Genomic DNA, 144,179 nt, shown 5'->3' with positions numbered 1-144,179 from the left:
CTGTACTATCTATTGGTGCGGAATAGAGCTTGACAACTGTACGCCTCTCTTTGAGGATTGCGTTCTTTATTGCTAAGGTGTACCTCTTATATTTTTAAAATAATACTTTCAATTGACCTTACTTCCGTATACGAGGTTGATTTTCTCGTCACCAGCATTCCTCAGAAAAGCGTCAGCTATTTTGGCAATTTTGGTTCATGCACTTCGTCAGTGCCTGGGAAAAAACCAATTAAACCAAAATGATCTTCAGGCCTATAACGTTTTGTTATATTAAAACATTCTAGGAAATGGACAGGTATTGTTTTTAAAACTATTAACATGCAACCTAACTAATTTTTTTTAGTATTATCATTTAACCAAAGAAAGTTTAGTTACGTTGCTTTCACTAATTGATTTAAACGTTAAAATTGGAATTAAATATTTACCTTTTTGCTGGATTTTGATTCCACAACTTTAAATCAATCTCCCTAAGTATTTTTATTGACTTAATTCTATTTCTCAGAAACTGAGGTCCAGCACTACTTCTTAATGAGCAACTAATTAATTCAGTAATTGAAATTTCAAGATTTTTGTTTACATAATCACGTAAACAAAAATCCCACAAACGTTCATATTTCTGGAACACTTTCAAAACACTACTGTATCGTCATAACTCCATTTCACAGTTTTTGTTCTCCAGATCTAAAATTAATTACAAGTCATCTACACGTGAACTGTTTCGTCGACTGTTTATAAAGTGAAGTGAAAAGTTAATGTGGTTTTCATTGCTTATTACAACAACAATTTCGGCAATAAAGGTTAATTATTCTTGCATTTTAAAAATCTGATTACTAGTATAATTTCAAGTATGTATTCTTTTATTATTAAAATAAAAATGTGTCAATTTTATTCATAAAAGTATGCAATCATTTCATCAATGTTTTTTATGACGTCACGTTAAACTATCGTCCGTAAACCGACTTTACAGATAACCAATTTTTTTTATATAAAAAGTGCCCTATGTCCTTTATTACTATACCCTTGAAAATATGCGCACAATATTTCATGATGATCGGTTGAGTATTTTCCGCGTAAAAACGTAACAAACAAACAAACTCACATTCGCATTTATAATATTAGTAAGGATAAGATATAGAACGCTCGAGACTCGACGGCCAAAGACGAAAAATACTCGCAACGCGTGAGAAAATAGAAAGAGAGAACAAACGATTTCGTCTGTCACTCGCACTCTCTAGCTTTTACCCGCGGCTTCGCTCAAAGATCATTGCAAAGAAAATAAAATAATATGGTAAATGTTTTTTTTATTGCATGACTGGAATCGTCAGTATTTAAAAATTCTAACATCCGATTTAGCTTTAAAAAAAAACTGAAAAAATGCTTTATTGAAATATGTTTCACTATTACAAAAAAAAATAATTTTTAATCCTAACATTTTAAAAAGTTCAAAGTATTAACGTAGAAAAAAAAAATAATAAATTAATATTCTGCCCCAGTTGTGTGATCCGAAGCCTCGTTCCATTACATAGTCGAGGAGCATCTAGATTTCATATTGTAGGCCTACATTTAGTTTCATTTGAAGTTTATGTGAGGGTACACCCGAAAGTTCAAGTGAATTAAAAAACTCCGAAGGATATGAAGTGCTTTGTTATGTATCCATGATTGTATCTATTGAAAAATACTCTATTTCCCCCTGCACCTCCTTTAAAATATAAGTGTAGATTACATTAACGATATAAATTTTTTGGCGCCAATATTGCTCTTGCGTACTACCACCGATCACTATCCAAATTTTGCTGCAAGTCCGGGAAAACTTGAGTAATTAGATTCACATCATTTTCAATAAATTACAAAATTATCTTGAAAGTAAAATATAACCTTCAGAATCAATGTCCAAACAACAATCACTGAAGAAAATACACACCTAACCTCAAACATTTAAAAAGTTTAAGTATTGCTTGGCGGTGACAGAAAAATAAAATTGAATAGCAAATTGACCGCCGGTATTATATTATTAAATTAGCTAATTATTTAATTTACTTATTGAAACACCAGATGGCGTTAAATGTCATTCAAATTACTCAAACTCGCAGTCAGACGATCATACATACAAATATAAATTTTTTTGCCCTTCGGAAAAAATATTGTTTTTTTTCTTTCAATAAAAAGTATCCTATGTTACTTCTAATACCTCCAAGAAAATGTGTACATAGTTTCAAGATGATCGGTTAAGTAGTTTTCGCGTGAAAGCGTAACAAACAAACTTACATTCACATTTATAAGGGATTATTACAGTTCATTAATTAACACTACAAACAGTGATATATTCTGTGTCAGCAGTGTTTGACAAATACAAAGTTTGATGTAACCTTAAAGTATACCATAAGTTAAGTGAATAAAAATGGAAAATGTGTGAAATAAGCTCTCTTTTTTTCGGAATAATATCATTTCGTGCCAGGATAGTGAGATTAAGGTTGTTCTTTTTTTTTTAATTTATTTATTGCACTGGACCTTTTAAATACGTTAACGGGTATTAACAGATTAATAAAAATTACATTAATACGATGAAAAAACACGAATTAATTTTTTTGTAATGATTCCTTATTTAAAACCACGACTCTTTCTAAAGCCAATTTAGTCTTATTATATTATGTGCATGTAAGAAAGAAAGGAACGCAGCATGCTAAAAATACATATTTTTTAATTATAATATTATAACACAAAACATTAATTAAAAAAAACAATCGGAATGTTAAAATTAGAAGTTTCTTTTTTTCAAGATGTGTCTCTTCGTAAAAGGGATATCGCACAAAAGCAAAGTTTATTCACAAAGCTCGCAGTAAAGTTAGAGATTAATTTGCTTTCTTAATTGCGGAAAGTGTATAAAACTGGTTCTCAGTTCGGAAAAGGCAAAAGGCAGAAGGCAAAAGGCAGCAGGCGGCGTGCAGGACCGAGACACAGGCAGCCGGTCGGGCGGGCGGAAGTGGCGCGGAACTCCACTTCCGCGCATCTGCCGCGGCTGGGGTGTGTCCGCAACCGTCACACTCATAACTGCCACGGACAAGTCGCCACTTCCCATACCTGCGCGCGCTACTGTCCCGACTCTGCTATAGGTGGCCACACTGCCATAACTGCCACGGACAAGTCGCCACTCTCCCATACCTGCCCGCGCCACGGTCCCGACTCTGCTATAGGTGGCCACACTGCCATAACTACCACGGACAAGTCGCCACTCTCCCATACCTGCCCGCGCCACGGTCCCGACTCTGCTATAGGTGGCCACACTGCCATAACTGCCACGGACAAGTCGCCACTCTCCCATACCTGCCCGCGCCACGGTCCCGACTCTGCTATAGGTGGCCACACTGCCATAACTGCCACGGACAAGTCGCCACTCTTTCATACCTGCCCGCGCCACGGTCCCGACTCTGCTATAGGTGGCCACACTGCCATAACTGCCACGGACAAGTCGCCACTCTCCCATACCTGCCCACGCCACGGTCCCGACTCTGCTATAGGTGGCCACACTGCCATAACTGCCACGGACAAGTCGCCACTCTCCCATACCTGCTCGCGCCACGGTCCCGACTCTGCTATAGGTAGCCACATTGCTATAACTGACACGTACAAGTCGTCATTCTCCCATACCTGCTCGCGCCACGGTCCCATCTCTGCTATAGGTAGCCACATTGCTATAACTGACACGTACAAGTCGCCACTCTCCCATACCTGCCCGCGCCACGGTCCCGACTCTGCTATAGGTGGCCACACTGCCATGACTGCCACGGACAAGTCGCCACTCTCCCATACCTTCTCGCGCCACGGTCCCGACTCTGCTATAGGTAGCCACATTGCTATAACTGCCACGGACAAGTCGCCACTCTCCCATACCTGCTCGCGCCACGGTCCCGACTCTGCTATAGGTGGCCACACTGCCATAACTGCCACGGACAAGTCGCCACTCTCCCATACCTGCCCGCGCCACGGTCCCGACTCTGCTATAGGTGGCCACACTGCTATAACTGTTACGGACAAGTCGCCACTCTCCCATACCTGCCCGCGCCACGGTCCCGACTCTGCTATAGGTGGCCACACTGCCATAACTGCCACGGACAAGTCGCCACTCTCCCATACTTGCCCGCGCCACGGTCCCGACTCTGCTATAGGTGGCCACACTGCCATAACTGCCACGGTAAAGTCGCCACTCTCCCATACCTGCCCGCGCCACGGTCCCGACTCTGCTATAGGTGGCCACACTGCCATAACTGCCACGGACAAGTCGCCACTCTCCCATACCTGCTCGCGCCACGGTCCCGACTCTGCTATAGGTAGCCACATTGCTATAACTGACACGTACAAGTCGTCATTATCCCATACCTGCTCGCGCCACGGTCCCGACTCTGCTATAGGTAGCCACATTGCTATAACTGACACGTACAAGTCGTCATTCTCCCATACCTGCTCGCGCCACGGTCCCGACTCTGCTATAGGTGGCCACACTGCCATAACTGCCACGGACAAGTCGCCACTCTCCCATACCTGCCCGCGCCACGGTCCCGACTCTGCTATAGGTGGCCAAACTGCCATAACTGCCACGGACAAGTCGCCACTCTCCCATACCTGCCCGCGCCACGGTCCCGACTCTGCTATAGGTGTCCACACTGCCATAACTGCCACGGACATGTCGCCACTCTCCCATACCTGCCCACGCCACGGTCCCGACTCTGCTATAGGTGGCCACATTGCCATAACTGCCACGGACAAGTCGCCACTCTCCCATACCTGCCCGCGCCACGGTCCCGACTCTGCTATAGGTGGCCACACTGCCATAACTGCCACGGACAAGTCGCCACTCTCCCATACCTGCCCACGCTACGGTCCCGACTCTGCTATAGGTGGCCACACTGCCATAACTGCCACGGACAAGTCGCCACTCTCCCATACCGGCCCGCGCCACGGTCCCGACTCTGCTATAGGTGGCCACACTGCCATAACTGCCACGGACAAGTCGCCACTCTCCCATACCTGCCCGCGCCACGGTCCCGACTCTGCTATAGGTGGCCACACTGCCATAACTGCCACGGACAAGTCGCCACTCTCCCATACCTGCCCGCGCCACGGTCCCGACTCTGCTATATGTGGCCACACTGCCATAACTGCCACGGACAAGTCGCCACTCTCCCATACCTGCTCGCGCCACGGTCCCGACTCTGCTATAGGTAGCCACATTGCTATAACTGCCACGGACAAGTCGCCACTCTCCCATACCTGCTCGCGCCACGGTCCCGACTCTGCTATAGGTGGCCACACTGCCATAACTGCCACGGACAAGTCGCCACTCTCCCATACCTGCCCGCGCCACGGTCCCGACTCTGCTATAGGTGGCCACACTGCCATAACTGCCACGGACAAGTCGCCACTCTCCCATACCTGCCCGCGCCACGGTCCCGACTCTGCTATAGGTGGCCACACTGCCATAACTGCCACGGACAAGTCGCCACTCTCCCATACCTGCCCGCGCCACGGTCCCGACTCTGCTATAGGTGGCCTAACTGCCATGACTGCCACGGACAAGTCGCCACTCTCCCATACCTGCTCGCGCCACGGTCCCGACTCTGCTATAGGTAGCCACATTGCTATAACTGCCACGGACAAGTCGCCACTTTCCCATACCTGCTCGCGCCACGGTCCCGACTCTGCTATAGGTGGCCACACTGCCATAACTGCCACGGACAAGTCGCCACTCTCCCATACCTGCCCGCGCCACGGTCCCGACTCTGCTATAGGTGGCCACACTGCCATAACTGCCACGGACAAGTCGCCACTCTCCCATACCTGCCCGCGCCACGGTCCCGACTCTGCTATAGGTGGCCACACTGCCATAACTGCCACGGACAAGTCGCCACTCTCCCATACCGGCCCGCGCCACGGTCCCGACTCTGCTATAGGTGGCCACACTGCCATAACTGCCACGGACAAGTCGCCACTCTCCCATACCTGCCCGCGCCACGGTCCCGACTCTGCTATAGGTGGCCACACTGCCATAACTGCCACGGACAAGTCGCCACTCTCCCATACCTGCCCGCGCCACGGTCCCGACTCTGCTATAGGTGGCCACACTGCCATAACTGCCACGGACAAGTCGCCACTCTCCCATACCTGCTCGCGCCACGGTCCCGACTCTGCTATAGGTAGCCACATTGCTATAACTGACACGTACAAGTCGTCATTCTCCCATACCTGCTCGCGCCACGGTCCCGACTCTGCTATAGGTAGCCACATTGCTATAACTGACACGTACAAGTCGTCACTCTCCCATACCTGCCCGCGCAACAAGTCACAACATTGTCATTACTGCCAGTGCCACATATGGTCATACTCATAACTGCAAGGAAATTTTCGCTCCTCTCACATACCTATACGTGCCACAAGCCCTAACACTGTTATAACTGACAGCTATGCAGGTGGCCATTGTGTTATAACTGCTAGTGGTACAGGTAGCCACGCTGTCATAACTGACCGCGAAATAAACCGCAACTGCCTGTGCCATAAGCCACCACACTATCATAATTCATAACTACCAACTAAAGTTGTTACACTTTTGCTACACCTTAAACCCTTACACTTTAACAACTGCCAATGCCGCAAGTAGTTACGCTGCCATAACTACCCACGGCATATTTCGTCACATATCCATAACTGCCAATGCCGCCTTTTGCTACCCTGCTTTAACTGTCAGTATCCCTAGCTGCCATACTGCCTTTCTGTCAGTGTCAATATCTAACACATGGCCATAACTGCCGACTCTGCTCTTTGCCGAAATGTAATAACTTACTAGGCAATGAGCCACCACACTGCCATAAATTCCAACGCCCCTAGTAGCGACACTGCTATGTACCCTATCGTGCAATAAGACGTCACCCGGCCATAAATTTGTGCGTTATTATCCGCCACAATAAATTGCGTGTTAAAAGAATATATAGATATCTAACCCTACTAATATTATAAATGCGAAAGTATAGAGAACTGTTTGTCCTTCTTTCTCGCAAAAACGGAGCAATGGATTGTTTTGATTTTTTGCATATAGATCGTTTTTCGGCCGGAGATTGACATAGACTTGCAGTTATGAATATCCATACCTAAGGGAATAAAGAAGTGGTTAGTTCAGATTTATAATAGAAAATTATAGAAGGTAGTTCATACACTCATGCAGTGAGTTTTTTTTTTTCATTTTTCTATATACGTCACACGGTCATATAGTAAGGTCGGGAAAAATATTATCCTTCTCCTTGGTGAATTCCATCCGCTTAGTGAAGCTCGTGCCTGCTTGCTAGCATACTTAAGGCGCTAATAACAGTTTCGTTTAGAACTTTGTCAATAAAGGGCATTGTCTTGAAATTGTAACGCGCTATAGTTTGGTGCGTCCGTCACATCTTGCCTAGGGGTTACCTGCCGTCCCACAAAATGAAGCTGAAGATTGACGTCCCAGTTTTGCTGATGCGTAGCCTTGATGCACCGAAATTATGCAATCAATAGGACTTTGAAATCAAAACTTCCCATTTTTCAAGTGTATGTCCTATAGACTTGAACATCGGTAGTTCTTTATATTATTACGTGTTTAGCGCGGGCAACGTCGGTTATTTCAGCTAGTGTGTATACATATGGGGCTCAGTAGCTTGTCATCCAGTTTGAATAACTATGACGAACGAGTGAAATGTTAATAAATTTTATTTTGATTAAATGTGATAGCCAGTTTTCCATTTGGGACTGGAGCCCTGAAAACTTTAATTAATATGCTGGCTTGCAATGTACATCAACGGTTTTAAATGTCTTCTCGATGTGGTGCCAGTCGAGTTGGCAGCTCGGCGAAGTCTTGTGAAGACCTGTACTCATTTTCTGGGCACCTGCACATATCAGGATTATTGCTGAGTAGCATTATGGAGCATGGTCACAAGTAGCTGCTCAACATGGTGCCAGGCGAGCTGCAAGCTCAACTAAGTTTATGGAAGAACTGTCCCTGAAACCTGGCCTCCCCTACATTTTAACTTGACTGCTGGGTAACATTGTAAGGCAAATGTAACAAGGTACTGTCCAACATATTGTCATTCGAGTAGGCAGATAGGGGAAAACTTGAGAAGATCTTTGCCCGAATGCTCGGAATCTGCACACATCAGCTGGACTGATGGGTAGTGGTGTAGGCCATATTCACAAGGGTCTTCCTCAACATGATTCCGGGTGATTTGTCAGCTCGGAGAAGACTAGTATCGACCTGTGCCCGAATGCTGGTAGCAGTGTACGGTAACAGTCTAAGGACCTTCCCAATGTGGAGCCAGGAGTTGGGCGTTAAATTAAAAATCGTAAAGAAACATTTCCAAAGTCTCGGCATCTGCACACATAATCATGACTGCTAGGTATCGGTGAAATGCAGCAGTTACAAGTGGATGTCCAATATTGTGCCAGGTGAGATGGCAGGTCGAGGAAAATTTGTGTCCAGTGAGCGAATTCTGGACACCCGAATACAGTAAATTGACTGCTGTGAAACAGTGGCAGGCAAAAGCCGCAAAGAACTGCCCAAGGCGGTACCAGCTGAGTTGTCAGCATGAGGAAGACATATGATTAGCTGTCCCCGAATTCTAGGCTCTTAACGCAGTAATTAGACTGCTGTGTAGCAGTGTAGCGTAAGAGTCACAAAGGCCTGTCCAATGTGGTGCCAGGCCAGTTGACAGCCAAGGGAAGTCTTACGATTACCTGTGCCAGAATGGTGGGCACCTGCACACATCAGCTTGATTGCAGGGTAGCCGTGTAGTTCAACATTTCATAGGACCTGCCCAAAGGTACCAAGCGAGTTGGCCTTTTATGGTGGACTTGTTAAGACCTGTGTCCAAAGGCTGGGCATCGGCACACATCCGTTTGACTGCTGGGTAGTTGTGAAATGCACCAATCAACTGGGGCTGTCCAATGTTGTTCCAGGCTAGTTGGTGGTTCGTGGAAGACTTGTGAAGACCTGTTCCCGCACATGTAAGCTGTCTCCATATGAAGAATGCAGCTAGGTGAGCATTGATAACCCAGACTGGGCAACTGTTGCAGGTGATAAGCAGGTCTTGTTCGGGCGTGTGTTGTCTGGTTTAAAATCTTGACCCACAGACGAGGGAATGTGTGCTGTTGAGGAAATCTCTCTATCCGCGCTGAGTGCGTTATTGCCGAGTGTGATGTCTGAGACTCCACCAGCGGACCGGAGGTGGCCCGGAAGTGGTGGTTACGCCATGGCTTCCCGAGTGTGTCGTGTCCGGTGTCCGATGTCTGGTGTCCCTTGTTCGGTGTCCGACGCTGCGCACATTGTTGTCCCAAGAACAGCCTCGAGCTTACCGTGTGCCGGTCCTCTTTTTAAAAGTCAAAGTTTTTTGTTGGGACGTATAAAAAAACAAGAATGTAAACAGAATAAGTACTGTAAAATCCTAAACTCATAAAATAATCATTCAACATGCCAAGTTTTGTACAGTAATAAAAAAAATAATTAAGATGTTATTCGTGTTATTCGATAAGCCATTTTCCTTCAAGAGCATTTATTATTATTTTATTTTAGTAACTAGCTGTGCTCCCGATTGGGTCCACGAAGATAAGAGGATAATGTTGGCGTGCAGAACTGTCAACTGCTCTTGGCAAGCTAGGATCACATATCAAACCAACATGACAAAGTAGTCAGCGGAGTCTATAACAACCAGTGTTACGAGAAGTATGTCCAGCGCACTGATAGCCAGACTGGCCCTGCAACAAACTGCTGACAGAATGCCTTGTACATGTTACTTTAAAACACAGGTTCGCTTCAAGCTGACCGTGCTGCAAGCAGCTGACAATTAGTGTTCCCTGAACCATGTCATGTCCCTTTGAAAAAAAAAAGTTTGCTTCAAGCTTGCGGTGCAACAAACAGCTTAGTTAGTGTTTCCTGTACCTAGTCAAACACTTAAAAGCACATGCCAGCTTCTGTGCAACAAGTAGCTTACACTCAGGGTTCCTGTGCCTTATTTATGTCATTTTAAAACAAGGATGAGCTCCAAGAAAACTTGCTACAAAAAAACTGACTTAGTGTTCCATGTGCCTAGTTTATGCCACTTTGAAACACAAGCTCACTTTAAGCTGGTAGTAAAACAAAAAACTGAAAGTTAATGTTTCCTGTACCTAGACAAACACTTAAAAGCACAGGCCAGCTTCAATTAACCGTGCAAAAGGTAGCTGACACTCAGAGTTCCTTCTTTATGTCACTTTAAAACATGGATGAGCTCCAAACAACCTTGCTACAAACAACTGACAGTTAGTATTCCCTGTGACTAGTTAATGTCACTTTGAAACATGGCTGGCTTCAATTGGCCATGTAGCTACCAGCTTTAAATTAGTGTTTCCTGTGCCTTGTCGGGTCACTTAAACTTTAAGCAACCGTGCAACAAACAATAACATTGTCTCTGTGCCTTGTTTATGTCACTATGAGGCACTGGGCATACGACAAGCATATGACAGTAAGTGATACTTGTTCCTTGTACATGTCACACTGAAACAAAGGTTCGCTTCAAGGTGACCAAGCAGCAAGAAATTGAGAGTTAGTTTAGCCTGTGCCATGTTTATGTCACCTTGAAGAACAGGTTAGTTTCAGGCTGTTCATGCAGCTATTAGCTGACAGTTAGTGTCCCCTGTAACTCATTCATGTCATTTTGAATCACAGACCAGCTGACAGTTACTGTTCGTTTTGCCGTGAACATGTCACTTTGAAACAGTCCAGCTTCAAGCAACCATGCAACAAGCATATGACATATAGTGTTTTCTGGGCCTTGTTTATGTCATTTTGAAGCATTGGCCAGCTTCAAAAACCGTGCAGAAATCAGCTGACAATAAGTTTTCCCTGTGCTTGGTTAAAGCCATTTTGAAGAACAGGCTCGCTTTAATCTGGCAGTACAGCAAGCAGATGACAAAGTGACGCAGGGTGACGCAGGGTGAAGAAGAATGAAACAGGGTGGAGCATTTTAATACAGGATGAGGCAGGGTAAAGCAAGGGGATGTAGGGTAAATCAAGGGTATGTAGGGTAAAGCAAGTTGTCGTAGGGTGACGCAGGTTGACGCAGAGTGAAGCAGGGGGAAAGGGTGAAGTAGGTTGATAAAGAGTGAGGCAGGGTGAAGGAAGGTATGTAAGGCGAAGTAAGTTTTTGCAGGGTGATAAATATTGATGCAGAGTGATGCAGGATGACGCAGGGTGAAACCGGGTGAAGCAGGGTAATACATTGTGATACAGGGTGAAGCAGGGTGATGTAAGGTGAAGTAAGTTGTCTCAGAGTGAGGAAGGTTATCGTAGGGTGACGCGGTTTGGCACAGGGTGAGTTAGTGTAGAAGCAGGGTGACACTGGGTGACGCATAGTGAAGCAGAGTGACATAGGGTGACGCATGGAATCAGCAGCTGTGCGCGGGGAGAGCGAAAGTTGAGGCAGCAAGTTCTATCGCTACTGTGTGTCTGTGTTAATCCTTAAGGACGAATTATCCTATGAAAAATGTAATAATTATTACCTTTATCCGTAAATAGGTTTCTAAAATGCAATGATTCATAAAGGAGTCAATAGAAAATGTAGGGTACAGTGCGTCAAGGCTTACTGGAATTGAAGTAGGCCCTAAAACTAGCTGTGATGTTTAGGTAAGAGATGTTAATTCTACAAATCAACCAAATTAAATACTAGAAAAAAATTAAAAATAACTACTAAAATAACAGTAAGAGAAATTCATAGCAGCACAAATATGCAAATCCCAAATTTTAAATTTCAATTTATATTTTTATAGTCAACATGTAAGGTGTCATATATGCGTTTTTCCCTTCGAACTCCATCAAGGCTTTCATTTCTAAAAACAAATATTTTACTGCGAGCAGGTCGCTATCACTAATGAAACTTCGCTGAAACTGAATGCAAACATTTGCTGTTGTATACATTTCTGTGTTGTACAGTGAGTCATCTCACCTCACCACTCCTCCCCACCCCTGACCAAAAAAAAAAAAAACCCACCCTACCTCGCCGCACCTCACTATGTGAATTATTAAAATATAAATATAATTTTATATAGGTAGAGTATTTTTTTAAATTGTCTTGACATAGTATAATGAAAACAATGAATGTAATTCGTCATGAAGGAATTTATTATTTTTCCATATTATTAGGACATGTAATTCCCACAAATCTTTACACAATATTATCACGAAACAAATGTGTAACATCTACCATTAAAGTTACCGTGTTCGTTATACCATCTAATTAAAAGTACAAGATTACCTGCAAACTCAGAAGCTAATTTCCACAGCAAATAAATTAAACCTTGTCCAGCCACAGCTACGTACAACGTAGTAATTTAATTGTTAAAGTATAAATTAAGGCTCAATGTTCCCTTCGGTTTTAATTTCGAGAGCAATAATAAAATAAAGTTAGAATACACGTATTAATAATCGTCAGCGTAGATCATCAGGGGTCCAACTTCTATGTAGAATTTTTTAATTCGTCAGTTGTTTCGAAAGTCTAAATAAACTGATATCCAAATAAATTAGCGACGACGCCATTTGCAGGTGACGGGCCCCAGTAGCGTGTTAGTGGTTGTTGTATCCTCCCAGGCGCACGCCCCGCATTAAGGCCCCCGCCCACCCGGGCACACATGCGGTGCGCAGAGCTCCAGGAGAAACAACAGCGATTTCAAAACTACTCGAGATATCCGAGTGGGGTCTGTTCATGAAAAGCATTTAAGAGTTCGCTTGAGGGCCGAAAAGTACTTTTGATTTCGGATTAAGTTTTTAATATGTACTTTTAGAAGAGTTAAAATGGCTAAAACGCATGTTTTCAGAGTAATTTTAAGGCGTGCAGAGTCTTGAATGCACTTAAGGGACTTGCATTACACCTTTATCTTCATTCTAGGCCATGTAATGTTACGGTCACCAGTAGCGGATCCAGAGGGGAGGGGGGGGGGGGGCTAAGGGGCTCAAGCCCCCTCCAAAAGCATCTGGGTCCACTATTGTTTTAGTGTTTGCCTTGATAAAACCTAGCCTCAGCTGGGTCAAGCCCCTCCCAAATCAAAATCCTGGATCCGCCACTGACGGTCGCCGCTCAGTGCACTGGGAGAAGACTGCCTCGCTGACACACATACGCCCCTGACGAGGCGGGCCCCGGCTCCGCGGGGCCACGAACAGGGCACGGGGTCCACGGAGGAGTTAGCGAGCGTGTGATTGGTGGGCTCCGCCGTGGGCGAGGGGGGAGGGGGAGGCGCCACCTGAGCCGCGGGCAACTCTACACCGACACATGCGGGTGTGCTCGGGTTGCCTCCTCGCTGGAGCACCGCGCATCACGCAGCACGCCGTGCATAATGAGCCCAGTGCGGGCTTCCCTGTTCCCTTTGTGCGCGGCTCGCTTCCGGCGGGAGAGCGTGCTCCTGGGGTACGCGCGAACATCAGATACTGACTCGTGTCTGGACGTGCGGGGTTGTCGTAGATCACTCTTGTTGCCATTTGAAACATTTCATTTTAAACAACGTTCAAACATGGAACTATCATAAACAATATAAAGCTAAAACTAAAGGACATATGCACAAGGCTTAATCGCAATCGACACGGGATAATTGTTTTTTTTTTCTGGATACAATATTATATTTTGAAGACAACCCAAAAATTATCCCTACCTTCCAACCATCTCTAAAGCTTCTGGTACACCACTGGATGTGTTATGTGCAAAAATTTATCTTAAACAGTACTATTTTTCAGCGTTTGATTTCTTGGTAATTTCAAACATAAATTGCAGCAACAATCATTCTGCAATATACGTTTCTGCCGAAGAGATTCGGCCTACTATGTATCCCGGTACATACTTGGTGGAGAAGATTCTTAAACGAAGAAATGGACGATCCTACGTCAAGTGGTGGGGCTTCCCACTTCGCTTTAATTTGTGGATAGCAGGAGCAGAACTCGAGAAACCCTAGTGATTTATTTGTTTTGTTCTTGCAGAAATTATGTAATAAATAGTTTATTGGTATTCTTTTATTTCTCGGACCTGTAATTTTTTATAGTATTTTTGATTAAATTATTGTTTTCTTATTGATCAAGGGTCTAACCGAGGACGGTAATCGGTCAACTTAATCAGTAAATAAATCATTTAATTTTTTTATATTTTTTTCTCGAATTCCTAGTTAAAAAATTACCGATTTTCAATATGGCGACCACGACGGCCGACAAGATGGTGGATGTCAAGGAAATAAATAATAATGCACTCTAGCATGTAACAATTAAATTATATGATGGCCGTGCACTCTAGCGGGTGATGCTATTATTCCTTCAAATCAAAAATAATTACAAGTCCGAATGTGTTAGTTTTTTTTACCTTAATTAAATCTCGGTCCGGTAAATCTCTCGATGGGTGTCGGCCTCTGTAGTGCAGTCGACAAAACACCAGGCCACGGTGTGTGGAGGCTCTGGGTTCGAATCCCGGGTAAGACATGAAGTAATTTGTGTTGTCTTAATACACCAACAACCACAACTACAATTTCACTATGACTCGGGGTGACAAAAACACAACATTAAGGGGGAGATGATTGCCACTCTGGTGACTGTCAAAACTTGCCAGTGTGCCACCCATCTGTAAAAAAAAAAAAGATGGCCGTGCGGTCAAAGGCCTATGTTATCCAACCCAGAGGTCCGAGCTGCTATGGTTCGAATCACCGCGGTTCCAAAATATTTTGTAAAAAAAAAAATTTAATGTATCGATAAGGACCACAATAACACTTGCAGGTAATAGAACATAAAATTTACGTTCCTGAGACAGAGCGATGCGGGCGTCTCTAAGAACAAACAGCAGAAACAAAGGTGTCGGTATCCAAGATGGCGGCCTCCAGCAGACGACAACAATATGGCTGATATGACACCAGAAATTTAAAAAAGTGGTTGTAACATCAGAATCAACAAAGTGGTTGTGACATCAGATCAAAGATGGCAGCCATAAAATTAATATTCGAAATGGCTGTAATGAAAATGGCAACGTTATAGAATGCAAGATGGCTACCGTAACGAAAAGTGCAACGTATGTGGTTTTGGACATTCGATTACAAGATGGCGGAAAGTTCTATAAAACAAAATGGCGGAACCAAAATGGACACCCGGATCAAGGTCAAGGTCAATCGTCAAGGTGTTCCAAGATGGCCGCCGTGACATCATGATGATCGGTTATTGAACTCATCCTAATCCTAGCACTGGCACCAGTGTCAGTTTGTTCATTTATATATTACTGTATGTACATTTGTTTGTGCTTAAACAGCAGTCTGTATATACTTCCTACAGACAACCATTACCATTGTTGAGCTGATTCAACATTTAAGATTTAACAGTAAAATTTTAATCACGAAATTCATTTATTAAACATGGCATCGAATACATGTAGGCTAAACATTTCTTGTGTCTCTGCAGTATTTTATCGAACGCTGTGATTTCTCTACAGTCGAAAGTTACTAAGAATTATCAAAATGCAATGCGTATTTTTTAAGTGTTCATTATTTCTTTTTATGACGATAAATGATAACATAAAGTATTAAAGAATAATAATTGTACTATTATAAAGTTTGGTTTGGCATACCAATATGCTTTGTACGCTTTCGTGATATTCAAGAGCCGAAGTGACCTAAAAGTACTTAAAAATGAAGGTATTATGTTCACCTTTTATCTCAATTCAAGCTATAAAACCACGATCTAAAATACAAACATATTTTCAAAAAATTAATTATTCAGGAAAGTTACGAAAAACTTTAAATCTTTTGAATAGTAACAGGGACATCGTAAAATAGAAAGGTTGAGACCAGAGGTGTTCCACTTGACAGGTCGCCAGCCAATGCGCAGTCTGCAGGGCACAACTGCCGCCTCGCGACACTCGCCAGGGGAGACGTGGCGGACGTCGCTTAGAGCCTGCGAGTCTCCCCCCCCCCCCCCTGGTCGGTTATGACCTCGGTGTTTAGCACCAGCTTCTGCCACCCTTAGCCGGGCCCTCACAAGCATCGCCATACGCAGCACTTTCAGTTTCAAGCTACCCCAGGGCTTGTAGCACACGTGCTCTGATAGCTCGAAGCTGAAATAATTGATATTCATGTTGAGAAAATTCAGGATATTATTAAAATTTAAGGCAAAACAATATTTCCTTAAGTGAACTATTTCCATTGCGAGTAAAAGCGTTGGGAACATTTGAGTCATGTGCGTGATAGCTGGTCGGGCGCCAGTTCTACAGGAAGAGCGAAGATTAAACGGTAGTTAAGCTGCAGAAAACTTTGGTAATTCAGCAGCCTAACTATGTTCTAAACGATTGTGTAAATGTTTTAAGAAAATATAAAATATTACATAAGTTGAAAATAAGTGCAGAATTTTTTATATTAATCCACAGCGAGGTAAATGGGCAGAGTTGTTTCCCACGACGGGCCTATGCACAACTGTATTATAAACAGCGAACAAAGCGCGAGCTATGCTAACACCGAACTAAATATCCTGAAGCTTCATAAGCGTGTCGATGCCAGCACAGAGTGAAAACATCCTCCTGCTGGCCACAGATACGCCCTGTTCAAGATGACGTCAGACTTTTGACAGGTGCCTCGGCGAACATAACCTTCAGAAATTAGAGAGGAACTTATTTTGGACATGCGATTAGCTAGCCGAATTAGCTACACGAATGTGTGTGTGATTTGTTTATTACGTAACTGTCAAAGTTTGAATGTTTTCCGGATCACCGGTTGATGAATCTTCACCTTATCCTGAAGAGCGTTACAAACTGTAGAGCAAGGGTAGATGGTTGAAAACAAGTCGTTTGGAAGCGCGCCTTATGCCGAGGTTCTGTCTGGCCTCGTATCTCCCCACGCAGCCGGCTCCAGAAGTAGGGGGGGGGGGGGGGGATCACAGCAACAGTAACGTCGACTGTTCGCCGAGGCAGAACAATTCGCGACGTTTCACGCTAGCCGGAACACAATAATATAAAAAAATCAGTCATAAGCTTTTTTATTCGGGAACACGTTTGCATTTAAATACTAGCCGCGCTTTTCCTCGCAGATGGCATCTGCTCGCGCGCTTGAAAGGCGGCGTGCAGCGACACATCTGCCCTCCTCGAATTATTCCCCTAACAAAGAGCACACTCATCGCCCGATGACAAAAAGGGGGGGGGGGGGGGCATATTCGTGGATCACGCGTGCGTGTGTTGTTAATACCCCACCCCACCCCCCACCCTAGGGGGTGCGGAGGCTGGGCCATTCACGCGCCGCGCATGCGCGGGTAATCTCGTTGCGAGGTCTCGCGGTGACGTCACCGCCCCAGCACGGGGGGTGGGGGTGGCAGCTGACAACTGCAAGCCTGCCCCAAGCGGCGGACACGCGCGAATCCTGCACGTGCGCGCGAATAAAGACAACCCCCCCCCCCTCTCAGAGGGGCTGATCACTGATCACATGTTCTCTCGGTCAGCGATGCTATAGTTGCTGCGCCGTCAACTGGCGGCCTCCCAGACCGCAGACACGAGCGAACCGCAGTCCTGCAGTGAAAGGAAGGTTTTATAAAGCAGCATATTGTGTTTTGTTGATTGAATTGAATAATAGAGCCGACGGCAGAGATCTCGCAGGCGATACTAGCACACTCTACTTAACGATTAGCGAAATATCGGGCAGGGTAGTCACGGGTGCAAATATGTACGATTCGCAAGTTGTGCCCGCGGAAATTTACAAGGGGAGGGGGGGGGGGGGGGGTGCGCGGACCGAGAATGTCGCACGCGGGGTTAACCGACACGTTACATCTGGCTGCGGTGCCGTATGCTGTGCACTGACCTTATTTCGGCCTACATGCATGCAATAAGACGAAAACTTTAAAATATACAGAAAGTTTTCCATAAGACATAGTTTTGACATTAAATACGTTTCACAGTCACGCTTTTGCAAGTGCAGGCAGGTACCCTTAGTGAGGGGTACTATGCCTAGGTGTTGCTTGATTTCATTTGTCTGAAATTTTCTATCACTAATTTTAGGATAAAGTTATTACGAAATCGCTTTTAGTTATATACAGTTGTGGAGCATTATTTAGCTGTTGAACATAAAAAGAATAATTAAAATTTAATTTTTTAATATTTAGTTCCTTCAACGATCAATTCAGGCTTTTTTTTAGTTTTTTTAAATATAAGTTTAATTTTTATTCTTTTTAGCCTAAAATAAAAAAGATTGAATATAAGTAATTGACACAAATTAAAAATACTAAATATGAGTGATTAAAGTAACAATGAACTTTAAATTACTCATTAATGTTCACGTAATCCAGTTATTTCAGCTAATGCGTCAACATTGCATGAAAATTTTCTTGTTATCTTAGAACAATCAAGTTCTTCTATTTGGAGACCATCCAGCGACTGTCCGGCAGCAAAGAGGCGCGATCCCAAATAAACAACTGCATAATAGCAACCTTGCATTTTATGCAAGGTAGATATTCGCCTTTCAGTAGTACCATAGCTGTATTTCTCTGGAAATTGAATGGATATAGGTTTGATTATATGTTCACCGTCTGTGCCGAAACAACACGGACTGATGGACGAGTGGCCAGATAATTTCAGATATAGTACCCATTGTTCCATTTACGAACCCCGGGCACATTTTCACCATAATCCGACCTCGGAAACACTCTAAATAAAGAATAATTTATCTTTGAAATTTTTGAAATTTAGGGGCAATACAACCCCCCCCCCCCCCCCCATTTATTCCCTCCTTTATAACACGACCTCGGGAAAAACTTTAAATCGAAAAGGATATACTTTTAAATTTTTAGAAATGTAGGGGCATTACGCCCCCTTACCCGGGCACATTTTCCACCACAATGGGTCTTTAACCCCTCCCCCCCTTCTAGGGTAACAGTCGATCCCCGGGAAAATTTCCACCATACCCCGACCTCATGGATACACAAAAAGGCCTGGTTATTACCCATAGCTCTAAATTAGTGTTTTTTTGACCCTCTGACCTTAACACTAAAGTCTTAAGCTATCAAAATATTATATTGTCAGAGGTTCTTCATATGTAGGTACCTATTCTAAATTTCAACACATTCGGACGTCGAAAAAGTGACACTTTTCTTGAATTATCTCGGAACTTTTTTTTGTTACTGTGTTATTTCGACTTGTGCCAGTTTTCCTATCTGAGAATGAGAGTATTGTGTGTCGGCAACAATTAGTCTTTATTAAACAAAATTATATCTTACGCTCACACAATGTAAAGTGAGGGAGAAAATAGAAATGCGACTTTTACGGCGGAAATTGAAACGTTTCATGCGACATGTGGCGCTATCTGTTGGGTGGGCCCAGAACTACTAAAAAAAACGCGGGCGCGAGATTCAAATCGTTACGTTACTTGGTACCATTAATACACTTATTAGTAGAATGTATTTGAAACTTAAAAAATTGGTTGTCTGTAAAGTCGGTTTACGGACGATAGTTTAACGTGACAACGCCATAATAAAACATTGATGAAATGATTGACCCAGAAGAAAAGGAAATATCATATTCGGCCTGACTGAGCCGTAATAGGTTTTTATTGCAACCAAACCATTTAGGCATTAAAAATATTATATTTTTTGAGGAAGAATTTTTTTTTAAATTTTTCTATCTTTTGCATGATAAAATCTACCGCTGCATACTTTTATGAATAAAATTGAATCATTTTTATTGAATTATCACTATTTTGTATGGATACAAAGGAGTGAAATGAAATGTGCAAGTGAATTAATAAATTTACTTTTATTTGCATTCATTAATTCAAATATATTTATTACTTTTGAAATGTTGCGTGCGCCATATTTATTTTTACAAGTACAAAAAAATTCCACAGCTGCTGGGTTTCGTACCGATAACCTTAAACTTTGAAGTTAGGTACGCTAACCACACGCCCACGAGGCAAAACTGAGGTAATGTAGTTTCAAATGTTATATATATATATATATATATATATATATATATATATATATATAACATTGTGCGAAAGATCCCGGTTGTAATTTGAATTATGTGTAACTGTAAAATACCATTGTTGGTTCAAAACGTATTTGAATTTTCAACATTACTTTTAAATAACCGTACCGATTGTGCTGAAAATCGGTGGACGATCGTTAAATTACATAATATTAATAATTCAAACGACGAAAATATGATTGAAAAGTCAAATCGATGGTTGTTCCAATCGAGTGGAAGAGAGATGCCACGCATGCGTACAATGAGCAAACAGAACACATCCGTAGTGGGAAATCCGTAGTGGGACACTTTTTCGTGCGTGCAGCCGGCGTTCATCGATTTATTAGACGTTGTCACGTCAAAAAATAAATATATGTAGATTAGGATATACAGCATTTCTTGTATGTCACACCACAAAATCTTACTAATGTGGCTGCAAAAATAGTGAGATAATAGCCAATGCTTAGCTTAATCACTTCTTGCAATTAAAATTAATGTAGCTAAGTTGTTAATGTATATAAAAAGGTGCATTTGTATGCATACAACACTTAGCTGGCCACCTCTGCTGGGAAACATTTAATTACAGACCAAAACCAAAATATATTTTCACTGCAACTGACAATAACAATACAAAATATAATGGAAATGGGCTGAAAATAAATATTTGATAGGGAACTGAACTGCGAATAAATATGAATCATAAGAAACAATTCACACTGAATGTATTACAAATACAACTTTAAGATAACTTATAAATATTAATGTAAAGCTATCCACCATGGGTGTACCCACAAACAAATTCCTGGGGTTGGGTTGTTTGAGAAATCACCTTTTGCATACTTCATTGTACTGTTTTCAGATTTTCCAGATATACTTTTAACATTAGATACATACCTTAGGTGTGACACTTGTTTTGAAAAAAATATCTTCAATCATAAGTATTTTTTGTGATAGTTCTAGATTGCATTTTTTTTTTAAAAAATCTGGGTAAAGTTGTTTATCCCCCTCAGGGCCGCAACTAGAGGGGGGCAAACGGGGCATACGCCCCGGGCGCAAAGCTGTGGGGGCGCCGAAATCGCCAGGTTGTAATTCCTACTACAACTGGTAGTGGGTTCATGCATGGAAGTTACAGTAGCACAGAAACTGTTACATGTAGGTATGGAAAATGCTTAAAGAGCACAATTTTTTCGTGGGAGGGCCCCCGGACCCCCTGCTTTATTGGTGTGGTATGTGCAAAAAAGAGGGGGGGGGGGGGGCGCATAAATCCATTCATGCCCCGGGTGCCAGAGACTCTAGTTGTGGCCCTGATCCCCCTAACTCCCATTTCTCTCTTCCCCCCCCCCCAATCCAGTTACACCTATGTTATCATTGTTTAATGTTCCTGCTTCATGCCAGCTCCAAATGAAATTTTTTTTTAGGCAACCATGAACATGTGCAAACAGTCATTACAGCGGCGGACTGGCCATATAGTCGCGGGCCTGGCTTGCGGGCTTGCGGCAACCGTGGCATAGGCTGGGTCCCAGCTCTTGTAAAACTAGACCAGATAGTTCGTTCATACAATTCGAGAGAAATTAAATAGAAAAATTCGAAAAATGGTTGAACCTGAGCAAGCCACCCCCTGAAACTAGTTTTGAATTTTTTTCTGAACGGCAATAACTTTTGATCGACTAAACTTATTTAGACGTGTATCTATCATTATAGCGTAATGCATTACATTTTACATTGTTTCATAGATATTAAACAAAAGGAAATTTAATTTTTAGATGTTCTTAAAAACTCGATAGATTCGGTACTGCAACATGTATAAATAACAATTAACGAACGTAACGTATTTATTCACTCTCATCTCATACTTCTGATGAAACGGAACGCATTGCGCAAGTAAAGAATCTTGTGGTTGGGGAATCCCCGACGCGCGCTCGTGGCTCCTGGCATCGTGTTCCATTGTTTTGTCGGTTTGTATTGCCGTTATCGCCGATACTATAGTTAGTGCAAGTTCATAATATTACGTGTTTTTTTTTTTTTTGGAATTTATGTTTTTATGTTTATGTTTTGATGTGTGATGCGTGTAGTTTGTTTTAACTCTCCTTATATTATGTTAAACACTTAATGCATCAAAAAACTTATTTGTCCATTACAAACATTGGAAAAGGTAAGTTGCATATTATTTTAATTGCCTTCTGAAAAAAAATGTTACTTTGGAGCCTTTGTACATGTCTAATATTATATATGTATTACTTACTCAAATTGATATACTTAATGGTTTCAGTCACATTCAGTGGCATATAAACACAAATCTTGTTCCGAGAAACGTAAAAATAAAAGAAAGATTGAATTACAAACAGCGGCTTCGAATCCAAAGCAATCCAGGCTTTCCTTCACGTCTACATCTCAAGAGCTTGAAGATCCTCAAAATCGGAGCGAAACGCAACCAGGTTAATAGATTTAATTTAATACAGTTGTTTTATTTTCTAATTTAACAAAGCTTTACATATTTGCTAGTTTTACCTGTAGTTTCACTTTTTAATTCCTTTTTTATATTCTAAAATCTGGCAAAATTACCTGTTTTAAGCCAAAGTTACGTCTTTATATATATATATATATATATATATATATATATATATATATATATATATATATTTCAGTTGTATAAATTTTAAGCTACAGATAGATACGGAATATTTTAGAGAATGCTCAATTTTTAGAAATATGAATGTAATAGATACAAAAGTCCTGGCTGATTAACTCAATAATGCTCAGCCCGAACCCTGGGACCTATATAGCTGAAATTTTGTAATGAGGCTCCGTTTACTCTTATTGTTGTAGAGGAAAAAAGGCGGATTTTTATTAAATTTCAGAAACCGTGCAACCGATTTCAATGAATTTTTGTGAATGTGTATGGCTATCAAATATGTATATACATTATTTTATTTTTATAGGACCCTCATCATCATCATCATCAATAGTTGAATCAGACGAATAATTGGATTCAGTTTCGCATGCCAGTAGTTCAGAACAGAGCATGGCAGCGGCGGCTGTACCGATACTAATCACGCAGGACACAGCATCACAAGAAACAAATGCATGCATTTCTAATCTTAAATATACAATTACTTCAATTTCTAGCGATACCGGAGCTAGTGAAAATATCGATAGCGTTGCGCTAAAGCCACTTACATTTACAAACTATGATTACAGTGAAATTCAAAAACTTTCTGAATTTGCTCCGCCAAGAAAAAATGATACGACTGCTGAGAAATTAAGTTTCTTATCTGTTCACCCTATCCAACCTTCGGGTGATAAAAACAGTTTGCCTTTTGATGGAAATCGGGTTTACTACCGAAAGTTACCAACAGGAACTTTGATTCGACGAGAATCTGTCTCTTATTCTCTTGAATTAAATAAGCTATTTTGTACTGCCTGCATGTGTTTTGTGTCTGACGACACAAAAAAAAGGAGGAGGAAGAAGTCCATTTATTGATGGTGTTACTCCGTCCAAAAAATATATTTATGAGCAACTCGTTAAACATGAGGAAAGCCACAGTCATGAGTTAGCCGTGTCGCCCTGCTTACAGCAAGCAAGCATAAAAAAAAAAAAAAAAAAAAAGGGAAATGTGGAACAACATCTCACGCGAAAGAATATGCAAGAGATTTCCAATAGGCGTCTGGTCCTGAAAATAATAATTGATATAATATTATTTATATCTAAACAAGGCATTGCTTATCGTAGAAAAAGTGAGGCCTTGTACTCATGAACAGATATCGCTGACGACAACCAGAAACAGAATCACGGAAACTTTTTAAATTTAGTTGTCCTGTTGTCGAAGTATGGGCCTACATATCCGAGGCAATTACTGAAAGTAAAAAAAGAAAAGACTCAGGAAAAGGTAAGGGTCGAAGTAGGCTTGTTACCTTTTTGTCAAAAACCACTATAAATAAATTAATAAATATATGTGCACGTCAAGTTAAACAAGAAATCGTTATAGAAATCCAGGCGGCTAAATCTTTTGTCCTCAATGTGGATTCTTGTCAGGATGTTGGCGTTGTTGACCAGGCTGAAATTTGCGTACGCTATGTTAAAAGTTCATGCCTTTGTGTCCGATGTTTGTATCTGTTACAATACAATTATATTTTAAGGGTTCTCTTGGACACTAGATGCTAGAAGTGAGCATGATAGCTGTTCCAGGAGAAGTGGATCCGCGGAAAGCACAGATAACTGCATACACTCGTCTGTTCTGTCTGTGCTACATTTCCAGGTGACTGCGACATTACTGAACGTTGCATAAATGATAAAAACAATCAAAATATTGTATGAAGTGTACACACACCATTACATCCACAATATATTTTTTACAGATAGTAATCTAATTGTATACAACTTCATTTAATTTTTAAACATACATCTTTAAACCAGTTTGTACATACAAGATTATCCTAAAAATGGAAAAATATAAATAAGTACAGTTTAATTAAGGAAAAAGTAAATGAAAAAAAAAAGTGTAATTTTGCTTGAATGTTGTAATCATGTAAAACAACTCCTGGCACTAGAAATGTCTTTCAGCACTATTCAATGTGGGCTCCAACAAACTGCCATAATCACAGTCACTCGAATTGGATATTTCAAATATAGGGTCGGGAATCGTCACTCCTACTGGTGTTGGGCACATTGCCACAAGCCCCCTGCGGTGACTCCTTGGTGCCCCGCTTGGATTTCTTCTCTTTGGCCTTCTCTCGGCCCATCCTCCAGAACTCTTCAAACTTAGCGTTAATGTCCACCTCAGACTTGCACGCAGCCCCTGCGGTCCTGTCGACACCTGGACCGTCTTCGATGTTCTCTTCGTCCACCTCCTGCAACATCACACCGCACGTCATCCACTGCCTTCCGTCCTCTTGGACTTTCATATCACACAACTGCATGCCATGTTTCCTACACTGCTTTCTTGTCAACCTGGCCATTCTCTATGTTCTACTCGTAAATGCACTGCAATGTTAAACCTCAACTAAGAAAATGTCATTTTACCCTTTCACATTATTACATTTTTTTTCGTCACCTGCACCTTGCTCTACGCTTTATCAATATAATACAACACACTGCGTCTCATATACTACCCTCTGACTTATAACCACATTTGCATGGGTTATCGCTAAACTTGGCTCTCCTCGAGTTCTCGCATGCATTCTACATTCAGTAACCTCTGCTCCAAAATATTTATTTTGAAATATGTTGGGATGAAGTTATAATTTATAACTATCAGTTAAAAAATTCAATTCTCAAAAATACACAAATTAAAAATACCAAATCTCTGGAAACCTTAAGATAAAAAACAGGTAACTTAGAACTGTCGAAAATTGAAATACTCAAGACTGAATCCCCGTAAATTTGAATTTTTTTCTTAACTTGGAAAATCTTAAGCCTTTTCGTTCCTAGGTCTAATGCGTAAAAATTATTTTTAAATGTTTTTCAACCATTACTTTTGGTAAAACATTTGTCATGAAAAATTGCTTTGCTGCCCATAATCATGTGACTATTGGTACAAACAAATATTTATAAATTAAATTATTAATAAAAAATAAACAATATTTTTAAATACTAGGGTGACCCTCAGCTATAAATTATTTTCCAAAAGTTAAAATTGCTGCACCCACCCCCTAATCATGTTTTAATAATAATAAAAAAAAGGTTGTACAAAATTTCACTTGAATCGGACAACTACTAGACTACTTGAAGTTGGAAAAATCCTTAAAATACATGAGAAATTAAGTATATTTAATAACCCAACAATTTCTATAAGGAATACACTTTTTTTTAAAGCAATAGATTCTATAGGATCAAAACATAATGTGAAAAAAACATGTAACATAAATTTTTCCTAAGATACGATTTAGTAGCGTTTGGTTTTGGTCTTCGGCAACCATCTGTAAAACTAATTGTTTCCTTTAATATTTTGTGTGACTTTTAACTGTAACCCTGAATTAGTTTGAAACCTCTCTCTGCATCATTCACAACAAGTGTTTTATCAAGTTATTCAATTCCATTTTTATAACTAGGATCATCCTTCCATGTTGAAGGGTCTTTTTTGAGGAAATCGCAGGGCTGAGAGAAAATCTCACGAAGAAAGATTTTGTTACAAAAGATGAAAACTCGTTTTTAAAGAAAGAAAAATCACTTTGGTACAGAATATACCTCGTTAATTTTTTTATATTTTCTATTTTTTTTTGTCTGCTTCCAGCCTAACTTGAACCATATTTTTCTTAACCATGGTTGGAACAATGTTCTCAAATAAGGATAGAGCCACAGTTTCAGGAGCCAAGTACCAAAGATGGTTTGAAAATGTTGAAACAGCAGGCTTACTGATTTCTGGGTCAATGTCCTGGTAATTTATCTGTTGACGCATGAATAGGAAATCATGGTAAGGTGCGTTAATTGCACGTTATTAAATTAATGAAAACTCGCTTTAATTTCCATTTCTAATTTATTATAAACAGCTCTTATAAATTAATGTGTATTTACAACTATACACAAGCATGATTTCTAATTAGTTCCAGCATTGACCGTATCAATCAAATAATATGATCATACACATTTGTTTAGTTTTATTGCACTTTTAACGACCTGCAGGTTATTATAAACAGGGGCTCTAGTCATCAAAAGGACAACTATAACATTAGTTAAGTTTTAAATAAATACTAGGCAAAAAGCGTCAGTGAAAGTGAAGTAAGCCAGTAACTTCATGACACTGAATCATAACAAAGATTTTCACAAAGAGCATTTAATATCAAATTACTTGTTCAACTAAAAAAAAATAAATTGGAGTATTAAAGGTTATATTGTTAAGACCTATGTGGGAATAACTGGGTTCGTAAGTAATAGACCAATTAATTTTTTATTACAGTTTAATTAATTACTAATCGTTACATTAATAATAAATAATTGTACTTCAAATTGTCCGATCACAAATCACTAGCACTTAAAATTTTTTTATTGTCGAGTCACTCATTGTCTGTAAGGTTCTGCTGTTCGCACTAGTCACTGTAGCTAGGCTCAACAGTGCAACGAGCCACTCAGTCGCCGCACTCTCGCAACCCAGTCGCGCCACTCTCACTCACATCGCCGATGTCTCACTTCCCTTCGCTCGGAGCTCCGCAGAAGCCGGCGTGTGGTGCCCTTCTCGAACCGACGAGAGCGTCTGTGACGAGTCGCGTCATCCCGGGCCGGCCCAACACCCGAAGCATCGAGAATAGCGTCGCTTGCTCACGCCACTCCGCGCGGTGGCCCGCAGAATTCCCAAGGCCGCTCAACGATAGATAACGGCGCCGAGGCAGGACGTTGCGGGGGTTGCAGAGGGGGGAGGGGTTAGCTACGAACCTCGCAATCCGGCCAGGCACGCGTGGCATGTCTTACGTCAGTGGAGGCCACGTGATATGCGCGTGACTCCAGTAGCATGGCAGGGCCGCCAGCCAGCTCCGGACCTGGCGCGTGTCGCGGTCCTGTTTGCATTCGTAACAATATAAAAAGGTAGCAACAATATAAAAATGTAGTACAGGCTGTTCTCTGCCGCTGGGGACATAAGCACTCGATAGTAGTACCTCAAACATGGGCGTAGCAAGGATATATTTTTTGGATGGGACTTCAATTGATTTAGTTGTTGAGGAATATCCATCCCCTGGAAAAAAGCGGGGGGTCCGGGGGTCCTCCCCCGGGAAAACTTGGGGTTTGAAGGTGCAAAAAGGTGGTTTTTAGGCATTTTTCTTTCCTAAATATTCTAATTATAGTTGGTTGCAATATATAATTTATTTTTTATAAAAAATATTTTCAGAGAACAAATTTGTAAAAACACAGTGCTCACATTACCACGATTGGACTAAATGCACCATGCGCAACAAATGGGTTATATCACAGAAATCATATTTTTAATATAACTACGAAACTCAATATATTATTGGAGGGGACGAAATTGAAGACATTTATTATTGGGGGGACGTGTCCCCCCCGTCCCTCCCCGGTTGCGACGCCCATGCCTCAAACAGCCTTCCATTAAACCATGTTGCCCTATGACCACAGACCTGGGTCATCACATCCATACTCCTTACAATACACGTGCAACTGTCACACACATTAATTCCCTGATACCAACTCGTACATTGATAATAAATTAATAAATAATAATGTGGATATGGCACCATAGGCAAAACAATAATGATTTAAAACCATTAGGCTAAAATTGATTACCAGCCAAACAGTTTGCCAAAAAATTGCCAGCAGTTGCTTAAGGTTATAAGAATATTTAATTACTTGAATAATATATTGTATATCAACATTTTTGGTCAATAAATAGTTCTACAGTAGATGCCTTTACAACTTTACAAAATGGTGTTATCGTACCTTAATGTTAGTAGCAAACACTTTAAAATATGTTTTAACTAGTGATTTCATTATATGTAATTGTACATGCACATGTGCACACGTGTACAGTTACTTTAACACCCATATTCTCATTAGGTTTGCATTATGACAGACATTGTCAACTACTGTGAACCCACTTCATCTAGTAAAGTTGATAGAATGACTATCATAATTCCAATCATAAATTATTCAACAACTAACGAGAATAGAAAACCAACACAAATATTACTTTTCCAGTAAAACAATGAATTACTAAAACTATCCAAGAGTACAAAACGGGGACGCACCACAACGCCGAAATACCACAACGCCGAACGTACAATAACACCGAAAACCATAACGCCGAATGCCAAATTGACTACAACGCCGACAGCTAGAAAACTGCTGTGTACCACAACGCCGAATGACCACAATGCCGAAATACATTAACGCCGAAAAATGTCATTGTAGGACTGCCACAAAGGTTAGGTTAGGTAAGGTTAGCACACAAATTCATTCAATTGTTTTTTATTTTGCTCCTGTGGCACCCCTCCCCGCAGAAACATTTTTCGGCGTTACTGTATTTCGGCGTTGTGGTACACAGCAGTTTTCTAGCTGTCGGCGTTGCGGTCAATTTGACATTCGGCGTTATGGTATTCGGCGTTATTGTACGTTCGGAGTTGTGAGTAGGGAGAGCGTGTCGACTCTGGAACATAGGCGAGGGGGGAGCGGGGTAATCCGGGGATTATCCCATTTTTTATGGTTTTTTACGCATTTTTTATGGTTTTTTATGTGCAAATCCAGTTTTTTATGCGCTAATCCAGTGGCTAATCCGCTAATCCAGTGGCTAATCCGCAAATCCGCAAATCTCAAATTCGCTAATCCGCTAATCCGCAAATTCGCAAATCTCAAATTCGCAAATCGCAAATCCGCCATTTTGTATTTCTAGAAATTTCCACCAACTTCGAATCGTGACGTCATTATTCCGTGTCGTCTGCTGGAGGCCGCCATCTTGATTTATTCTGGCCGCCATCTTGTTTCGTCTGCTGGAGGCCGCCATCTTGATTTTTCCTGGCCGCCATCTTGTTTCGTCTGCTGGAGGCCGCCATCTTGATTTTTCCTGGTCGCCATCTTGTTTCGGCTGCTGGAGGCCGCCATCTTGTGTGACGTCATATAGTTCTGTTGGTCGCCACCAGGTAGCAGCAGGTATTATTTTATTTTAACTAAAATATTTTCAGTGCCGAGGCTGGGATTCGATCCATGGGACGTGAAAACGTCCAGGATGTCGTGGTTACGAGGCGGACGCCTTGACCACTAGACCACGAGACCAATTGGAATATGGTGGAATAAATAATCTATATATGCTACGTACTGACGGCAAGTTTATGATAAATGGGGGAGGGTGTTTTTGCCTTCCTTAATGCATACCTAAGGCGCCACATTTGAAATTAAAATTATTATACAGCCGCCATCTTTAATTCCAGCACAGACTACCAGATGGCGCCAAATTCAAAAATTAGTTGCCAGAGGCGCCGCCATCTTGGTTCTCAAGTTGGCTGGTAGATGTCGCTAGTATCGCGCGCCAAATTCAAAAATTAGTTGTCAGAGGCGCCGCCATCTTGGTTCTCAAGTTGGCTGGTAGATGTCGCTAGTATCGCGCGGCAAATTCAAAAATTAGTTGCCAGAGGCGCCGCCATCTTGATTCTCAAGTTGGCTACCAGAGTGTGCCACCGTCGCCATCTTTATTTCATATTTCAGCTGCCAGGGCACAGCACCATTCGATAGATCGAATGCTAATCGATATATTTACTTTTATTTCATATTTCAGCTGCCAGGGCGCAGCACCATTCGATAGGTCGAATGCTAATCGATATATTTACTTTTATTTCATATTTCAGCTGCCAGGGCACAGCACCATTCGATAGATCGAATGCTAATCGATATTTTTACTTTTATTTCATATTTCAGCTGCCAGGGCGCAGCACCATTCGATAGGTCGAATGCTAATCGATATATTTACTTTTATTTCATATTTCAGCTGCCAGGGCACAGCACCATTCGATAGATCGAATGCTAATCGATATATTTACTTTTATTTCATATTTCAGCTGCCAGGGCGCAGCACCATTCGATAGGTCGAATGCTAATCGATATATTTAGTAACAAGTGTTGCTACCAGAGGGCGCGATATTTAAATTTAAAAAATATTACAACCTTTAAACAATTCTCCGCCATCTTGGATTCAACAGCCCCACCATCTTGGAAGCACATGATACACCCAAGGACTCGTTCCAATACATGCACAGAGTGCACCGAAAAGATTGTTCCCTTACATGCACAGAGTGCACCATATTGAATGATCATGATATGTGTTCCTTTATATGCATCAGAAGCAGGCATAAGAAATATTTTCTTATAGGCATACTTTAGTGTTAGCTTTCCTGTAATGCATTTAATAATAGTGTAAGCTCATTATTATTATTTAGTGATAGTGAATTTATAACTATGATGTGTAGTCTCATTCTCTTCATCTCGACGTGGCGGAAGATTCTCTGGAGTGTAAGCTGAAAAAAAAAAAATAAATAAAAACTTGTGTTTGAATTTATAGTGGTATGCTGCTTTCCACATCACCTTAGAGACTATGTCTCAGGAGGTACAGCATTAGATGCGTTAACTCCTTTTTTTTATACATGGCGAGTTTCCCCGAGAGGCCTATTTTCCATGTTTAACAAGGGCGCAAGCATTATGCTTCACCGTCACTCTCTCCGAAGCCGCTGTCCACTCCATCATCTGGCTCCACTTGCTCTTGAGCCTCCATTACAGCTTCAAAGCATGCTATAATACCGTTGTAAAGGTATGTTAGAAACTCGTATTCCTCTGGAAATGCAGCGAACAAATTGATCGCGGAGACCTCTAGATGGTGTACTATCGCATCTATATTCATGCCGATGCAAGCATGAAGCGCATATTCAATGCAATCGCGCATTTCCTCAAAAGCAGCCATGTTCATTATGGAATTGTCAGAGACAGAATGAAGACTATAGTTGACCTGGTCTTGACGGAAAGATGACATGCAACAAAGTTTAACCACATTAGCATTTAAAATCAGGATAGACTCAAATTTACTTTAAATTATTAAACAGACTAGCATTTAAAGAAAACTATCAGATTCACTATCTGAACCGTGTAAATAAGATGAGTGCAATCTCTACATGTTAAACATACCGATGGTTTTATCTCCACATGCGCAGTACAGTAGTGCATGAGTTCTGTCCAACATTCTTAATGTTTTATGGCTGAAGGGGGAGTCAATGAATCGAAGTTGGTTGCCATCTACCCAGTTGGCCACTCCGAGCGGAGGAGGAGTTTGGAGTGCTGTTGTTTTCCTACAACTCGACTCGGAGCAGCAATGCTTATTGAGCGTACCAAGGTATGAGGATAGTACAAAAAAAAATAAACTGGAAAATTATAAAATAAAAAAAAAGTTAGAATCTCTTATTATGTGGGGAACTCAAATTCAGGGATCTAGACGGTAATGTCCCCATGGAAGCGTGCTAATTCCATCATCGGAAATGCTCCGCTTGTCGTCACCTGATGACAACGCCACCTTAGTCACGTGTTCAGTACAAACAATGTGATTTCGTGAACGAAAATGATATTGAGTCCCCCAAACCCGTGAATTTGTTTGCAAGCAATCCAGATATTGCTCAAAAAGTAGCGAGCTGAGTACACTGGCCTTCACACCCTTGGCTTTAAGCGTAAAAGCACCATCGTCCATCTTGTATGCATAAAGTTTGGGGCGAAGACCAACATACTCAGTAATGATGCGTCCAGCGGCTTCATCCTTCATGACACCAGTCATGCCGTGGTTGACTGATGGAAACCTTTGAGCATTATCTGGAGCATAATTCGAAGTGTCGAATCGAGAAGCCAAATCGGGGAGAATCGAAGAATACACATCGCGACACTCGATGTGGTACAGAAGAGAATCGGTATCTGAGTAAAGCAGGTGCAGAGATGGAAAGGGAAACTTAACCTGCATATAGTTATAGTGGAAATCATAGAGATGCAATTTGGATCAATCTAAGATGGCCACACCAGTGTAAAGGGGTTTGTTGAAGATTACCGAACCTTTGGCTAACTCAATGAGGACCAGATTCTCATCGACGATCCGCCTTGCCTTAAATGACGGACGACCTATCAACTCTGCCGCACCATATATGGTATCGTACCGCGAAAGAACTATGTTTTACATGCAAAAACACTGCAGCACTACCTTACGTACGGGGCCGTTCTTGACAATGTTCATCGTGTTTTGCGCTTTGAACAAAAATCCTGGATGGCGTCGTACGTACGGTATAATCTGAATTGCCGTGCTCAGGCAGCGAACCCCTTTGAGAAATCCTTCTATAAATTAATGAATAATTCCATTTTTGGCAAATCTTTGCAGTCGCCGCGTAGGGAGCGTGACATACGTGTGGTTTCGCGGTACGATACCATATATGGTGCGGCAGAGTTGATAGGTCGTCCGTCATTTAAGGCAAGGCGGATCGTCGATGAGAATCTGGTCCTCATTGAGTTAGCCAAAGGTTCGGTAATCTTCAACAAACCCCTTTACACTGGTGTGGCCATCTTAGATTGATCCAAATTGCATCTCTATGATTTCCACTATAACTATATGCAGGTTAAGTTTCCCTTTCCATCTCTGCACCTGCTTTACTCAGATACCGATTCTCTTCTGTACCACATCGAGTGTCGCGATGTGTATTCTTCGATTCTCCCCGATTTGGCTTCTCGATTCGACACTTCGAATTATGCTCCAGATAATGCTCAAAGGTTTCCATCAGTCAACCACGGCATGACTGGTGTCATGAAGGATGAAGCCGCTGGACGCATCATTACTGAGTATGTTGGTCTTCGCCCCAAACTTTATGCATACAAGATGGACGATGGTGCTTTTACGCTTAAAGCCAAGGGTGTGAAGGCCAGTGTACTCAGCTCGCTACTTTTTGAGCAATATCTGGATTGCTTGCAAACAAATTCACGGGTTTGGGGGACTCAATATCATTTTCGTTCACGAAATCACATTGTTTGTACTGAACACGTGACTAAGGTGGCGTTGTCATCAGGTGACGACAAGCGGAGCATTTCCGATGATGGAATTAGCACGCTTCCATGGGGACATTACCGTCTAGATCCCTGAATTTGAGTTCCCCACATAATAAGAGATTCTAACTTTTTTTTTATTTTATAATTTTCCAGTTTATTTTTTTTTGTACTATCCTCATACCTTGGTACGCTCAATAAGCATTGCTGCTCCGAGTCGAGTTGTAGGAAAACAACAGCACTCCAAACTCCTCCTCCGCTCGGAGTGGCCAACTGGGTAGATGGCAACCAACTTCGATTCATTGACTCCCCCTTCAGCCATAAAACATTAAGAATGTTGGACAGAACTCATGCACTACTGTACTGCGCATGTGGAGATAAAACCATCGGTATGTTTAACATGTAGAGATTGCACTCATCTTATTTACACGGTTCAGATAGTGAATCTGATAGTTTTCTTTAAATGCTAGTCTGTTTAATAATTTAAAGTAAATTTGAGTCTATCCTGATTTTAAATGCTAATGTGGTTAAACTTTGTTGCATGTCATCTTTCCGTCAAGACCAGGTCAACTATAGTCTTCATTCTGTCTCTGACAATTCCATAATGAACATGGCTGCTTTTGAGGAAATGCGCGATTGCATTGAATATGCGCTTCATGCTTGCATCGGCATGAATATAGATGCGATAGTACACCATCTAGAGGTCTCCGCGATCAATTTGTTCGCTGCATTTCCAGAGGAATACGAGTTTCTAACATACCTTTACAACGGTATTATAGCATGCTTTGAAGCTGTAATGGAGGCTCAAGAGCAAGTGGAGCCAGATGATGGAGTGGACAGCGGCTTCGGAGAGAGTGACGGTGAAGCATAATGCTTGCGCCCTTGTTAAACATGGAAAATAGGCCTCTCGGGGAAACTCGCCATGTATAAAAAAAAGGAGTTAACGCATCTAATGCTGTACCTCCTGAGACATAGTCTCTAAGGTGATGTGGAAAGCAGCATACCACTATAAATTCAAACACAAGTTTTTATTTATTTTTTTTTTTCAGCTTACACTCCAGAGAATCTTCCGCCACGTCGAGATGAAGAGAATGAGACTACACATCATAGTTATAAATTCACTATCACTAAATAATAATAATGAGCTTACACTATTATTAAATGCATTACAGGAAAGCTAACACTAAAGTATGCCTATAAGAAAATATTTCTTATGCCTGCTTCTGATGCATATAAAGGAACACATATCATGATCATTCAATATGGTGCACTCTGTGCATGTAAGGGAACAATCTTTTCGGTGCACTCTGTGCATGTATTGGAACGAGTCCTTGGGTGTATCATGTGCTTCCAAGATGGTGGGGCTGTTGAATCCAAGATGGCGGAGAATTGTTTAAAGGTTGTAATATTTTTTAAATTTAAATATCGCGCCCTCTGGTAGCAACACTTGTTACTAAATATATCGATTAGCATTCGACCTATCGAATGGTGCTGCGCCCTGGCAGCTGAAATATGAAATAAAAGTAAATATATCGATTAGCATTCGACCTATCGAATGGTGCTGTGCCCTGGCAGCTGAAATATGAAATAAAAGTAAATATATCGATTAGCATTCGACCTATCGAATGGTGCTGCGCCCTGGCAGCTGAAATATGAAATAAAAGTAAATATATCGATTAGCATTCGATCTATCGAATGGTGCTATGCCCTGGCAGCTGAAATATGAAATAAAGATGGCGACGGTGGCACACTCTGGTAGCCAACTTGAGAATCAAGTTGGCGGCGCCTCTGGCAACTAATTTTTGAATTTGCCGCGCGATACTAGCGACATCTACCAGCCAACTTGAGAACCAAGATGGCGGCGCCTCTGGCAACTAATTTTTGAATTTGGCGCGCGATACTAGCGACATCTACCAGCCAACTTGAGAACCAAGATGGCGGCGCCTCTGGCAACTAATTTTTTGAATTTAGCGCCATCTGGTAGTCTGTGCTGGAATTAAAGATGGCGGCTGTATAATAATTTTTAATTTCAAATGTGGCGCCTTAGGTATGCATTAAGGAAGGCAAAAACACCCTCCCCCCATTTATCATAAACTTGCCGTCAGTACATAGCATATATAGATTATTTATTCCACCATATTCCAATTGGTCTCGTGGTCTAGTGGTCAAGGCGTTCGCCTCGTAACCACGACATCCTGGACGTTTTCACGTCCCATGGATCGAATCCCAGCCTCGGCACTGAAAATATTTTAGTTAAAATAAAATAATACCTGCTGCTACTTGGTGGCGACCAACAGAACTATATGACATCACACAAGATGGCGGCCTCCAGCAGCCGAAACAAGATGGCGACCAGGAAAAATCAAGATGGCGGCCTCCAGCAGACGAAACAAGATGGCGACCAGTAAAAATCAAGATGGCGGCCTCCAGCAGACGACACAGAATAATGACGTCACGATTCGAAGTTGGTGGAAATTTCTAGAAATACAAAATGGCGGATTTGCGAATTTGCGATTTGCGGATTTGCGGATTTGTGAATTTGCGGATTTGCGGATTTGCGGATTCGCGGATTTGCGGATTTGCGGATCTCCGGATTAGCCACTGGATTAGCGCATAAAAAACTGGATTTGCACATAAAAAACCATAAAAAATGCGTAAAAAACCATAAAAAATGGGATAATCCCAAGATTACCCCGCTCCCCCCTCGCCTATGTTCCAGAGTCGGCACGCTCTCCCTACTGTTGTGGTATTTCGGCGTTGTGGTAACGACCCGTACAAAACATAGTTCTTTAAATAAATATTCACAATCTCTAAATTAATCTTAGTAATATATTTACAGTGTTAAAATTGTAATTTTTTCAAAGTTAATACCTAAATAGTTGCCGGGCAAAAAATAAACAGGAAATACTTATGCACTTCCAAGAATATAGATATTACAAACCAAATCTAATAAACAAGAAACAATTAGTTATCAATTTTGTTTTTCCATAGCACTAATAAGCCTGAGTATGTAAGTGGAGACTATAAAACTGTGCCTATAGTTAATCTGTCAATTTAATAGTGTAAATCTAAGCATCATTTGTAGTTAGTGAACTGTTTAAACATATTTAATTGCTGTAATTAATAGTTTAATTTTGCGAAAAAAAAACTAAAACAGGGAAAAATAAAAATATCGTAGCGGGTATCGAACCCGCACCCGCAGATTCAGCCTATGCATTTAACCACCTCACCAAACAGCTGACTTAATAGTCGTAGAAGAAATATCCATTACATACAGTCTTCTTAGATTAAAATTTTAACTGACAACTGCGGCAGAGTCACACGTTATTGCTATATATTCAAACCCTACAAAGCTTCCAAATAAATTAAAATCCATAAACTTTACCCGAAGTTTAAAACGAAACCGTTGTTTGAACAATATACCTACTTTTATATGAAACTCCCATTTATCACAATGTTAATGATGGGTTCCACTACTACTAGCGCCGTTAGTTCGCAGGCCACCGCTAGCTTCTCTAAGCCAAGGATACACGCCAAGGCAAAGGATAGGAAGTTTCCAGTACTATCTACATGGCCGTGCCTATGCTGTGATACATCCAGCCCTTTACTTACTCTATGCATCCAGCTAATGAGCTCCGCCCCACAGGACCACATACATTTTAATAATGCCAAAATAACCCGGGTTAAAGACTGTAAATGCAATTTATATTTTGTTAAAGCTAGGCATTAAGTTTATATGTTACGTTAACTTAAAAAATATTTTATGCGGCCACTTTTTAGATTTGTAATATGTTTATGTAGTGTGGTGAATGGTAATTGGTAGGTCTAAATGTAAACTTAATAATTTAATGGTAAAAATATTGGTACAAACATTTTGTTTGGACAATGGTATATTTAGTATGCGTAGAGTAATGTATTTTTGGGTATTTCATTACATTTTTGCAATTAAATTTTCAGTTAACCTTTTTGAGAGTTTTCTTTGATTGTAACACGCAAGTAAAGATGCAGAAAATTTCATCGAATATTTTTAAATTACAATTATTGTTATCCAATAACTTTTTTTTTGTTACAGTCTGCTGCGTCTGGCGCTGTTTCATTAATCCACCAATAATCTTCCACTTTGTTATTATAAGTAACTTTCAAATAGTTTAAATTTTAATGTACTTATATGTATAGTGGTGGTGATGACGAGATGTTAAAAGATTCAGCACATCGTTTTTTTTTTTTTTTTTTTTTTAAAAAGCTAGCACAGCGCCTATTGTGAGTTACGCAAAGTCTGTAACAGCCTTTATTCAATTTCTGCAAACAATTGATAAAGTATTTTGTTTATTATTATTTTCAAAACACATTCTTTTTATTGTGCCTATTTGAACCCTAGTATTCATACAGGATATCCCTTATTTTGGTGATAGCGATTTGAGTAACTGCCCACGCTTATGTGTACACCTTCATTCAGTGGTATCCAAGTTAAACAAGTATAGCAACACATAGCTTACCACATAACAATAACAAGAAGTGTACACGTATAGAAATTGAATTCTGAATATTCTATACACTGTGGTTTGTACAACAATTGGCGCACATCGGCTGCTCGTCCCATTTCACATCGTTTACTATACTACAATGCGTATAGAGTTACGAAGTGAATCCAATAATATTATTTAATAAGATACTACATGTATTTAAATTAATAAATTTTCCCTGACTTGGCTATTAACTAGTACCAACTATTAGCAGTTGGTGTCTACACAATGCGGCTTACATTTACCGCTATGCACAGGCATCGAACCCAGGGTACCTAGGCTCGAGGCCAAGCGCTATTTTTGGACTAGTCTTTCAATAACAACCTCGTCGAAGTCAAGGCATGGTACGGCGTGCGCGTAGCGCGTGTGTTGCGGGGATGTCTACCAAACGCATATTTTTACTGCTTCTCCAGTCTGCTAACATTGGTCGGGACGAAAATAAAACGACCCTGCGTAGATGATGGCGGCGGGGGGTGGGGGGACGGTCGATGGGGCGACATGGGTGGTCCGTCGCGCGGACATTGACTGACACAGTGTGGCCCTGCAATGAGTTAACTGGTGGCCCTTAATCCTAACACGAAAAAGTCACATCATAGTATACGTTTCTACGCTAGTAGTAAGCGGTTTACTGTGGAACCTTTTGTCTGACTAGTGGCTAGTGTTGTGGCCCAGCTGGTAGGCAGTGGCTATAGTGTTGTGGCCCAGCTGGTAGGCAGTGGCTATAGTATTGTGGTCCAGCTGGTAGGCAGTGGCTATAGTGTTGTGGTCCAGCTGGTAGGCAGTGGCTATAGTGTTGTGGTCCAGCTGGTAGGCAGTGGCTATAGTGTTGTGGTCCAGCTGGTAGGCAGTGGCTATAGTGTTGTGGTCCAGCTGGTAGGCAGTGGCTATAGTGTTGTGGTCCAGCTGGTAGGCAGTGGCTATAGTGTTGTATTCCAGCTGGTAGGCAGTGGCTATAGTGTTGTGGTCCAGCTGGTAGGCAGTGGCTATAGTGTTGTGGTCCAGCTTGTAGGCAGTGGCTATAGTGTTGTGGTCCAGCTGGTAGGCAGTGGCTATAGTGTTGTGGTCCAGCTGTTAGGCAGTGGCTATAGTATTGTGGTCCAGCTGGTAGACAGTGGCTATAGTGTTGTGGCCCAGCTGGTAGGCAGTGGCTATAGTGTGTGGCCCAGCTGGTAAGCAGTGGCTATAGTGTTGTGGCCCAGCTGGTAGGCAGTGGCTATAGTGTTGTGGCCCAGCTGGTAGGCAGTGGCTGTAGTGTTGTGGTCCAGCTGTTAGGCAGTGGCTATAGTGTTGTGGTTCAGCTGCTAGGCAGTGGCTATAGTGTTGTGGTCCAGCTGGTAGGCAGTGGCTATAGTGTTGTGGTCCAGCTGTTAGGCAGTGGCTATAGTGTTGTGGCCCAGCTGGTAGGCAGTGGCTATAGTGTTGTGGCCTACTGGTAGGTAGTGGCTATAATATTGTGGTCCAGCTGGTAGGCAGTGGCTATAGTGTTGTGGTCCAGCTGGTAGGCAGTGGCTATAGTGTTGTGGTCCAGCTGTTAGGTAGTGGCTATAGTATTGTGGTCCAGCTGGTAGGCAGTGGCTATAGTGTTGTGGCCCAGCTGGTAGGCAGTGGCTATAGTGTTGTGGCCCAGCTGGTAGGCAGTGGCTATAGTATTGGAGTCCAGCTGGTAGGCAGTGGCTATAGTGTTGTGGTCCAGCTGGTAGGCAGTGGCTATAGTGTTGTGGTCCAGCTGTTAGGCAGTGGCTATAGTATTGTGGTCCAGCTGGTAGGCAGTGGCTATAGTGTTGTGGCCCAGCTGGTAGGCAGTGGCTATAGTGTTGTGGCCCAGCTGGTAGGCAGTGGCTATAGTGTTGTGGCCCAGCTGGTAGGCAGTGACCCAGATGGTAGGCAGTGGCTATAGTGTTGTGGTCCAGCTGGTAGGCAGTGGCTATAGTGTTGTGGCCCAGCTGGTAGGCAGTGGCTATAGTGTTGTGGTCCAGCTGTTAGGCAGTGGATATAGTATTGTGGTCCAGCTGGTAGGCAGTGGCTATAGTGTTGTGGTCCAGCTGGTAGGCAGTGGCTATAGTGTTGTATTCCAGCTGGTAGGCAGTGGCTATAGTGTTGTGGCCCAGCTGGTAGGCAGTGGCTATAGTTTTGTGGCCCAGCTGGTAGGCAGTGGCTATAGTATTGTGGTCCAGCTGGTAGGCAGTGGCTATAGTGTTGTGGCCCAGCTGGTAGGCAGTGGCTATAGTGTTGTGGCCCAGCTGGTAGGCAGTGGCTATAGTGTTGTGGCCCAGCTGGTAGGCAGTGGCTATAGTGTTGTGGCCCAGCTGGTAGGCAGTGGCTATAGTGTTGTGGCCCAGCTGGTAGGCAGTGGCTATAGTGTTGTGGTCCAAATGTTAGGCAGTGGCTATAGTATTGTGGTCCAGCTGGTAGGTTGTGGCTATAGTGTTGTGGTCCAGCTGGTAGGCAGTGGCTATAGTGTTGTGGTCCAGCTGGTAGGTAGTGGCTATTGTGTTGTGGTCCAGCTGGTAGGCAGTGGCTATAGTGTTGTGGCCCAGCTGGTAGGCAGTGGCTATAGTGTTGTGGTCCAGCTGGTAGGCAGTGGCTATAGTGTTGTGGTCCAGCTGGTAGGCAGTGGCTATATTGTTGTGGCCCAGCTGGTAGGCAGTGGCTATAGTGTTGTGGCCCAGCTGGTAGGCAGTGGCTATAGTGTGATGGCCCAGCTGGTAGGCAGTGGCTATAGTGTTGTGGTCCAGCTGGTAGGCAGTGGCTATAGTGTTGTGGTCCAGCTGGTAGGCAGTGGCTATAGTGTTGTGGTCCAGCTGGTAGGCAGTGGCTATAGTGTTGTGGCCCAGCTGGTAGGCAGTGGCTATAGTGTTGTGGCCCAGCTGGTAGGCAGTGGCTATAGTGTTGTGGCCCAGCTGGTAGGCAGTGGCTATAGTGTTGTGGCCCAGCTGGTAGGCAGTGGCTATAGTGTTGTGGCCCATCTGGTAGGCAGTGACCCAGATGGTAGGCAGTGGATATAGTGTTGTGGCCCCGCTGGTAGGCAGTGGCTATAGTGTTGTGGTCCAGCTGGTAGGCAGTGGCTATAGTGTTGTGGTCCAGCTGTTAGGTAGTGGCTATAGTATTGTGGTCCAGCTGTTAGGCAGTGGCTATAGTATTGTGGTCCAGCTGGTAGGCAGTGGCTATAGTGTTGTGGTCCAGCTGTTAGGCAGTGGCTATAGTATTGTGGTCCAGCTGGTAGGCAGTGGCTATAGTGTTGTGGCCCAGCTGGTAGGCAGTGGCTATAGTGTTGTGGTCCAGCTGTTAGGCAGTGGCTATAGTATTGTGGTCCAGCTGGTAGGCAGTTGCAATAGTGTTGTGGCCCAGCTGGTAGGCAGTGGCTATAGTGTTGTGGCCCTGCTGGTAGGCAGTGGCTATAGTGTTGTGGCCCAGCTGGTAGGCAGTGGCTATAGTATTGTGGTCCAGCTGGTAGGCAGTGGCTATAGTGTTGTGGTCCAGCTGTTAGGCAGTGGCTATAGTATTGTGGTCCAGCTGGTAGGCAGTGGTTAAAGTGTTGTGGCCCAGCTGGTAGGCAGTGGCTATAGTGTTGTGGTCCAGCTGTTAGGCAGTGGCTATAGTATTGTGGTCCAGCTGGTAGGCAGTGGCTATAGTGTTGTGGCCCAGCTGGTAGGCAGTGGCTATAGTGTTGTGGCCCAGCTGGTAGGCAGTGGCTATAGTGTTGTGGTCCAGCTGGTAGGCAGTGGCTATAGTGTTGTGGCCTAGCTGGTAGGCATTGGCTATAGTGTTGTGGTCCAGCTGGTAGGCAGTGGCTATAGTGTTGTGGCCCAGCTGGTAGGCAGTGGCTATAGTGTTGTGGCCCAGCTGGTAGGCAGTGACCCAGATGGAAGGCAGTGGATATAGTGTTGTGGCCCAGCTGGTAGGCAGTGGCTATAGTGTTGTGGCCCAGCTGGTAGGCAGTGGCTATAGTGTTGTGGCCCAGCTGGTAGGCAGTGGCTATAGTGTTGTGGTCCAGCTGGTAGGCAGTGACTCAGATGGTAGGCAGTGGATATAGTGGTGTGGCCCAGCTGGTAGGCAGTGGCTATAGTGTTGTGGTCCAGCAGGTAGGCAGTGGCTATAGTGTTGTGGTCCAGCTGGTAGGCAGTGGCTATAGTGTTGTGGTCCAGCTGTTAGGCAGTGGCTATAGTATTGTGGTCCAGCTGGTAGGCAGTGGCTATAGTGTTGTGGTCCAGCTGTTAGGCAGTGGCTATAGTATTGTGGTCCAGCTGGTAGGCAGTGGCTATAGTGTTGTGGCCTAGCTGGTAGGCATTAGCTATAGTGTTGTGGTCCAGCTGGTAGGCAGTGGCTATAGTGTTCTGGTCCAGCTGTTAGGCAGTGGCTATAGTATTGTGGTCCAGCTGGTAGGCAGTGGCTATAGTGTTGTGGCCAAGCTGGTAGGCAGTGGCTATAGTGCTGTGGCCCAGCTGGTAGGCAGTGACCCAGATGGTAGGCAGTGGATATAGTGTTGTGGCCCAGCTGGTAGGCAGTGGCTATAGTGTTGTGGCCCAGCTGGTAGGCAGTGGCTATAGTATTGTGGTCCAGCTGTTAGGCAGTGGCTATAGTATTGTGGTCCAGCTGGTAGGTAGTGGCTATAGTGTTGTGGTCCAGCTGTTAGGCAGTGGCTATAGTGTTGTGGTCCAGCTGTTAGGCAGTGGCTATAGTATTGTGGCCCAGCTGGTAGGCAGTGGCTATAGTGTTGTGGTCCAGCTGTTAGGCAGTGGCTATAGTATTGTGGTCCAGCTGGTAGGCAGTGGCTATAGTGTTGTGGTCCAGCTGTTAGGCAGTGGCTATAGTGTTGTGGTCCAGCTGTTAGGCAGTGGCTATAGTATTGTGGTCCAGCTGGTAGGCAGTGGCTATAGTGTTGTGGTCCAGCTGGTAGGCAGTGGCTATAGTATTGTGGTCCAGCTGGTAGGCAGTGGCTATAGTGTTGTGGCCCAGCTGGTAGGCAGTGGCTATAGTGCTGTGGCCCAGCTGGTAGGCAGTGACCCAGATGTCAGGCAGTGGATATAGTGTTGTGGCCCAGCTGGTAGGCAGGTTGCTCTTTAGTCTAGAGAGCGCGACTCCGTTCCCGACCCGTTCTTTCTCAATGTGATTTTCTATAACAATAAATGATTACAAAAAGAAGTTTTATTATGTGCGTAAAGTCTATTGAAATTAATACTGGACATTTTCACGGTCACATTTACTGTTGGTATCTGTATGCGTCTCGAATGCGTCTATGACATGCATGTCCTGCAGTTACTGTGCGCCCGTCATATTCTCGCACGTAGCAAAGCTCAATCCTCAATCCTCAATCCTCGTTCCCTGGCGAAACCAAACATCAGTCGCGTTCGTGACGGGCGGCTTTATTTAAATCTGACCCGACACACATGAATTATGATGTGTTTTTAGTTTAAATTATTATTTGTACCACATTATTTGTATTATATTGATACGGTTTATGTGGAGAGAACTACTGGGTTCGTAACGGATAGCCCAATTAGTACAGTTTTATTTATTACTAATGTCTATGCTATAAATTTGATTACTGCACTAGAGATTTCTGTCCACAACAATTAGTCTTACACTGATCATTGAAACATGAACACTCTCCACTGGAGCTTGGCTCGACAGTGGCTCGCTCTTCTGTCCGCCTCTGTCCGCTTCCTTCGCACACTCACCCACACCGCGCCGCAGTACAGTCCCCAACTATCGCTCGCCAGGCCTTCACTCGCAGGTACCGCCTCCCGATAGACTTGGTTCGCTCAGCAAGGGCCACCTGCCCTCTTCACCTCTCGCTGATGGCACGGGTATCGCCAGTATCACTCCCCGAGGGGGAGACTCTCTCCGCTGCTCTCAGTACCCTCGGAACTCCCGCGGAGGCCGGCGTTGTCGCTAATATACCCGGGGCGTCCTTCTAGAAGGGACGAGAGTGGCTGTGACGTGTCGCGTCATCCCGAGCCAACCCGACACCCGAAACACCCAGAACAGCGACGCCTATTCACGCCACTACTCGCGGCGGCCTCTGCAAGCCCGGAATTCCCAGGCCGCTGAAAGGCGACAATAGCCCGAAGCTAGAGGGTGCGCAAGGAGTGGAGGGGGGTAGCGAGGACCCTTGTAATCCGGCCAGGCATGCGTGGCATGCCTCACGTCAGTGGACGGCGCGTGACGTCAGTGGCAGTGCCAGCCAGCTCCGAACCTGGCGCGCGTCGCAGGCTTGTCTCCTGCGGTCGTAACAATATTATCTTATTTACCACGTACACTAGTCGGTGCGTGGCATGGGCTCAATTTCCGGCCAGTACCTATAAATTTTTATGATGCACGTGTCTCGCATATTTTATTTCTGTACATGTCCTGACTCGGTTAGTTTTATTTCTGTAGCATGTGTAATATAGTTTTTCATACAACATATTTATTTGTATAATTTTACACGGAATAATTATTATTTTTGTATGTTAGACGTGAAAATTTTTAATAGTTTGTGACTGGATTATTAACAATTACCGATGATTAACAGTTAGTATCTACATAATGTATTGTAAAAGCCTTCCGGCTTACATCTGTGTTTGGTCAAGTCCTTAACCTCTTCTCTGCTACATGCAACTTGTTATATTATCACGTCTCAACTGAGTGACATGATACAACTCGCGGCAATCTAAATTGGCGCGGCATGGACGTTTCCCCCTCCCCCTCCTTCAGCTAGTGCTCCGTCCCCCTGTGAGACATCGCTCCCTTCCCCTTGTTTTTGTGTTCCCCCCCCCCCCCCCCCCCCCCCACGCCGTTCAGCGCATGCGCGCCTGGCTCAGGGCATAACTATATAAGGTCTTACCGGCTTAACTTCTTAGCTTTCATTTATATTTTTAGTTAGGTTTAGGTGGTAACTTGCTCTGATCTTGTAGTTTTCAGTTTACATAATTTTCGTGATAGTAAATGTGCAACGTGTACGGACGACGATACATGGTGGGTACTCGTATGTTATTTGGCCTCGATTTGGTGAATAGTTGTTTCTAAATTATTAGTTTTCAGCGGCCGCTCTCAAATTCTCTTTGGCTTTAACCGTTTTAGTGTGCTTTAAATAGTTTATATAGTTTGTTGTAACCATGTCCCGTCGTACCGCGTCGCGTAGCGTCGGCTAGCGTTTCTAAGTAATCTTTCTGATCCTAGTTTGCTTTAGTTTATTTGCATGTCTATTGCTATGATTAGTAGTTTGCGTAAATGCACAATTTTTTGTTTAATCCAGAATTAATGTTCGTAACATATACGTCCGTTCCACACGTTTGTATTTAGTATGGCCCCGTTGTTTTGGGTAAGCCCGATGGAGTTAAATGCAAGCTGTGTGATTGTAAAGTCTTTTTGCTTCACCACTATGTTGAGGCTTGCGTTGCCAAATTAATTAGAAGGTCGACGATCGTGTTAGCTTCATTTGTAATACATTTAACGTGGTAACAAGCAACACATATACGCTTTATATATATTTTTAAACACATTTATGTATGTTCTACCTTTGAAGATGTTAAGACCATATTATATCATTGTTAATGTCTATTACGACTTACCGAAGGGCGTGTGTACCTTATCATCTTATATATATATATATATATATGATGGATGTTAACAATTTTCTTTTTGAATTTGTGGCATGGGATTTATTTAGGTACCGTATGTGTTTTGTTCAGAACTCACACAGCTTTGATCTCTGTAAAGGAACAGAGGTTATTTATATATATTTTTCTTTTCTTATTACTGCGCTTGCTCCCCCCTTGCCTTGCAGCTCAAGTTAGAGGTTTCTGGGTCGGTTTTCGCACGGAATCGAACCCGGCACCCTTCACATGCAGCCATTGTTAACGTATTCCTGCAGTCACGTGCCTTCAGTCCGCCATACTTTGTCACATCGTTTTAAATTTTTTTTTAACGTATTGACATAATGGAGTCTTATCTTGTAGCCTTGAAGCCTTGCAGCCTTGTAGCTAAGTCAGTGGTGCTATCTGGTAAAAAAAATCATGTAAATAATGATGGCAGACTATGGCGCTCTCTGGCAGCAACATCATGAGTTAAAGATGGCTGACTGTGCCACTATCTGTCAAATGATTTTAAAATTTAAATTTAGCATGCTCTCGTAGCAACATTATGAATTAAAGATGGCCGACATTGGTGCTATCTGGTAGCCTGTGCTGGAATTAAAGATGGCTAATAGTGGCACTATCTGTCGACCAATTTGTAATTAAATATGGAAGAAACACCCTAGATTAAATATGGAAGAAATACCATAAATTAAAGATCCCATAAAAACCTTAAAGATGTCTGCCAGATGGCTTAACACCTTAAATTAAAATTTGCACCCTCTCGGAAAATATTTTAACCCTGCCACACATAACTACTACTATTGGCTTAGACATACTTGGAAAGCATATATAAGTACGTATTTTATTTATTCTCCTACTGGTATGCTGACTGAGTAGTTAAAGATGTATGTTTTCCAACATAAACAAGCTGTGGCGTTCCTCAGTTAGGGGCACAGCCTTATCAATAGAGATTTTTGTACAAAAGAAAATTCATCAAAACAGTGGCACCAACTACCTTCAAGCTTTGGAACCAAGAAATTCGTTATCAGAAGACGAAAACAAGATGGCGGCTGAATCAATACCAAGCTGGAGCCATAACAAAAAATGCAATGGTGATATCACAGAATGGAAGAAGGTTCTATAATAATAAAAGGGCGGAATCCAAGATGCCCGCCGTGGTCAAAGGTTATGGTCAAAAACCAAGGTCATGGTCAAAGTCAATTACAAGATAGCAGAAGGAATAATGGATGAATTCAAAATGCAGACTGATTAATGGATTAATCTAAGATGGAGGATAGATAAAGATAAAACCATCCATGATAGCGGAAATATTAACAGATTAGCGATGATGTCACAATCCAATATGGCCGCTGGATCCTTCACTACTCCTCCACTATTCCTACTGTATTATATAATGATTTTAAAGTGTTCAGAATTAGAATAACTATACCAAATTGTTGCAATTCTTGTCAGCTTTGAACCATACAGATATTTGCAGTGTACCATGTTAATCTCTGGTAAGAAGTAAAAAACGTAAACTAAAAAGTATTGGCAAAACGTTTTCTTGTTTGAATTTTTAATACTTTTAAATAAAGAAGACTAGCTGGTTTCTCTGCAATATATTTCACGTGACTTTGCTGGCTCTACACGAGTGAGATTCTTATACACAAATAAGTGATTGATAGAAAACATTAAAAACCTAGTTTAGTGTTTAAGTCAAAACATTTATTACTCAATCATATGTAATAATATTGCAAGATAATTGATAAATATTAAAAAAAAATATTTGTTAAAATTCAATCCTAGAAAAATCTAAATTTTGAAGGAAATTAATTTAAAAAAAAAACAGGTGTGTTATTGGAAAGCTCTTTCTTTGTCTTTTTTTTTTACTTCGGCGACATGTAAATTAATTCATATTTGTTTTATGTCCTACTTCTATGCGTAATAACTAGAGACCGGAAAAATTCGCGGATTCATTTCGCGGTAGGCTAGACTCCAAACTCGTTCACCTTCATTCTGAGTCAGTGATTGGAACACCATTTACCTGAAGGACTCTAAGCCAATGAAAAAACCTTCAACAAAAGAAGTATCAAATCACTAGCATCCCACGTGTCACGAGTCATTATGCAATGAGATGGTGTAATCTTCCCCAGTACACAGAGGATCGTGGAGTCTATCCTAGAGGTCATTGGAACCGCGAATTATTCCAGGCTCTAGTAATAACACTGAATATGAAACATCTCCAAAGTTATATTTGACTCCCAACTTGATAAACTACACAGATTGAAGTACTGGCCCTAGTAAGAATGCAGGAAGAGTGCCGGGACGTGCGCAGCCTACCTTGATCTCGGCGAAGGTGACAGGCTGGGTCCTGTAGCGCTCTGCGCGTGCTCCGTGGCGAACTGGCTTGCGCACTGTGCGGCGGTGCAGACGAGACAAGGGCTCTGGGTACACTGCATCCATCACAGCTCGTGCGAGCAGTGCCACTCTTCATGAGCTGCTCTGTGCTGGATGTCCCAGGTGCTGCAACACATGCGCGCCTTGCACAATCCCTGCAACAGTCCGGATATTCCAGATACCGCCACCTCCTACCTTGGAATTGCCTCAGTGATGCCATAATTCAATATGGCGATTTTGCATTAAATTTCGTGCCACGAAAATCGGATAAAAATAAAGATTTTTCAAGATGGCAACCGTAAAGAAAAGAGCAACGTTTTTAAAATATAAGATGGCGGGTGTACAATTTTATATATATATATATATATTCAATTATTTTCGGAATTTTTTGGTCAAAAATGGAGTTTTAGTGCTTACAGTCAAGGTCAAAGTCGTGACCTCGGCGGCTTAAGGCGGCTTGCTTTTAGGAATCTTAAGCTTTTTTTTTTTTTTTTTTTTTTTTGAATTTGGGATCTTATCAAAGGCATAAGTCTTTTGAGGCATTCAGAATTCCGGATTTTTTTTAAATATTTGTAGGAAAAAAATAGGGAATTTTTTTTTTTCAAAAACGGGAATTTTTCCCTAGAAATAGGGAATTTCTTTAGGTGTTTTGAGGAATTTTCCAAGAATTTTGAAGGTCAAGGTCATCCAAGATGGCCGCCGTGACTTCAATGCGGTCGGTCATTTACCTCCTCCACAATCCACAACCAGGAACCAATCCCTGGAGTGTGTACAATTAGCGAAGCTGGAGGAAGGTGGTTAAGGACTGCGGACGGGGTTGTGATGGGAAGCTTATCGTGTGGGTATTCAAATGAAAGGGAAAAGGAGGAGATCAAGGGTCATTCCGAATGAAATCCAAAACTTTAAATAAAGAAAAAAATTACTTGACCACCTCAGAATTGTATGAAATTTAGTATGAAAGTTGTCGTCATAGAGATTAAGAATAATGGCCAATTATACCCCCAAATATCTCAAACGGTTTCACAATTAAGACCAATAGCCTATACCATCGTATTAAATGAAAACGATGTGGAATGAACAATATGAATTACCAGTTGAAAAAGATTATCTATGTCCAGAACTAATTATATGTATTAACGGGGTTATTTTGCCCGTTATTCTAGACAGTTTGGCCGAAATATCATGCATTAGTTCAGATAGTGTTGCATGTATACTAAATGCTAGAATAAAATTACTCATGCTTCCAGTACCAACTTAGAAGATATTAGATGTAACCTCAAGATTCATCCCTATAGTAAATAAACAAATATTTCTGGACATAACTAGATTAGATAACTCCAACTAAATAAATCATTTAATAGTAAAATGATTAGTAAAACCTGTAATTTTGGTAGTCGATTATTTTGGCTAAATTTAACGTTATTTTAGATTTCGGTGGTTGATCACGCCTCCAGATTACTTACACAGACGTCTGATAAACGAGTAGCCTTGATTAGTAACAAAACTTTTTATTTAATATGCATCATAATTCTACCCAAGAATGAATGGCTTCCGAATCCGATTTACAGGAAACGATCCGAGACATAAGTGTCGTAAGTTCTCACTTGAAAGAACTTCTATTTTTGTTGATGAGATATCATGATGTTTTCTCCTATAAACCTGGATAAATACATTATTTCAGGTAAGGATAAAAGTGAAACCGTAAGAGGTATTTCATATAAAATCCTACCCGATACCTTCTAAGTATTTCAAGGAAACGAAGAGCCAAGAGTATTTGAATCTCATTATTGGTTGGAAGGCTATTGAAAGGGCAGTCAGCCTTTATGCCAACCCCATTTTATGTGTAAAGAAGAAAGACATATTTGTGATACTGTTTGGATGCGCTTGATATTAATCGAGATACATGACAGTCCACGTACCACTAGCGACATAATACATCTGTATCAGTTGATTTGTCTGCGGGATATTGGCAAATGCCGTTACGAGAAGATTTTAGAAAGTATACAGCTATTCTGTTAAACAAATTACGAATATGTTTTCCAGGTCATGTTGTTCGGGTTGTGCAATGCAGTTGCCGAATTTACCCGATGTATAGATATAATCTTGGTCAAGCATGCAAACCTTTGTACAGGCATATACTCATTACTTTGCCTAGCTATTCTAAGTGGAGAGATGCCGGTATGACAAAGGAATGTGCTATCAAGAAAACTTCGTAACTACAGCGAGACGTATGGATTGTCTATTCACGACCGTACTAAAGATTATTTACGAACTTCAGTTAACACTTTTTCAACTAAGACCTGTATAAATAATGATGCAATGATGGTAAATATGTGTGAATGAAATGAAGCGAGCCAGGGTAAAACCACAGTCATAGAAGAAAAAATTGTTACTATTTATGTATTGAATTTATTTTGTAACTAATAAATAAGAGAAGGGTGTTTTTGTTATGAAATATGCTTTGAACCAAAACTATGTTAGGATAGATATTTACAATTCAAATGAATGTGATAGCCCACAAGGATCTAATTTAATGTTATTCTGAACAGCAGATGGCAAATATGTAAACGGTAACTCTCCGGTTTAATCTACTGTCAAAAATGCATGTATTTATTACAGTTTTCTTGTTGCTGCTTATAGTGTCGCTACTATCACTTACCACTTTGGTTCTCTGCTACAACTCGTTCATTGACATTCCTGACAATTTCGTTACTGTACTTCACAAGCCATTTCCTGACAAATACTACACTAAAATATGCATAGTAAAGTAACGTTAAATTTGCGGATGAAAGCAGAAGCAACTTCAACTGTGCACATTTTAAATCAAACCCCATACCGAGAACGGGTGGGAACCCTTGCTCTGCATAATAATTAGTTGTGTGAGAGTCACTAACCGTGGAGACGTGTGGATGTAGAGACGTGTGGATGTAGAGTGTGGCGGCCGAGATGCGCTCCGCAGATGCACGCACGGCCATCACCACGCACGGCACACACTGCCCGCACGTCTCGCTGTTCTCAGTACTCGCCATATGACTGCGCGCCGGGCGCGGCGCTTCTATTCCTGGCGGCTTGGCTGACTTGGCCTCCGCCGCGTCACTGCTGCCTCTGCAACACGCGCCAGCATTCGCCCGAGACACGCACGACCCGACAACCACACCTTTTATACCCAGACATGCTAGAAACACATTTATTTATTTTCTATTTATTCAATTTTTGTTCTGTAGATCCCATATGGAGGTAAGGACTCCGGGATATAGAACAAGTCAATTAATACAAATATATACATATATACAAACAAACTGTACAACCACAAAAACTAAATATTACACAGTACTTTTACATTTCAATAGTAAGAAAGAGAGATTTAAAAAAAAAAAACACGGGTACATAAAAAAGAACATGGGCACACAAGAAATTGTATAAACTGAAGTCTAAACCTCAGAGTGAAGAGTTAGTTTACAAAACTCAATATTTTTCTCGTTTTGTGATGTATTTAAATACAATTGACCAAACATCTGGAACTGGTTTACCATGCGCAAACGTCGCGTGATGGTTTGGTCCCGCTATAGATTCCGAGCGTTTTGTGTAGGTATTTTTTTTCCGTATAAAACGATGTATTTTAAAGTAGAAATCTAATATCTATTCGGACATAACCACCTACTATTTAATTAACGGAAATACGAAGTTGTCTGATGTGTAAATTTTCTTTTAAAGACGTTTTTAAACATTATAATCTTTATCTGTTCGTCTGCTATGATTATGCGCGAGCGACGATTATGCGATAAAACAGAATATTTGCTGATTTATCAATAATTATATAAATGATTTAAATAGATTGTTTAGGTACTAACCCAATAGCTTATTAGCTTTTTTCTAAATTTCAATGTATAATAAAAGTTTTTTATACTTTATGTAAGTTTAATGGATTTAAGATTAATTACATATTAATTTTTTATCAAGCATTCCATTGTTTACTATAAACAGTTAAAGTACTGATACATCTTTTAAAATCTGTTTCAACTTATTCTATAGATTGCTTGTAAAGGCTTTTTTAGGTTACAAGGTGCAATAAAATCAAGGTTTGGTTAGGTTTAGTTAGGATGGTTTGGGTTAGGTTTGTTCGGTTATTGATAATACATTATTTTAATTTTATTATTAAATTTAATTTCATTTAGGTTTGGAATTTGATAATATTAATGCTGAAAATATGATTCATAATTAGTTGTATATTGTATTTAAATTTGCTGTTACCTACTATTCCTTGAAACATTTTGTAATTACGATATATTTGTTTAAATTACTGATCATATAGGCATAACTCCTTATATTGGAGGAATACCTGCAATTAATTATATATATAATAGTAGAATTATTTTTATGAATTAATTGACATAAATTGCTTAATGTTTTAAAATGTTAATAGGCATTGTTTTAATAGGAGTTACTATAAAATATGATATAAAATATATTAAAAATAAATTTTAAATTGTATCATAAAATATATTATTCATATTGTTTCTCTAATTAATATTGCTACTATTTTTTGTGTTATTTTTGAGTTGACTATAATTTTATGGATTGAGGTTAGAATAAATCCTCCAATAGCTCCAAAAATAATTGATAAATGTTTTGCATTTACATGTCATTCAATTTATTGTAATCATATTTGATAATACCATGAAAGGTATATTTTTGTCATTTAATTAAATAAAGCAATTAATTATATTTATCCTTCTATTATTTTTGGTATTCAGATTAAATGGTAAAATAGCTGTTTTTATTTTTATTGCTTTTATATATTCTTTTTATAATTAAATTTATATAATTTTTATTATTGTGGTGATAGATAGATATTATTAATATTGAAGGAATATTTTATTTTAAAAAGTGGGTAATGCTAATTCCTTTGTTAATTTTTTATCTGTAATGGTATAAATAATACTATATTTATTTCTGTATCTATTAAAATTATAAACTATTATGTTGATGAAATAAAAATTATTACTCTGTTTCCCAATAAGGATAAAAAACATATTTTGATTTATTAATAAATATAAAAAAGTTTAAAATCTATTGAAGAGTTATGAACCCATTAGTTTTAATCTTAGCTTATTTTCTATAGTTTGTTGTATATGACTATAAGATTAGGATACTTTAGGTAGGTAATAGTTTAATTTTTAGTATAATTTATTTCATATAAATTACTTTTTATTACATCAAAACAATCTTTTCATTCACCATTTCATTATTTACTATGAATAGTTCAAGGGATAATACCTATATATTTTAAAGTATGTTCGATCTTATTCTATCTTATTCCCGCTGTCTGTCTGTCCCTATGTATGCTTAGATCTTTAAAACTACGCAACGGATTTTGATGCGTTTTTTTTATAGAGTTATTCAAGAGGAAGGTTTATATGTATAATACATGCATAATATAGTAGAGAAACACTGATAATTTTAGAGGTTTCTAATGTGATGTCATAAATAAACTAATTTTTTTGCGCTTACATTTCAAACGCTGGCTTAACCCTACGAGATAGATCAAAATAATGTACCTACTACAGTATTGTACACCTTAAAAATGTTTACAAAAACGTCCGCGATGGTATATGTCTATCTCTTAGGGATAACTCACAATAACAATTTTTTTATCCATTACTATTTACGAGAAATAATGGCTTATTTACGAAGCGATTTTAAGCAATACAGCAATATGCGAAAATTGAATCTGAGAGATTGGCCTACATCCGTAATAATCAAACTAAATTGAGAGCAGAAAATTATTATAATATCAATATTATATAAAGACATCCTCTAGTATATTTAGTATCAGCATTGCTCCCGTGCGAAGCCGGGGCGGGTCGCTAGTATATTATAAAATACATTATCAAATACATTATCAAATATATTATAATATATAATTATATTTTATTTGTTATTTATAATTGACAAGTAAGCTATAATTTTATGTTATGAGGTTTGTTTTAATGCTTCAATAACTCCATAAAATGTTTTAAATGTATGGTGCTTGGTCATTCAACTTATTACAGTAAATTTTGATAATACTATTAAAAGTATAATTTGTCATGTAATTTTAAATAAAGTATAATTTTATTTTATTCCTTCTTTTATATTTAGTAACCATAAATTATATTTTGAAATATTTTATTGTTAGTTCTCTTATATATTTCTTTTATAATATTTATATAATTTTTTATTATTGTGACAATAGATATTATGATGATTGATGCAATAGCTTGAATTATAAACTAGGTTAATGCTATTTTCTTTTATGCAAATTTTTTCTATGATAAATAGTATAAACTATTTTTTTAATTCCTATTGAAATAATCATGAGTTTGATTAAATTGTAATTATTACTCTTGTTTCTGATGATAAAAATAGAATATTTGTTGATTTATTAATTAGGTACAGCAGGGCCGCGTCTAGGGGGGGGGGGGGGGCAAAAGGGGCATTTGCCCCGGACCTCACATTCAAGGGGGCCTCAAATTTTATCAAAAAAATATATCATTATTTAAAGTGAATTCCCATTTTATATCTGGCGGAATAATAACTTGTCTTTAAATTAGATACCTATTTATTTAGTTTTGTAAAGCATGATTCCACAATAAAACCACACCGTGCTGTAACTTGTATGGTTTTATTTATAACTACTGAGTAAGTCACCGACATCGACGCCGGTCCATGAACCTCCTCAAACACTAGAACCATGTGATTGTGATGGTAAGTTGCCTTTGACTTTACCACTTTCAAGCTCTGATAAAGTTAAATAAAACACAGAAGTAACTAAAATAGATAATTGTAATCTCATTAACACAACTCCAAAAATTCCCATAACTTCTAGAAACTGTGCTAGGACTGAAAGAAGTGTAGAGTTTGATAGTGCAGTGTTAATAGAAGAAATCCAGCAAGATCCTGCGGCATGGCCTGGCAATATCACTGACGAAATGATTAGTTATTGTGTTGATAAGGGGCCGGACTTTTTTTGTAATAATGATGGAGACTACACAGCTTCTGCTAGGCAATATCCAAAATGTACTCGTCAACTAACATCATCTGCATTTGTGAGAGTTCTTGAAAATGGAGAGCGACAGGAGAGAAAATGGTTATTGTACTCTAAATGTGCGGGAAATGTGTTTTGCTTTGCGTGAAAACTTTTCAGTAATTGTAAACTATCAAAATTTGTAAATGGTTTTTCTAATTGGAAGAAAACAGAAGAAAAATTGAGGGAGCATGAAAACAGTATTGAACACAAAGCATGTTCTTTAAAATGGGTTTCAAGAAAAAATAAGAAAATTTCAATTTCATCACATTTAGATGCACAAGTGACTGAGACAAATTACTGGAAGAATGTTCTTGTTAGAGTAGTGGCAGTTGTAAAATTTTTGTGCAGTCGTGGTCTTTCTTTTCGTGGTGATAATCAGATGCTTGGATCACCTCGTAATGGTAATTACCTAGGAATTTCGGAACGCCTTGCTCAGTTTGATCCTTTTTTACAGGAACATTAGGGTACATGGGAACAAAGGAAAAGGTCATGTATCGTATCTTTCTTCTAATATATGTGAATAATTCATTGAGCTAATGGGCAACGAAGTTCGGAAACACATGCTAAATGAGATTAGACAGGCCAAATATTATTCACTGATAGTTGATTCTACACCTGATGTTTCCCATACAGATCAGTTATCTTTTGTGTTTAGATACTGCCTTAACGGTAACATTTAGGAAAGGTTTTTGTGTTTCATTCCAATTTACAGCCACACAGGAAGAAATTTAAGTGAAGTTGTAACCTGTACTCTAAAAGACAGCACCAATGATATCCAGGATTGCCGAGGTCAGAGCTATGAACATGCTGCCAACATGTCAGGAAAATATGGGGACCTACAAGCGCACATTAAATCAATAAACAGCTCTGTGCTGTATGTTCCATGTGCAGCACATTCAGTAAACTTAGTAGGAAAAAACACACGTTGGTGAATGTATTCATGCAACAAAACTGTTTATGTTTTTAGAAAAGCTGTACTCATTTTTCGCTGCTTCCACTCACACGTGGTCAGTTCTTGAAGGAGTTATTTCGAAAAGCACAGGAAATAGCGGAAAGCCAAAAATCACTGTCAAGAGCTTGTCGGAAACAAGGTGGTCATGCAGAGAAGATGCATTGAAAACTCTCGTCATTCATTTTGATGAGATTTTCTGTGCATTTAATGATATGTTCAACGACAAAAATGAAACGCAAGTCACAAGGATGGAAGTGAACTCCCTCATGAAGAAAATGCAATATTTAGAATTTGCTTTTATGACCGTATTTTGGTGCGACATTATGGAAAGATTCGGTGCAGTAACCAAGCATCTACAGAAGCCTGGACTCGATGGTCATCAACTGATGAATTCTTTGAAAGATTTTGTTTCCGATTTGCAAAATAATTTTTATGAAATAGAAGTTAAAGCAACACAACTAAGCAACCATGTGTTACAAACTTTTGTAGATACTATATCTACCAAAAATAAAAAGTTTTTGGATGGAAAAGACGAACTTTCAACTGTTGTAACATCCCACGAGAATTTCAGAATTTCCACATTTCTATGCATTGCTGAGAAGCTCCGCATGGAACTGGAGAAGAGAACTGCTTCCTACAAATATATTGCCTCAACATTTGGGTTTCTTTGTAACTTAACTACAGCAAGTGAAGATGAACTCAAATCTAGTGCTACTGAGTTGGTCAGAAAATACAGAATGGATCTGCAGCCTGTTATTATGTACAAATGAATTATTACACTTATCATCATTTCTCAGAGAGCAACAAGTTGAAGACAGCGTTACATCATTCACTCCACAAAAGGTTTTGCAGCACTTATATAACAGTGATATAATTGATGTATTTCCAAATGTAGCAATAGCACTGCGCTTGTATTTGACACTATGTCATACCCACCATTTTGGCCTCGGCTGGTATAATAGCACAAGCCCCAGGTGCGCCACCCCTCCTACACACTCTATGGGCAGGACATTTAGTTCGCCACCCGCCCCTAGATGGCAGACAAAGGGGAATGTAAAGTAAAGTGACTCTGTCTACCTGCCCCGTCTAACTCAGGGCAAATATGTAAATATATGGTGTTGTGACAAGAAACTGTTAATGATACAAGTGAATGTAAAGAGTTTTGTAAGTCGAATATGTATGCACAGGAAGGGTACAGATGTGCCCTCCCTACTGAATATGTACATATTTTGTATATTTACCCTGGCTGAGCTAAGCCAAGCAGAAAGCTCTTCCCAGTATTTCTGGGCCAATAAAAGTGACTGAATACTTGAGCAGTATTGTTTTAGGCAGCGACCTCTCTGGAGGACCGCTCCTCCCCCTTCCTTCCTTTGGTAGGCAGCGACCTCTCTGCAGGACCACTCCTCCTCCTTCCTTCCTTCTCTGGTAGGCAGCGACCTCTCTGCAGGACCGCTCCTCCTCCTTCCCTCCTCCTCTGGTAGGCAGCGACCTCTCTGGGGGACCGCTCCTACCACTCCCTGCTCTTGGGCAGCGACCTCTACTCGGGGACCGCTCCCACTCCTCTCCTCTCCTCTGCCCCTCCATGCCAAAAAGGGCCGGCCGCAAACGCTCTCGCCAGCAGGGAAGACCCGGGAAGGAGACCTCGGAGGAGCTGCTGAAGCCGTACCAGCGGGGCTATTTCACGGGGCCGACGGAACCCAGCCCTACCTACCATCCCGAGGTCCTTGGGCAGTACTCCCCTGTTCCCTACTCCCCAGAGCACTCGCCCTCTGCGCAATTCCTGTTCCCTCATCCCCCTACCCCCGTCTCACCTCCCAGCTCTCCTGCTCCTCCCCTCATCCCCATCGAAGTTCCTCCCCCTCCCAACCGCCGCCCCCCGAAGCCCTACACGGCCGGTGACAGCCCTCGGGACCCGCGGCCGCAACCCATCTCGGCCAGACTGGCTGCACAGCTGCAAGAGCTCTTCGGCCCAGACGCCTGATCGCGTCGCTCCTCGGGGGTTTTTACCCCCACCTAAACCACTCCAGGGTCCCCCGCAGAAGCCCGGGACAAGTCAATTTGGCGCCCAACGTGGGGCCAGTCAGCTTGGATAACCTGAGGACCACGCCCTGCCTCTACGAGAGCCATCAGCACAGCTGGAGCAAACATCCACTTCCAGGAGTGCAGACAACACCTGGTGGCGCCCAACAGAAGTACCGCGATGGAGGTTACACCGTGCGCCGCCCCAGATTGCAGTGCCCAGGATGGACCCCAAACCCCCTGCGTGTGTTGCAGGACATTATTCCACTTGCAGTGTCTGGGACACAATAAGCGAGACCTCGATCCCCAAGACTTCATCCACATATGCCAAACCTGCCGAGAACAATTGCGGGACCAGAAGCCAACGTCAGTTGTACCACGCCGATGCTTCGCCCAAGGCTGCCCACGGACTGCCCTAGTACTTACCACCTGCAAGAGCTGCTATCGGGAGTACCATTTATCCTGCTTAGGCTGGGAGGACACCCCACTGAACCTCACAGAACTCTCTTTCAAGTGCGGGATATGTAGGAACATCCCAGAAATTCCCAGTGGCGCCGAAACGAAGATGACACCGAGGCCTTTCCGGGGACAAGACCATGAGGATCCTGTCAAACAGCTCCAGCACTGGGAGCAGGCCCTACAGACCCAGGGGATTCCCCAGGGCGAATGGATTGACCATGTCGGAGGACTACTAATGGGAGAAGCTATTGGATGGTGGAAGAGTCATGAAGGACTTTACGACACCTGGGAAGATTTCGCCTCAAGTTTCGCCAACCAGTTCGGCAGCCTGCCACGAATCGCGGAACTTACTGCCCAGTTGTTCAGCCGCAAGCAGAAGGACAGCGAGGAGATAGAGAGTTTCCTCGCCCGCAAGAAGAAACTATATGAACGCCTCTACCCTGATAGAAATGTGAAGGAATTCCTTCCTACGGCACTGGAATTGGTCAGACCCAACCTACGGCCATTCCTCAGACATCCACCTCCCAAGGATTGGGCAGAGCTACATCTCCGAGCAACCGCAGTACAACGGGACTATCAAGAGATCCGGGGCACTCCCACGGGAAAAATGAACACCTTCCCCACTCGGGAAGAGAAACCTGTCAGCCGCCAGGAGGTACCAAAATGCTGGTACTGCCCTGAGAGGCACTTCAACGCAGAATGCCCGGTCCGACGCCAACAGCGGGACACCCAGGACAAGAAGCCCTTGCAGGGAAACGCATAAGGGGAAGGAAACCTACCTCCGGAACCTTCCCCAAGGGAATGGAGGAATACAAGAACCCGCTGGCCATATCAAGAGAACCAGAGGGAGCTGGGCAAGTGACGAGCATCCAGCAGAACCACCCTCGGGTCCTACCCCGCCTTTCCGTACAGCTGGGCCCTCACCAAATCTATGCATTACTGGATTCTGCAGCCACTACCAGTTACGTAAAAGCTGAGTTGGTTCAGAAGACTGGAGCCGCCATGACCACACAAGTACAGTATGCCCAACTGGCACAACGAAACACCCGTATTATGCTCCAAGGCAGGACCTCCTTGAGATGCCACATTGGAGACAGGGAAGTGCCAGTTTCCTGCTGGGTAGCCGAGGACCTCCATGAAGACATGATACTGGGGCAAGACTGGCTTATTGAACAAAAGGCTGTTATGGATTTCGAAGCAGAGCGGATATGTTTTGGAAGAGCTCCACGCCAAACCCTCTACTGGGTAGCCTGGCGAGTAACTGAGACATCCCTACCGGAACTATCGTTGGCAGACCTACAACAAGCCTTCCCTGAGTCTCTTCAACAACAATTGGTTGATATGCTCCAGCCCTATAGAGTTGTATTCATGCCCAATGGAAACCTGCCACGAACTTCAAGTGCATGTCACCAAATCACGCTAAAAGACAACCGTCCCATCTACTGTAGGCCGGGGGATCCTCCACACCTCAAGCGGAAGTTGATTGCAGAACAGGTGGCTGAAATGCGGGAGGCAGATATCATAGAGCCCAGCCGGTCTCCATACAACTCGAAAATTGTCATAGTGACAAAAAAGGACAAGACACCACGCTTCTGCATTAACTTCCAGCCGCTGAATGAGGCGACAGTCAGTGCAGCGCCCCCGGCAGTAAATATCCACGAAACGCTTAAAGCCATTGGGACAGCACGGGTATTTTCCACCCTGGATCTTAAATCAGGGTACTGGCAGATCCCCATGCACCCAGACTCCAAGCATTTGACTGCCTTCACCACTCCGACAGGGGAGCATTATCAGTTCAAAGTCATGCCCTTCGGCCTGAAGAACGCCCCTAGTACGTTCCAGCAAATGATGTCACAGGATGTATTACCGGACCTCATTGGGCAATGCTGCTTTGCCTACCTCGATGACATTATTATTTTTTCCAACTCTTGGGAGGAGCACCTAACCCATCTAGCACAAGTACTGGAACGGTGTCAGTTACACCATCTAACTTGTCATCTAAAAAAATGTCACTTTGGAAAGAGCCAACTGGAGTACCTGGGACACATCGTATCAGCAGATGGAAACGAAGCTAATCCAGAGAAAATACAGGCCATCATGGAAGCTGAAGCGCCCAGATCGGTACGTCAAGTCCGGAAGCTAATGGGTCTCTGCAATTGGATCCGGGAATTTGTACCACATTTCTCTAGTATCTGCCAACCCATTACCGATCTGCTGAGCCCCCAAGTGCGCTTTCACTGGGGGGCCGAACAAGCACAAGCCCTGGCAGACCTCCGCAAGACATTCTCCCAGATCAAGAGGCTAGGCCGACCCGACCCAACCCAGCCATTCACGCTACAAACAGATGCCAGCCAAAAGGGACTAGGAGCGGTACTATACCAGGAACCGACTCCGGGAAACCGAAGGATCATTTCCTATGCCAGCACCAAGCTATCACCGGCAGAACAAAAATACCACAGCAATGAGCTGGAGTGCTTGGCCATCATGTGGGCCATCAAGCGATTTCGGCCATACCTGGAAGACCAGCATTTCACGTTGCGCACCGACAACAGGGCACTTACGTGGCTGGGATCCATGAAGGAAGGTAAGGCGAAACTCGCCCGCTGGGCATTGATGTTACAGGAGTTCGATTTCACCATTGAGCATTGCGCCGGGAAAGACAATGAGTTCGCAGACGCCTTGTCACGAGCACCCACAGGACCACCACTGGAAGATGACTTCCAAGACTACGACAGGATGGTCGCAGACCCGAACCCACTCCCTCCAACAGCAACGGAAGGGATGAGCCTACAACAAACAAGGATCCTAGGAGAAAGTCTCTGCCAAGCCATAACACAGGGTCAACAAGCAGACCCAGGCATTTGTATGATGGTGCAGCGCTTGCAGCGCATACATAATACCCCACCTTCTGAGCAATCGCCCGCTGATCAACAGTTTGCTCGCACCCACCGCCTCCACCCCACTGGCCTAGTGAGATGGCCTGACAAGGGGGTCAACCCGCAACTATTAGTTCCCCGAGCCTTAAGGGAAAGGATAGTAAGGGAATACCATGATGCGGATCTCGCCGACCACCCCGGCATGGCGGAAACCCGGAGGGCAATACAAAAGGGATACACCTGGGACGGGATAAAGAGGGATGTGGAAGAGTATGTAGGGCAATGCTATCGGTGCAACACGGCCAAAGCACACCGACCTGCGGGGCCCGACCACCTTCATCCTCGCCGCCCAGAGAAACTATGGGAAACAGTAGCAGCCGACCTCATGGGGCCATACCCCACGAGTGCCCGGGGAAATCGGTTCCTATTAGTGGTGACCGACCTTTTTTCCCGATGGGTGGAGGCATTTCCCTTAAGAAACTCTAAAGCACCAAGGTTAATACAAACCTTGGAGAATGAAGTCTTCTCACGCTGGGGATATCCCAAACAGATCCTTACAGACAATGGGAAGCAATTCACCGGAGAACAATGGGACAAAGCCTGCAAGCGATGGCGAGTGAACCGATGGACCACCGCACTGTACCACCCCAGGGGGAACCCCACCGAGCGAAGGAATCAAGAAATTAAAAAGGGAATACGGATTCGGCTTGGGGAAGACCACCGCCAATGGGACTCGCATATCCCATCGATATTATTCTCCCTTCGGAACAGATACAATGAAGCACTCGGCTGCAGCCCCAGCCAGTTGCTGCTGGGAAACGAACTTCCCCGACCGGGAGAATGGGAGTTACCCACTACCCAACCCCAAAAAGCCGAAGTCCGACAACAAGCCGCCAGAGAACATCAGTCTCAATACCACCAAAGGGTTCACCCTGCGTCTCCTGAAGGAGTGCAAGAATCAACACTCCAAGTAGGGGACTGGGCCTACTGGCGGACACACCCAATGTCCTCACAGGGGGATAACTTCTGCGCCAGCCTCTCCCCTAGGTGGCAGGGACCCTACCCAATAGTGGGGAGACGCGGGCAAGTGCTCGCCCTAGAAATGAATCCTCAGAAGACCATCAAGGTCCACCAAAAGGACCTACGAAAATCCCCACTAAGGGATCCCACCGGAAAACCTAACTCAGGCCCAGATAACCTCCGCAAATCCCCATCATTAGGGACGATGTCATCAGGACCACAGGACACTCGGCAAGAGGAAAACACCACTCCAAGAAGACACTCCAGTCCATGCCAGAGGCTACGACCACGGGATCGCCTCACCAAACCGGCACGGTACCGGTTGTCATAAAGCGAAGTGTAGTGGCCAGTGTAGAGGAGCCAGCCCTGGGACTGAAGCCCAGCGTGCTGACTCCTGGCATGTGCAACGATCCCAGTCAAGACCACAGAGGGAGGGGGGCGAATTGTCATACCCACCATTTTGGCCTCGGCTGGTATAATAGCACAAGCCCCAGGTGTGCCACCCCTCCTACACACTTTATGGGCAGGACATTTAGTTCGCCACCCGCCCCTAGATGGCAGACAAAGGGGAATGTAAAGTAAGGTGACTCTGTCTACCTGCCCCGTCTAACTCAGGGCAAATATGTAAATATATGGTGTTGTGACAAGAAACTGTTAATGATACAAGTGAATGTAAAGAGTTTTGTAAGTCGAATATGTATGCACAGGAAGGGTACAGATGTGCCCTCCCTACTGAATATGTACATATTTTGTATATTTACCCTGGCTGAGCTAAGCCAAGCAGAAAGCTCTTCCCAGTATTTCTGGGCCAATAAAAGTGACTGAATACTTGAGCAGTATTGTTTTAGGCAGCGACCTCTCTGGAGGACCGCTCCTCCCCCTTCCTTCCTTTGGTAGTCAGCGACCTCTCTGCAGGACCGCTCCTCCTCCTTCCTTCCTTCTCTGGTAGGCAGCGACCTCTCTGCAGGACCGCTCCTCCTCCTTCCCTCCTCCTCTGGTAGGCAGCGACCTCTCTGGGGGACCGCTCCTACCACTCCCTGCTCTTGGGCAGCGACCTCTACTCGGGGACCGCTCCCACTCCTCTCCTCTCCTCTGCCCCTCCATGCCAAAAAGGGCCGGCCGCAAACGCTCTCGCCAGCAGGGAAGACCCGGGAAGGAGACCTCGGAGGAGCTGCTGAAGCCGTACCAGCGGGGCTATTTCACGGGGCCGACGGAACCCAGCCCTACCTACCATCCCGAGGTCCTTGGGCAGTACTCCCCTGTTCCCTACTCCCCAGAGCACTCGCCCTCTGCGCAATTCCTGTTCCCTCATCCCCCTACCCCCGTCTCACCTCCCAGCTCTCCTGCTCCTCCCCTCATCCCCATCGAAGTTCCTCCCCCTCCCAACCGCCGCCCCCCGAAGCCCTACACGGCCGGTGACAGCCCTCGGGACCCGCGGCCGCAACCCATCTCGGCCAGACTGGCTGCACAGCTGCAAGAGCTCTTCGGCCCAGACGCCTGATCGCGTCGCTCCTCGGGGGTTTTTACCCCCACCTAAACCACTCCAGGGTCCCCCGCAGAAGCCCGGGACAAGTCAACTACCAATCACAAACTGTGAAAGTGAAAGATCTACCATGTCACAAGAGAGATTAAACTCGTTAGCGGTGATTTATACAGAACATGATCTTGTGAACAGCATTTCATTTGATGGACTCATTAACTTGTTTTCTGCTAAAAAGGCAAGGAAGAAATTTATTGCAAAGTGAGTTAATAAATATGTAATTTTGATTGGTCGGGATCTGCAACTCATAAAATTGTGTAAATATTTGAGAACGATTTAAGACTTTCGTAAATGAAGCAGAGAAATATTGGGGGTGGGTGTTGGCTATGAAATATTACTCCATTTCAACTAGAAAATTAGTTGTTATACATTATTTTGTTTTCCCTGCATAAATATGTTAAATATGAGTTTTTCATATCTGAAAATTATCACTACAATAAAAAAAGGGGGGGGGGCCTCGGAAAATTGTTGCTCCAGGCCTCCCATTCTCATAAAACGGCCCTGAGGTACAGGATTAAAATACGCTGAGGTACTAAACCATTAGCTTATTTCTTAGCTTTTTTTTACATTTGAATGTATCATACATACATGTTTTTGATACTTTAGGTAAATAATTGATTCTAATAATTATAATGGATGTAATATTAATTACATTTTTATTACTTCAAAGTTATCTTTTATCAAGCATTTAATTATATTATTCAAATATTTCAAGGAATGATATATATTTTTAATTTTTATCGAACTATTTTTATGAATTACCTACTTATAAAGGTTTTTTTTTTTTAGGTTCCAAGGTGCAATAAAATCAAGGCCTGGTTTGGTTACCATGTGTTATTTGGTAGTTCATTTATCGATTAAACTTTTATTATTATTAAATGTTATAATATTATTACTTTGTTTAGGTTCTTCATTTGATAATATTAATATTGAAAGTTTTTTTTTAATTTTTTTTAAAATTATATATATATATATATAATATAACATAATATAGGCTAATGTAATTATATTAACATCTATTCACTAGTTATAGTGGAAGAACTGTCGGTGTATAGGTTTAAAGGCGAATGAAGAAAGAGCATTCGTATTTTATTATTTTTATTAATTTATTGAGGTTTTATATGCATGCCACTTTCGAAGGATGCCGCCCCTCGTATCGGTATCCCCAACTCGATCGGTGTATATTTGTACTGCGGATGGTTTACGCATGCGTGGCATCTCTCTGGTATGTTGCGGACCGTACAGAGAACTCGGCCGGCACGTGGCGGCGCACAGTGGGGCCAAATCCGAATTCCCTGGCCAAAAGTCAAAAAGGTTTGACAGTTGGCGCGAATTATCGTACTCGGGGGTTTTCGGGGTCGCTGAGTTCAAATCCATTGTTGTTACATCTAAATTCGAAATATTTACTTCGAAATTACTTCGAAAACGGCGAAAATGTGCCTTTGACGCAGAAAACATGTGTATTTGCTGGGTTTCTGAGGTCCCTAATTGTACACATTTAAATGTTACGTCAAAATTTAATAACATTACTTCGAATTTTAATCAAAATTACTTCGAAAATACCACAACATTGATAGTAGCGTTAAAAAATTGTCCCCTGAATGATTTCGAGGTCGCTGAATTCAATTTCTTTATTTTTACATAAAATTCTAACTAGTTACTTAGAAACTACTTTGAAACAGCCAAAAAGAAGCATTTGACGCAGAAAATGGGATTTTGTTGGGTTCCCAACAAAACTGATAGCAAATCTGTTAATGTTGCTTTCAAAATTCGAAATGACTTCTCCGCAATTTGTTCGGAATAACGTACTCGTTCTACATCTCAAGCAGTACAGGAGGGCTGGAATATGTGTGTCCCACTTGCTGTGGTCCTCACCCAACCGGTTGACGGAGCTGCGCCTTGATCTCCTGGTTCCGTCTCTCAGTTGGGTTGGCCCTCGGGCAGTATGTGGGGGTAGTGTGGTGGTCTACTCCCCACCTTCGACATGCCTGCTTCCACCTGGCTCCTGTGAACTGGCAGCCGTTGTCGCTTAAGACCACCGCCGGGTAACCAAAAATGGGGTAGACCTCCCCTTCCAACAGGGCTATCAGCATGCCTGAACGGACATTGGAGATGGGGTAGGCCTCCACCCACCTGGTGAACAGGTCTGTGACAACCACAAAGAAACTTTTATCCTTGCTGCTCCAGGGATAAGGGCTAATAATGTCTAGTGTTATGGTGTGGAAGTGGTACTGGGATCGTCTGGGATGCTGCTGCTCCTCGCCATCCGACCTCCTCGCTTTGCAGTGTTGACAGTGAAGACACCTCCCTATGTACTCCCTGACATCCCGGATCACCTCTGGCCAGTGGAATTTGGTGTGCAGCACCTCTGCCGTCTGCTCCGCTCCGGGGTGCCCCGCGAGATGGTAGTCGTGGAAGTATGCAAGAATGGCAGCTCGAGCCCCCTCCGAGGCATAGATTCGCCACGATGCATGTCTGCAGGTGCCCTACTCTGCAGGACCCCATAGACCACCCTCGGGTACGGCAACACCTGGGTGCCGCAAACCTCCACAGCGTCCTTGGTGGTAGCGTCTCCCCGCTGCACCTGCTGAACCGCACTGATGAGGTCGGCTAGGGTGTATACTTGTTTGGGACTGGGGTTCTTGGGATGGTGTGTCACTGTATACAGGGCCGCACACCCGGATGACTCCCCTATGGAGGAATGGTCCTGAAGGGGAACCAGGTTCTCCCAGGACCCTTCATCCTCATACAAATTGATCGGGTCAGGGTGCTGGGAAAGCTCATCAGCGAGCTGGTTCGCCTTCCCCGGCACATGCTCAACTTGGAAGGCGTAGTACTGGAGGGTCATGGCCCACCTAGTAAATTTGGACTTATGCCCCTGCATTGTATTCAGCCATCTGAGGCATTGGTTGCCCATCCTCAGGGTGAACTCCTGAACTTCTTGCCTTCGAGGTAGTGCCTTTAGCGGCTGACTGCCCACACTACCGCCAAGAATTCCTGCTCATTTACATCATAATTCCTCGCAGCCGGTCCGAATTTGGAGCTGGTGTACTCCAACACACTCCGCTCCCCGTCAGGGCCGTCCTGGTATAGCACCGCCCCCATGCCCACCTTGCTGGCATCCGTCTGCAGGTACAGAAGCTCCCCTGGTGCTATACGTGAGAGGACGTGACTCTCCCGGAACAGGCACTTGATGGCAGCCATTGTGTAGTCTGCCTCGGCGGTCCACCTGTACTTCGTCTTGGGCGAGAGTAGGTCTTTGATAGGGGCAGTCACCGTCGCACTGTCTGGGATGAAGGAGCGCAGCCAATTCAAGAGGCCCATGAGGCACTGCAATTCCTTCCTCGTGCATGGGGCGGTTTTAGTCTCTATCAGGTCCAAGTGCTCTGGCAGCGGCCGGCAGCCCTCCGCATTGACGATATGTCCCAAGTATCGGAGCTCCACTGCCCCGATGCAGCACTTACGGGGTGCACATGTTAGGCCATGCCTGGCCACCTGCTCGACACCATGGTGAGGTGTCGCACATGGTCCTCCCACGACTTGGACCAGGCGATCACCTTGTCCAGGTAGGCTGTGACGAATTCGCCCACGACCCCATCCAGGATGCGGACCATCATGGTATGAAACATCGTGGGGGTGTCCATCAGCCCGAACAGCATGGCACAGAACTGGAATATGCGGCCATGCAGGGTGGTGAAGGCTGTTTTGGGGCAGTCCTCGAGTTTGACTGGGACCTGCCAGTAGCTGCTCTTTAGGTCCAATGATGTGAAAATGGTGGCATACCCCAGCCAAGCAAAAGGCATCTGCAATGTTTATGAGGGGTGGGGGTGCAGGGATATTACCGAGTTTATGGGCTTAAAGTTCACACAGAACCGGAGAGAACCGTCTTCCTTGGTGGCCATAACCACTCAGCTATTATAGGGGGATTCACTAGGCTCTATCACCTCATCCCTGAGCATCTCTGCAATCTGCTCCTGTATGGCTTTCTGCTCGACAGGTCCAAAATTATGGTGCTTCACGAAGACAGGTTGATGGGACCGGGTCGGGATAGAGTGCTCTGCCATCGTCGTTCGTCTCAGCATGTCCTTGGCAGCGAAGACTTGGGGATGCTGCGACAGCATGTCCTCAAACAGGGTGATGTACTCAGGGGGCACATCATTGGTGATGTCTTCCAGTTGAACTGGATTAGAGGGAAGGGTGGGAACCGTTCGAACCATGCCATACACCGTGCGATGGCCCTGGCGACCAACGTGTAGCCTACCTTGCCGGATGTCGATGGTGGCATCCTCCTGGACCAACCATGGTAGGCCCAGGATCAGCTCATCTCGGAGTCCTCGGACAACCAGGGCACTCATCTGACTAGACTGGGCATGTACGTCGATGGTTACCTGGGCGCACCCAGCTGTGGGCACACTGGTCCCCTCGGTGGCCAGTAGGGCGGTCCCCTCGTATGGCTCCAGGTCCCCCTCCGGCACCAGATGGGCGGAGATGTACGAGTGACTCGCCGCCGTGTCCATCAGGCTAGGTACAGGGTGCCCGTTCAGGAGCACCGGGACTCTGAGTAGCATGGCCTCATCGTCACCCAGCTGTCCAAGGTGGGCAGTTGCGCCTCCACTCATCGCAGGGGCTTTTGGGGCATTGGGCGACTGGGTGGGTCGGGCCGTGCCTGCCGGTGATGTGATGCAGGTGGCCGCAGGTGCTGACACGCTGCTGACATCCGTTGGCTGGTCATTCCTATCTGCTATGAGTCTGGATGGAGTTGCTAGTCGGCAACATTTCCCTCGGTTCACCTGTGGTGGCTGGTGCTGGTCAGTCGGGCGGGTGTGTTGGGGACAGTGGCTGGCTAGATTACTGCCCCCTACTGGAAGTTTCCCGGCAGGTGTCCTTCGACCTTCATATTCCTCCATACCTGCTCTCATGTCGGACAGTCTGCATGCCAGTGGTATTGCTCAGAGGGGCAATAGCGACACCGGGGTGGCCTGCTGTCACTCGTGCTTCTGTCCGCATGGCGCTCGTCCCGCTGTGCCGCTTGGTCCGGTCTGGCCTTGGGTTGCGGCCCTGAGTGACATGGGGGAAGCTGAGGCATGTAGGGCAGCACAGCCAAGGTGTCCTCTGGTGCCACCTGCCACTGAACATGCGCCTCGTGTCTCGGGAGTGACGGCGTCCTCACTTCCCATACGGCACGCAAGTCACCTTCAATCTCCCTTGCCAGCTCGACAAACTCGGACAGCTCCAATTCGGTTGCGCCCCGCAGGAATGGTCTCAAGTTCGGTGACAGCTGCTCACAGATGAGTGACAGTATCTCGCTCGGCGGCCTCCCAGTATACAAATGGTAGATAGAGACGCAGTTTACTGTGAATAAAGGCTTCGACGCTTTCACCGTCTGCCTGTGACATACAGTAGACAGCTGCTGATGATAGCTGGCCCGCGCCTGTGGCCCGTAGAAACGCCTCTCACATGTCCACACAAATTCCTCCCAGTCCGTGAGGTAATCTTTGGTGTCCGTACACCAAGTCCGTGCGCAACCCCGCAGTTGTCCACTCACTCTGGACACCCAACTGTCCCGCAGCGCCCTCGCAAATATGTCGCGATGTGCAGCTAGGAACGACCGCGGACACTCGTGCACTTCCCCCGAAAATTCCGGTAACAAGATCGTGCTCTCCGTCACTCGCATCACTATTGGTGAAAGACCGTGTCATTGTCCGTGACTTTCCCGTGTCCCTGCCTGCTTCGCTGTCGTGTTACAAGGGCAGGTGCACACTTCACTGTCCTCGGTTTTCGCGCCTTCCGGTTTCGCGGTAAAAACCAGTCCGCACCACTCACACCTGCCTTTCCCTTCCGGCCCTTTCACATCGGAGTTCATGGTGACACTCTTCACCCGATACCACAGAGCCCGTCGGCGAGCTCGAATATTATCCTCTGCGCGATAAGCTCGTACGCGAAGATGCAGCGACACTCGACACTGTTGTATGACACTCCTCCCATGGCTCGCTATCTCGCCGTGCGATACGATCCCGGCATGGGATGCGACGCGTTATCGCCCGTTGTCGCATCGCCCAGTCGAGCCCGCTTCCGCAGCACACCACCCTGTTTCCTGTGTGGTTAATGGCCCGTCCTACGACTCTGTACGCCACTGCAATTATGCACTTTTGTCTGTTGCACTGGGTAAAGATTGGGGCCACACTAGTTGGGCGCCACTTGTCGTCGTCCAGGCTGAGCCCCTGTGGCGTACTAGGTGCTCCGGCTGCTCTGGGGTGGAGGGGTTCGAGCCATGTGGCCGTGTCCTCCCAACTCCGCCTCGCACACTCACACAATCACTAGCTCCTCTCGCTCGAGGCCGATGGCTGCGCCAGTGGAGCTCGCAGCGGCTAGCAAAATAAAGGCGCTAATAACAGTTTTGTTCTTAACTTCTTAAATAGATAGAGTTGCCTTGAATTTTAAACGCACCATCGTTTGATGTGTTTGTCATGTCTTTAATTTTCGTTTGTTTGTGTCGTATGCATTCCTATATATTCATCCGATTGTGATTAAATTTTGGTGAGTTGTTATGCCCATGTCTGTGAAGGTTTCTGAGATGGTATAACTATTTTGCAATAGTTGGAGCACAAATCGTTTCAAAAAATGTGTTTATTTCACATTATATAGCAGCACTTCGTCTGTTTTTGTTGTATAAGTGTGCACACATGACACAATTTATTTAAATATAAAAGAGACAGTGATAGAGTGATATAGAGAGAGACAAGTTGAGGTATAGTGAGGTATAGAGAAAGAAATGGGATAAAGAGATATATAGAGCTATATAGAGATTTATATATATATATACTAGCTTTTGCCCACGGCTTCGCTCGTGTTAAGAAGTATTATTAATTAGGTATAGTTTTTGCGGCTTTACTTTTGTTTAGCGTGTGTAAAAAATTAGGGCCTACAAAACTTTTTTGTACACAATATTCTTAACTAATCTGTCATTAGGCGCTAAAACTATCAAGCTATTGGGTGAACTTACTCGTGAGCAAGCAACATAAAACTGTCCATGAGATAAGCAATGTTCTCTCAAGTCAATACCCGCAAATTTGAGATTTTGCCCCTGAGACTTGTTTATTGTCATGGCAAAGCAGACTTTTAGGGGAAACTGTAATCGCTTAAATTCGAACAGGTTATCATTAGGTATTAATGGGATTCGTGGTATAAATACAGTTTCCCCTTTCGCACATCCAGTTAATATAGTGGCTTCCACTATATTGCAATGTAACGCTTTCACTTGCAGTCTCGTACCGTTACAAAGTTTTGGTGGTTTTAAATTTCGCAACAACATAATTGGAACGCCCACACGCAGAATAAGCTTATGATAAGGCAAACCCGGCGGTTTAAATGAATTTAAAATTCTACAGGGAAATTAGTAGCGTCATCTGTATTAACCACAGTATCAATCGAAGTATAGACCTTTTCTTCGCCCTCAAACGACATGAGCAGGATATCGTTGATAGCTGCTGCTTGATAGTTCTTTGGAGTAAGTATGGCACACTCACATAACCATTCAATAGTCTTGTCATGTATATGAATAATGTCTGGATAAACTTTAGATAGCAATTCTTTAACCGTAGTAACAACTGTGCACAATTCTTCCGGGATGGTTATCATTCCATCAAACGATGGAAAATCACCATTACCGATTTTAAGAAGGAAATCTGAAAATCTACCAGCAGACTCATCCCCGCCGAAATGTGCTCTCATATTTTTAGAGCTTAAGAATATTAACCTGGGGCCACAAATTAGATTTCTTAATGCACGACTTTACTTCGTCAGCTCTGGTTCCTTTTGGCACCACTGGTAGAGTCTGCCGAAAGTCTCCGGCCAGCAAAACTGTTACGCCACCCAATAATTTTGTATTACCCCTTATATCCCTTAGTGATCCGTTTAAGGCTTCAATACCACCTTTATGAGCCATCGTTATTTCGTCCCACACGATTATTTTTGTACTCTTTAAAACTTCAGCAAAATTACTTTGTTTGGAGATGTTGCAAATGGGAGTCTCGGCAGTGATTAAATTGAGTGGTAACTTAAAAGTAGCATGAGCAGTTCGACCACCTTCGAGTAATGTAGCAGCTATGCCGGACGACGCCACAGCCAGGGCAATGCCATGAGTACTTCTTACTTTCGCCAAAAGTAAATTAATAAGGAAGGGTTTACCAGTTCCACCTGGAGCGTCTAAGAAGAATATTCGACCGTCATTTGCATCTACACTTATGATAATTTTATTGTATACTTCCTGTTGCTCGTCATTCAAGGATGCTTCATTTTTTCTAACTGCGTCTTCTAAGGCCACTGTATCGTAACTGGTCTCCTTCACGTACTCTCTATTTTCAAAATGTATTGATGTTATTGACTGAGGTAATCCATACTCTTTAAGAGGACGGCCGCCTAATGATAATACGGCATCCTCTAATACAGACAGGCATTTGTTAAATATCAGGTCCGATGAGTGCTCTACATCCACGTACCTTGCCTTTCCAGTTGTTTTTTAAAGTCTTCAGAAAGGTATTCTTTGTATTTTTCCCAAAGACATAAGGGATCGGAAACCTGGCAGAACAATAAAATGATAACAAAAAGCTCTCGAATCATATGCGGTGTTTGACAAAGTGCTGCCTCTTCAAGAGCTGAATCCAAGTGCCGATCATCTTCGAGTAGACCTAGAGCCTTGCACGCGGATTGGAAAGTGGGATGTAAGTGACCATCTACAATTTTCAACGCTTCAAATGAAATTGGGCCTCTGATATCATGTAGAAGCAATCGAAGGTGGTAGCATTCTGTATTGTTTGGATGAACAGTATAAACCCTACCTAGAATGTGTTCTTTTTTGACCCCTGACCATCCGTCAACATTCACTCCTCTCTTCCTTCTCTAAAACGATCGCCTGTTCCAAACGTAATACGCAGGGACTTCCGAGTATAGCAATGTTTTTGCAAAGTCATCCACGTTACACAGATAGAAAAAGGAGAGGAGTGTAGTTGTAGGAGGACTATTCAATTTGTCGTACAAGTTCTGCTCATTAAAATAAATTCTCTGTCCATTTTCTGAATGGACAGCAAGGTGCACTACAGGAGGAAAACGCTCATGTATTGGGAATTCAAGGATTCGCCAAACTGCTTCAGCTGAACTTATATATCGACCACTTGCGCAGTGGCGTAGCGTGCCATCTCGGCGCCTGGGGCGGGAAACCCATTTTGCCGCCCCCATTCTATAGGTGCTTAATTAAAATTAAATTTCACATGCAATGAGGTACCTTTTATTGAAGTTAAAATAGGATGAGCGGTTTTACAAGCGGATTCTACGGGCCTTATGAGCAGCGAAATCAGAAATAACTTTGTCAAAATCAATATTAGCAGCCAATTCTTGTTCAATCGACAATATAGTCAAGTTTGATAGTCTAGCGGAGTTATGTTCTTATATATTTTTAATGCCTTTTTGGTAATTATATTTAATTTTCGGAGCTCCGAAGTATATGATCAAATTATAATTTTTCGGGGGAATTGTTAAAGTATTTTTTTTTAGTATTATTATATAGCTATTTTTTATAAGTAGTAATAGGGTATGTATTTTATGATGGATGCACCGATTTGTGATGAAACGATTTTATGATATATATATATATATATATATATATATATATATATATATATATATATATATAAAAAATGTTGTCATATAAATTTTGCGTCTTTTTAACTTGCTGCCTCCTCTCACTGTTCGCAACCTTATTAGTATTTTTTAAGCCTGCTATTAGTTTGGGTTTTAATATTTTTTTGGGTTTACCTGCGCTTGCGGTACGGGGCAATATATGAGTTTTACTGTGTCCCGGTTTGCGGAAGTTGTTTGGTTTGCCCTGGGTTAAGGTCAAACTTTACAGTACAATGCGTAGTACTAAGTTCAATGAGTGCGAAAGAGAGGCATCGACACGGGCCGACGCGTGAAACAAAAGATTTTGTATGAGTAATGAACATAATAAGGAGTGCCGCTCAACTCGACTCGCGCGCGCCGGGCGGTGCGGCGTGATGCGATGTTGCCATTCGTATGTAAACAAACAAACGTTATAAGAGCTCTGTCAGTGATTTCGCAGTTTTTCTTTTAAATAAATATTAAAAAATAGTTGGTGCGCAAAATTTGAGATAAAAATGGAACATTATAGTGTGTCTGACACATGTAATGAATGAATCATAGATCAGATCTCAACCCGCTTCACCGGCGACCCGCCCCCGCGGGCTGCCGCCCGGGGCGGGCCGCCCCCTCCGCCCCACCCACGCTACGCCACTGCACTTGCGTAGGTTGTAACTTCATCCTTCCCATCCTTCCCATTCTCTAAAGTAAACGTAGCTTGATCTGACCCTTTATTAACATATTTGCAAACATATTTGATTGACTTCACAGAATGGCAATACTCTATGTTCACGTGAGTGTTACATGTTCTTAATAGCACTGGATTATAAGGAACCACCCAACGATTATCTATTGTAAACCCTTGATATTGACAGAGAATCCACCATCATCCAGAGAACGTCTCCTGTACTGCGGATAACCATCATCACCGGTTTGAGTTTCCTTAATAAGAGCCTTAGGATAACGTTTGCTGCACGAATTATCTTTCATGCATGGAGAATTTCGGTTTAAACTTCCACAGGGGCCATGTATCATATTACTTTTAAAAATTTCGTAAAGCTCAGGATCACGATCGGGGTTAGGTATTCCAGCCCAAATAATATTGTCAATTTGATCCGGAGTGATGCGATGTTGAAGCCATAAAAGTATATGAATATGCGGAAGACCTCGCTTTTGCCATTCCGTCGAATACATATAGCATCTCACTTCACCGAATATTTTCCCTTTTATCAACAAATCCATGACCTTTTTTACCTTTAGTCGAAAAACACGCGAAATAATATCGTATCGATCATGAGATTTTTGTCCTGAAAGTAAGTGCTCATTTATGTCACTCCAGCGTGACATGTAAAAGTAATAAAAAGTTCTGTCTATGCCGTGTAGGATAGTTATGATCTATATAATTTAACTGATCATCCCTTTGATATATATTAATTATTGCAGCTCTAATAAACAATCTTTTAATATCAAATACATTTAATAGTTTAAAAAGTTCCTTGGATGGGTACATGTGGTTTTTTTTTGAAAATAACTCGTAAAATAAGTTTTTGAATTGTTATAAGTGGCTTAATTGATGTTTTACTCATCCCTCCCCAAGCCAGAATGCCATACTGCATAACAGACTGAAAAATAGCAAAGTAAACCATTCTAATACCTTCAATAGATAATATTGTTCTTAGTTCAACCCCACATAGCATGAAAGCTTGCAGCAAGCCTGTCAGTTAGCTTGAATTTGGCTTGCTATGCAAGCTTGAAGCATCAAACTTGATTCAAGCTTGATTCAAGTGCTTTGTCATCCATTGCGACCTACACTTGTTTTCGGCAAGCTTGCCAAAGGCATGACTTAAACTTTCCATGCAAGCTTGACGCATCAAGGTTGATTAAAGCTTGATTTAAGTCATCTGTGAGCTATATCGATCTTTTTTTTTTTCGGTATGCTTGCCGAAGGCTTGAATTTGACTTGCCGTGTTGCAGCCCTGTTGCATCCTGGGAGTTTATTATTTTTGTTTCCGTTTCAATGTTCCTTTATTTTTTTCTGGCCAGAGCTTAAATACTCCATATCTCTGTTGTCTATGGTAATATTCAAATATGGTAGATGTAGTAAACTCTGTCACCTAAAGCGTAGGAAATAATTAATTAGTATTAAATAAATGTGAAATAATTAATATATTTCCAAAATAAAATATCTTTATAAATGCTTGAACATATGATCTCAAATAATAGTTATAACATGGAAGAAGTAATGGATGCCTTGGAATCGTACGAAAAATAATTGCAAGCAAGTTACAACTTTTAGAAAATTCTGCATGTGTAATTAAAACGTCTTTGGAACAGCAAATAGAGAGAAGGTTGGAAAATAATTTTGATACGCTGATTATAGTGAAAGGTAAATATGTACAGTCGCGGTAGATGCCCAAAAAAATGCTAAAAATCCGAAAACACTTTTATTCTGTGCTCTTTCACTTCCTCTTTTCAAATCAACCGGCGGAGATAAGAAATTCCAACTACTTTCGGAGATATCAAATTTTTTAATTTTCATCACAATACCTGCGTATTCATGCGGAAAAAAATGCTAACAATCCGAAAATACTTTTATTCTATGCCCTTTCACTTCCTCTTTTGAAATCAACCGGCGGAGATAAGAAATTCCAAATACTTTATGAGATATCGAATTTTTTAATTTAGCAATACAACGCCCGTTTAACCCTTCGAACGTCGCCATTTTTTATTTTGACGTGTGTTAGTGAGTGCGTAATAAATAAAATGGTCGATTAGGTCAGGTCAGTTTCATTATAAATACTTTCAAACTAAGCGGACATTAAAAATAATGTGAATTTAATTTAATGGTTTTTTAGTTTTAAATTATTTATAATGTAACTGACCTGACCTAACAAAACCCGGACAAATGATGAACATTAACAACTCACGTAATTTTTTTTAACTTATTACTTGCGCAACAATATCCAAATAAAAAAATAATACTTTAAAATTAGAAACTTTAAAAACTCACCTAAGTTGGAGGCGGGTACATTTCCTTTGCCACTATAAGGAAATGATGTAGTCGTTCACGGCAGAAGTTGACCGATTAATTAAACATCGTATTGAACAATAAATGAATAAATAATCACGTATTGGTTCATTTGAATACTGTCCAATCACGGAATAAATAATCACCTATTGGTTAATTTGAATACTGGCCAATCACGGAACAGTCACGTGACAAAATTGTCCAATAACAAACATGATACACGTAAACAAGAAACCTTATTATCTATGACAAGAAACAATTGTGATCGCCGCATAGTACGCAGGTATTGTGATGAAAATTAAAAAATTCGATATCTCCTAAAGTATTTGGAATTTCTTACCTTCGCCGGTTGATTTGAAAAGAGGAAGTGAAAGAGCACAGAATAAAAGTATTTTCAGATTTTTAGCATTTTTTTTGGCATCTACCGCGACTCTACATATGATGAAATTTAAAAATTCGATATCTCCTAAAGTATTTGGAATTTCTTACCTCCGCCGGTTGATTTGAAAAGAGGAAGTGAAAGGGCACAGAATAAAAGTATTTTCAGATTTTAGCATTTTTTTTTGGCATCTACCGCGACTGTACATATTTACCGTAGTTAACCACCATTAACTAGTGATAATGTTAGGTTTATACAATACAAAGACTGATTTTCCGAGAATGATCGGTTGAGTCAGGTTAGTTGAATTGTTTGGTTAGGTTAACTGAACTACACTAAAAATAACTGTATAGTGTGTTATGCTAGGTTATTTGGTTTAATAGAACTTTGGTTAAGAATTGCCAATTAAAATTTAGCTAAGTTAAACTACTGAACTATTTTCAATGTAGCGAACCTAATCCCGGTGACCATTCTCGAGATGTCATAGTATTTGTAATTTATCTACTCTCACATAACCTAACTTTCATCCGATTTCAATGTATTTTTTAATGCAGAATACCTGATAAACCATTCACATTAATGTATAGTATTTTTAAAGTACCTAACCACATGTTAAAACTTAAAATTCCTGGTAAACTACTTGTATCTTGCACCCTCTTAGAGAATTATTGGAAACTGTGTTGGGAAGAAAATTTTTTTTTTTATTTTTATGAAAAAGAGGTTTTTCATCAGATTACCAAGCAAAAAAATTGTTCATCTGAACATTTACACGTTAGGTTAGCTTCAGGCATGTTAAAATAACTATTAGTTATTGTGTAGGTCAGGTACTAAAAGTATTACGTATTAAATGTGTTTTAATAATTAGGTCACTTAACCCAATAAATTATTTTTGCAAGAATCAGCTTCATGTGCAAAAATCTAACCTTGGAAAATATATATAAATTACTAAACTACAATGTATGAACATAAGTTGAATAAATACCCTTTGGTACAACTTACAACCGTTTGCTCAATATGGGAGTTGTGGTAATAAAATAAAATGTCAGTACCTTTGCTATTTTTCAGAATGATTAATAAAATATCATGAAGTTAAGAAAAAAAATACATTTTCAGATCTTTATTTGCTGCTTTTCTGATGCGCCTGTCTCCTACTTAATTACCGTACCATATGATTTTAATGTCACCAATGTCAGCATCTGATCTCAAAACCACAGGACAATTGGCAACGTAATGCATTAGCTGTAAACTTGAGTATTTTTTGTTTTGTTTTATATATCTTATGCATTCTGCCACTAAATAAAGAGAAAAAAATGTACATGCATGACTAAATGGACTGCAGGATATTTGTGAACAGTTAGAAAAATCAGATTGAAAGCTGGTGAACCATTACACAAGTTTAAAATTTGGAAAACTGCTTTTTACTTAAATACCTAGTGTGTTCTGGGAGGTGATGGCATACTTGAATAATAGGCCTTAGTACATTTTGTAAGTTTTGGTTGTTTTCTGGTTCTAAAGTTCTAATTTTTTTTACTTAAATTACTTAAATGCTTGTTTATTTTGTTTTATTCTGACCTTAGGACCAAACTACATTTAATCAATAGAGTTATCTTCAGAAGAATCTACAAAATATAGTTAACAAAACATAAAGTTTTCTTGAACAGTCCTTTGATTAGGTATTTAAATATAATTCATGGCCCATAAAACCATATACCTAATTCTCTCAAAATTTTCTTTCTTTCTTTGTAAATCATTAACAATATCAGAGAACTGTTTAACAAAATTTGTTAATTTTTTTTTGTTCCAGGAACAAAATTATTGAACGGATTGAAAAGTAATCTTTGGTGTGATGGAGAGCGCAGCCCGACACTTCAAATTATAAATCAGCACAACTGGGACAACACAATTTTTACAGACAGGTGCAGATTTCTCTCTCACATCTGATTTGTTAGGGGACGGGGGAGTTCCTACATTGGTCAAATCATGTTGCGTTTAACTACAATTCCTTGCATGTGGTTGATTTACGCTAATTATTGTGTATGTTCACAGCATGTGTTGTTAAGCATGGGTGAAAATCTGTAGGATTCCAAGGGAGGTCCACCGGATAACATTTATTATTCCCACTTCACAGTTACGATTTTGCAAGCGCAAACTAGTCCCCCTCAGAGAGGTGCTTTTTGATTCCAGGGAGGCCCTGCCTTGGGTACATATGTAGTGTAGCAGTATTTGCGAAAAAAAAATGTTAAAAATTTGAAAATACTTTTATTCTATGCTCTTTAACTTCTTCTTTTCATTAAACCTGGTGGAGATAAGAAATTCCAAATACTTTAGGAGATATCCAATTTTTTAATTTCCATCACAATACCTGTGCATTCATGAGGTGTTCAACATTGTTTCTTGTTTACGAGTATGAATTTTTTTCGCGACGTAGGTGAACGACTACCTCATTTTCTACTAATGGCAAAGGAATTGTACCCGTCTCTAACTTACGTGATTTTTTTACGTTTCAAATTTTAATGTTTTATTTGTTATTTGGATATTGTTGCGCAATAAATAAGTAAAAAAAAAATTACGTGAGTTCCTACTGTTCATCCTTTGTCCCGGTTTGTTTGGTCAGGTCAGTTACATTATAAATACTTAAAAACTAAACAACCATTTAAATTAATTCACTTTATTTTTAATGTTCGCTTAGTTTGAAAGTATTTATAATGTAACTGACCTGACCTAATCGACCATTTTAATTAATTAGGCATTCTCGAACACACGGCAAAATAAAAAAATGGCGCTGGTCAAATGATTGCACAGGTCTTGTAGGTATAGCAAAATAAGAACGGCGATATCTCCTAAAGTATTTGGAATTTCTTATCTCCGCCGGGTTTAATGAAAAGAGGTAGTTAAAGAGCATAGAATAAAAGTATTTTAGGATTTTTAACATTATTTTTCAGAAATACCGCTAAACTACATATTTACCCTGGCTTTGATTTAAAGTATAAATAGGTTAACAGTGTTTGTAAATTTGTGAAATAATATGTTAAGTAGTATTTGTAACAAAAAGAACTCCACAAGGCATTACATAAGTAAAATACACGAGAGTGGTATTTATTCTCTTTGTGATCTTTGGAAAGTAAAGTTAAAAAGAATATTAGAATAACCCTGTAGCTTATCATAATTCAAATATCATAGCATAAAACCGGGAATTTAGAAAAACTCATTATTGTATGTATGCAAGGAGAAAAAGTGACTGTTCTTTTTACTACCCAAAATGTAATGCTAGTAGCACTTGTATATAATTTTATTTAATTGTTGAGCTAATATTTGGTCAGCTACTATCTGCAAAATTTGCCGATTGGTACCAACCTATTACTATAAAATAATTTATATAAAATTTTAATAAAAGTTTTAATACATTTGTCAATAAAGATAAAGGTTTTTAATCTGGTGTTCCATGGCTCAACACACCGACAACAATTGAGTCGCTCACGTTCAGGTATTTTTGAGAGGATTCTGGTTATTGACCGGAAAGTATTATAACTTGTAAAAGCAATACCAAATTTTTTTTGTTTAAATAAGTTATTGTTTCAACCAACCATAACGGCAAGGGGTGGAAAAAAACAAGGGTTAAAAGTAAAAAAAAAAAAAAAAAAATTTAACCTTTTTAGTAGGTATACCGTATACAGGTATACTATAAAATCTGTTATAATGTATACCTAGTAAAAACTCTAAACATTATCTAAAATCTTTGGCTAAAACAAATTTTTGGAGGGGAAAAAAAGTAACTTTTAAAATAAGAAAATTCAAAACTTCCTTACTACCAAATTTATGTAAATGTATTTTAAACCATCTTAAACCTTAGTCTAAAGCAAATGGTTATAGTACCACATATTAGTGCAAGGAATAAAAAATTGTGTTGTAAGGTAAAAAAATTTCATAACTACCTTGGAAGGCACACTATTTAATGCTGGATGCACTGCAAAAATTTGATTTTTTACTGATTGGAATCGTGAAAATATTTTATCGATAATTTTGGAATATTGGAGAACATATAGGATGTAAGAATGTTCCAAATGTTTATAGAAGTATACCTACAGAACATTTGCAGAAGAAATAGGTGCTTATAAATCTTCCTATGCCTGTTTGCTGTGCTGGTAGGGATATTTTTATTTTGCTCAGTGTTCAACATTACCATTAATTTCCATTTTAGTAGTGTTTCCTGTTTTCTATGGGTTGCATTAGACATTTGTTATTCCCATTGCAACTATATTGATATTTGATAATTTAGCATGGCCATGATGCCGAACGAGCTGGATTAAGTGGCAGAGTGGGATAAGCAAGGAGGCTCGGATCCGGCATCTAGTGAACAACTTGCTCAATAGGTGCAAATAGTTAAACTTTTTCTGTAGAGAGGCGCTATAATCACACGCCTCGGTGGTTCCTTGTCTCCCGGACACTCTCTCTGCGGCGCACATATCTACCAGCTTTCAAGGATTGATAAGAGAGTGAGGCTTCCATAAGGCAGGGTACAGGGCCTTTTTCTTTTCATTACATAAAAGAAATTGTGATCTTTAGCATGTTCATAATAAAAACACTTATGATTTGTTTTAAACATCAGAACTTATTATTAATTTGTTGATGTGTAACATATCAACTCTCAGTATTACAGCATTGGGTGGGAGTAATTTTGTGAATGTGTAACAACCGTAATGCTGCCCTCTGTGGTGGATGGTGCGAAGCAAAGTTCACAAAGACAAAAGGAAACTTCATAGTATTAACTGTTTAGTGAATTTTAACAAGATGGTCAGGTCACAGATCCATATTGAAAATCAGGTCCAAAGCTGGGGTTTTGTATTTTTTCAAGTCTTACTTGCTTTTATTGGAGCCGTTTCATTATTTAGTTTAAAATATGATCTGCTAATCAAACGAATCAATGGTTAACTTGATGTAAGCTTTTGGACATACGCCATTGCTAAGCACATGTATGTCTGTAGAAGAAAACTACAAAAAAAATACACAAATTTAGCAAAAAATTGCTGTTGTCAGGATTTAACACCACACTAAAGAGTCGCACCTGTGTTTTCGTACCATGTACGTCTCTGCCTGAGGACGGGAGCAGATAGCAGTTCCCGAAACGTCGCTCGTTTCTGTTTTAGAAAACTGTTGTGTTTGTTTTGTCTTTTCGTTTTGTCGTGTTTTTGTCTCATTTTGACTGTTGTGCTGGATTTTTTTTGTTCAATATTTTTGTGCTGTCATCATTTGTGGGGTTTTTTCGTTTCTCTTTTGTTTTTCGAAAACTATTGTGTTTGTTTCGTCTTTTCGTTTTGCTGTGTTTTTGTCTCGTTTCAACTGTTGTGCTGAATTTTTTGGGTTCGGTATTTTTGTGCTGTCATCATTTGTGGGGGTTTTTTCGTTCTGTTAGTCCATTTTTCTTTGTTTTTCTTTGTTTGTTGATCATATTCCTGTTGTGGAGTATTGTGTGGTGTTAAATCCTGACAACAGCAATTTTTTGCTTAATTTGTTTTTTTTGTCATATTTTTTTTTGTAGTTTTCTTCTACAGACATACATGTGCTTAGCAATGGCTAATAGCAAAAGCTTACATCAAGTCATGCACTCCCATTGCACAAATCTTTCAAAGATAAGAATCGATGGTTGCCCCACAGCACATTCTAGTGGTGTTGTGGAACATACGTGTGATTTGCATCCAGAAATGTAGTTGAAAACACACATTCTGTATATTTATCATGCTCTGCATTATTTTAAAGAATTATACATTATAGATTACATTTTGTGTCTGAGTGTATATGCAACATGAGAATTCATGAATTTTGTTTGTTACGGATTTTAGATGTTACACAACACTGGTCAGCACTGAGAGACTTGCTCACATCTTTTTAGTTAAATGACTTTTGGTTTTTCACTATGGTCAGTAGAGATTTGGTGGGAAGGCATTACGATGAATTAACATAGTGTAGTTGATGCAACTTGATTCATGTAAGGTGAATCAAGTTATTTACTCAATGAATCACATTGGTGTAGTCAGCGCAAAAAAATTCATGGAAGTGACAGAATTTTCTATTAGAATGGGACAGTCTTAATAATGATAGGTAGATGAGGCATTTGTAAGATTTAAAAAAATGAAATAATAATATACAGATTTTTTTTGTAGGTAAGTAAATCTTTAAAAAGATCTTATAATACCTAATCAAACCATTAAATCCAATAATATAAAAATAAAAAGTTCAAAACCAATTTTGGTAGTTATCGGACATCGCTGCTTTTTAGAACATAAAGAAAAAAATAATCTGTAAACATGGTGTTCACACTCTACACACATCCCAAAATGTACCCTGAAAACATGGTTTCCTAATTCCTACTGGTTCATGAAAAATAACAGTTCAAAGCTTGCATTACAATACCCATGTTTTCACACTGCCGCTGCCATTCATTATTGTTGACCTGCGTTCGTGTATCTCTGTGTTTAGCACCACTGTAGCCAACTATGGAAAATTAAAAATACACTAATTATTCTGTTTCATATATTGAAGTTTATGCCTGCATCCTGATGGGATGATCTTGTGGAACATGATGCTTGCTGTTTTAGTTCGGTACGTCAAAAGATCCTGATGGCATGATGTTTGCTGTTTTAATTTAGTACAGCGGAAGTTCCTGCATATAAAAAATAAAATAAAAATATTGTCATATAATAATGAATTATGATTGTAAGTCAAATAAAAATGATTTTTTTTTTCCAACCTACTATCATAATTATTTATTATTTTGTAATTTATTTTAAGTGCAGGATCTTTCAAATTACTGAACTAAAACAGCAAGCATCGTGTACCACAGGATCAAGGGATAAACTTGAATACATGAAATACCAGCCATAACGAACACAGAATATATAATGGCTGTAATCAAAGAATTCCGTGGAAAAACTGCAAAATTCAAAGTGTGGGCTACTTCAGTGCACAGCACATATTCCTCACAATATGATGAATGACGTTAACAATCCAATTCAAATTTTAGTCTCCTATTAGACTGGTTACATATTTTAAATGTTATGTAACGAAAGGAACATTTTCTATTACATGATAGGTTGTAAATCATTATCACAGGTCTAAAAAGACTACATGAAACAACATACGTCCATTTTATTTGTGATTTTCATTGGCTATCCAGCTCTCATGGAAAAAGTGGGTAAAGGTTGACAGTGGAAACCCTTGTCCTACTAATTGGGGTAAAGATTTCGGAAAATCTGTTTAGGAAAATTAAAAAAAAAAATCCATGCAGTAAATATTTTGGAAAAATATTACAATTTTTATTTGTGAAGGTGAAAGAGATATCCTTCAACAACACAAACCGCTTTTTGAAGATATAGGACTATTAGGGGGTTCAGGTGAAAATCAACAACGAAACTGGAAACCTTTGCCCACACCTACCCTATGTTTTCTGCACCCGCTTTGCATTTGTGTCCAAGGTGGCTTTGCATATTTTTGCAAAAATATCGTTAATGGTAAAAGATATCTATCTGTTCTTTAATACACTACCGCTTACTAGTGCAATCATTTCTACTCGAACATGTTATATATTTCAGTATAAATTAAATTTTTTTATCAATCCGAATAGAGTACATATGATTAAATATTTATGAAATCAAAGCTCTATAATAATGTTTGAAACCCATCAAAACAAGTTATTTTAATCATCCCATTGGGGGAAAGTTAATAGATACTTAATTAGTTTCGGGCATTTACAATGTTATTCCGAAGTATTTAAGACCTCTAAATTTGTCTATGTGCATGTCATCTTTTACTGAGTCTAAGGTACTTCCTGAATATTTTACCGTTTTTGGGAATTTCCGAATTCATCGGATTTCCTGCAGATACTGTTATCGTCGTACGCGTGTGAAGTGCTAACTCTGTATTCAGGCTGTCTTTTGAAGTAAGCAAATTACTGTTTATATAAAATAATGTTTTTATGTCTTAACAGTTCTTACATTAGTAACATTACATAGACAAATTTAGTTGTGTATTTTATTTATTCATATTCTTTTTGGTCAGATGTGAAATCTCATTTTAGTCCATTTCCCATTTTCGTTCTGAATACTCACCACGTGGTCGCACATCTCTGTAGTCATAACTCTTTTTCACTCTGTAAATATTCGGTTCGTCATGGCACGCGGCATTGCTGTCCGGCTGAATTGTTTTTTTTAGGATGGGCTCACATTGCTAAAATTCCCTACTTATAGCTGCATGGAGACTTAAATTTTTGTGCGTGTATTTTATGGAGTCCTATTCATACTGCATGGCCATCTCTTGAACATTTGTAACATTTAAATGTTTGGGGATATTTTGATAAAAGAGTACCTATACAGCCATTACCATTGTAAGACTTATTGTAAGGTTTTCATATTGTATTCATTCGTCCCCAATAAACCTCAAAGCCATTTTAAACACAAATGCAGATTTGTGGTTCCAACCATTACTACAAAGGAAATAAAAATTCTGAAAACAAAATAATAATCATTACTAATTCAGTTATATGCTATGAAATCTATTCAAAGTTTTTACATTAATTTCAAGAAATTTATGAAATAATTGGCTGAAATAGTTTTCACGGTATGTATATAAACTTATATTGTGAAATAGCTGTAAAAAAAATCTGAATATGTTATAATTAAATTTGTTTGCATTTATTTTAAAGAATGTAAGCATTTCAAAAATTTCTCCGGAAATTTATCTACAAAAGTATAGATTAGCGCAAGGTACTAAATTAATGTTGGAATGTCCAAAAAATCATAACTACGTTGAAGGCATTACATGCCAGATGCATTCAGTTAAAAATACCTTGGAAACATTTTCACTGCGCTGGATGCCAGGAAATGATTACTTGATAATTATGAAATATTAGAGAACATGTAGGCGACATAGGTCATGTCAATCAACTGAAGGGGTTTCCGAAACATTCCCAAAATGAACGATTACTTTTTAACCTACCTATTTCTGAATATGGTTGTACTGTATGGTTTTTAATTTTTTAAATATTGACTGTTTTTGAACCTGTGGGTGTAAAGTATAAATTATTAGTTCCCCAGGACACTTTCAATTACTGTTTGGTCTTCGCCCCTCCTACTTCCATTCAAAAAGATAAAATTTAAAAAAAAATATATTGGTATTGCATAATGTGTATGATGCATCAATATGCATGCAGATGAACAGTATGGCCATCTAGTCTGTTGAGGGTTGTGAAATATGGAACGTGAAAGCTGATAGTGCTATCTACCCAAGGTCTTCAGTAAATCAAACTTACAGTATGCAATAAATTTAATGAACATTTCCTGTAGGCATGTTATACAGTATGGAATGCAACAATTAAGGCAAAATGTAATTTAATTAATTTTTCAGGGTTGCATCGAAGGAGCGCAACTGGTGGGGGCCTCTAATTTCGTGAGGCTCCTGACCAGAGTGGAAGGACAGCCACTGACGTATTTCAGAGACAACAACGGTACAGTTCATTATTATTAATTACTGTAGCTTCATTTTGTAATGAATTGCATAGCTCGTGTAAAATGCAAGTATTTTTCCAACTTACCATGAACCCAAAGTAAGAAAAAAAGAAAACAAATTTTCAGATGTCACAGAAGGTCATGTAAGGACATGTGCACCTATTTTTTAATCAGTAGAATTGTAACATGTATAATTGTCAGGACCATACACAATTTTGATAGGAGAGTGGATGGATGATTCATTTTGTGATTCAACCTTCTGCTCCATACGTAACTGTAGGTAATTGGTGATTTCAACATGTCAGAATACATCAATGAAGATTGATTTCAAGTGCTAAAGAGTGTAAAAATTTAACTCTCAAGAATGTAAGATCTTAGGATAGCATAACATTAAATATTTTGTTTCATCCACATTGGTGTAGCTGTGTTCATATAGTTGGGGGGGACAAATAATGATTTTGATGTCATGTAAACCCATTTCCCTCCTACTATGACGGGAAGGGGGGGGGGGGGGGGTTGGGGGGGTCCCTCCACCGGAAAATTTGTTTTAAAAGTGCAAAATTGTGCTTTATAATTTTTTTTCTATCTAACCATTGGATACATTGATGTTAAAATTATTGTTTCCTTAAGATAACATTTGATGAGTGAAGAATTTACAAATCAAGTTGGGCAGAAGGCAGGGAGGGCACAAGCTCTCTTTTTTTTTTATTCGAATGCAATTAAATAGTAACATTTTACAATCATAATGATATTTTTATAAATTATTTTGTACAAATAATTAATTTTCGATTTTTTCAATCTAAATTAAAAAACACGTACACTTGTAAACATTAAAAAAAAAATGTTTATAATTCATAAACTTTGCCTTGTCCACATAACAGGCTACATATTATTAGGGACACCTGTATTTCGCGAATACATTTCGTGTCAAGGTATTTCACAAAATACTGTATCTTTTCTCCTGTGGTTATTGGCTGAGGTCGGTAAGAGGTGTCGTCCCGCTCTTGACGGGGCCAATGAGAATGTGGTCACCGTACTGCTGCACCCTCACAATTTGCCATGACTCTTAAAAAAAGCTATAGTGTTTCGTGAAATACCTTGACACGAAATGTATTCGCGAAATACAGGTGTCCCTACATATTATGTCACAACTACTTTGACTGATTAGCCCTACACATTTAAAATCTCCAGCACATGTCACTATTCGATGCCTTAAATAACACTGCACATTTTTTTGTATTAAAGTCTTCACTCACTTAATAACAATGTAAAGAATTAATCAGGGTAAATCTCCTGCAGTTACTAAGGTCACAGGGGTGCTTGGACTGGTGAGAGGCGAAAGCTCTAAGCGCTCGGCCACCGCGCGGCACACTAATTTTTTGTTTTGTACTTTTGTGTGTAATTGTTACGCTTGCGGTTTCTATGTTAGTTTCCTTACTCATTTTTGAACACAGGCACCTGTGGCATTGCTTTCTCAATTCAATGTTATACTATCCATCCTGTTAATGAGCGACACTATTTTTCTTATGAAAACAATTTATATTAAGTAATTAAGTGGAGATATCCCTTTTGAAGGAGTATATGTGGGCGGAAAAAAAAGTGAGAGGGTGTTTGAAATGAGGTGAACGGTGTGCCGCGCCGAAAATAAAAGGCAGGGAAAAGGGAAACCAGGAAATCCCTGAGAATACCAGCTTTCCGAAGCATCATACCGGCATAATTTACACATCCGAAATTCAGATGACACCTCTGAGAAAAGAACCAGGTAACTTAAAATAACTGCATTTATAAGAAAAGGACAACTTTTTATTTACATGAATACTTGTTCTATGTTTAGTAGAATTTTTTATGTATGCATAGCCATTAAACAGGTTATTAAATTTGTGTGGACTTTCTAAAAAGAAACATTTTTATTTCAATGTTTTCAAATCCTTAAGTTAACCTTTTAACTTTGTTATCTCTTTTATGTTTAAGGATGAGTTACTACCAGCAAGGGACAGAAACTTAAGACTACAAATTATAAAATTACAGTTAAGAGTTAAGTGTTAAATGTAATGGTTTAATGGTAATTCAAAACGGCCTCCCCCCCCCCAACCAAACACACACTTGTTCTTGCCACTTTATTACAAAGAGAATAATTAATAATCAATTTTATAATGTGTTGTAGCGCTAGAATTCTTCTCATGATAGATTGTTACTCACCTCAGTTCCACTTATTACTGGTTCACTTCCGTTCCATGAAGTTTCAGCATGAGCACCTTCACACAGCTATTGAAAAATATGCTAAAACAGTTTTTTGTGTTTTCATTGTCAATAAAATGAAATGCTAATGCACACGTAAGTAGTTTGACTCTACATCTACAACTCTGGTCTACTGCTCAAAACATGTTTCTACAACACTACTCCTTACACCTAACACGACAACAAAATTGCGAAATACTTAAGGTTATTCAAGGAATGTGCAAGTACACTCACAGACGATATGTATAGGTTGTGGCCGGCAGGGCCACATTTTTACTTGTAATTTATTTTTGTTGCTGGTCTCTAGTTTTATATGGTTTTTTATTTCACGTATTTTTACGCCTTTTTTAATTAATGTTAATTTATCTGTAAATTTTTTTAATTATATTTGTTTCTGTTAATTAGTTATATGCCGTTTGGTAGCTATCGATTATGAGTTTAAGAACATCGATTTGTGTTTCACGTAAATACCACTTGGCGAGCGCCCGGCGGTTGGCGGATGACGTCAGACATTCGGCTTGCCGGGAAGAAAAAATCAGCTGGGCCGGAGAGAGTGTGGCGAGCGACCGTCGAAGAGAGAGCCATGTGACGGCGCGGACTGGTGTGCCGGACGGCAACGGGCGACGAAGAGTATTGGGGTGGAGGCTCCACGCTGGGTGACAGGGCAATGGTTTGCCCTGTGATACTGGACTTATCAAGGTAAAGAGAGGCCGCAATTTTGATTTTTACCCTCGTGGTGCTGCACTGGTTTTTGGCAAACCTAGTGAACTGTGTATTTTCCCATACTAAATTTTATTTGGACGGAACTTTTATTGGCCAGTTTGGTGAAGAGGCCCATTTGTTTCACACGTTGTTCCAGTGTGGGATTTTTTAAAAAAGGTCGCCCGTTTGCCTGTAGTTGCCATAAAAGTATAAGTTTGGAAGAAACGAACATTTTGCAATTTGTTTTTGAGACTTTGTCTTCGGAATTTGCATACTTAAAGTTGGCTTTAGCTAATATATCAGCTTGTGCAGTATTATTAAAAGTATGCGATCGGTATTGGACTACATGCGCAGCCTGATGTTGGTTGGTGCGGCCATTCTACGTTTTTATAAAATCATTGGCAAGTTAATAAAGAAGTAAGACTTTGTTTGAAGCTGATGATAAATACTTCTGTGGTAACATGGTTATGTTACGTGAAGAGTTTTTGCTACATTTCCCTTAAAAATAAGATAATTTTTTTTTGATCATCGTTCACGCCTTTGTGAATTCGTACCTATGGCCCGGCGTGGCATTAGACTCTGGAGTTGGTGAGGAAGGTCAGGAAGCCAGCGCACGCCTAGGATATTAACTTTGTTTTTTTGGCAAGTCTTTAGCAACGAACATCTGAAGAAAGACTAAACCGTTGATTGAGAGTTTAAGAACTTTATTTAAATAAATTTTTTGTACTTCAGTTTTATTATTGTAATATTTTTTTATATATTTATATATTATATTGATTGTCTTGTTTGATTTTTGGTATTAGGGCAGTCAGTATATTTTGATATTTTATAGTGGCCACGCCTCACGCCCTTATATATTTTTATACTTGTTGTTATCAGTATTTATATTTTTACGATTTTTTAAAGGTTATTGTTAGTATCGCAAATGGGGATAAGATGCTGCCATTATTAACGTCAGCTTTTGTAACTAAGCTTGTATGGTTATGTATAGTAAAAATTATTTTTGCAAATTTCTATTTTTTAATAACATACGTCCAAAGTCTTGCCTCTTGTTTGTTTAATGGTTACTCTACTATTATATCCTTTGAATTTTTTTGGCCTGACCCCTGGGCAGTGGTGTGGGGAATTTATATTGTTTAGCTTTTTATGCCTGGTTTTAATATTTATTTTTTCCCTTCGCGCCCAGAGTGAGTCGGGGACGCAACCCCTCTTCCAATTAAGGAGGAAGAAGGGTTACAAGGTGTATGATACACGAGGAGGGAGGGAGCTAAGCTGCCTAATGACAGCAGACATTAGGTCTGGTTGCAAAGTGGAAGGGGCGTAGTCCTGCAGGTATACTCTATTTCGAATAGCATCGGTAGGTTTCGACTGTTTAAAGTAAAGTCACTTTACTATTTGATTTTGAATTTGATAATTTAGATGCTGGACAAATTTCTTGCATATGAACCTTTAATACATGGTACCCGATTTGCTTAAAATTGCTTAGATTATTGATTTATTCAAATAGCATAACAGTAATGCGGAATAATATTATAAAATTAAAATATCACGGTCTTGAAAGTCCCCCCCCCCCCCCCCCCCCCCACGGTTCCTACGCCCCTGTTCATCCATTAAATTGTAAAATCTATGATAAGGGGTGAGAGGGTCAATGACATGTAGTAATATCTCATTGCACTGAAATAAGTGAACTCTAAACAGCATCCTTGTGCATTTCTTTGCTATTCATTGCATGAATTAGTATTTTTAATTTTATTACTTCACTCATTTATTTCATATTAAGTATTTCTTTATACGTTGCTAAATGCACAACATGTACTGTAGATCAATGTAATATCATTGATCTAACAATTGAATTGCAGGTCAAAGAAGAAAAAAATCAGGTGCGTGTGTCAGCGGCCAAGGCATGGCGGCATGCCGGAATCATCTGAAGCGCCTGCAGCGCGGCGGCCAGCTGGCCATGTGCCTGGTTATCTTCATAGGTGTGAATGATCTCCTAGTAAGTAAATGAAAATATTATAGAAAATAGTGTGACTACAATAACTCATAATGATAGTTTCAAGTTTACCAAGTGAATATTTTTCTTACATATCATTATACATTATACCATTCTAACAATGGGTGCTGTACTTTTGTTAGCAAATTCACGAAAATGCAACATGTATTAATCCCAGAAACGTATATTGTAAAACAACCATTGGAAAGTTATTATTCATAAACATGATAAAGAAAGCATTTCAAATTTGCTGGACAGTTAAATTTTTACCATGAAGCACCTAAATGTGTGTTTGAGGTTTTTTTTTTACAACTTACCTACTGGGATTCAAATAAAGAGATCATTCAGACTTAAACCCTTCAATACTATGTGTATTGGTAATGTTGCAGAACAGTTATAGTTGGAAACGAAGCAATAAAGGTTATTTTATAACTAACTATGTAATAATGGTATTGGAGGTTAGTATGTGTTCTATATATTGTCAGGGACGGTGGCTGATTTTATATCATGATTCGTTCAAGTTAAATTTACGAGACAAGGTAATTATTAATTCACTGTTACCCATGATTGCAGAAAGGCTCTTCGTTTGCACCAATGAAGGTCATGCTGCGGTGAATTATGGCCTTCCTTCTCCAGAGAAGAAAGACCATAATTCTCACGACAGTACCCCCATTTCAGAAGTTGTGGAGCTGTGCAACTTTGAAACAGAGGGTACTGTCGTGGAACAACCATATCCGAAAAGTGGTGTCAGCGCACAATGGTGGTAAGTATTACCTACTATTATTTGCGCAGTTAAAAAGTTAATAAATAACCATGAGTGCTCCGCCACTGGCAGCACTGTGGACAACAGCTGAGAGGAAGTTTAAATCCGTTCTTGGCCGACGGCTGTGACATCATGTTATTCTTTTGTTAATTTTATTGTCTGTGTGATTTTGTACGTCACTTTTATTTAAGCCTAAGTAAATGCTGTATTTGTGTTAACCTAATTTATATTTTTATGTAGAATATGCCACATTTAGGCACAAGGTTTTTTTATTATGCATGTAATAAAAATAGTTTTTATTATGCGTGGCTAGGACTCGCGTGCTTTATAGTTTATTTGTTTGAACGAGGTCATTGCCCAGCGCACGATAATGGACACGGAAGATTGTAACTGTAAACAGCTGGGAGCTGGGCAAGGTCACGCGCACACACGGCATGTTGTTCTCAATCGCGCGCGACGATGCCACGTTCTACTCGCGCGATGTTGCCACATTGCAGTTGCCTGCCTTCTGTACACTTTTAACACAAAAACCGAGGCTGTAGTAAGTAGCATAGTACTTTTTTGGTAATTCTTTACGATTTGTTACTGTTTGAAAGGAAAATAAATCACGACTGAATTATTTTTTCCCCATGCAGATTTGCAATAAAAACATTTTTTCCCACCATGGTATTCTAAAAATAAGGGTGAGGGTCTTACCCGGGGGCGGGTGGTACGTGGGTTTGTACGGTATTCATAATCAAATAAGCCATGCTTATTCATTGATATAAGTAATACTTAATGAAGTCGGCTATGTAGGTGACTCAAGTACTGGTACACTTTTGTTTGTTGTAAGCAATAGATTATGTATGGTATTAATTCCCGTTAATTTGTCCATATATCAAATTAAAATTGAGAGAGTAAATAAATTCAATTTGGGGAAAAGAAACTAAAAAAATCGTTGCTTAGTTTTGTAAACAATACAGGCTACGTACGTAACCTCTTCTACAGCTAGCGTGTTGTTCGCTACCACGTGGTTAACTTCACCCGCTTATAGATCACAGACACAAGATGGCCAAAATAATTTAACAACACAAACATTCAAAACATATTTATCTAGTTGTAAATTCGTTTTTAATACATGTTCATATTTATGTTATTCAAGTTCACTATCAAATTAGTATAAATATAATTTTATGTATTAATTTCATTATTTTAATCGCATATATGGTTTGAAACGTGGGCATTTTTATTTTCAAACAGGTAAACTATGTACTTACAGCGGTATATTTGCTTGCTTGTTGACACAAAATTCGTCCTTCACATTTTGAGATACTCCGTAAGTCCAATGCTTCAGCAGTCGCCTCGTGTGAGTTGCTCTCTCCTTGTTTTGGACACCTCTCAGTAGGTCGTCCTGACGTCAGCCAGTACCACCAACTTCGAGACGTCAAAGTCAGTATTTCTCGACTACCCCCCCGTAAATCATCGGAATCGGAACCTTCCTGTCCGGAAGCCAAAGCATCTCCCTTTTCTTTTCATTGATTTATTCTTCCATTACAGTCGCTGCTGCCCCAAACTTACTTCGCGTGCATACTAACAGTTTTTCTATTTGCAGTCATTGAGGCTGATGTGTCACATTACAGGCACCAAAAAACCGCAACGGCTTACTTTTGCTGCCCTGCATGCTGGCAACTCTGCTGTTGCAGGGTCCACTGCACCGCTGGCCGCTGCCCCCTCCTATGCTCAGGTGACTTCCGGGGTGGAATGCCAACCTCGCTCAGGTTAGTGATCCACATGTCTGACAGGGTGGTCAACATGCATTATAACAACAAAAATATACAAACATTGTACTACCAGATTCTCCTCACAGAATAATGGGACAACCGTTACTTACCATTTACTAGGCATCTGCGAAGGTTCGGAAATTACAAATACAAATCTAATATTGAAAAATTTGCGTCGAAATATAGAATAGGGTCACAAACAAAATGTATAAAAACATACCTATGTTGAGGTTATGTTTACAAATATTAAAGTGTTTCTAATTCCAAGCCTTGAAGTTACAACAACTAACAATTTGCACGTAAACTGTTGAATTATTTGAAAAGCACATTCAGCATGTACAAGATGGATGACATAAATGTTCTCTTCAGTGTGCTTGATCTAGGAAGCAAAATTTAAATTTTCAATTATGCTGAGCGTCAATATGCAGTCAATCTATTGAAAGTAGAATTTACAGTAAAAGGCACAGATATTGACAGTAGTACTATTACCCCCACAAAAAACAAGATTCCAGTTCAGGGGGCTTTGTGTGGGCTTTGTGTGACACAATTTGCCAGAATCAGAAGTAAATTACGCAAGTGGTGAACAGAAAACAAATGCTACTGAGAGTTCTTTGGCAGCAACGTGTGTACCGAGAATTCCAATCCCTACGAGTGGTGGTAGGAACTTCAAGAGATCTTCCCACTTGTCATACAATTAGCTGAAAGTTATCTGTCCTTCCAAACTACACAAGTTGCGAGCAAGAGGGTTTTCTCCACCGCAGGTAACATTGTTACCACTCGGTGTGAGTTGTTGCCACAGCATTTTGAGCAGTTAACTTTTCTCCAAGACAATGTAAAATGACAGTTTAGTATCTTAAAAGATTTGTTATGTTCTGTGACTGTAGTTACACCTTATATGTTAGGAAAAGTGTATGAAGATTGTCTTACAAACATGTGTTGTAACTTTACAGTGTTTTATGATATTGAATATTTACTTTTCCTTTTTTTTTCTAAAAGTTTATGGACTATCTATGTTAATTTTACATTTTTGCAAACAAAGGCAGCAATTACATTGTACATGTTTGTAATAAGTGCATGTTGTCTGGCAATGCCAATATAAAATTTCCAAATTCTTATGGTTCATATGTATATGACAAACAAAAAACTGATGAGTAGGTACTGGTTCACAAAATTCAATGCAATTAAAATACGAAAAATGCAAATAATATAAACACCAATTTGGAATTCGATTACGGAATGAAAAGAAGTAGCCTAATATAAAACCTTAAACCTAGTAAGAAACGTAATACAATTATTGTATAAGTGAGATAACTTATACCGATATTAAAATAATTGTAATTAAGTTTCATACGTTCAAGGGATATAAAAATGTAGAATTCAATTGTAATTGTTATTTTAATGAAACAATATACTATTTAATAAGTAGATATGTGTGGCAAAAGTACCTGTCAAGCTCTATAACTATTATAATAGAGTCAATGTTAGTATTTTAAATTTTACCTCACATTATTTAAAACAAATAAAAAAATTTGAAGAGCATCGGAATACAGTACTTGTTTTGCCCCACAGGATAGTTTGCATGTCGAATTTGCTGAAATGATTTGACGAAATAGCATACTGATTACAGAGGAGTTCTGCATTCCTTTTTTTTTTTTAGGAACATGTGTCGAGCTGCTAGACTTTGCGGTGAAGGCAGCAATGGTCCCGCACAATATTTATTGCAGGTATGGTTTTTAGGTTTTTTGTCATCAATAATAACCTACAATAATAATTTTCATCTGTATTCACTCTAATTACATGTAAGAAAATAATTAATGCATGTAACTTGTTACGTTTCCCATATAAATCCTTGCAGTGTTGTTAGTCTAGTGTAAAATGTTTAAATGTTACAAATATTAAATTAAAGAAAAACTTGTTTAATTGTGTCTACGATCAAATAAAACTAGAGTGTTATAGTGAGCTGTTTCGGATAGTTATATCAAAGCCAATGACAAAAGTATAAGTGAACATAATGTAGCTATAATTCGGACAACGAATCTTTATCAGGTTTATTGTAGACACCTGCGAGTACTCGAAATTCGAGTTTCGAGTCGAGTTTTTTTAGTAATACTCGAACTCGAGCTCGTGGCTTTTCAACAACTCGAAATTCGAGCGAGCTTTTCTTGCACTGTACCTTCAGAAAAAAAAAAGACTCATTATATCGGAATAAAAGTCTTACAACACTATTATCCTTTACTTTATAATGTAACATGATCGAACGTATACATGAACACATCATTTTTACGTACCCGGGATTTATGAATTTCCATGATTAATTTTTTTTACTTCTATAATTTTCCGCATAGCATTAATGTATCACTTTCCTGCTTTATGCGGAAGTATTTCCCGCTTTATGCGGAAACATTTCCCGCATTTTACTGTATAAAGCGTTTAAATAGTCCGGGGTCTCATCATTTACGCCATTAAATGTATGATATAAAGTCCCTTTTAAAATTTTTATGAAAGTTCCTCAGTTCCTGCCTTAGTAATGGCGCACGTAAATATAAATATGAAGAAAAGACAAATGAACAACAACTTATGAAGAAATATGGATGATGTACCATAACTACAGTACAAACCCAATCGTTATCTTAAGATAATTACCATAAAAAGAACTAAAGATTCTTTGTAGATACCATAACTACTACAGAAGCATGATAGTTACCACATTTGCACTATAGTTGCCGTAATAACCGAGATGTGTATTTACCGTAATGGTAATGTATTTATTTAGGACATATTAAATTTAAAGAATATTATTGAAAAAAAAAGGTTGTTAAATCTTGATATGTACGGTTGGCACATGTTGCTAAGAAATAATGCGATCTGAAAGAATGCAGTACTACTACGAAAAGTGAAAAGGGTACTCGTGGATTTCTAGGTTATGGCAGTCTCTTTCGTTTTTCAGTAATATCGGCCGAAAATTAACAAGCGTATCGGAAGTCGGCAGAAATGCCGATTCAACTAAATATTGGCAAAATCGGCTTCTTCAGTACAGCTCTACATTTGATGACATAAGTAAACACATTTCATACTACAGGATATTGAAAAAGACTTTTATTTCCATGTAGGTTTATTGTGCGTATGTTTTTTTTTTGCAAGTGTAAATTGAATTAAGTAAAATGCTTCTATTTTTATTACTTTCAATTGATTAAACTTTAGTGACAAGTTACAGATATTTGACACTAATTTTGAGGTTAAACAATTTTACTAAAGCATTCCAGCCACACAGGTTGCCAGCGAGAGACGCTTCTCTTCTGCTGTAAACACCATCTCCAATCGTAGAGCTAATTTAACTCCTGAACGTGCAGAACAAATTATTTTTCTGCATGATAGATTGAAGAACAGAATTTAATACTCTATGACAATCTCTCTCAGAATTTTTGTGCCGAAAAGTGGAAATGTTGAAACAATGTGAATGTACTTTTCAAACAACATGATTTTTGGTGCTCAGTTTGTTGAAGCTCAGTAAGGACTCAAGAAAAATTGACAAGGATGAAATTATTCCAAATATATGTTACATTTACACAAACATACACTTGTAAACTGTGGTTATGTTAGTTGGATGATATCAGTTACTAATGAACCAATGGAAACAGGTTAGATTCAATGGCAAACATGTTTTTTTTCCTAGCAGTGCAAATTATAAATGCACTCTGTAAATAGTTACCCAAAATTAATAAGCCCACTTCATTTTAATACTTCATTCAAACATTATACCTACTAAGTTTAAGGTAAAAATAATTTTCCAAAAGTGTGACTGTACCACAAAAGCTCAAGCTTCGAGAACTTTCAAGTAGGCTCGCTCGAGCTTGGCTCAAAGTAAAATTCTTAGGCTCGCAGACCTCTAATGTAGGTCTATCTATTTAGTAGGCTAACAATGATAATGGTTTCTTTTTTTATTTCCATATTTTTCTCAAAAGTTCTCACATTTTATTACTCCATCACAGTAAATTTATGTGCAATAAACTTTAAAAAAAAAAACTCGAACTCGACTCGATACTCGCGAGTATTTTAGCAAACTCGCTCGAGCTCGACTCGAAGTGAAAATCCTCTGCTTGCAGACCCCTAGTTTATTGTATGTACAGTTACCGTGTAGTGTAATTTTCACTATTTCAAATTCCAGAGATAGAGTACATCTCAATCAGAGAGGGCTGCGGAAATTGCGGACAGCGATTACAAACAAATTGAGGTAAGAGGACATAAGATAACTTATGAAGTAGTCCAATATTGATGCTGAAAATATTGCCGAACACTTGATATTTATTTTTAGTTAAAATTCCTTAAATATGTGGTGGATTGACTTGATCATTTTTTGCACAAGGTTTATGAGCTCGACCCTAAGTTGTAGTGGATCTATAAGCAGTCACACCACAAGAATTATGATGAAACGAGCATTTAAATTTCTGTACATATTACAAGAAGATATCTAAAAAAAATTGTTATTATATGTTTCTAATAACGTTTTCAGTGACATACTCCACTAAAAATTTATGTAGTGTTTGGTAAATGTTATTAAATATATTTAAAATATTGATTTATATTTGTGTAGGTAAAGGTATCTAGTGTGGTATGTAATAAATATATGGTATAACTGAAAGTCATTTCAGAATAATCTATTTGTGCACAATAAAAAATGATCGGAAAATATAAAAAAAAAAAAAATGTGGGTGTGTGCAAGTCACACACGGTAGAAGAGAAACTTCTGAAAAGTACCTGATTAAAATATAATATTCCACGCATGATATTTGTTTGAATTTCTTTTAACTAGCATATTCTCTGTTGGACTCAAAATATTTACACGCTCGTGGGCTCATAACTATAATACGGTGTGTGATTCAGTTGATCAAATAATAACTCGACAAATAATTACCAATGTAAAACTAAAGCGTGAAAAGTATCATACCAGCAATAAATATTTAGTTACACAGCTAAAACAATACTCATACAACACTGTTTAACAATACTGATTTACACAAGTAATTGAAATAACACGTACTTGTGAGAAAGCCATTTCCTTGCGAATATACTCCCGTGGCGCGGTGCACAACAATAACCTCGAACCCCGCCGTGTTGTCGTCTGCCTCAAGCCGTGTGTGGCGACATGCGCAGGCCTGTTACAATCGGCGCGACCCGCCAATCCCTGCAGCATGGCGGGGTGAAACCTGAGCAGTACGCTGCCACGTGCCGGCCGAGTTCTCTGTACTGTCTGCAATATACCAGCGCCGGAATTCTTTTCACAATATTTCCCCTCCCCAGGAACGTTGAACGTTTAAAGCAACAGTGCTTTCATACCCCCTCCATGGTAGTGTTAAATGTTTAACGCAACAATGTTGGAAGTCGCATTAGAAGTTTCACTTCAAAAACTATGAGAAAAAACCAATTATGAATTTGTAACTCTGAAATGTTCCAGTGTAGGTATGGTAACAGCTAATTCGTGGTAGGTGAAATTTACTTTTCTTACAAACAGAATCACTACCGTATTTACTCGCATATAGGTCGCCATCGCAGATAGGTCGCACCCATAATTTGAGGTCTTGAATTTGGTATTTAAGATTCCCCCCATATAGGTCGCACCGGTAATTCATTACCGCGTCGTGCGCGGAGAAAGGTCATTGTACTCGGTCAGCTGCTGTTACGGCGCGCCGGCTGGCTCTCTTTGTTCACTGAGCTGCGCATGCACAGTATAACTCACTCAACGCTCCGCCCAGACTCGTGACCTTCCATCAGCAGCCAGCCAATAGATGCGAGCTTAGCGGAAAAAAATATAAGCTCCACCTCCCGTGTACCAGTTTTGTCCAGTTCTAATACCAGTTTATTGGTATACACACCAGTTTTCTCGCTGCCGTGAAATGTTCAAGTTTACGTTCATCTTGATGTCTTGATACCAATAATTAAATATTTGCGATCCCCAGGAATAAATTGTTAGTTTAAAAAATATGCGTCAACTGTACAATACTTCCGAAATTATAAAATACGTATAAAACAGTTACCAAGACTCCGCTCATTTTATCTTGTGAAGTTTGTCTCGTACCTTATTTCGGCTAAGTTGTGACATAAATACAGTATCAGAACTTAACTATCAGCCATCTTTATACATTTGTGAGTTTACGTTTTTCCCTCTTGCATTTTAGATTGTCTCCTGCTATAATTACTCGGACTTTTACAAGCCTAGGCTTAAATTATTATATGTTTAAAAATAAAAGCAACTTTTCATGTTATAAAATATGTATGTATATTTTGCAATTTAAAATGTTCATTGCCGACTATAAACATTACGTTTTTCACGATGTTTTTAGGCCTACTAGCTAATCTTATCTACTCTTAAAAGTACCCACGGTATTTTCTGGTTGTTTATGGTTGTTACGTGACGTAAATAGCGGGATGGATTCGATTTTTGAGACGTAATTTGCGTGAAAGTATTGTATTGGACTAAATGGGAACTAAACGGGACCTGAAGAATATAGTGCAAACAACGGGAAAACGTAAAAAACGGTAATGTAAATAAGGGGTTTCGCTGAATGTCTACATTGTAAATAAATTTGCCTATACCTATATAAACTTCTTTTTCGCATTTTCAAACAAAATATTGCAAAAAATATTCCTCAAAAATTTAAAAAATTTTTTTTTCACATATAGGTCGCACTTCATTTTTTCCCCATCAAATCTGGTAAAATTGCCGCGACCTATATGCGAGTAAATATGGTATTAAGGGGTTGAAAAAACAAGGGTTGCAGGACAAAACATTTGTAACTCTCTTTGTATACACACCATCGAATTTGTTCATTGTTTTTGTAAATCTTATAATTTTTATCAAAAACTTTTGTCTGAATCAATTTTTGATAAGACAAACCATTGCTGCAAGGGATTGAAATAACAGGGATAGAAATTAAAAAAAAAAAAAATTCATAAAATTTGTATAGTTTACGTTGTTAAATCCATTCTTATTTATTGTATAACCTAAAAAAAAATTGTCTATAACCTTCGTCCGAAATTATTTTTTATACGACCATTCCTAGAGCCATGCAATTTTTGCGATCATGGAAAAAAACTGACGAAAACTGAAAAACTATGAAAAAAGATTTTCCTGCGAATTTAGTTTTTTTTTTAAAAATCATATTCATGAATAGCCCGCAAAAAACACGAACATATGTGTTGAATCCTGTGTTAGAACAGACAATGCCTAATTGAACCATATTGCCATGAAAATAAAATGCAATTTATTTTATCACTGTAAACACAGCAAAAAAAGGCAATATGTAGTACCGACTTATTTAAATAACTATTTTGAACTTTCTACCATGAATTCTTGCGGTACGAGATGATTATAATCCAAAAGGTATTTTTTCCCCTGTAGATACGTTAGTAAAACGTTGCTTATTGAGACATTTTTCTAACCTCAGATAACTGTTTCGTAAATATAACGCACTCAAAAAAATGAAATTCATAAGACACAATCGCGGTGAAATGTTTTATTGACAAAGTCACGCGCCATCTTCCTTGTTTATGTTGCAAACTAGACCATAGACTTGCAGACCTTTTCAGTCCGGATATAGGAAGCCTACAGCTCATAAGGAAGAGCAATACAGGAACAGTTCCAAGGTATTCCGAAGTTGTTTGATCGTGAAAAGAAACACAATAGGATATATAACTTACGCAAACATAATCCATTCCACCTTTAATTTTAGTTATGGTAATGTACTAATACCTACTCAACCCTCCTGGAAAAAACAAATAACTGTTGTTTATTACACTGAACCAATCTAACCTTTCACTTGGGTAAATTTCAAAATAGGTGGTGGTGGGGCTTCCAGACCTGCCAACCCTCCTGCTTTAGGCGGGAGACTCCCGATTTTGTACCCTTTCTCCCGCCCTCCCGATTTGTCATTCAAATCTCCCGTTGTTTGGTTCTGTTTCTCTTGAAGTTTTTAATGCAATAATTTTATAGAATTAATATGTTTGTACCATTATTCTGTACAATCGTATAGTAACTACGTTTCGTACCATAACGTGTAGTTATTTTAATAACCTAAATGCCCACAATTGTCGGCTAAAACGCTTGGTTAAGCGTATATCTAAGAAAGAAACCTAGTTATTTACGATAATTATGGGAGCTGTTTTGGTACACGTTCGTCATTGGTGTTTATTAGCCAACCAGAAAAAGGTTTCATTTGTTTTCCATGATGGCGTGTTTTGTCAACATTGTAAACTGTATTTTCGGTGGTGTTGGTTTGAAATAAAGATGGAGTGGATTAATAATGAGTTTATGATACCACTGTTTACATTCGTGCCCAAATTCACTTCGGTTTGTCAGCCGGCTATGTGTGAATTGTTTGTTCGTCCCCGAACAATTCGCCTTTTTTCGCGTCTGTGCTCACAGACGAAGTGTAGAGGTAGCATTATAGTACATACAGTCTTCGAATTTATTCAACGGTGTATTCATAAAAATATTATTTTGTGGAAACAGTTGCATGATGAGTATTTTGTATGCGTTGTTTAGTTGTAGGCCTACTCCGCAATAGGGATTTAATAGAAATGGCGCTAAGTAAGCCTACAGTAAAGTATCTTGCTGTGTACAAGAAAACATTTAGTGACGAATTTCCGTGCATTTTGCAATTGAGGAAAGGTGAACATGCTTCATTTTGTTCTTTGTGTCCTGATTTTTCCGTCTCGCATGCCGCAAAGGGCGACATTGTGAAGCTTATAAATACGAAGAAACATGCAGTCAATGCTATGGCATCAAATCAGAAATTAGACTTTTTCGTGACAAGTCGGAAAGAAGATAGTGTGACAAAAGCAGTGTTTGCTAACGTATTTTATTTTAGAACACAATTTGCCCATTACTTGTGCTAATCATGCTGGTTTACTCTTTAAAAAAATTTCAAAATTAACAAAATTTTCCCGGGCCCCCCCTCCTCTAAAAAACCTCCCGCTTTTGGACTGGCCAAAGTTGGCAGGTATGGGCTTCATATCCTGTGAACTGAAGGTTATCCGATACAGCCTAATGTTTTCAAGAAGTCTAAGTCACCACCATTCTAAAATGGCGCTGTTGCGAGAATTTTGAGTGTTTACATTCTTTGTCGTAATAATTCCAATGGTTTATAATTGTTTGAAATGCCTAAATTGCTAACAATACATGACAGTGTGAAAGAATTTAAAAGTAATGGATTTTTTATTTTTGATGAAGGAAGTAAAATAATGATGTGCAACTATTGTGACAGTCAGGTGGAGTGGCTGCAAGAAGCTTGCTCAGGGAGAGTCCTATGAACGGAAAAAACTTATTCAACCCCGAAGCAGTTGAGCATTATTAATGCAATTGATCGTGGGCAGAGTAGTAGGGAAAACAAACAAGAATTTATTGTGGACTTCACGAACCTGTTGTTAGATGCCAACATACCACTGGAAAAGGCAGGTAATGACTGTCCGTTCTTGGCTTCAAAAATATGTACCTGGTAAGTAGGCTTAGCTATACATTTAGTGTTTAACTGTGGTAAGACTAAAATATTAAAATATTTGCCTAAGTCTAAACTGTTCATACCATAAAAAGTTTTTTTTTATAGAAAATTAAATGTTGCAACTTTACATTTATTCCTTTTTTAATTACAGCTCCTGGAGATATTCCAACTGCTTGAGTATTACGAGATATATATTTACCCAAAATTGGTGAGGCCACTTCAGACATGGTGAAGAAAGCCGTGGAAAACCAGAAAGTTGCTCTTCTATTTGATGAAACTACAGACAAGGAGGGATGATGTGTTTTCATTATTTTAATTTGTGTTCTCGCAAATACCAGTGACCATAAGTTGTTTGTGGGTGGTGTAAAATAACTGGACAGTGCAAATGGCACAGAAGGCTCCCGTGCAATTTTGTCAATTGTTGCAGAACTCAACATAAAATTTGAAAATATAGTTGCTGTGGTGAGTGGCTGCATGATATATGACCAAGTGTGTATACACTTTCTAGGTTGTATTGTGTGAGAAAATGGTTCATTTTCAATGCTGAGCGCCAACTTAAATCTCATCACAAGTTTATGGAACCTCTCTCTGTCAGAGCTAAATACATTTGTTAGTAATGTCAAACATGTATTTTTGAATTCAAGGAAACAAAAGCACAGATACGCCACACATCTGAAACAAAAGTACCCAGAACAAGAAAAAGATATCAAAATATTCCCAGCACCAATTACGAACAGGTGGAATTCCTGGTTCCATTCCGTTGAATATACTGCAGAATACATTAATGACCTAATGGAATTTCTCAATGGAGAAGATAGTGGTGTTTCGACAGACTATTTTTAAGAACTTGAGTGACTGCCAGCTTGCAATAATTCTGTGCTCCGCTGAATTTCTCATGGACCATGGCGAGAAACTCGCAGAAAACATCCTGGACCTTAAAGGTTGTAGTTATCGTGTTTTCTCGCATAATCGTCACACTTTTTATTCTAAAATCAAGCTTGAAAAGTAGGGGTGCGACAATTATGCGGAAATTTTTTTTTTTTCTTAGATAAAGTTATTCGTAAAAACAAAACCAATTCATGGAAAGTACGTTTATTTAAAACGTAAAGTAAAAGTAAACGAATAAGAAATGCAACAAAAAACCTTTCAACTTTAAATAGAAAAACAAAATCTTTGATCCAAATGCAAGCCGAACGAACGCTTGACTATAGCCGCAGTACATACACACTCCACGAAAGAGAGCGGGCCATCAGATATAGTTAACTCGGCACTCGACATAGAGCGTGCGTTGTATGCACTCAGCGAGATATCAATATTCGTCTATGTGTGCGCGCTCTGTACGGGAAGCAACATAACCAAACAGATTGTGCGTCGCATGAACTCGGCGAGATATCGATATTCGGCTACATGTGCGCGCTCTTTACGGGAAGCAACATAACTAGGGATGGGAAAACCGATTTCCAATTTCATCGATACCTACCGATTCTACTTAAATAATCGAAAATCGAGAATCAATAATAAAAGTCGATTCCCGCATGTAGCAAAAAAAATCATTTCACAACATTGCAAATCTGTCAGATACAATTATTTAAAGACTCTTTGAGTGGGGTTATGACTGACTAGACGCATATATAACAGTCATATTTCCCCAAATAAACAATATGTAAAACTTGTGTCGATGTTATACACAAGTCAAAGTACAAAAATTATTTATAAAAAAATTATCACTGCGTATTTTAGTAGGGGCCTGTTCTTTTCGCGATCACGATTAAACGACGATAAACGCGAAATCACCGTAAAATTCAGTTTTTACGCTAAATCACAGTAAAATACAGTTTTTACGTGAAATCGCCACAACAGCGTTTGTACACAAAATTTAGTATTAAAACGTGAAATCGCAATGTTTTTACGGGAAATTTAAATACTGGGTAAAAGCCTCGTCTCGTCACTGGTAAACAAACACCGCAACATGGCCGCCACTGAACATTAATCATATATGCACTAAAGCAAACAAAAGCTTACACACGCTCACGTTATAATGTTAAACCCAAAAATATACTGTAAAAATACGCAAAACTACGGCGTTTATTTTCCTTTCCGGCATAATGTTTGGATAGATAAGACAAACACACGAAGTTTTAAAGCCTACGCACACTGCTCGGGGCACTGAAGTCAGCTTGGAACAGCGACAACGGATAAATACAATAGCAAGCAGATGATTGGGCGAACCTTGTTTGGAACAGCCTTACGTGAGTGGCCATACCACGTCAGCCGGGGGCGCTGGCATATAGTTGGAACAGCGTCGTAGTATCAAGCAGATGATCGCAAACCTCCGTAGCGTACTCGGATGCACACCGGCTTACGGTGCGAGGGGTCGTGGGTTCGAGTCCCGGGTAAGGCATGGTTGTACCTTATATATTCTGATATTTGATAACGGCTTGAAATTGAGATTCGCACTGAATATAATGACCCTTTGGCCGTTGGCGAAAGCTGTAGGCCACATAACATATATAAAAAAAAAATCAAGCAGATGATCGGGCGAAGCAGGTAACAGGCTCTGGAAACTCTTATAGGGGACCTTGGGAACTATCTTTACTTCATCACCCAGCCGTAAGGGGCAGCACAAGCATTTTAAATTGCGCCAAAAAGCGGAAAAATGTAAACAAACATTCATTTTCGAATGGTGTGACGATGATGATTAGTTGGTCATTGTTTTATAGTTTTTGTTGGGTCGTTACCACAACGCCGAAGTAACAACGAATGAATTTGTGTGTGTTTCTTAAATGTAACTTAACGCTGAAATACCACAATCAAGTACAACACTTTCATTTGCTAGTTCTCTAGTTGTTGCTTAATTTTGTTACTGTTTCATTTCACAAATTTTTTAGTTAATTTGTACCCTTCTCTAAGTTAGACAAGTTGTATGAACGAAAATAATTTATACTGCTCAAGGAAAGCTTAAAATTTTTTTTTATAGTTTATTCCGTATTACAAAACAAATTTTAGATTAGTTTGACCCCTTTGACATATGAGCCATTAACTTCTAATGATGTAAACATTTATATGAGTTATTAACATTAACTTAGTTGTGTACTCAAATTTGATAAATATGAATTTATGATGTATGCTACATCATATATGTATTGAAAGCTGAAAAAAAAATTGTTGCAAATGGAATTTGAATTATTTAATATTAAGTTAACTAGGTGAGTATCGAGTATCGAGAATCAAAGGATTTTTTAAGGAATCAATAATCGGGTATCGGAATTGAAAATTTTGGAATCGTCCCATCCCTAAACATAACCAAACAGAGATTGTGTGTCGCATGAACTCTGCGAGATATCGATATTCTGCTACATGTGCGCTCTCTATACGGGAAGCAACATAACCGAACATTAATGATTGCAACGAGCCCTGGCTACATTTTTGTAAGCGTTACACCGTGGCGACGCAGACGAAAGATGAAGGTTATAACATTTAAAAAGGTTTTTAAAAGAAAATTCACACATCAGACAACTAAAGTGGAACCTCGTTACTACGAGAGCTGACAACGGTGGCAAAAATTCTTGTAACGAGTACTCTTAATAACCTAATACATATAAAAAATTAAAGTCAAGTTAGATTCTGGACCGTCCAAACAGTCTTAATTTCACATCGTAACTTGAAAATGGTGCACTGGTGCACTATAGTGAAAAAAACATGTCGAATATAAGTTGTAGCAAATTAAATTACGAATAGAAAGTGTGTCTATGGAATTTTTTGTATATACAACGGTTTTTGATTTAATCTCGAATGAAATGGCCTGATACAAAGACCGGCGTCGTGAAACAGTGAAAAAAAAGGGAGCAAAGGAAAGAAGAAAGGAAGGGTGTTGGCTGGTCTATTTTTAAATTTACAATTGGTTTAATTTACTTAGATTTACGTAGTCAACAGTGCATTACATAACTGTCGTAACAATGAAGGTCTCGTATCCCGTACTCTTAATTATGAGGTTCCACTGTATGTATTTCCATTAAATAAGTAAGAGGTAATGTCACAATAAATATTATATTTCTATTTTAAAATACATTGTTTTATACTGAAAAAATACCCACACAAAGCGCTCGGAATCTAATAGCGGGACCAATAACATCTTGCGACATTTACGTGAGAGTTTTTTTATCCAAATTTTGACGACCAAAAATATGGGTGCGACGATTACGTGAGTGCGACGATTATGCGATAAAAGAGGGTACTCTTAGTCATAAACTCTATTCAAAGTTGTATGACTTAGAGAATAACTTCTTATTGGTTAGCAGGGGGATTTTTGGAGACAAAACATCTGCTGCCCTTACAAAACTCCCTTCAGCTGGCAAGCAAAGTCAGATGAAAGATGAATTGAAGAGCTTGTGAGTGAAGTGTGTCGCCAAGCTACACAACCTCAGGGAAAGAGACACTGCTAAAGAGTTCTTTAGCACTGTTGGGAAACTGTTTGCTGCTTGAAATATTGTAAGCAATAATGTTCACTTCTAACCATCAACTCTGTTATGAAGAAGGAATTTCTAGAAGGTTATCTTGCACTTCAGATGCAAGTTTCCAATGTTTTGAAAGAAGGGCTCTCTGCTGACATCTGCAAGATCTTGCACGGACTGCAAAGTAAACACGGCAACTTTGTGTCACAAACTTTAGCAATGCTGTGGATACCAGTTTCAAATGTGGACAGTGAAAGAACATTTTCATTGTATGGCTAGATATTTAATACCTGCGTACTGGTTTAAAAATCCAAAACATTGAAATTATGCTTTCTAGATATTTCAATGGACATTTTTAATTGTATCATTATTTCAATTTTTTTTTTGCAATATATATATTTTTTATTTACTGCAAGCCATGTGCACTAGTGACTTTAAAATAAATACAAAATAAATTCTATACTAATTGCTTTGATTTATTAGGCTATTCTAATGTTAATAAAATGTAATAAATTAAAAAATAAATAAATAAATAAAGTTAATAAATATGTATTCGTGTAAGAAATACAGGGAGAAAATAATTTTCAAAAATAAACCTGGTTTACCGGTAATTTTTATTACCGATTTTTAACACTGCTATACAGTTTTTTTGACAAAATTTTATACAGCTTTTACCTATTCATAATGATGAAAGGCCTTATTTTTATTTACCACTTTTGGGTGGCTCTAACCATTAATGAAAGGAGTGGATAGTAATAGCGGTTTAAAGTCAAAAAACAAACTCCCTTAATATTCTCACTATTAAATCCATTTTTTTTTCAAACTGTATAATCATTATCTAAAACTTAAGTCTGAAACAATTACAGATACAACTAACCAAAACTGCAAGGGGTGTAAGAAACAAGCGTTGAAAGACAAAAATTCATAACTACCATAATAAGGACATAATCGAATCTGTTAAAATTGTTTGTAAATCTGAAAAATTTTGTCTGAAACATTTTTTGATGATACACACCATTATTGCAAGGAGTTAAAAAAAACCTGGGGTTTTGTTTAACTTTCTAAATATTGTCTAAAACTTTCGTTAAATGAAATTTTTTGTAACTAACCATTACTGCAAGGTGTGGAAAAAACAGGGTTTGAAACTAAAAATTAGTGATGGGATTTTCGATACTTCGATACCTCGATACCTTCGATACTTGACGGTATCGCAAAGTATTGAGTACCGCGGAATTCTTGTTCATTTGTATTGAATTAATTTTTGAGTCGCCATCGTACAAAATACAACTACAGTAGAACCTCGATGATACTTTCCCATTTCATACATTTTCCCGTGTCATACGCCGATTAATTTTGGTCCCGCCGAAAGTACTACTATATTTACAATGGTTTACTTTCCCGGAACATACACTTATAAAATCATTAATTTCCCGTTTCATACGTTTTTACGTAACGGAAAAGTCCTTAAATTAACAAATTTTTTTGTTAGATATATTCCTCCTGATAAATTACGTTTTAATTAATGCTTTTATTTTGAAAAACGTTCATTGTTTACCTTTGCAAACGTAAGAAAATAACTTTATCGCACCATAGATATGGATAGTATCAGGAAGACTGTGCACTTCGCTAGTAGCATCTATGGCCAGCACCAAGCGAGACTAGTGGCGCAAACTAGCAATGATTATGAAAATGGTGCACGTGCTTTACCAAGGCACGGATCTCATATTTTGTGCATTCATTAATCTTTGAACTGAATATACCCGTTTGTTATTGTTTTCTTACGATCGGATTGTTTTGAATTTTACGTTTCTCAAGTTAAAATTTTATTGAAAATTGTTCTGTTGCATAAAGTTGTTTGTAAAATGATACAACCAAGCAAAAATTTCTGATTTTCTATTTACAATAGCCTAATTTTTTTTTATTTCTAATTTAGGCTTGGTGACTTTTCCCCCCCTCCAAGAAAGGACTTTTTTTTTTATTATTTATTTATTATCTTCCTGTTTTATACACTCACAAAGTGAAATAGGAGTTGTCAATTGATTACAATATTATAAATGATAAAAATCATAACAAACAATATAATAAACATCACACAAAGTATAAAAAGGACATATTATGTAAAAGCTAATAAATATAAAACAAAAATACACAATAAAATAATAAAATTTACAAGACAATTAATAAGTATCTATACATTAATCACAATTATGAGAAGATATTAGGTATTCATCCACACTGTAATAGGCTTTCTTAATAAGAAATTGTTTTAAACTTTCTTTGAAAACTGGAAATTTATTAATTTTAAAAGATAATTGAAGATCTTTAGGAAGTTTGTTTATTAATTTTTCTGCTGAAAAATAAGGATTCTTTTCATATAATGTTGTTCGATGAGATTTAAAATATATATCAGCCTTTTTTCGAGTATTATAAAGGTGGATATTATTATTATGGGGAAACTTAATGTTTGTTAACCCAAAAATTATTGTTTGATATATATATATAAACTTGGCACAGTAAGAATTTTTAGGTATTCAAAATGGGGTTTACATGTAATTGAAGATTTAACGTTTTGAATTATCCGTATAATTTTTTTTTGCAAAATGAATACACTTTTCCAATAGCTAGATGCCCCCCAAAATATAACCCCATAGCTGATAATAGAATTAACATTAGCAAAATACATTGTTCTTACTGTATCATGAGTACATGTTTTCCTAAGAGCATTAAAAGCATAACATAATGAGCTTAGTCTGCTACATAAATTTGTGATGTGTGTTTTCCAAGACAAATTATTGTCTATTGCTAATCCAAGTAATTTAATATTATCATTTATAGGAAAAATGTCATTTTTTAATTTTATTGGAGTCACAGGTACTTTTTTCATTAAGGGGGAGTTACTATTCGAGAAAAAAACCAGTGAAGATTTATGTATATTAAGTGTTAATTTATTAATTCTAAACCAGTTATCCATCTCTTGTAGAGTAATATTTACATTAGAATGGAGTATCTCTATATTCCTATCACACAGTATTATGGAAGTATCATCTGCAAACATAGTGGGTTTGCTAGATGTTAGGCAGTTTGGGAAGTCGTTAACGTACAGTAAAAATAATAAAGGACCTAGTACAGAACCTTGAGGAACACCAATTTTTATATTACAAATATGTGATTTATATTCTATAAAATGATTTTTTTCATTATATTGAGTAACACAAACAAGCTGAGTTCTGTTAGTCAAATATGAGTTAAACATTTCCAATGATGTTTTTGTAATACAGTAATTTTTCATTTTATGAATCGGTATATCATGGTCCATACAATCGAAAGCTTTAGATAAATCAGCAAATATTCCAGCAACAAAATATCTATCTTCTATCCCTTGTATGACTTCATTTATAAGATGATATAAAGCAAGCTCAGTTGATTTTTTTGGTAGAAAGCCAAATTGGTTTCCAGAAATAAGATTATTCTTATTGAGATAGGCAAATAGCTGATTGTAAATTATTTTCTCCAATATTTTGGAGAATACAGGTAGGATTGAAATTGGTCTATAGTTACTAACTTCCATTTCACTCCCCTTTTTGTGTATAGGAATAACTTTTGAGGATTTTAATCTATCTGGAAAGATGCCTTTAGACAGACATTTATTGAAAATATGACTAAGTGGGCCTTTAATGCTATCAGCACAATATTTTATAACTTTAATGGGAACATCATCCAATCCAGCTGATTTTTTATTCTTTAATTTCATGATAATATCTGATATATCTTTTTCATTAACATAAGCAAATGAAAAATCTTGACAATATGTTTTAGAAACAAAAACTTGGCCAGAATTTTGAACAGGTAATTGTAAAGATGATGCAAGCTTTAATGCAACTGAAATAAAGTAGTTATTAAAATGCTGAGCAATCATATGTTTATTAGTAATAACAGTATGATTATGGTTTAGGGAGATATCTTTTAAGATGATTTTATTTTTTATCTCATTATTTATTAGTTTCCACATATCTTTGGATTTGTTATTAGATTTTTTTTAAAAATTTGTCATTATTCAATTTCTTAGCAGCAGATACAAGATTTTCATATATTTTTTTATATTTCTTGTATACAACAATATCATTTGTGTTGTGTTTATTCTTTATCTTATTTTTTAAGGAGATTAATTTATTAAGAGAGACACCTAAACCTTTAGTCATCCAAGTGGATTCCTTCCCAGGAATAAATCTAACTACTTGATTAGGAAAGACATTGTTAAAAAATAACATAAATATATTACTAAAAATATTCCATGCTTGATTAGGATCAGATTCATTATATACTTCACACCAGCTTTCCATTAACAGGATATTGTTAAAGGTTTGCATATTGTTAAGACTAAAATTTCTTTTAGTTTTATGAAAATACTTATAATTATTTGTTAATTTACAGGAAGCTAGATAATTGTAGACAATACAAATATTTTGTGCCATATGGTCAGAGTGCAGTATCAAAATTCGAGGCTGTGTAATACAAAACGTTTATGTTTGTTAAAATATTATCTATACATTTACTACCCCATTTTGAATATCTTGTATTTTCTTTAATTGTATTGAGCAGATTAAATTGCTTAAGGATATTTTTTAGCCTAGTACAGTGTGAATTACCACTATTAAAATCAATGTTAAAATCACCACATATTATAATATGTTTTTGTCGAGAACTGATAATTTTAATCAATGATTCAAATTTGTTAAAAAATACATTATATTCATGTGAATTCGGAGATCTATAGACAACAGCTATAATGATATTTAAAGAACCAATTTCTACACAACAACATTCAAAATTTTTAACTTAACATAAATTTTTTACATCAACCATACTACTACAAAGATTGTTTTTTAAAAATACACAAACACCACCACTTTTACAAGTGGCTCTACAATAATATGAAGCAAAAATAAAAATTGTTTATCTTACAATAATTAATATTATCGTCAGAAAGCCAATGCTCACATATGCATAATACATCAGTACATGAAGGAAGTGATGATTCCAATAGTAATTTTTTATTAAATAGACTGCAAATATTTAGATGCATAATATTAAAAAAGTTATTTTTAATATTTTCCTTATTATCAGCACTTCAAACATTTTGTAAGGCCACTGTTTCTCATGTCAGCTTTACTGATTATGGACTGTATTTTACATTTCTGGTGGTTTTATTATCTAATATATAAAATTCTCGTGTACACAGTTTTCGTTGCCATACTCCTCCGAAATGGCTTGACCGATTTTGATGAAATTTTTTGTGCTTATCTGGTATCTATGAGAATCGGCCAACATCTATTTTTCATCCCCCTAAATGTTAGGGGTAGTCCACCCCTAAATTTTTTTTTTATTTCCAGTTTTTGGTAGGAAATCACCATGGCAACGGCTGTTGCTTTGTTCATGCTTCATTCGTCTCTATGGCAACAGCTATTTCATTGTTAGTGCAGTCCTCATCACCGTTGAAATTTTGCAAGTACTTTAAATATCAAAAATTGCCCTTTTTTTTCAAGTATATATATTTTACAGACTTGAAACTTCACAGTAATGTTCCTTATGTTACGCAGGATGACATTTTCCGAAAATTAGATCCCATAGCATAGGTGGTTAAAACCAGGCAACAGTGGGTACTTTGTCTGCATGAGAACAGTATTTTGCATTGTTCATGCCTTCTGCGTCTCCATGGCAACAGGCATCGCGCGGCAGTGGCGTACCCACAACGAGGGGCATGTATTATGAGCGGCGCAAGAGTGATCTGCCTGTAGACTGCCGTAGCGAAGTACGGGTACATCAGTTTTATGTTGCGTGCACGAGTCGGGAAACCATCGGTACATTATACAGCATTGTAATAAATTTTCACGGAATTTTTTATTATTTACCATTACTGTAAATGGGAGATGTGGCATAATTCTTTTTCCATTAGTATAGCCGTGCGAAGCCGGGTCGGGCAGCTAGTATGTATATATAATGATGAATTCATATCTTTAATATAATGCAGTTATTTACACATTATGTATTTAAGTTTAATCTGACATTGTGCTGGTATGATAGATTTAATTTATATAGTTTAAAACTAATTTATGTTATTTGTAATAATTGTTACTTAATGGGAAAATATTTTTCCCTGGAGTATCAAAAGTATCGAACTGAAAAAACAATACAGAATCGAGTATCGAAAGTGTGGTATCGTCCCACCTCTACTAATAATATTCATTACTTTTTTCATAGATATACTATAAAATCTCTCATAATTTATTGTATAAATTTTTAACTTCATCTAAAACTTTGGCTGAAACAATGTTTTATGAAACAAATTATTACTGTAAAAACATGCTGAAACTAAAAAAAAAATTCAAATCTTTCTTGGAATCACATTTTAATATTATTTTAAACCTTGGTGCAAAGCAAATTTTTATATGACCTGGTTATTAGTGCAAGCGATGTTATGTACTTTTGGTTTAAGCAAATGTAAAGAGTGTGTTTAAATTAGGATAATTATAAGCTATGCCAAAGAAAATTAATTACGTAACAAATATTAAGCCTATACAGTTACAACTATTTAATTTAATTATTCAGATAAAAAAATAACACCGCTTTCTTCAGGGTTGGGAAAAAAACAGTTTTTTTTAAAAAAAATCAAAAAACATGTTTTTTTATTGTTTTAAACTGTTTTTTTTTGTTTTAAACAGTTTATCATGTTTTAAAGAGTTTTTTTAAGTTTAACTTTTTTTTGTTTTTAATATTAATTTTAATCAAAACCACCAGAATATGTTTTGCACATATGGTTTCAGCAGAAGTCCCATCAGGTGTAAGGTACATATATTGCTACACATTTTTGAATATGGAATTCCCTGACATTGCCCGGTTTTCCCTGAATGTAGCCATTCCGGATATTATTAAGTACAAGGCAAAAATTTCACCTTTCAAGGAGTACTTATTCAGTCCTGTAACACTAAAAGAGATTGAACCCCTAGTATGGTGGATGGCTTCGGAGAAAAGTACTCATCATGCAACTTTGAACCTGGCACATCAGTTACACAGTGCAGTGGCTTCGTCAGCTGGTATTGAACGTATTTTCTCCACATTCGGGTTTGTGCATAGTACTGTAAGGAACCGGCTAGGAACAGAGAAGGCTGCCAAACTTGTAACTGTTTTCCATGCACTTAACTAACAAAAACAGATTTTAATTAGGTTAGATGAACTTAGTGGAACTGGCACCCTAAAAGGTATGACTGGTTTGACCCCAAGCAGTGCTGATAATTTACGTTTCCGTGAGGAATGTGTTTCACTTCAAAACTTCTCATCCTAGTCTGGATATTTATCACAATTGGTGACTTACAATGAGACAGTGATGCTTGCGATAATAATGTCAATATGCAGTTTTCGTTTTCGTAAGAAATAAAACTTTTTTTTAAAATACATATAAAAAAACATGTTTAGAACAGAATGTTTTAAACATTGTGTTTTAAACTTGTTTTATTCAGAGTGTATTGTTTAAAACAATTTTGAACATATTGTTTTAAACATTTTGTTTTAAACGTGCCAACCCTGGCTTTCTTACACCGCTTTTTGGCAAAAATAATACAGCTTTTGGCCAAAAATAACACCGCCAGTTTTAGGTCTCTATGTATGGCTATTGAAATACATATTTTAACACCAAGTTCTTAAAAATGCTATTTACAAAAATTTTTACAATGTTCGGTATATGCTTCCTTATATTTGATTTATAACATCTAGAAGTTTCTACCATGTTTATACCAAATGATAAGGGTTAGTTAGTTTACTGCTTTATTTAGTACCTACAATATGTGTGCATGATTTAGCAGTAAGTGGTTTTAGTTTTTTTAGTTAAATAATAATGAAGGTTGACGTCCCTCGGCTTCAGGTCCCCGTTTTCCCGTTGAAATAAATGTCCTGTTATGCCCGTACTGCCCTCGTCGGAGAGGTGTGGGTCCAGGCCAACGTGGCCGGGACCGGGAAAGGCGGGACCTGGAGGGAGAGTGAAGTGATTGCGAGGAATGTTGGTAGGTTGTCGCAAGCAGAACACGGCATTAACGAATTTCACGAGCCGTCTTTTATTAACGCTTATAAAGTCCTGCCGCAGCCTGGCGGAACCGTCGCGGAACAAGTGCCCTACCACGGCGACACGGACTCCCTGATGACGGGGCGGTTCTCAAATACGTTTCGGCGCGAATCGTAAAGTTTATTAATGCTAGGCTGACCCAGTGAGAAAGGGCCCGAAGACGGAACGCTGTACATACGCGGCCCGTTACGTAATGTTCCGTGGACGGCGAAAAGTTCAGAGACTCGTAGCACCACGTTCGCGTTGTAGAAACTGCCCGCTAGACACGTCTCCCGATGACTCGTAAGTTAACAATGCTAAGCTGATCCGCGGTGGCAGCTCAGCTGCCGTGACCGACTGCGGACTGAGCGAACGTTCAATCCCGAGCGCAACGTGCGCGGCTCGCGGAGCAACGAACACGTCTGTCTCCGCTCGAGACCAGGACGCGACTGCCTCTCCCCGCTCGCCCGCGGGCCGGCGCCCGCGGGTGGCGGGGAGGGAGGGGAAAATCGGCCGGCGTGGGAGAGAGCTCCGTCCCGCGGCGCGCCAGGCTGCAATTACATACTACGGCGAAACACTTCAGAAAAAGTTATTGAATTATTTACAAAGACATACACGAGACATTAATTACACAGCGAACTTGCACAATGAATAATAAATAAAATAAGTTAATTACACACATTCAAATCCCTTAATCGTTTACAAATATATACACACTGAAATAAAAGATAAAGTCACATAGAAAAAACACTCGTTGGCATGCTAGGGCGCACGCGGGTGCGTCCCTGGCCGTCGCACACACTGGGGTTCACTGGGGGGGAAAATAGGCCCCCTCAGGCCCGCGTCGGTGGCCAGGTACGGCCTCTGTATCTGGGAGGGTACGACGACTGTCGTCATATGCCCCCCCTCTCCCGAGGCCGTCCTGGCCCCCGACGCCGACCTAGACCGGCAGCTGCGTCCGCGTCCGGCCACTTGTCTGGTCGTCGGAGCTCGTCACGTCATTCCGTCCGGGTCGGGCAAACTGGGGCAGGAGCTGCATCACGCTGCAGCGTAACCCCCCGTCGGTCGTTTGTCTTACGTCGCGGGGTTTGCGCTGACTCCCCCACTCGTAGTCCCGGAGGTAGTGGGGGGCCGTCTTCTCACGCGTGGACCGGCGCAACGCCGGTCCCCTCCCCGCGTGAGCGGTCATCCTCGGCTCCCCGGAAGGCAAGTCCAGGACCACCTGCTGGGCCCTGTCGACATCGCCCTCCCCACTGAGGAGCCGGACCGTTACCCCGTCTGTCACGTCCTTGCTCACGTCCGTCCCCGTCACCCGCCGTTCCCAGGAGTGGACGTACCTCCGTCCACGTCTCTGGGTAGGCTCCGGCAACGTCACCACTGGTTCACTCAGGTCGACCAGGTCGCCCTGAGCAGTGTTGTCATGTGTTACGTCCTCGATGAGCGGTCCATCAGTGTCGTTGGCGTAGGCGCTGACGTCATCAGGCGGGAGCACCCGGTCCACAAAGCGCTCCAGCTCTGCCATGCTTGCGCCACGCGGACCCCTTCCGCCCCTTCTGACGGGCGTCCGTTCCCCGCCCCCTCTTGCCAGTTGCCAACCACCGTTCCCCTTTTGCTGTCCCCCCGTAGGAGGCTGAGTCGGTGTCGTCGTGGGGGCCCGTCCATGTGTCGTGCCCCAGGTGTCGTCGTCCCTGTCAACGTCCCTGCCAACCCCCCGCAGTGACCTGGGGTGGGCGTGTCCCCGTCGACGTCCCAGGTCCGGCTCCGGCGGTACCACCACAGGGGCGCCGAGGTCGGCCAGTACACCTTCGGTGACGTCATCCTCGGCCTCGTCACCGTCCACTGGTCCGCTGTCGTCGTGGTCGTACTCGTCGTGCGGGTCGCCTATCAGTCGAATGTCGTCCCTGTGCACCTTAGTTGTCCGTCCGTCGGCGCGACGCACGAGGTACGAGGTGGTGCCCAGTCTGTCTACGATCTCCTGTGGCCCCGCCCACTTAGGAGCCAGACTGGCGCAAAAGCCCCGCTCGCCAGCCGACAGGTGATGACACTTAACAAACACCTGCTGGCCAGGCTCTAGTCGTGCTGGGGGCTGGTGCGTCTGCGGCGTACGTCTAGTCAGGTAGTCAGCTTGGCGACGTCGGGCGTCTTCGCGCAGATCGTCCGTGGTCATGTTGTGCAAGTCGGGGGTTGCGCGCGCTTCCCCGGGCAGGGCGAGGTTCCGGCCCTGCACCAGTTCAGCGGGGGAATGGCCCGTGACCGCGTTCGTCCGACGGCGCAGGCAAAACAGCAGCGTCGGCAGGTGCAGGTCCCACTTGGTGTGGTCCTCGTCCAACCGGATGCGCAGCTGAGTTTTAATGTCCTGATTCCGCCTTTCGGTCGGATTCGCGCGCGGATGGTAGGTGGGCGTCGTGTGATGCTCCACCCCCCAACCCGCGCAGGACACTCGCCAGCTTCTCCCCGTGAACTGCACCCCGTTGTCCGTCAGCAGGACCGCGGGGTACCCGTATCGCGGGAAGAACTCGCGCTCGAGCAGGGCAATCACGGTGCCGGCCTTCACGTTTGGTACTGCGAACGCCTCCGCCCAGCGGGTGAAGACATCCGTGACCACAACAATGAATCGCCGACCACGGGACGTGCGAGGATACGGCCCCATAATATCCACCGCCACAGTGTGGAAGGGATTCCGGGGCCGTCGTGGGACCTGCTGCTCCTTGCCGTCGGGTCGCCTGGACTTCCGCTCCTGGCAACGCAGGCAGGCCCGCACGTAGCGTCTTACTTCTGCCGCGTCGCCAGGCCAGCGGAACGTCCGTCTGACCTCACGCAGCGTCTGCTCCGCGCCCGGGTGTCCCGCCAGGGGGTGGTCATGCAGGTAGCTCAGGACCCAGCGCCTGGCCTCGGGCGGCACGTGGGTCCGCCACCCGCTCGACCTGTGAGCCCCCCTGGTCTGGAGCACCCCGTTCAGGCTCCGGCAGCCCGGTATCACCCCCTCCCCACACTCTGTCAGTCGGGTCCGGGTGTCGGGGTCCCGGAGTTGCGCCGCGTGGACCCACGCCAGCAGGTCAGTCATAGTCTCGGGTCGCGCGTCAGGTGCAGGAGCAGTGGGGCTTGTCAGCGCGTACAACGCGCACGGTCGCGGCACCGAGTCCTCTACCCCGCGCTCACGCTCAGGGAGGAGCACTTCCTCCCAGCCCTGGTCGTCGTGGAACTCATTCTCAGGGTCCGGATTCCGGGACAACTCGTCGGCCAACTGATTTTCACGTCCAGGAATGTGCTCGACCGTGAACGAGAATTCCTGGATCAGCATGGCCCACCGAGTGAACTTAGACTTCCGGCCCTGAGCGGAGTCCAACCAGCGGAGGCATTGGCTGTCGGTTCTCAGCGTGAATGAGCGGCCCTCGACGTGGTGACGGTACCTCTGTAGGGCCCAGACCACCGCAAGGCACTCTTGCTCATTCACGTGATACTTCCGCTCAGCCTGCCCAAACTTGGCGCTGGCGTACTCGATCACGCGCCTCTCGCCCCGGTCATCCATCTGGTACAACACCGCCCCCATCCCCTCCTGACTCGCATCCGTCTGGATGAAGATGGGGCGGCTGGGCACCAGGCGTGAGAGCGTGTGACAGTTCCTGAACCGGCGCTTCACCTGTCGCAAGGCCTCGTCCGCGGCGGGGGTCCACCGGAACTTAGTCTTCGGCGACAGTAGGTCCGTCATCGGGGCCGTCACCGTGGCGAAGTCGGGGACGAAGGACCGCAGCCAGTTGAGCAGCCCCAGCAGCTTCTGGAGCTGCTTCCTGGTCTTCGGTGCCCCCTTTCCCTCTATTAGCTCCAACTGCTCAGGTCGGGGGCGGCACCCCTCCGCCGTCACTATGTGTCCTAGGAACTCTATTTCCGTGGCCCCAATGTGGCATTTCTTTGGGGCGCACGTCAGTCCGTGTCTGGCCATACGTTCTAGCACCAATGCCAGATGGTGCGCGTGTTCCTCCCACGTCCTGGACCAGATGATAACGTCGTCCAGATAGGCACTGGCGAACTCACCAATGTACCCATCCAGAACACGTACCATCAGGGCCTGGAACGTGGCAGGGGCGTCCATGAGACCAAACGGCATGGCGCAGAACTGGTAACGTCGACCGTCTGGTGCCGTAAATGCCGTCTTAGGGCGGTCCTCCAGACATACCGGCACCTGCCAGTAGCCTGATTTTAAGTCTAGTGTCGTGAAAATAGTGGCGTCCCCCAGTCCTGCCAGTGCGTCTGTGATATTGATCTGCGGGGGCGGGGCGGGAATGGTCAGTTTGTTTATCGCCTTGAAGTTTACGCAAAAGCGTAGACTTCCGTCTTTCTTGGTGGCCAGCACCACCCGTGAGTTATACGGGGAGGTGCTGGGTTCCACTACCCCGTCACGTAACATCTCGTCAATTTGAGTCTGTATGGCCTCCCGTTCCCGGATGCCAAATCCGTATACCTTCTCAAAGGGAGGGCGGTGCGGTACCATCGGTATCCGGTGCTCCGTCACGTTTGTCCGTCGTAGCCGGTCCGCGGCCGCAAATACCTGTGCCTGAGAGGTGAGGACATGGTTGATGACATCGACGTACTCCTCTGGAACACCGTGCTGAAGGTCTTCTAGGCGAATGACTGACTGAGGGGGACTGGGGGGAACCTGGTGCACGCCGTACACCGTCCAGCGCCCCTGGGTGCCGAAGTGCATCCGGCCAGCTCGTACTTCCACGGTGGCGTCGACCTCGTGCAGCCATGGGACCCCCAGAATCAGCCCCTCGCGGAGCTCGGGGACCACCCAGGCCTCGACGTGGCTAACGTGACCAACGATGCTCATTGTTACCTGAGTGATGCCCCCTGCTGCAACGACGGCATCCCTGGTGGCCAGCTGCACCAGCTCCCTCCGCGGTGTCACTGCCTCCGCTCCCACCAGGTGGGCCGCGATGTAGGTTCGGCTGGCGGCGGTGTCCACCAGGGCCAGCATCTCCCGCCCGTTAGCGCGGACAGGAATTCGCAGCAGCTCCGGCTCCTCGGGGCCGACCTGCCCCAGCTGTGCAGTCGTCTGTCCCCCACCGCCCCCGGCCACCTGGCCGTCCGGGCGTGGGGAACTCGCGGCGAGGTCCGCGGCTCGCTCCGGCGCCGACGTGTTGACGTTCCGGTGGTCCACCTCGTCGACGACAGGTCGACGAGGCGGCTGGTCCGGCCCTGGTATAACCGGCCTCAGGGCCGCGGCGGTGGCGCCGGCAGTCAGCTGTCCCTGCACGGAGATGGCCGGCGGGATGCCTGCGCTGATGCTCTGGTTGTCCGCCCCGTCGACGGCGTATCGACGAGGCGGCTGGTCCGGCCCTGGTATACCCGGCCTCAGGGCCGCGGTGGTGGCGCCGGCAGTCAGCTGTCCCTGCCCGGAGATGGTCGGCGGGATGCCTGCGCTGATGCTCTGATTGTCCACCCCGTCGACGGCGTGTCGACGAGGCGGCTGGTCCGGCCCTGGTACACCCGGCCTCAGGGCCGCGGTGGTGGCGCCGGCAGTCAGCTGTCCCTGCCCGGAGATGGCCGGCGGGACGCCTGCGCTGATGCTCTGATTGTCCACCCCGTCGACGGCGTGTCGACGAGGCGGCTGGTCCGGCCCTGGTATAACCGGCCTCAGGGCCGCGGTGGTGGCGCCGGCAGTCAGCTGTCCCTGCACGGAGATGGCCGGCGGGATGCCTGCGCTGACGCTCTGGTTGTCCACCCCGTCGACGGCGTGTCGACGAGGCGGCTGGTCCGGCCCTGGTATACCCGGCCTCAGGGCCGCGGTGGTGGCGCCGGCAGTCAGCTGTCCCCGCAGTTGCCTCGGCATGGGGACAGCTGATGAGGAGTAGTCCCGTTGTCCCCTGCTTCCCGGCGGCATACAGGACGTTAGTGCGGTAGGCGCCGGTGGTGGTCGACGTGTTCTGTCAGTTACTGGGACTGCCGGTGGCTGGCGGGCCGGGGAGCGGCACCCAGTTGTCCCTCCGCCCCCGGTCCTGCGTTTCCCGCCTGCGACGTGTTGCCTTCGCGCGCCTCCTCCCACGCGGCTCTGGTGGGGCAGAGGCGATGCCAATGGTACGCGTCCGGGCAAAAACGGCATCGCGGCGGACGTTCGTCCCTCTCTCTCGTATCTGTCCGCTCGTGACGTCCTCCTCCTGTCGCAGCTGGTTCCGGGCGTTCCCTGGTGCCACCGCGGTCTGTTGTCCTGCGCGGTCCCGCGCCGCCGGCGTAGCTCACCACGGTCAAGTCACTGTCCGTGACCTCTGTGACGGTGACCCCTCGCGGCCCCGAGCGAGCACGGGGAGCTCTCGCGCCCCTGAGTGCCGTCCTCCACTGCGACATGTCACGTTCGATCACGCGGGCGAGGGCCACGAACTCCTCCGTGTCACGACCAGCAGCCGTCCTCATGAAGGGGCGAAACTCTGGCAGCAATTGTTCGACAATGGTTGGCAACGCCGCACTCACGTCCCCACTTGTCCCCAATCGGCGGAACATGCGTAACTTCTCGTAAATGAACTGCTCTGCACTCTCGTCCTCCTCCTGGTTTCGGCAATAAAATGTCCGCAAACACATTGCCCGCGCCTGATCGTTATCAAACCTAGTTTTGACTTGGCGCACAAAATGTCCCCACTCGGTATCAAAACTCCCGGCCATTGACCACCAGTTCCTTGCCTCGCCGCGGAGCTGTCCCGCCACTCGCGGCGTCCACTCCGCCCGTCGCACTTCGTACAGTTTTAGGAGGTGTTCACACTCCCGCAAAAACTCCCGCGGGTCCTCGTTGTCTCTCCCCGCAAACTCTGGCAACTCAAACTGCGTGCTCACGTACCGCACTACCGGCCCATCTGCGTCCGCGTGCCTGTCCCCCTGTTCCCGTTTACTGTCCTCAACTGTGCTGTCCGTGCTGTTTGCGCCCTCGGCCGCGCCGCCGGATCCGCAAACCTCGTTTTTTACGTCCATTTTCGCGGAGTCTCCCTCCTCACACAAGTCCGTTTCGAAACTGATTAGATCGTATCTTTCTTGTCCCGCCTGTTTCCACGCCATCCTGTCCTCCTGTGCTACTGATCCGCGGATCGTGAACACAATCTCCCCCAGTAATACAATACGATCCTCCCCAGCGCGTTATCTTCAGTCCGGGATACCGCTGCACCGCCGTCTTGTATTTCTGTCCCCCACGACGCGCTATCTCTCGCCGAAACGTCTCGTGTTCGCGCCGTTCCCGCGCTGCGTTATCTCCCGCCGGCGCGCCGGCGCGACGTCTCGAATTCGAGCCGCTCCCACGCCGCGCAGCCGCACCTGCTTCCGTTCTGTCCTGCACCTGCGCGCTTGCGTGCGCTTGCGTGCGCTTGCGTGCGCTTGCGTATGCTTACGGCCACACTAGTTGGGCGCCAAATGACGTCCCTCGGCTTCAGGTCCCCGTTTTCCCGTTGAAATAAATGTCCTGTTATGCCCGTACTGCCCTCGTCGGAGAGGTGTGGGTCCAGGCCAACGTGGCCGGGACCGGGAAAGGCGGGACCTGGAGGGAGAGTGAAGTGATTGCGAGGAATGTTGGTAGGTTGTCGCAAGCAGAACACGGCATTAACGAATTTCACGAGCCGTCTTTTATTAACGCTTATAAAGTCCTGCCGCAGCCTGGCGGAACCGTCGCGGAACAAGTGCCCTACCACGGCGACACGGACTCCCTGATGACGGGGCGGTTCTCAAATACGTTTCGGCGCGAATCGTAAAGTTTATTAATGCTAGGCTGACCCAGTGAGAAAGGGCCCGAAGACGGAACGCTGTACATACGCGGCCCGTTACGTAATGTTCCGTGGACGGCGAAAAGTTCAGAGACTCGTAGCACCACGTTCGCGTTGTAGAAACTGCCCGCTAGACACGTCTCCCGATGACTCGTAAGTTAACAATGCTAAGCTGATCCGCGGTGGCAGCTCAGCTGCCGTGACCGACTGCGGACTGAGCGAACGTTCAATCCCGAGCGCAACGTGCGCGGCTCGCGGAGCAACGAACACGTCTGTCTCCGCTCGAGACCAGGACGCGACTGCCTCTCCCCGCTCGCCCGCGGGCCGGCGCCCGCGGGTGGCGGGGAGGGAGGGGAAAATCGGCCGGCGTGGGAGAGAGCTCCGTCCCGCGGCGCGCCAGGCTGCAATTACATACTACGGCGAAACACTTCAGAAAAAGTTATTGAATTATTTACAAAGACATACACGAGACATTAATTACACAGCGAACTTGCACAATGAATAATAAATAAAATAAGTTAATTACACACATTCAAATCCCTTAATCGTTTACAAATATATACACACTGAAATAAAAGATAAAGTCACATAGAAAAAACACTCGTTGGCATGCTAGGGCGCACGCGGGTGCGTCCCTGGCCGTCGCACACACTGGGGTTCACTGGGGGGGAAAATAGGCCCCCTCAGGCCCGCGTCGGTGGCCAGGTACGGCCTCTGTATCTGGGAGGGTACGACGACTGTCGTCAAGGTTATAGAGATGATATCTTGTATATTTTTGGGGGCGGTTTCTGGATCTTAAATTTTATTTTAAATTTCTTAGTTTTAATGCTTAGGCTATTGAAGACAAATTTTCAAGAATTAAAAGGCCTAAACGAATGTTTAAAATTTTAGAACAGTGGAACTTCACTACTACTAGAGTTGTCAGTGGCAGGAAACTTCCTCATAACTCCAAGTACCTACTCATAAAAACTAAATATGGATAAATGAAAGTCAGATTTCTGAAACTTCCAAAAATAGCTTTATTTTACACCATGTCTCAAAAACTGTGTGCTGTAGTAAAAAAAAGGCTTAGAATAAAATTTGTAGGGAACTTAATTACAAATAAAATAAGATATCTTTAATTTTTTTTGTGTGCAAATGTATTTGTTTTAATCGTGAATGCGGAGTGAAATAGTCTGATGCATGTTCTACCATGTATAATCGCATAATCGTCGCACTATTAATTTAGGGTATCAGAATTTGGAAATAAAAATTTTATTTCTTGAAAGTCTCAGTTTTTGGTCTTGCTGTTAGATTCCAAGCATTTTATGTCGAAAGTAAACATGACCTTGCCGAAGATCACGGGGCAAAGCAACATGCAACAGCAATCTGTTTTAAAGTTGCTGTCAGGCAGTGTGGTAGTTATAATGATAAAATACAGTAATTACAATAAAACTCATTTAATATGTACTCTCATAATTTCATTTCCCAGCCAATTAGGTGAAATGTTTTGGTTCTGCCATTTTTTCCATAATATGTTTATTTTTTCCCCATGTAAGATGTTGCCCATTAACTTCTTTTTCCATGTAAAATACTGTATTTTAAAGTTTAAATATATTTTTTGTTTGGATATTAACTGCTTACTTATTTAATTAACACAAGTACGAAGTAGTCCGATGTATTAATTTTCTTTTAAATACGTTTCCTAATATTATAACCTTTATTTATTCATTGCTGCTGTGTAGTGTGTGTAAAAATGTAGCCAGCTCTAGTTGAAAATATTTGTTTGGTTACGTTGATGCCCGTATTGAGTGTGCGCATGCCATTGAATATCGAAAAAGATAGCCTGCCAAATGCATGCAATGCGTGGTCTGTCTCGTGCACAGTAAAACACATTTGATAGCCTGCATTTTTTTGTGGCTAGTGTGTACTAAGATAGTTCCGGCTCTTGTAGGGCCACAGTTTAAAGTTTTTGTTGCATGAATAATTAATTAAATTTGTTTGCCATGCTTTTGTATATTCTGATTTCAAAGTAAAGGTATTTTCCATGCAACTTGTTTTGTTTTTATGAAAATGTTAACACTAACAAAAATGATTTAGTTGCATAATAATTGCACCCCTACTTTTCAAACTTGATTTTTGCTTAAATGTGCGATGATTGCGTGACAAAACATGGTAGGTCCGAGATAGCCAAGAGAACTCCCGGTCAAGGAGGGGAGGTAAGTGGCGTGGAAGAAGGAAAATAAAAGGAGGGAGGAGTGTGTTTGCCATCCTCCCTGCGTAAGCTCAGGTGCTGCTTCTGAAAGGAATACCAGAGTTCATAGTGACTGTTGGTCCATGTTCCACAGATAATTTACCGCCAAAAGTTTCATAACGTGAAAAATCCTATTTGATTCGTTTTGAAAATCGAAAATGGTCCGGAAAAGATGTTCAGTGTAAATTATAAACAAAAACCTTCTCAAAATGAGAGAGAAAAAAACTAGCCTATGGAAAAAGCCAACTAAAGTTCCACCCTACATGGTTGTTTGAATAAATATTTTTGATCATGTGGATCTAAAATTTATTTTGACAAAAGGAGACAAACATTTAACATGAATATACAGTAAAACCATGTTAAGACATTTTTCAAGGGACTGGATGAAAAAACTTATTAACAGGAAAAACTTCTTAAAAGGGAAATAGTAATAATCATAGTCTACAAAAAAAAATCACTCAAATTACAACTTAGTGTTATGCAGTGTTCAGCTTTCTCTTTTAAAATTCCATTACCACAAATATTTGTTTAGAAAAAGCCTCACATCAAACTTTTAAATGTTTATTATGAGTTTAGTAATCAAAACTCTTTAAATTACATGAAAACCACACATTGGATTCCCTCAGAGGCTCTGATGCAACCTGTACAGTGGTTGCCTCTTGAATTTTATTTTTTAATGGTGGTAGATGTGTCAGATATGTCGTTATCATTGCACATTATGATGTAAAGTAATAGAAACTGGAACAAAATTTGCCTTGGCTGCATGGAATCTCATAGGTTGTTGTTGTTGTTAAAAACTCTCAGTACAATGAGGCACTCGGGCGGTCCTATAGATACAGCGGATAGAGCTAACTAAAGTACAGTTAGCATTCTTGGTACCGGTGTTAATCTCTGCAGTTATTTCTTTGCAGCTTTCTATAATTTTGCTTCAAGAGTACTACAAATATTCTAAATATTTTCAGTAAAATTCTTTGTCATTAATACATAAATCTTAATATACCAGTTGGTAAATATTTTATTTATGGATTAACTGTGAATAAAAACAGGTTTACTGTGATGGGACAGAAAAAAAATGCCATATACCGATGTTTACACATAAAAAAAATAATAGCACAGACAGAACACAGTAAGCTTTCTATGATCGTTCTACTGCAACCCTATGAGACGATAATGGTTTATTTATACCGGAGCACTCCGAAAAAACTTACGGCTCATGGCAAAGTGAGTGGTATGTGGAATACGTATTTCATGCGTCACCAAAATCTGTCAAGATAGACACAAGGCCCCATCACATGATGGAAGTTTCCTTATAGGTCTTCCATGGCAGTTGGTATGGATGGTTCTGTGGAAGAATTAGCAGAGCGCTGGCTGTTTTCATGGAAGTTTTGCTAGTAGGCTGTGTTCAAATTTCTGTGGAATGTTTTGTCCAAGATAGAAATTTCATTCAATCATAATGAAGTGGTAGTGTGCCCCTATTGTTAGAAACAAAAATTTATTCTGGAGTTTTGGAGATGTTTTGATCATTATTTTTGAAAGGTTGCGAACATGTGTCTTATTCGTAAACTTTTGCCAATCAGATGCGATCCGATGATGGCTCTCAGCGTGTCAAAAGTTTGATGTAAATACTCACACTTTTTCAATTTTTTTTTTAAATGTATATCACGGTATTCAAAGTGAATTTTGAAAAATAAACTCGCTGGACGATTTGTTTGTTCATATAGTAAAATAATGTGACTTTGGCCTTTATTTAGATTAAAATTTTGCGATGTGTTTTAGGTAGACTTATAGCTATCCTTTCCCCCTACGTTCGTTCCTCTGTTCCTGCTATGGAGGTAGGCAGCATATCCCTGAAAATAACATACAACCAATAAAACCCAAACCAGTATTATTAAATAAACAATGTGACAAAATTATATTTGCTAAAAGAACATTTATTGGTAAATATGTAGATTACTTTCCAGAACTACTGTACAAATTTACCCATTTATTTTTTCCCCCAATATTTGCCAAGGTATCATTTGGTTATGTACTATAGCAATTCTAAAAATCAATGTACTAATTCATAATGTACTTTTTGAATGAACAAACACTACACAAAATTAATTTTGACATGCAGAACACAAAAATATTAATAGCAAGCAGAAACAGTAGGCTAAAAATTGTCTTTAAAATTATCTATTTTTTTATAATACTTAAATAAGTGAATTTGTACTTTTTTTTCTCGTAATTATTCAGGTTTTTATACAAATAAACGAATTTTTTTTACACAATAAATGAAGTTCACTTGTTTATTGAAGATGCAAAGGGTGTGTGCGATAGCTTATTCCATATAAACGTCCATTCCTGCTGCCATGGATGCTTGGCTTGCAGTTTGTTGGAAGCTTCTGGCGGAGCCTGTTCCAATTGATACACTTATCTGGTTTAAATCTGAGCTCATAATCATTCCCACAAGGCATGCATAAACTCTGGCCCATTTCCTTCCCCTCTCCCCAGCTGCTAGGCAGCAGGCAGTCCCCTGGCCTAGCCACGCACACTCTTGCTAATATGCCATTTCAGTCACTCGTAAGTTCCAGATAAATTTTGTGTGATTAACATAATCAAACTTGATAGTGCACTACAAAACTTTTGTAATTTCGGAGGTTTCATAATATCTGGTACTAGTATTTGCAAAGTTCCACTGAATATTATTTTACACCAACTAGATTTTATGTTTAATACTGAAATTTTGCACTGCATTTCACTTATTTTAACACTGCTTTAGGTAATTAAAATTTTACAATATCCAGGAGTCCCTACAAATAGGCCATAATAGTTAGTGGCCTTTAAACTGCGCAAAGAAAAAAAAAGTCAGATATCTGATGTAAAACAGCATGACAGGTGAGAAACTGGATGCAGCACACGCTCACCCCCTGGCGATGTTCATCTCGACAGCTCAGGCTTTTACCCACATTTTAGTTAAAACATACATAAATTATAATCCATGAGTTTTAGACTAAATCACGATATAGTAATTATTAGTTTTTACACAATGAAACAAACAAGTTTTCATCTTAGACCTAATTACATCATTTTAAACTATTGCCAAAAGCTTTTCAGTGTACAGTCATTCAAAAAGTTTTATGTTTCTGAAAGAAGGAATAAATTACTTCTAACTGCTTATTGTTTCAACTGTTATTTCCTTCACATGTTCTCACTTGTGTCTGGTTCTAGAGTTTCCCTTCAAGATGTGCCTTCAATTTTTACATTAATTTCAAAACTTAAAAAAAAAATTTTTTTTTTTTGTTAATAAAATTTAGATTTCAACCCAATTGTGTGAACTGTACAAACACCTCAAAGAGACATCTTTATTGCCTCCTATCTACTCAAAAGCCATTGTTTGAGATCCCGCAGGAAAGGTAACTGTGTGGTGGACGGGAAGCCAGCGTGCTGGAGAGTGGGAGGCAGCGTCGCAGCGCGGTGCTGACACGGGTTGTGGTGTGTGCGCAGGTGTGGCAGTGCGATGATTGTGAAGCCACGTTTGACGGTCCGACAGGGTTCGCCCAGTTCACGGCCCACGTGAAGCGGCGCCACCTGCGGCGCTGCAGCGTGCGCCTGTGTCGTCTAGACGCGTGCCCCACGTGCCGGCGGCGCCACGCCACGGGCGCCGTGCTGGAGTGGCTGGGCCAGCGCTCGGGCGTGGACGTGATCGAGCTGAGCGATGACGAGGTGGTGATCGGCCAGGGCCGCAGCGAGATCACCATCACCAAGGTGGCGTGCGCGCCGGGCCCGAAGCGCTTCAAGCAGCGCCTGCAGCGCGCCAAGCTGCAGGTCATCGAGATAGACGACTCTCCCGCGAAGGCGGACGCCGACGACTCTCTCACGGCCGTCAAGGAGCGCTTGCGTCGACGCAAGAGCCTCGAGATCAGCCAGATCGACTCTGACGGCTCGCCCCAGCCCGCCGAGGACTTGCCGTCGAAAAAGCGCCGGAAACTGGCCGAAGACTGAAGTGGCCGTCGTTGTGCGTCGATGTTCGTGTAGCTTTATCTGTGTGTGAAGAGTAGGACCTGTTTCATTTCCCTAGACCTTTAATAATTTATGTAATGAACTGTAAATATTAGCTACTGTGTGTTGATAGGTAGGTTAGGGTTTGTGGTCAAGCTGGAGGATTGATGCCTGTGATTTACCTAGCTTTTACAGACGTTTGCACAAAGTGGGCATCCTTTGTAGGCAAACTTTTATGACTGTTGGAACCATAGAACCTGTGTGAAGTTTTGGAGTTTCAAAATGATTTACGAATTAGGCTATTGGATCATTACATGTTGCAGCAAAAATTTATAATGTAGAGACTCTTACCCTGAAATGCATTTCCATCTGGATTGTGTGCGATTGTCTTTTTGGCAAGTGAGACTTAACGTTTGGAATGTTTTCTAAGTGGGTGTAGAACGTAATTTAATTATTGCCTTGTCAGGCCTCGGTGAATGATGAATCACATGAAATTGTTTGTGAGGGAATAAAATAGTTAATGTTTCCAACTATTGTCAGTTTCTTTGCTAGTGAACATTTCAAGTAAAATTATTTTATGTTGATTTTTCAATAAATGTATGAAAATTTTTAATTTATGAACACTTACATTTGTTTTGAATATGGTGTTTGATGGACTCGTTACCAGACATCAAACACACAGTTTGGATTTCCTAGGCTTTGTTTTCAGACATGTTTTCATGTTGCACATGAGAAACTCTATAACTACACTATTATTTGGATAGTCGGTTCTCGAAGTAGTTATTATATATTTCCGGTCGCTCCCTGTGAGACACTGTGCGTGGAACTGGCTGGAGCAAGCTGGTAGTCATATGTGCACATCAGGTCTGTGCTTTATTAGTTAAATGTGTGAATCTGAAATACAGTTAAGAAAAGGTAAGAGTTTTGTAAAGTGTACACTTGTTGACAATACTGACACACTTTTAATTTGCTGTCATCTGTAGGATTTAACGGTCAGTTTCATTGCGCTTCTTTTAATGCCAAAGATTTACAATAAGGTTTAATTGAATTGCGTTATCATGAGATAAATTTTAAGTTCTTTGTGTAAATTAAATTTTGTTTACAGTTTCACTGATTTGGTTGATCAGCTAGTTTGTGGTTAGTCTGTGTTTCTATTTGCATTGTCCATTCTGCCATTGTTTGAAAGAGATTTTTTTAATTGTTGGTCTGTTAATATCAAATATATATAATAATACACCGCCAAACACCGAAGTGTGTCGATATTCTGCATAATGCAGAAATGCTAGGCAAAACACAAAATTCATCTCTTATTACCTCATTCTGTCTAATAAAAAATATATAAATATTTAGTATATGCTTTTATTTAAAAAAAACCTAAAATGTTCTATACTAAGTAAAAAAAATTGTTTAGTTTCTATGTATGAGGTTTTTTTTACAAAGTAAAAAAAAATAATAGCAGTCAGTATCAGATTCCTAACAGACATAACTTAAGGAGGGGTACACAGAGAGATCTCTTAAAGAAATGTGCAAGTATAATTATTTTGGTTTTGTCATAAAGTGCATGTGGATTTTTTGAATCATGTTGATAGTATTGAAGTAAGGTAGGTTACCCTAAGTTCGCCACCTTAAGAAACTTTTAATTTTAAAATGTGGAAATATTTTTTTGTCAAACTATGTAGGTATTTTATTGTAAAAGAAATATATCAAGGCACCATAAAATGGATGTGAAGCCAAAGAATACTGTATGCGCACTTGTATACACATAAAAAATTGTGTGTCTACAAATGGCGAACTTAGGGTACATATGTACCATAAGTTCGCCACATGATAATCAAATATAAAACATACAAACTGAACAACTACTTCCAGTACCTATGTAAACATTCTACATGCGGTTACTTAAACATCCCACTATACTTCACATGTAGGACACACAAATACTTGTTTGTCATGTTTGGTAAGTCCAACACACTCTTCATGCACAAACCGTTTACACAAACTGCAACCCCTCATGTCTATCACTCTATCTTCTTTGCACAAAAAGCAGTACCAACTCTCTTGATGCAGTGATTTCTTAGTTACAGAAGATCTTCGAGGTGAAGTGTAAAGTTTTGTTGGATTTTCTTTGGAACCAACAGCTTTGGACTTCTTGGGAGGATTCTTCTGGTTGTGTGCTGATGGTGATGCGGAGAGATGGACATTTTTGGAGCTGCAGGGAATGGATTGATTGTTTGAGTTCACAAACAACGATTTTTGCACTTCTACTGCTCGACTGTTAATTGCTGGATGGTTTCTTTTGGCTGGTTGGGCATTTCTGGCAGGTGTACTAAGGATTTCTGAGAATAAGACATTCGATTGCTGGTTCCGAGTACCATTGTCTCCATGCGAGTTATCACTGTCCCATGCACTGCTATTATCTGTTTCTTCAGAGTCATTGTGTAGTTCATCCTCGTGGTGGTTCCGTATGGCTTCTTGATGTTGAGCTGGCTCAGGAAAAGGTGGCAAGGTTACTCTTGGTACTGTGGTGGTTTCACTTGGCGCGAAAGCTTGTTCCGGAATTCTGTTTGGATTAAATGGGAAAATTCCACAAGCTTCAAATCCAGCTTTAATATTTTTTGGAATTGTAGACTTCTCCCATACGGGTGAAAACACATAACCAAAGCGCTGCTTGTTGAATACTCGATCCTCATATGTTGTCCAGAATTTCATAAGTTCCTCATCCCAGTAAGCTTCAAATGGGCCAAAAACTGATTTGTCCATCGGCTGGAGCTCGTGGGTGGTGTTACTGGGTAAACATAACAGTGAAACACCCACATTGTCAGCTGCCTCGACTATGGAATAATCTAAGTGACACTTGGCTCCATCCATGATTAGAAGGCATGGTCCTGCAGACTTGTAACGGCTGAAGTGATGCAGCCACTTCACAAATGTTTCAAATGTCATTGAACCCTTCGCTGTCATCTCTACTACACTTCCAGCTGGCAAGTTGTCAGCCCACTCTGGCTTCAAGCGTTGTCCCTTGAAAAGGATCATAGGCGGTATAACATTGCCCAGTGCATTGCCACATGACACAATAGTTACATTTTCACCATGTTCTTTACCACGGAAATGTACTCTCCGAGAGCCTTTCTTGGCAAGTACGAAAGGCTGTCGATGTAAACTGAGACGACAACCTTTCTCATCTACATTGTAAATTCGTTCAGGCATGTGTGCAATATCAAGCTTTGTCATTACATCCTTCAGTGTTCGGAAGTAATCATTCACTATAAACTTATTTAATTTTTGTGCCCGAGCCTCATTAAGATGTTGTGCCTTCCTTCTAGCGATTTCAGGATGTCTCTGGAGAAAACCTTTAAGCCATTTCCTGCCAGCATACCCTTTCATAACACTGAATTGCTGCTTTATCCTATTTTTTTCGCAAAAGGTGTAAACACATTTCCTTAAGACTTTAACAGTCAAGGGAAAGCCTACATCTGCTAATCGCGTTATTCTAGCAACCAACTGTACTTCTTGCTCACCTGTCAGGACTGTAGGGCGTCCATTTTTCTTTTTGTTCCAAACTTGAGATTTGACATAACCTCCTAATGTTCGGCGCGGTATGTTATATCGCTTACTTGCTCCCAATATACTGATCTTCTTGCTTCTGATCATGGCCAAAGCCTTGTCCAAATCCTGCTTGGACCATTTGCAATATTTTCCACGCAGAGTACTTTTATCCATGGCCTGAAACAATGTTTTAAATACCAGCAGTGAATAATGGAGTTTATAATTATAAAAAGAAACAAGTAAAATATAAGTTCATGAATGTTTTATTAAATAACTACACACTCCAAATATTTATCCAAAATTATGAGTTATTTATTTTTTAATAATTTTAAAATACATAAATTAATATCATGTAATTATATTTACCAATGCAAAATGATTTTCAAACCTCTTGACACTTTTTTAGGTATTGAGTAACTGACAGAGGTAAGTTTGTCATACTGTTCCTAAGTTCGCCACATAACATGCTATGGTGGCGAAATTAAGAACACATACACGATTTTCTAAAATAATGAACCATTAAACATTTTTTCATAAATCCACACAACTATTTATTTCATCATAAAGTACACAGAAAACTCTTTTAAAATATATATGGAACTTTAAATTAATTAAAACGATTAATATATCACAAATGGATACTTACAGAACAATTTTTATATCGTGATGAGCATTTTCTACAATATGGCGACTATCGCGACACTGGCAACGGAACTGCCATAGATGTTGTAAAGGTTAAAGCTTTAGAGGTGTAAATATATATGCTTGCTGCCACCTGTTGGCCCACATCAGTACTTTTTTTTTTAGGGCAGGTGGCGAATTTTGGCACACTGGCGAACTTAGGGCAACCTACCTTAATAAGATAGTAATAGTTACAAAAAGTAAAATTTAAATTTGGAAAATATGTAGGCACTCAAATTAACTCAAACCATACCATGAATCAAATAGTTTTTTACAGACTGCTTAAAATGTTATGCAAGTTTATAACTTCCAATAACGCTATTTATAATTCTTTAAAAATAACTATAACATGGAAAATGGCATAATGTAAAGCTATCAAAACTTTTCTGTAGAAATTGCACTAAAAAATGTTTAGCTATGCTTTTTTTTTTTTTTTTCATTTTTATAATTTTATCATAAACTAAGGAACATTACAAAAGAATATTTAAGGTTATAGTTGCAGTTTTTTAACTTACTCTCATCAGAATAATATAGTATTGTTTTATGTAAACATTTTAAAAGGTGTACCACAAATTATTGAAGCAGTTTATCAACATAATTGTGCTTGAAATGTACTTATTGAATGATGGTAATCACTAAATACATTATTTTTAATGATGGAATTTGATTTTTTATAACATAGTCTTGGCTCTAATTATAAGAAATTTCTAAAAACAAAAATTTAAATGGATGTATAACAAAAAAGAATTAGAAGGAACTTCTTTGTAAAGAGGTGTTGTGGACAGGTACTGGCTGTTAGGTGTGGGGGGGTTTCACTTCTAAGCCGTCATGTCGGGAACACCTACTTACGCCAGGCGAGAATACTACTGCAGTTTACAGCATGCAAGCTCAGCTTGGCGATGATAGTTGCACCTTGTCGCGCGGTGTTGGACCACTGTCGTGTGAATGGAAATGCACAGGCAGTCTGAGTCTGGTTTGGTGCGCTCAAGCGGGTTCAGCCTTGTTTTACAAAGTCTCCGATGTGTGATTTAGACACGTTAAAGAAAAAGGATGTCTTTAACCAGGCTTAAAACAAGTAATTGCATGTGAAAGTTCCGAATGCGTGCTTAATATTTTTTTTTAAGTTAATATGTTTTCTGAGTTATTGAAGTCACAGATGTAGCTTTTATTGTACGTCGTCGCGTTTGTATTGATTTTGTGTTAATGTATTGCCCGGGAGTTGTGTTGTATCAACCAGGGCATGCACGTGAAGCCGGCTAACGGACTTTATCGTTGACCAGCGACGCTTTGTGTGGATAAATGTTCAACTGGGCAAATTGCAGGTAATAAGCTTTCACTGTGCTATATAATTCAATAAACAGCTACAACGGTTATATTCGAACTGTTTCTTTTTTGTGATTTGTGCTTTAAAATTAAATTTTAATCATGTTAGCTTTGAACTGTTACACGAGAATTTTATCACTTTTATCAGTAGCATTCAAATTTTACAAAAAAAAAAAATATATTTATTGTATAAGGTGTAGAATTTTGATTTAAAAGAAATATTTTTTGTCAGAGGAAAACAAATTTGCAGTGTTTTTTTTACCTGATATTTAACAGCCCGGGATCTACTGCAATTGCTAAGATCAAACTTTTTTGTCGCTTCAAAGGTTGTGCATGTCATTACCATGAGTCATCTAAAAGATTAAATAACATTTATTACCATTTGTTTTAACAAAATTGGAATTTCTCATTTGTTTTCATTTTTTAATCACTAAAATTTTTAACTTTTGAGTACATTTAAAAAGAAGTTTACAGGATTGTGTGCTTTAAAATCATGTGTAAAGTACATTTGAAAACATTAAAAATTGTACCTGTGTGTTATCCGTAGAGAAAAAAAGCATGTAGACTATGGGGCTGATAACGAACACAGTTCGACTTGCGACCAATAACAGGCTGCTGTAATATTTTATGAATTAAAAGAAAAAATTGGATTTTATCATCTTGTGATGGACATTTGTAATTTCTGTTGGGAATTTTGAAGCACTGGGATTTTATTTTTACCATAAATTAGTTCTATATTTTTTTTGCTAAGTAGTTAATATGATACATTTCAAACAAATATCTTTTTTAGTCTTGGAAATCTTGAAAATAATTTTTTTTTGTTTATTCTAAAAATAAAAATATCTTTGGTTGAATATTTCTGTTCCTGCTTCTGTTTTTACTCACAAACTGAAATAAAATCACTATATGGCTTGTGCATTATGCTTTAAAACAAAACCCATGCTTGTCTAATGAAGACTACATTAACTTTGGTTTAGTTTTTTTACTGTGTTTTATGTTAATGTAACTGAACCAACAAAAAATAAATAAAAAGCTTAAATTATTACTGTTGTATACATCCATGCAAATCTTAATTTGTTTAAAAAATTGCATTTATACATAATGTATTTTATAGTTATTTTTGGTGAGTTTGATTATATTGTGCAAGTTTGTATCTGCTCTTGAAATAGCTGATCATCATGTTGATGGCTGTGCGGTGCCCATGACAGGTCAAAAGTTAAGTTGTTGAACGGAAACCAAATTTTTTTTGAACAAGCTGGTGCTGAGTTAGTTGCAGTTAGTGCTATTTAACTGTATGCTAAGCACATGGTTTCTTTATGATTAATGTAAAGTTGTGAGTGAACGATGGATACTAGAGAATTTGCATAAAAATTACCAAATACAGTTGAATCTCATTGTGCACAACGTACCTGAAAGACCTTCTCAGTTTTGGTATTTGATCATGGAGTACTAAATACTTACCTGTAGAGATTTGAAAATATAAACTGTTTCGAACTGATGTTCTAAGTGACTCATTATTTGTTGGTGTTGCAGAGCTGTTTTAACACACCAAACCACATTGGCAGCACGCTGTACACCACGTCTGGTTTAATGTTTCTTACATCCAGTCATTTTCTTTGCTCCAAACTGCATGTTTTTATTAATTGTAAAGAATTGTTTTATTATTTCAATAACAGTACTCTGTTAATTGCTTAACAAATTAACAATTTTTAAAGTGAAGTGCAACTATAATGTTTCAGAATCAGTGTTGTAATAGTGTGGCTCATTTGGGTTTTTAATACATATTCTGAAGTCAGTAATTTTCAGGTTTTCACTTATGAGTTTGAACTATCTCATGTTCATCATCCTTCATCTTGTTTCATATGTCATATGTCCTGCACAGCAGGTCAGAGGTTGCCCAAACTTGTAATGTAGTTATTTATAAACATTTTTACTGGGGTGTGTCAGTATTGGAGAACAGAGTATATACTTTCTATTATTTTGTTTAATGTTTTGCATCATATGACTGCATTTAGCTAGTGACTAGCTTATGCAAGATAAATTGTGTGAAATTATTTACATTGCATATTGTAGTCTGTGGAATTGTTGGTTTTGCTTCTGTGGTTCTTGAAAAAGGAAAAGTTGTCTTCGTATTGATCCATGGAAAGTGGCGCACAGGCCTGATGGTAACACACATTATGTACTATGGTTGAAATGAATAGAACTCTTGTGTGGTCTTGTGTGTCGATTGTATTTTCACAACTGTACTATATGTCAACATGAGGGAGCGAATAAGGTGTAAATAAAATTGTCTGTTCCAAAATACACAACAATTACGATACATAGGGCCTGGAAAATTTCGGTGTTTTCAGTATGCAAAAAGCGGTACTTTCAAATTAGAAAAGCGGTGGTTTAAAGTCGGTATTTTCGTTATGCAATGGAAATTTTACCGGTATTTTAAATGTTGACTAAATTGTGCAGTTATTGAATATAATAGTTTACATATTTAATAAACAATCCATGTATACTAGGAATAGGCTAATATGCATAATAACAGCCAATTAAATCCAAAACAGTTACACAAAACAGACATGTTGCTGTAGATGTTTGCAACTACAAATTTTTTTTTTTTTTTTTTGGCTGCCAATGCCACATGCTTAGCCGACTTTAGGTGTTTGTCAATGAAATCTTTTCTATCCCATGAAACTTTACAGTTGCAAAATTTGCACATCACTGTGCTATTGTCAGTACAATAAAACCCATGTTTCTGATACTGATATGCTCGTATTTAATGGAGTGGAGGAACACGGGGTTGCCACTTGAACAAACCCCAGCGCACAAATGAGAAGAAACTTAGTGTGAACTATACCCCAGATCAATTTTGAGCATCAAAACCATACAGGAACACGGCTTATGTAAAAATAAGGTAATTATGCTGAAACACAAGACTTGGGTTAAAGGATACTTTAACCTTGTGTGGATCAAGTAGAAAACATTCGGCTATAAACGAAAGAAATAAGAACAATGCTATCCTGAAATGCTGTGACATGTTTTTGGAGTAGATAATCACAGCGACAGACCGACAGGATGCGCTCCTGCCCTTGCCGTCAGCGATGATTATTTTGACAGCTCAAGCAATTATCTTTTCCACGTCCCTTAGCAGCGTAAAAAAAAAAAGAGAAAAAAAAAACACGCTGACAGTTTCTCACGCAGAAGGTTGAAATAAGGGAGGGAATGTGTTGAAATGTTAGTTGGCTAAGGGGGGGGGGGGGGGGGGGGGGGAATTGTTTTTACATGGTTTGTGGCTCTGGGAGGGATGAGCCTTGAAGAATTAGCAGGGGATGGGAGAGGTAAGCGTCGCGTCACGTATGACGTCAAGCCGCCGGGCGGGTAAGATAACATGACAGCTGAGACGGCTTTTCGTGCGATAGTGGAGGCGCCGAGCTCGGCTAGACACTGCCGCGTGGCCAGTCTAGAGGGGTGGTATCTATTTTTAGACGTCTTTTGTATGCCTGGCTGCTTACAGTACAGCTCTCGCCAAGATGAACGTGAACACATAGAGCCCAATAAAGTGTAACAGACTTGTTTTTCAGCCGATTTTACTCAAATTTTCGACTTTCTCTGCTCAAATTTTTCATGTTTTCTCAAAAAACGGTCATATAAACGGAATGGACGCATCAGAGGGGGCTCGAATCGGCGGGATTCTACTGTAATGGTACTTTTCGGGGATATATTCGCAGTGTAATATAGAAATGTTGTGGTTTTCGCGAATGTACTTACTTTTCGCGTTTTCATGCGAAATTCGCGCGAATTTTCGCAAAATTCGCGATCGCGAAAAATTCCAGGCCCTAACGATACAGCTTTATATAAGCTCACTGTTACTTTTGTCTGAATGGAAATTTTGTTTATTAATTTACAAAATCTCTTATGTCTACAGTAAATTAAGTAGTTCTTTTGGATTATAACTACTTGGCTTCATGTTGAGGACACCTTTGTTAAAACAATTTCCATCTTTATTAGATAATGTGTTTGTTTTACTCAGTTTTTATGTTTTTTACTTGTATATGAAACCTAATAGCACAATACAGTATTTATTTAATGATAAATCTATTTTTTGTGTTCGGTTGTGAAGTATAAAACAGTGGCACTGGTACAAGGTAACTCACTTGTTTACGTTTGGTCTGAAAGAAGAATACTGTTGTATTCACTTGGATAAGCTTCGCACCCCTAATATTTACACCATAGCCAAAAAATATTCTGAATAAGTGCTGCACCAAATTTTAAAAAACACAACTTGGGAATATATGTGATTCAAGTTTCTATTAAATGTTTCTTCTGGACTATTGTCGGTACCAGTGTTGATGTCTGTCAGTTATTTTTTTGTCATTTTTTTTTCTTTCCACACGAGTAGTATTAAATGCATCAATATTTATATGAAAAATTTTAATGTAAAAACACGTATTTAGAGACATCGGACAGTTGGGATGTTCAAAGTTTCTTGAAAGTCTGAAGTTGCATTGAAGCTTGTCGATTTCGGTTTGAAGCTATTACAGTAAAACCTCCATTAACTAATATTCTATTTAACGAAAAACCCCATGCAACTAAATAAAATTTTGGTCCCGCCGAACCTCCATAAGATCAATGCTGTTTTAACCTCTAAATACCGAATTTTATTTGTTCCGAAATAGTGAAATTCCCTTTACAACGAACTGCCGCTTTTGAAAAACACGCAAAAATAAACATATCCTACAAGACATCCACTAATTTTTTTGCTTTCACTGCTTAAAAATACGTGCGTATAACCTTAAAATAATTTGCACCATCGCGGAAGACAATAAATAAACAAAGCATCATGGATAACACACGTCGTGTATACATGCCACACTTTGTTCAAAATGGCGGGTACAATTAGCGCTAGTAGCGGAAACCTCTCGTACAATCGCTCTGGCAAGACGAACAACTAGTATATTTTGTGTTTCTATGGTTAAAGATGTGCACACGCAAATATTTTTAACTATGGTGTAGTACAATTTCCGTTTTTTCAGTTTTCACTGTTGTTTATTTATTTCCACATGTAGTTATGGAAATCAACACGGTACTACTGTAAAATGAATTCTAATCCTAAAAAGCGGCGACAGATTGACGTAAAAATAAAATTAGAAATTTTAAATGCAGTTGATGAAGGTGGAAAAAAAAAGTGATATAGCTAAACATTTCGACATCCCGGCGTTTACATTTTATACCATATTATCCAACTGGGAACAGATCGAAAACAACGCTTCTCTGGTAGGAACAAATCGAAAATGTATGAAAGTTTGTAAAAATGATGATTTGGACAAGATACTTTTTGACTGGCTAATGGAGGCTAGGGCATCAAACATAGTCTCTGGGCCGATTTTACAAGAAAAGGCACGCCAGGAAGCACTGGGGATGGGAATTGATAATTTCCAAGCATCAAATGGTTGGCCATTAAACAAGTGTATTCTATGTACTTTTTCATGTTTAATTCCTCATATCGTATTAAACAGTCAGAAAGTCAGTTCTAGCCATTTATGTGAAGCTTTATGATTAGAAATATATCGTGCGAAACCTCCATTTAACAAACCCCTTTACAACAAACACAACAAATTTTGGTCCCTTGAGACTTGTTAAATAGAGGTTTCACTACCAAGAATTACAGTTAGTCTTGTGACTTCATTCAACACTGGTGTAATGATGATTGACGTAATATTACTTAAGTTTTTTACAGTAAAACAAATCCCCTCCCTCTCCACCAAAAAATTCCAAAATAATTTAAATTCATCATTTATGGTAACAAACGTCAGTGGCAATCTTGTGTTTCCAATTTAAAATTATTTTTGGCCAACGTGACATGATTATAAATAAAAAAAGCATGTTTTGTTGTGCGCTGAGAAAACTTTAAAGTATTAACTAACTGAAATATTTGGTTCATCTTACACTTATTAAAGCAATGCAATAATTACTTATAAAGAAATATATTTTTGAACTATCTGTATATGAAAATTTCTGATATCAGTTAGCCATCCTGGTAGTATCAACATGTTATTGTGCGTGTCCAAATTTACAGTTCAGTATTAAGTTATGTAAACTTTAAATTTCTGTTACAAATGATTATGCTGCATTGTTGATAAGATGTGAAGGTTTTTGTGGTCCGAAAATGATATTTACGTTAGGATTTTAGAAGAGGTGGATGCTTTTTTTTTCCCCTTCATGCACTAAAAATTATATTAAATTTTCTAAAATGTGACCTGTGTATTAAAAGTACAAATTTCTGCTGGAAATGGTAAGTTAACAATATTTCTGTTTGTGTTAATGAACAGTTCCAACACAATATTTGGCTGTTCAATTTGTTTGGCATCAAAACTCACAAACAGTTGATAATTTTTGCACCTGACTGGTGAAATATCAATCCATACATTCTGCAATATCATTCTGATTTATGTCGATGTTAATAATGAGATATAATGGACGTAATATTGGTTGCACGCAAGCTTGATCATGAAGGTGACTATCTTATTCCCAGTACAAGCAACAATTTTAAAGTATGCAGGTGAATGTAATATATTTTTTGACAGGAGTGATGGTAAAAATACTTGTATCTGTAAAACTTGTAGAAAAGTTCTGGAAACATCTTGTGAGTAATGTTTATTCAAAATAATTTTACTAATTTGTATTTTAAAGCCGTTGAGAATTACCTGCTCGTTTAGCAAGTTGAAGAGAGCTTAGTTGAAAAGCTGCACACCGTGTCTTGAAATTATGCCATTTAGACCATTTTTGAATTTTGTTTAAGGCATAGATGAAAAGGCCTAGACTGCTTCACTCATACTATTTTTGAATGCTGTGTACTGGCGAACCTCGCAGCTGCAACAGATGTCACATGACGTGGGTACCCGGGGGTTGTAGGGGAAGCGTGTCACTCAAATTCTTTCTTTCTTTCTTTCGTGTTTCTTACTTCTGAAGATTTTCATCGATGGTAATAGTCAACAGAAGCTCCGACTGAAAACTAATACCATGATTTGACATAAGAATGACTGGAGTATCTTATTTGCAGAATAAAACAAAAAAAAAAGTTGAATCTAAAAGAAACTAGAATAGCAGATGGTTAGATGTAGTTTTTTTTTATTTTATGCAGCTCATAGCTATTTCAGTACAGCACAGACAGTAAAAAACATGTATCTGTTTTTTATCATTAAATTTAGTTTTCAGATTTATTTATTGTACACCAAGAACTGAATTGATTTTATGATAAACAAGGTTCAAAAGGAGGAGGTAGTGTTATAACTCATTATTCATAATTTGAAATGATATTAATAATTACAAATGTCATGTATAAAGGTTTTTTTTTTTATCACAGGCAGCTGTTAAAGCAATTTTAGTTGTGCTATTATACTTTTGATAATGCTTATACCACTGAGGTATTTTCTAAAAATTTTGCTTTTGATTGCTACTTACAGTTTAAACAACTTACAAGAAGAATTAAATTATATTAAGGAAAAACACTTTTATCACATTAGTTACGTAGTCTTGCAGAAATAATGTTTTATTTATTATTCCTTTTTATTTTATTTAATATTTTGACATGGCCGCGGCCTAACTGTCCTTATGCTAAGCGGGGGTTCCCGTTGATACATGTACTGAGATTAATGTTTGGGTGCCACCGTGCAAGGGGCACGGACCTGGGAGAGACTTTTTCAGGGCTGTGACGTTGCCCATGTGAGGAGTGATTTTAACCCCCCACTCCCCCCCCCCCTTGCCAATCCTAGTACTCGCCACTGGCCCGCTCTCAGCGTCGGGTACGCTCTTCACCTACGCCAGGGGTAGGCAACCTGGAAATGTAGGTGATCTACTGTTAAGTCGCCACATGTTGAAATGATCTACTGTTCTGTTTTATTGATTGTACATAAACAAGTTTACTTTCACACATTTACAAAATAGTCTTTCTATTTGGTTTTTCCTGGTAGTTTTAAAATACCCTACTTTTTATGGTTACAGTGCATAAATAAATAATTATAGAAATAACTGAATTAAATGATGTCTGTTAGTTATAGACGAAACACTAAAAATTAAAATAACATTGAAAAATATCTCCACTTAGTGGGAAACTTGGCAGGAACTTTCCTTAACAATAGCTTTGATGTTTGGTGAATAGCTGGTTACACTGAGACGAATGCATGATTCCAAATGTTCATCAGTTATCCTACTCCTATACTTATTTTTGATGAAGTTCATATTGGAAAATGAAGACTCGCATAGGTACGTTGAAGCAAACAAGGCTCTCACTCGAAGTGCAACATCAGTGAGCACTGGATACTTCTCTTGAGGAATGACTTGCCAACAGGTCTTTGGCTCTGCAACACTTTTCACACGCAAGTAATTTTTCAATGTAATAATTTTGAGTTCTGTAGCAGTTCTATCAATGTTGAACGTTGTCTCCATTGAGGAAGTACACTCCTCAAGATTCAGGTTTGCCCATGGAAAAGAGACAAACTGGGATATCAGAGAAATCTTTTTGAATTCTGAAAATCTGGAGTCATAATCATTTTTCAAATATGAGAAAAGTTTTACATGTTCTTCTCTTTCATATGGTGTCTCCAATGCTTCTACTTGAGCTTTCAGGGTAGGAAATTGCCTTAAATCACCACCTCTTAGGCTTTTCTCCCAAAATTTAAGTTTTTCAATGAAAGAATCTACTTCAGATATCATTCAAACATTTCCCTATCTTTCCCTTGAAGTTTAA

The 144,179-nt window shown here is 40.5% G+C and overlaps 2 protein-coding genes across 3 annotated transcripts; one reads left to right on the top strand and one right to left on the bottom strand.

Moving 5' to 3' along the window:
- Positions 1-24,296: 24,296 nt before the first annotated feature.
- Positions 24,297-76,650, bottom strand: LOC134541024 (uncharacterized). 2 transcript variants are annotated; one of them, XM_063384164.1, is made up of 4 exons: positions 76,556-76,650; positions 50,854-51,064; positions 47,903-48,085; positions 24,297-24,839 (listed from the first exon to the last, which is right to left on the bottom strand). In XM_063384164.1, the coding sequence occupies exons 3-4, from the start codon at positions 48,023-48,025 to the stop codon at positions 24,612-24,614; spliced, it is 351 nt and encodes a 116-aa protein (XP_063240234.1). In that variant the 5' UTR covers positions 48,026-48,085; positions 50,854-51,064; positions 76,556-76,650; the 3' UTR covers positions 24,297-24,611. The 2 variants fall into 2 exon arrangements, with proteins under 2 accessions (XP_063240234.1, XP_063240233.1); XM_063384163.1 differs by lacking the exons at positions 24,297-24,839; positions 47,903-48,085; positions 76,556-76,650 and adding an exon at positions 68,283-68,960 and having other exon boundaries at positions 48,438-51,064.
- A 233-nt stretch (positions 76,651-76,883) lies between these two features.
- LOC134541026 (uncharacterized) lies at positions 76,884-130,422 on the top strand. The gene is made up of 10 exons (XM_063384165.1): positions 76,884-77,250; positions 78,757-78,868; positions 86,349-86,448; positions 91,249-91,385; positions 91,956-92,145; positions 93,828-93,902; positions 95,563-95,629; positions 98,071-98,136; positions 103,166-103,356; positions 129,398-130,422. The coding sequence occupies exons 9-10, from the start codon at positions 103,330-103,332 to the stop codon at positions 129,893-129,895; spliced, it is 525 nt and encodes a 174-aa protein (XP_063240235.1). The 5' UTR covers positions 76,884-77,250; positions 78,757-78,868; positions 86,349-86,448; positions 91,249-91,385; positions 91,956-92,145; positions 93,828-93,902; positions 95,563-95,629; positions 98,071-98,136; positions 103,166-103,329; the 3' UTR covers positions 129,896-130,422.
- Positions 130,423-144,179: the final 13,757 nt, after the last annotated feature.

This window comes from Bacillus rossius, chromosome 17 (assembly GCF_032445375.1).
Source record: "Bacillus rossius redtenbacheri isolate Brsri chromosome 17, Brsri_v3, whole genome shotgun sequence".
Classification (NCBI taxonomy): domain Eukaryota; kingdom Metazoa; phylum Arthropoda; class Insecta; order Phasmatodea; family Bacillidae; genus Bacillus; species Bacillus rossius.
Note: the sequence above shows the minus strand (reverse complement) of the source record. Positions and strands in the feature narration are given on the sequence as shown.

Coding starts and splice junctions, on each gene's coding strand:
- LOC134541026 (XM_063384165.1), top strand. CDS start 103,330: ATGCCAACATACCACTGGAAAAGGCAG. Junction 103,357..129,397: donor CATACCACTGGAAAAGGCAG/GTAATGACTGTC, acceptor GTGTGTGCGCAG/GTGTGGCAGTGCGATGATTG.
- LOC134541024 (XM_063384163.1), bottom strand. CDS start 68,813: ATGAGAGCAGGTATGGAGGAATATGAAGGTCGAAGGACACCTGCCGGG.